Raw genomic sequence first — 132,114 nt, 5'->3', positions numbered from 1 at the left:
TTTACAATGACAGATGATATGCACCTTGAAAGTTAAACATCCTATGATAAAACAAAAATATGGAAAACCGTATACATGTACTTCCGTCCCATCTTTCCTTCCTACATTACTTGCGATAGTACTGCATTTTTAGTTGAAATAACTAAAGGGTATAAACATTATTAAATCGATTTCCACAACTCGAGGTAATTTTTGATAAAATGACATCACAAAACGAACAGAACCAGAATCAACCAACAATATAAAAACCGAATAAAACTTGCAAAAATTAAACGAAGTCAAAAACCCTCTTCGACGCCGCATGTTAAAGTGTAACGTCGTGTTGTAGGAATGTCGTGTCCAACGTTTGAAAGTAGAAATAGAGCTATCAATACTTTAATGCACCCTGAGGCTTATTACAAGAAGCTATTCGTTTGCGCTTATATAAAGGTGGCATGCAATGTCAGTCCTCATATATTTGCACGTGTTATTTGTTTATTTCAAACTTGTTTGGCTGAACAGCCCTTCTACGCCATGTAACTTATAAAACTTACATGGGATTTTAAAAATATATAAGTTTCTCACTGAAGGTATCCAAAGAAGGTAACCAAAGATTTTGCGACGATCCAAATATTAAACTTTACAATATAAATAAAACATCTTTATCCAATGAATTCAAATAGCAAAAGCTATGCAATTAACAAATATATACTTATTAAGCTTCATGTAAATTATTTAACAATGAAATACATTAAATATGAAATTTTGAGTTTTACTAAGGGAGCTAATAATTAATTAACAACACTGTCTGCCACACATTTCGGGGACTCTCCCTTTGGTATCTTTCCTCCCTCTTTTATAGCTGACTAATCGGGGGCTTTTCTAATTATTGGGGGCATTATGATGACCTATAGTTATTCATTTCTGTGTCATTAAGTCTCTTGGCAATCATAATACATATTCTTTTATATATAGCGATGTCGTTATTACGTCATGATATGTCGAAATTACGACATAGCGATGTCGTTATAACGACATGTTATGTCGAAATTACGACATAGCGATGTCATAATAACGACATGTTATGTCGAAATTACGACATGCTATGTTGTAATTACGACATAAAATTTTTTTTTTTGAATGGCCCTTATCGGCTTCCGTATGATTTAGATGAAATAAAGTATTCTAATTCACACCGATATTTGGAGTTTTTCTTGGCGACATTCGGAATTCGTGTGATTTCCGTATATTGAATAGAAAATTACGGAAACCGATAAGGGCCATTCAAAAAAAAATTTTATGTCGTAATTACGACATAGCATGTCGTAATTTCGACATAACATGTCGTTATTACGACATCGCGATGTCGTTATTTCGACATAACATGTCGTTATAACGACATCGCTATGTCGTAATTTCGACATAACATGTCGTAATAACGATATCACTATGTCGTAATAACGACATCGCCATATATATACAAAAGAATATGTATTATGATTGCCAAGACACTAAATGACACAGAAATTAACAGCTATAGGTCATCATAATGCCCCCAATAATTAGAAAAGCCCCCGCATAGTCAGCTATAAAAGAGGGACGAAAGATACCAGAGGGAGAGTCCCCGAAATGCTGTGTGGCAGACAGTGTTATTAATTAATTATTAGCTCCCTTGGTAAAACTCCAAATTTCATATTTAATGTATTTCATTGTTAAATAATTTACATGAAGCTTAATAAGTATATATTTGTTAATTGCATAGCTTTTGCTATTTGAATCCATTGGTTAAAGATATTTATTTATATTGTAAAATTTAATATTTGCATCGTCGCAAAATCTTTGGTTACCTTCTTTGGTTTCCTTCTGTGAGAAACTTATATATTTTATATAACCTATCAAAGTTCATTCAACTACCGACGTATTGTGGAAGCTTAAGGCTACATAAAAAAAGAAGGCTACATAGCCAGTCAGAGACGTTAAAATCTTCAATTTTTTAGAAGAATAATATGTGGAACTATATATGGACTGACATTCAGTCCTACCAAGGCAAACTAAGCTTTCCACATCCCAATCAATAAGCACAAACTGCATGGTTTCTTGTAATAAGGCTAAATTGAAGTATTGATTGCTCTATTTCTACTTTCAAACGTTGGGCACGGTGTTCCTACAACACCACATTACACTTAAAATGCGGCGTCGAAGAGGGTTTTTGACTTCGATTAATTTTTGCAAGTTTTATTCGGTTTTTTATATGTTGGTTGATTCTGGTTCTGTTCGTTTTGTGATGTCATTTTATCATAAGTTACCTCAAGTTGTGGAAATGATTCGATTTAATTATGTTTATCCTTTAAGTTATTTCAACAAAAAATGCAGAACTGTCGCAAGTAATGTCGGAAGGAAAGATGGGAGGAAGTAAATGTATACGGTTTTCAATAAAAAAAATTTTTTTTAGATGTACAAAACTTTTTTCATAGGATGTTTAACTTTCAAGGTGCATATCATCTGCCATTGTAAAATTTCTATATCTTAATTCAACTCCAATTCAAATATATCTGACACTGCAAGTAAATCGGACATTTTTACTCTTGGTTAAATTTGAATAGAATTGTATTTTCCCTGGCACACAAGTTGTCGAAATACACCCCTTCAATTACTTGAACCTTGGCTTGAGAATTATTTCCCAAGTCATCTATAGTGTTCAACTTCTGATATACATTTTAAAATATAGTAATCTACTCCTGGTTCGTCCGCGAAAACGGCTAATATAATCCCGGGTTTTTATTAATTCGATGAAACAGTTTTCGTCGCTGTTTGGGATTCGTCTTTCAATTACCTCCATTTCAAGCACAAGTTTATATTGACGAAAAGTTCCGGCTTCGATAGTACAGGAATTACTTTCATCAAGACAGTTATAACATGAATAGCAGGACAAATCGCGAATTAAAACATTCCGTGAACTGGTATTAAGTCTTTTATTATTGGTGATTGCACCTTACTGAAGTGACGACTTTAAATTGTCTATTTCAGAGTACTTCCGCAACATAAATTTCAATTCGCATTTTACATTTAGAGGACTGTCTTGGTGTCTCCAATTTGTCTTTGCAAAAAGTGGACGAAGATCATGTGATTTTTTCCCCATTTCCCCATTCTATTAAATAAATCGTTAAAAGCTATAAACGATTAATAAAAATTGCAACATTTAACCTGTGTCGAACCTATGTCCCCGGGCGGAGTCTATAGCAACATGCACTATTCTTTTTTTCGGCAGCAATCATCAACCTCTTTTTCCAAATTTCATAACACGATTTGTTGTTAATTATCATGAACATTTAATTGAAACTTTAGCACATGTAACGTCGAAAATTAGCGTCTTTCGGATTTTAGACGTTTTCAGACGTTTGGACAAATTGGCCTCCGTTTTGTAATGTGTGGAATCATTTTATTCCTTGAAGACCCAAATATGTAGTTAATAAGAAAAGAATCTTGGCATTGTTTATCTTCGTGTATCTAACTTTTGTTTTGATCAATTATAAAAAATACGCGTTAACTGCTTTGAAAATGAAATATCAACTTGGACAAAATGGCTACCGTTAGAAAAACGACTGTGAAGAGAAGATTTTATTGAATCAGCAATATTTGAACTCACGAACAATGAGGCAAATATTTGTACTTTTGTTAGATATTATTAGTGTCTTACTCTTTTTATTCATTTTCTGCTATATCTACTTATAAAATTCACTTTCAGTCGTTGAGTTAACGAAATACGTCGTTGGACATTTTTCTTATTCCAGCTTAATATGCAGCCAGCGAGTCAAATGAAATTTGGCAAAATAACGACTTTACCGCCACAAAGAACCGACACATGTCGCTGTTCCTGCCAAGAATCAAAAAGATCAGAGAATAAGAAATAGGATCACTTTACATAAGAGTTAAAACAGTTTTTCATAAATGTAACGTTGGACATCCGTTTTTTTCACATAGCTTTGTTATTTTTATCCTCAAATAAACTAGGTATTACTTACTAAATGATGAAGAGCTGTAAAAACATAATTTAAAACATATATTGATTTTGTTTTAATATTGGTTCGTGTTTTTTAACATTTTTATTTTGTTTTGCGGATGAAATTTTGAAGATTCTGTTTTAAATCCTAGGGGTTGTAGGAACATCGTGCCCACCGTTTGAAAGAAGATATAGAGCAATTAATACTTCAGTTCACCCTGTGTAATTTGCGCTTATTTACAGGGAGGTGAACAGCTTGGCTTGCCCTGGTAGGACTGAAACAAATAGAAGTTTTATTTGACCTTGACAGGCTATATAGCCCTTCCACGATGGGAACTTTGTTTAACTTGACTGGGATCTATAAAATATATAAGTTTCTTACAGAAGGCAACCAAAGAAGGTACCAGAGATTTTGCGACGATGCAAAAATTAAACTTTATAATATAAATAAATATCTTTAACCAATGAATTCAAATAGCAAAAGCTATGCAATTAACAAATACATACTTATTAAGCTTCATGTAAATTATTTAACAATGAAATACATTAAATATTAAATTTGGAGTTTTACCAAGGGAGCTAAAAATTAATTAATAACACTGTCTGCCACACAGCATTTCGGGGACTCTCCCTCTGGTATCTTTCGACCGTCCCTCTTTTATAGCTGACTATGCGGTGGCTTTTCTAATTATTGGCGGCATTATGATGACCTATAGTTGTTAATTTCTGTGTCATTTAGTCTCTTGGCAATCATAATACATATTCTTTTAAATATATAGCGATGTCGTTATTACGACATAGCTATGTCGTTAAAACGACATAGTGTATGTCGTTATTACGACATGTTATGTCGAAATTACGACATAATTTTTTTTTTGAATGGCCCTTATCGGCTTCCGTAAATCACACAAATATATTTACGATATACATCACAAAAGAATATAATTTTATTTTAGTATACATCTTAATCACTTAGAACAAGAAAAAGATTATCTGTGACATATGTTAAGCTTGCATTTTGTGGTTATTTGCCGGCGACATTGAAATTTTGTAATTGTACCCATTTTTTGGGAATGCCTGAATAGATATAGTATATAGTCATATTAAAATTGAAAGATCAAAAATAATGTCATACAATTGTGAAACCTCCAAGTCAAATAGACAAAATGATCTTTCTGCTTTAAAATGAATTATTAATAAGGAAACATTTTTTTTTAAATCTCAGAATATGATCAAGATTCTTTGATAGAAAGTCATTGAATTTTCATTTCAATATAATGAAGTATTTTTAAGATGCTTGGGTAGCAATTTGAATAGAGAGAACATAATTTTATTAATAAAACATCTTCATTCTATACATTTATTGCCAAAGGGTAGCTTGTTTGAATGTAACCTACTTTACACAGTTCTCAAACGAGAGCTTACTTTGGAAGTATATTTATATTCGGTTATAGCTATATTAGCAGGGTTGATTTTTTTCTTAGGTATAACCTCAATTTACTCAATTTTCTTTGTAATATATATACTAGTAGTAACTTTGATATCGTTTTTGGGGACCTTTATAGTTTGTTGTTTAGTGTGAGCCAATGCTCCGTGTTGAAGACCGTAATTCGGCCTATGATGGTTTACTTTTACGAATAGTGACTTAGATGGAGAGTTTTCTTATTGGCACGCATACCACATCTTCTTATATTATTCTGCTCATTATTAGTCATTGATATGATATAATTATTCAAGCAGTTTACTTTGTAATTACTACAAAGGTGATAAATTTTATTATCTACGTTCATATCTGTAGATATGGATATTTTAACACCCTGAAGTACCCCAGTACACCATGAGGTACTGAAGTGTGACGAAGGGTGTACAGGGTACTGAAGTGTGTTAAAATATCCATATCTACGGATATGAACGTAGATAACGAATTTATCCCCGGTCTTAGTCCGAATCGGGCGAGTTTTATGAAAATTCGAGTACAAAGTGTAACGTGAAAACAACGTTTTTTTTCATTATCTAAAAAAGTTTTATTAAAATTTGGAAATTTTACATATTTTTTACGGGGTGTAGGTACTACCTTTGGTAGAACCCTACAGGTAGTCAAATATAAGACGTTTTTAATACGGAGACAGAGAAACTGGATTGAGTCAAATTTGGCGCTCAATGTTGTGAGAGTTACGCCATAGATGGTGTGACGTCAACGTGGGTCATTTGCATAGCTATAGGTCAGTAGTCCCATTCCTTGAAAATGTGGCATTCAAGTGATGCATTTAATGGAATGAGTGTAAATGATCGATATAATAGGACAAAATCGTTAATGAATTAAATATTTAATTGCAAACATCATGGATAATCTACAAAATTCAATATTTCACAAGGAGCAATCATGGAACTAAGGAAAACTTGCGTAAAGTTCCCCGGAATAATGGTTAGCAACGTCCTGGGATATGGGTTAGCAACACCCAGGGGCTCTTGGTTTTGTAACGACGTGCGTTAACCAATCAAAATCCTAGATATATATACTCAGCCGGGGATAAGTTATATTGATGCCGGGTTTTTGGGACATCAAAATGACGCACAAGTTTGCAATGATGAGGTCAATTGGTAGAAATGCGGAGCTTGACTTTCCTGAAGGAATTGTTTTACTTGCAGATAAAATATATCCTAATAGATATCCTCTTATGACACCCTATACACACCAGCAAATACAGCGAAAACCGGACAATTTAAAAAGGAGGTATCGCAAAATTAATAATTTAATCAAAGAATACAGAGTCACTGTTGAACATTCTATTGGAGAATTGAAGAATTATAGAGTTATGGGAAGTCTTTGGAGACATCCGAGGAGAAAACCTCGTCATACAGTAAATATTTTTGCTGCTTTTTTATGCAGGCGTAACGACTTGTTTCGTTGATTTGAATAAAAAAAATATTTGAGTTATTTTCAATTTGTAAATATTATACACTTTGAAATGACCTCTCTAGAATTATCTGTAAATGCCAACATAAATGTAAACATAAAAGTTTAAAAACACTTGTTTATTTCGCCTAGTTAATTCAATTACGTAATTAAAAAAAAACAGTACAGGTCCGTGTAACACTTATAGACCCAATGGGTCGGGTGTATTTTATTATGTATGTAATATATTTGTACTTTACTGAAATGTGATTACACATGTCAGGTCCGTGTAACCGGGCTGAAGTACGTTCACTATTCACTTTTCAAAATTCATGAATAGTGAACCGTGTTTTTTTGCACTATTCACTATTCATGTTTATTCAAATTGAATAACTTTAAATTCTAATCCTGATATCTATGATGAGTTTATTTAATATCTTCTGGTATGTCTTATAAATATATATATAAAAGAAGATGTGGTATGATTGCTAATGAGACAAATCTCCGCAAGAGACTAAATGACACAGAAATTAACAACTTCATGTCATTGTACGGCCTTCAACTATAAGCAAAGCTCATACTGCATATATAGTCGCCGAATACTAACGGCCTAATTGTGAAATGCTTAACTCATCGGATGAATACAAATAGTGCAAAAACATAGATTGAACGTGACCGGGTATACTTGTACATCTCAAAAACAAAAAGACAATAAGTACAGATCTGAGACTTAATTGAATTTAGTGTAAAGACGTCCGAAACAGTCCGAGAAAAAATATACTATACAATAGCATGATACAGGAATCGACAAATTGAAGATCCATGGCAGTGTAGTTGTATATAACAATTATATTTAGTTTTCTTTTAATTTACCGATCACAAAATCAATATTAATACCAATAAAAGCAATATTCAAAGATCTTATGACGATTTTGAATTGGTAACCTTTAATAATAAGTCTATTCAAATGATCTCGATAAGTTGGTCTGTTTTGTAATAATTTTTAGAATTCGATTCATGAATTTAAATTCTATCAGCTTAAAACTTAAAGGCTAACATTATAAAGTATTATCTCAGATGGTGCCATTAAAACAAAATACATATATGGTTTGGCGATATCTGGCCACAGCTTTTATTCATAATATGATAGATTCATATGATATATAATATATATATATAGATAGATAGACCATAGATGTATACATATATGTAGATAGATCTATGGTCGGTTACCCGAAGATAATATGGCAACCAGGTAGATAGATAGATAGATAGAGAGATATATATGAACATGTAAAGATGTAGATAGATATATATGAACATGTAAAGATGTAGATAGATATATATGAAAATGTAAAGATGCACCGTGGGAAACACTGGTGCTTTAAATTTAGAAAACACCGTGGGATACTCAAGTGTAGTCTGTATTATCCAAAAACCTAAAATTTCATAGTTAACGTTAAGATTCCATGCAGCGAATTCTGTCATTTACGGGAATCTATTTCTGATGCTCAATGTTCAAATAAAAGTCACTTTTCTCAATCGCGAACAAGTTAACACCATCAGTCAAATCTGTATCACCACTGTCACCGACACAAACCTGAAAAATAAATACAAGAGAGCAGTATCTCATACAAAAAAAAAAGGAGTGGGAGGGCGGGTTTTGAATTTTCCCGCTTACGAAATTTAAACAGCTTGCTTGCTGCGATGAAATTCTGAAAAGGACTAAATTACGTCACAATATATAACGTCACTCATGTTAGGTAAATCTAAAAACATGAAACACAAACCGTCAGTGGCCCCAGCGATAACTGAATTTAAGTCTATTTACTTAAATTCCATTAAGGTATGCAGAAATAGGATGTATGTAAGCCCTGCCCCTTTTATCTATTTTTTTTTATTTTTGACGTAAAATTGCGCCTGATAATAATCAATTGCATCTAAAATCCACTTCGGTCAATGATACATATCTTTTATGGTAATATTCTTTACAAAGCTCAAACATGTCAGTATTCACCTCAAAAGCTAACAACACCTTTAAACAGACTCAGACTTATTAAGAAGGGATATAGTTACGATATTGTTCAGGTCAGGTCTTTAAAGATTGCATATTTTTGCTTAAATATTGATTCACTTATGGGGTCTTTGCATCGGAATTAAACACAATTATTCTAAAACCAGTTGTTAGCATGACACGGGTTATGTTCTTCTCATATATTTTATGATGATATAATACTAAACCCATAACAGGAAGGATTGTGCTTGATATTCATATGATGAAGACATACTCTGTCAATCAGTTTAATTTAGGTCTTGAGCTACTGGCCTGTCAGTAACTGCTAGTAATCCTCTGTTAATTTATATATTATTGTCATTTTGTTTAGTTTCTTTTGTTACCTATTCTGACATCGGACTCGGACTTATCTGAGATTTGCTGTGTGTATTGTTTTGTGTGTGTATTTTTTCTACATTGGCTAGAGGTATAGGTGGAGGGTTGTGATCTCAGAAAACATGTTAAACCTCAGCATTTTTTGCGCCAGTCCCAAGTCAGGAGCCTCTGCCATTTTTGTTTTTTGTCTTGCATGTTTTTTAATTTTAGTTTCTTGTGTATAATTTGGAATTTAGTATGACGTCCATTATCACTGAACTAGTATATATATTTGTTTAGAGGCCAGCTGAAGGACTCCTTCGGGAGCGGGAGTTTCTCGCTGCATTGAAGACCAATTGGTGGACTTCGGCTGTTGTCTGCTCGACGGTCGGGTTGTTGTCTCTTTGACGCATTCCCCACTTTCCATTCCCAATTTTATAATACATTTTATGCATATCTACAAGCTTACGGTACAATTGTCGCACAAAAGTTGTTACATATATCGAGGGGTTGGCGTTTAACTTTTATTCATAAAGCATTAAAGTGTGCATACGTTTCCGCCAGCGTTACAATTTCGGGATGTCCACACCAAATGAAAGAAACCAGCTGAACGGTACACCTTGTGTCAGGGGAGGGCAGAATAATTATTATGTCTCAAAGTGCCAATAATTCTTTTCTAAATCTCATTATCCAATTTTATATAGTCACCTTTTTACATAGTTATGCATAAAAAAACATAGAAAAATATGAAAACTATGAAAAGTAATACATCAGGTAACGAAAGTTTCGTATTAAATACTAGGGGTGCTTTCCTAAAAAAAATATCTAGTAATAGCACTAACAAATAGGAGATCTGTGTTATGGAGCGCCCGAATACCGAATACCGAATAATTGCAGGTATATCCTATATACCATAGGAAAGCTAATAAAATGAAGAACAAAAGCTATATAGTGAATATAGCGCACAGATGCAGTTTAAGGGGGTAAGGAGAGCCCGAATGTCAAAAACGACAGATTTGAAGAAAATATGCATCCCAAAGGACGTTACTATCGAATTTTAAACCCTTGAATCTCCTGATTACAGGTATATCCTAAATACCATCAGAAAGCTTATAAAATAAGGAACACAAGCTATATAGTGAATGTAGTGCACTGATTCGGTTTAAGGGGTATTGAGACGCCCGAAAATAAAAAACGGCCAAAATCAAGAAAAATTTCTTCCAAAGGACGTTACGATCGACTTTTGAACCCTTGAATCCCCTAATTACAGGTATATTTGAAGAAAATATGCTTCCCCAAGGACGTTTCTATCGAATTTTAAACCTTTGAATCCAATGTTTTACTCCGCCACATTCCGTGTGTATGTGCCTGTCCCAAGTGAATGTCGTGTTTCTTGGTGTGTTACATACTTGTTTCTTGTTTCTTGTTCATTCTTTTGATAAAATAATAATGCCGTTAGTTTTCTCCTTTGAATTGTTGTACATTGTCATTTCGGGACCTTTCAAAGCTGACTGTGCGGTAGGGACTTTGTGCATTGTTGAGGGCCGTACGGTGAGTAGCTGTTTTAAATGTCTATGCCGGTCATTTGGTCTCTTGTAGAGAGTTGTCTGATTGGCAAGCATACCATATCTGTTTTTTTTTCTCTCATTTTTACATATACAAGTTGATACTAAATTTATTCAATTCCATAAACTTGAATAGTGAATAGTGCAAAAAAACACAGTTCACTATTCATGAATTTTGAATAGTGAAAAGTGAATAGTGAATAGTGAATGTACTTCATTCAGCCCGGTGTCCGTGTAACACTTATCAATTCAAAGTTTTAAAAAGTTTTGAAATTTAAAATTTTTGTAATTTTGATCAAAGTTTTAAAATATCAAAATTCCAAATTGTGTGAAAGTTTTGAAATTTTGAAATTTTAACCAAATAATTAAAATATACGGAAGCGTATTAGCGCCACACATTTTTTTTTTTATTTTTCTTCCTATGTTTGCGTTGTAACGCAAACCTTTGCGTTATAACGCAAACCTTTGCGTTACAACGCAAACCTATGCGATATAACGCAAACCTTTGCGTTATAACGCAAACATTTGCGTTACAACGCAAACATTTGTTTTATCTTATTTCTTATTTAAGATTCAAAGGAAACAGTAGTTATTAATGGAGGAGGCTGGATATAATATTAGTTATCTTGGTGTAATCATGGGTGTACAGAATTTTACACCGTTGTTGAAAATTCATACACCCTGAGGCGCAGCCGAATGGGTGTATGAATTTTCAACAACGGTGTAAAATTCCGTACACCCCTGATTACACCAAGATAACGAATTTATTTCTTATGAACAATTCCTTTACTCATTTTGAAACCAGGATGTAAAATTGAAAAAAAGGTAATGAAAAATTTACAGCGTAACATTTTGTCAATGTCCATGTTGCTGCTCATTGTGAAATACTTTTTACATAATTTTTGGAAAAATTGAGAAATTTTTGTGTTCTTTGAGTTTTCCGGAAAAAAAAAAATTGAAAATTTTTTTTAATTTTTGCTTATTAAATTTTTTAACATTTTGTTTTGATTATTTTTTTTTTATTTATTTTTTATTTTTTTTTTATCTTGGCAAAAAAAAAAATCTGAAATTTTTGGCAAAATTTTATTTATCCCCGGGTGAACCAGGGTGGGGTGTTATTTACACCGGGGTAATTAACCAATCAGATTGCAGTATTTTTGCTGCATAAGAAATAAATTATAATATTTTGCCTAAATTATCGATGAAAATTCCTAAATTACTGAAAGCATTGGGAGTCAGCTCCTCGTCTGATTCAGACGAATAAAACAGTACATGTTTATAAAAATGGTGAAAAATAGCTGATTTTCATTAAAATTATATCTCTCATTAGTTTCGTTTATTAAGCACGTTTCCTTTTTCTTCATCTTTGTATAAGCTTCCTATAGACAGGAATACCTCTAATATTAGAGTATATATGAGGGTAATTTTGTGGAAAATTTTTTATCTGTTTTTTTTTTATAACTATTTTACAGCACACTATGTGTATGGTTGTTAATATATGCATGTTTTGTTTATTTTTGGTTGTTGTTGTTACTTTTAAAGTTATATATACAGATATTACTTTTTAACTTGTTTATTATCATGTGCATATCTTATTTACATGTGACGATGATGTGTGTATCTTAATCATGTTAGTGTCAATAAAATTACATAAATAATAAATGTTTACATAGGTGTAATTTACATAGGGAGTCTATCATGTTAAAAGAAAAAGCAGCTTGGGATAACTTGTTATATGAATCTGACAACTTGTTAAAATAACAAATAATAGTCAATGCTTAAAATCTAAAACATATCTTTCATTTCATCTAGTCTAAGATATGATATCCTACTTTGCTCAGTATGATAAAAAATTCATATTAAAATTATTATTATATTGAATTTAAAATACTTATTTTATACCATATTTTAAGATATTTGTACTATTTAAAAATACAATAGATTACACTGTAAAACAAATCCTATTCAGTTGACCATAATAAAATAATAAAATAGGATATTAAAATGGATAAAAAAAAATTAAAAAAAAAAATAAAATTGACTAAAGAAAAAAAAAGTTAAGACTTTATCTGATTCACTTGTTGTGTTAAGATTACTTTTACAATATCATGATCGTTATATATGAGGGGGCGGAAAGGGGGGTACCTTTCTCCTTTCTCCCACCCCTTCTCTCCTTTCTTCCTTTCTCCCGCCCTCTTCTCCATTCTCCCGCCCCTCCTCTCCTTTCTCCCAACCCCTTTCTCTTGTCTCCCACCCTGCATCATGAAAAAATAGTCTACAGGATGCTAATTTTTAAAGAAATCGATCAAATGTCTTGTTTTTATGGTTTGTCCACGTCTTGTCCTCTCACAAGATAAAAGTGTTGTTTCTTCTGCTTCAAGAACCTCTGTTACTTTTTCACTGACTGTGAAGCTGTCTGTTTGCGTTGAATTTGTAACTCTGATGCATCACGCAATTTCCCGAAGATTTTTTTCAAAGTATAAATCCAAACTATAGAAACGCAGGATAATGTGTTAAAATACGGGGAATTTTTGTAACACTATTAGTGCAATTTCGTTAAGAAACCAATTCGTTTAAAATGGTTGCCGAAAAACGCTGCTTGCAAAAAAGAAAAAGAAAATTCTTTTGGAAAATAATACAGATATAATTTATCGAAAATACATAGTACTAGCAGTCGTTTAAAGTCAGGCAGAAAATGATTTTTAGAATTAAAGCTATTTTGGCGCACAACTTTCCCTGTATGTTCAAAGTGTAAGCGTTTTTGAAATATTATTGGACTGTACAGAAAATATGGTTCCGGAAGCTTGTAAGAATAGATTGCCAATACTGTAATCGTATAAGCGCAGTTTACACAGGACAGCAACATCGGAATGAGGAAAAAGTTAAAGGCTTGTCATTTTGGGATGTCAACATTTAATTAATGCACACCCATTGGGACGAAATAAAATTAGATTATTCAAACCCCGTTACATATTTCTTCACTCAATTCCGTATTTCAAAACAAATCATTTCTTGAAATTTACAATCCAACGATTCATTAAATAAAACCCATTGGCCAACAATAAATGAATAATCGGTGCTTTGTTGAAGGTAAACCCAGAAAAGCGCTCTGAACGCGAAAAAAAATTAAAGAGATATGATTGTTTGCCTATATTTCTTCAAATGCAGAAACCAACAATACAATATTTAGTATAAATATATATACCAAAAGTTCACATATTCAGTCAAGACTTTTTTTTTTAATTTGGTATTTTTAAAATATATAAAGGCACGCAGAAGTGTACAATTTCAAGGTGAAACTTTTATAATGCATCGAGTTTTTTACTTATAGAGGATGCATGAATGTTCTCAGATTTCTTTTACTATATCATTTTTTCACGAATGACAATGTTGAACTTACAGTTTGCAAGGTTGTCCGCAACTTTGCACACTACCCAAACGTTTATATCATACAGAGAATATACTATATTAAAACATGTATTATTTTATCTTTCACTTTTACATCTGACGGGATGTTTTATTAGTACTCTTTTTAGCTCACCTGACCCAAAGGGCCAAGTGAGCTTTTTTCATCACTTGGCGTCTATCTTCCGTCGTCGTCATGAACTTTTACAAAAATCTTCTCCTCTGAAACTACTGGGCCAATTTGAACCAAACTTGGCCAAAATCAACATTTGGGTACCTAGTTTAAAAATTGTGTCCGGTGACCCGCCAAACCAACCAATGGCCGCCATGGCTAAAAATATAACATGGGGGTAAAATGTATATATTTGGCTTATAACTCTGAAACCAAAGCATTTAGAGCAAATCTGACAGGGGTTATATTGTTTATTAAGTCAAGATCTATCAGCCCTGAAATTTTCAAATGAATCGGACAATTGGTTGTTGGGTTGCTGCCCCTGAATTGGTAATTTTAAGGAAATTTTGTCCGTTTTCAGTTATTTTTTTGAAATTTATTATAGATAGAGATAAACTGTATACAGCAAAAATGTTCAGCAAAGTAAGATCTAAAATTAAGTCAAATGATCAATATTTAATTACACATTTATGACATCTAAATGTCATTTTAATGAAACTTAAAGAAATGAGAAAACGTATGAACCCGTGATTAATGAGTAAAAATTTAACAAAATCTATTGTTATAGGGTGGCCGAATCGGGTCTGGTGTTGAAATCCATACACAAAAGTCATTACTACGGAGTGTTGTACAGCTGTGCAATATTTTTCATGACGAGAACAGTTATTTTCATTTATTGATAATGAATTCGAAGTAAATAATACTATCTTGAACTGAAAAATATCAGAATCAAAATAGTTAAGTTTGTGTCTTTTTTTTTTCTTTTCTTGTTTAGAAATTGGCAGCCTCCAAATTTTACGGAGAATTGTCATTGTAAGGCCAAATTTAACAGACTATCAATGAAATAACAAAACCGACTGCATGTGCGAGACTCTCATTGGTGGACAAGGTCGTATAACACCCCTATTCGTAAATAAAATAATAAAAAGGAGATTGTCTCATCCTGTTCTGGACTTGAAATTGGTACATAAAAAAAAATTGCCGATTTTAATTGATATTTTAAAAACATATAATATTGTATGTGTATGTAGAAAAACTGTCAATAAAAGTCCGTTAAAACGATTTCAAAAAAATATATTGGTGTCGGTTTTTGGTTTGAATTTAAGCAAACATTACCAATAGATGCAGAATTGTCACACGTTAGTTTGTTTAATACGTAAGATTCAGATTATCCGTTCCGTATTTGAGGTTACCGTTAGTCTCGCCCTAGTGATAACGTTTACTGCGAGATTTTGCGTTATTATGGGCATGTTTTGTGTTAGACTGGTTCCCGATCGCAATATTCAGTATGTTACACTCTGAGAGAGTATGGCTAATAGCTAATACCTGGAACGTAGTACCGGGAACCAGGATAGTTTTGTGTCAAAACACATGTATAAAATGTACGTCATGTAAAATTATTATGATAGTTTTTGAGCGGTAAAGCTTCGAAAAGAAGCATGGTGAATTTTCACTGCATAGCGGAGGGTTGCTCCAACGATTCACAAAAGAAACATAATGCTGTAAAGTATCCTGATATGATTTTAAATGGATGTATCGTCGACTATCATGTACTTCCTTCAGTCATAAAGAATCCTAAACTAAGGAAGCTCTGGTTGTCTCAGATAAGAAGGGAAGGGTTTAATCCCGACCCAAATTGTCACTGGCATGCACTTTGCTCCCGTCATTTTATTGAAGGAAGACCTACGAAGGAAAATGCAGTCCCAACCCTATTTGCCTACAACAACTACAAAACTGGAACACCAAGAGACACCAAGAACAGTACCTTACGTCCCATTGAACAATTGATATTGACAACACAGTAAGTAACAAATAGTTGAAATTAGTGTCCTCTTCCTTTTTCATTCTTCAATATATTTTTGTCTTGTTTGCCTATTATGATGAAACAGTAAAAGAAAATTGTGTGTGTGTGTGTGTTTGGGGGGGGGGGGGGGGGGGGGTAGAAAACAGATGTTTGTCCCTTTTATCTGTTTATAAGAGGCGGAAATTACCCGTCTTATGTCTACGAGGCTCCAAGATAATAAGCTTTGACAACTTAAAAAAAAGTTTTCATGTTTACGAACAGTGTTTTTTAAATATTGGACTGTATGCACATGAAGATATATATTTATATTTATTTAATATATTTTACAGACCAGCAAACATTGTTACAGTTTCACAACTGCCAAAAGTACCAAGACAAAAGAAATACATACCAGATATTCCAGGTAATTTTAAGTAAAACTAATAAAAAATGATGTCATGACTAAATAGTCAGTGTGCCACCATGGTACTGTTAAATCAGAGGGAGCTACATGTACATGTAACTGAACCAAGGAACATAGGGGTCAGTCTATTGTATGACTGCATGTTCTGATAGGCATATATATATATATTTATAGTTAAAATGCATGGATGGTTTTCATAATTTAATTTAACAATAACAATTGTGATTAATCAGTCAATGACCACATAAAATCAATTAGTTAACAATGCTTAATATCAATTATAATATAATTCTAATTAAAATACAAATATAAAAGTCATATATTAAATTTTAAACAATTTATCTTCACAATTTCAAGATAAAATAATTGCCAACATTATTTTATCACAAAATAAACTAAACTTCAAAAACAAAATTTAAAAAGTATTTTGCAAAGATAAATATGAGTCTCAGATTAATTTTGTCTGCACACTACATGTACACCATCAACTGGTATACTGGTGGACAGTCTTAAAGGTCCAGTAGAAAAGATATGTGTTCTGAGAGTTATGGCTCTTAAACATATGGTTCTAGTTCCCATTTATAAAATGATTACCTACATTTTTGTACTTCAACTTTCTAAATTACATGCACATTTCGTACGTTTAATTCTATTAAATCAAACAGTCTATGATCCTGACTGATTGTAGTCAAATAATTCTAATTTAAATAGTACATATTTACTTACTTTCAGTAATTTCCTACATTGAAAAGCCAAGTTTGGACCACACTTATTGCACTAGCACTGAAGTTAGTGAAGATGTCTCCATTGAGGAAAAATGTGTAATGTTAATTGAAAATAGCAACACCTTAGAGGTACGAAATTAATTGGGATTTTATCTGATATTGAAAATTCCTCCATTGGATATAAGAGTCAAAAGCCATGTAAAAGATATTTTTTAATCTTATGAACTATAGAAATAATATGTATTTCAATCAAAAATTGATTCGTTTTAATTTATTAGATGGCAGTTCATACATCAAAAATTATATAATGTAAGAAGCAAGGTGCTTTTATATTCAAATTAATACATCAATATTAAATATGATCTATTCAAACATTTTACTAAATATATATTTACTTTTAAAATTTGTAATCCAACTTGAACATGTTGAAATATAGTATTACATGTAAATGGTTTTTTTTAGTCATTATACCATATAACTGTATTTCATTCTGAACATGCATGAAATATTTGCCACTGAATGTTAAGCAACCAAATATCAATCAATCATGATACAACTGTATTGTTTTATTGTTACCAACTTGACTTAAGTAAACAAAAAATACAAAAACAATTTCATAAATTGTTTGCATTGATTTATGTATTTATAATTATTACTTTTTTCACAGCAAAAATGTCAAAGATATGAGACAGATAATAACCAGCTACGGAAGCAAGTTAAATTGCTACAAGTTGAACTACATGCTACCAAAGAGGAAAATAAAGTTTTAAATGAGAAGTTTAATAATACAGATGAACTGCTAAAGGACAAACTCGTTGAAAAGTTGACTAAATCAAATAGTAATGTTAAATGTTTTCTTGGACTGCCAAGTATTTCAATGCTTTTTGGAATTTTTAAATTATTAGAAGGACATGCTTCAAAAATGAAATACTGGATGGGTCCCGACTCAAGTGACGGTAAAAGATGGCAAGTAAATAATAAGAAAAAACCTGGTGCTTCAAGGAAGTTGACTTTTTAGCTCACCTGGCCCGAAGGGCCAAGTGAGCTTTTCTCATCACTTGGCGTCCGTCGTCCGTCGTCCGTCGTCGTCCGTCGTTTGTCGTCCGTCGTCGTCGTCCGTTGTCGTTAACTTTTACAAAAATCTTCTCCTCTGAAACTACTGGGCCAAATCAAACCAAACTTGGCCACAATCATCATTGGGGTATCTAGTTTAAAAAATGTGTGTCGTGACCCGGTCAACCAACCAAGATGGCCGCCACGGCTAAAAATAGAACATAGGGGTAAAATGCAGTTTTTGGCTTATAACTCAAAAACCAAAGCATTTAGAGCAAATCTGACATGGGGTAATAATGTTTATCAGGTCAAGATCTATCTGCCCTGAAATTTTCAGATGAATCGGTCAATCGGTTGTTGGGTTGCTGCCCCTGAATTGGTAATATTTAGGAAATTTTGCGGTTTTTTGGTTATTATCTTGAATATTATTATAGATAGAGATAAACTGTAAACAGCAATAATGTTCAGCAAAGTAAGATCTACAAATAAGTCAACATGACCAAAATGGTCAGTTGACCTGTTTAGGAGTTATTGCCCTTTATAGTCAATTTTTAACCATTTTTCTTTAATTAAAGTAATCTTTTACAAAAATCTTCTCCTCTGAAACTACTGGGCCAAATTAATCCAAACTTGGCCACAATCATCTTTGGGGTATCTAGTTTAAAAAATGTGTGGCGTGACCTGGTCAACCAATCAAGATGGCCGCCACGGCTAAAAATAGAACAAAGGGGTAAAATGCAGTTTTTGGCTTATAACTCAAAAACCAAAGCATTTTGAGGAAATCTGACATGGGGATAAAAATGTTTATCAGGTCGAGATCTATCTGCCCTGAAATTTTCAGATGAATCGGTCAATCGGTTGTTGGGTTGCTGCCCCTGAATTGGTAATTTTGAGGAAATTTTGCTGTTTTTGGTTATTATCTTGAATATTATTATAGATAGAGATAAACTGTAAACAGCAATAATGTTCAGCAAAGTAAGATCTACAAATAAGTCAACATGACCAAAATGGTCAGTTGACCCGTTTAGGAGTTATTGCCCTTTATAGTCAATTTTTAACCATTTTTCGTAAATTAAAGTATTATAATCTTTTACAAAAATCTTCTCCTCTGAAACTACTGATCCAAATTAATCCAAACTTGGCCACAATCATCTTTGGGGTATTTAGTTTAAAAAATGTGTGGCGTGACCTGGTCAACCAACCAAGATGGCCGCCACCGCTTAAAATAGAACATAGGGGTAAAATGCAGTTTTTGGCTTATAACTCAAAAACCAAAGCATTTTGAGGAAATCTGACATGGGGGTAAAAATGTTTATCAGGTCAAGATCTATCTGCCCTGAAATTTTCAGATGAATCGGTCAATCGGTTGTTGGGTTGCTGCCCCTGAATTGGTAATTTTGAGGAAATTTTGCTGTTTTTGGTTATTATCTTGAATATTATTATAGATAGAGATAAATTGTAAACAGCAATAATGTTCAGCAAAGTAAGATCTACAAATAAGTCAACATGACCAAAATGGTCAGTTGACCCCTTTAGGAGTTATTGCCCTTTATAGTCAATCTTTAACCATTTTTCATAAATCTAAGTAATCTTTTATAAAATCTCCACTGAAACTACTAGGCCACAATCATCTTTGGGGTATCTAGTTTGAAAAATGTGTCCGATGACCTGGCCATTCAACCAAGATGGCCGCCACGGCTAAAAATAGAACATAGGGGTAAAATGCAGTTTTTGGCTTATAACTATGAAACCAAAGCATCTAGAGCAAATCTGACAAGAAGTTAAATTGTTAATCAAGTCAATATCTATCTGCCCTGAATTTTTCAGATGAATTGGACAACTGGTTGTTGGGTTGCTGCCCTCCAATTGGTAATTTTTAAAGAAATTTTGCCGTTTTTGGTTATCTTGAATACTATTATAGATAGCGATAAACTGTAAACAGCAATAATGTTCAGCAAAGTAAGATCTACAAATAAGTCAACATGACCTAAATGGTCAATTGACCCCTTAAGGAGTTATTGCCCTTTATAGTCAATTTTTAACAATTTTCATTAATTTGGTAAATTTATGTAAATTTTTACCAAATATAGTTCTCTGTTACTAATGGGCAAAGTTCATTATAGATATAATTGTAAGAAGCAAAATCGTTCAGTAAAGTAAGAACTTCAAACACATCACCATCACCAAAATACAATTTTGTCATGAATCCATTTGTGTCCTTTGTTTAATATGCACATAGACCAAGGTGAGCGACACAGGCTCTTTAGAGCCTCTAGTTTTGAAGAATTTGTTATAACTCTTTTGAGGTTGAGGCTAGGACTAAACACATATGTGTTGTCTCTTTTGTTTGGTGTTTCACAGTCAACAATTAGCAGGGTTTTCACGACTTGGTCAGGATATCTTTAATGGCACAATGTTTAGGACCACTTATTAAATGGCCATCTAAGGAAAAGATTAAAAAACATATGCCTCTATCATTTCGTAGAAAATATCCTAACACTCGTGTAATCATAGATGCTACTGAATTTTATGTGCAGAGACCAAGAAACCCAACAGCACAGTCAAAAACGTGGTCAAATTACAAGTCAAAGAACACTTTTAAAACGCTTGTAGGTATAACACCAAATGGAGCTTTTTCGTTTATATCTGACTTATGGACTGGTAACATTTCTGATAGGAGCATTACTGAAAGAAGTGGATTCATTGATCTGATTGAAAAGGGGGATCATGTAATGGCTGACAGAGGTTTTTTAATCAAAGACTTATTATTATCAAAAGGTGCCACCTTAAATATGCCACCATTTACCAGACCATGTAAACATGGAAAAGGACGATGTCTTACGGCAAAGGAGATTAAGGAATCAAAATCCATAGCCTCTTTGAGAATACATGTAGAAAGATCAATCCAGAGACTGAAATCTTATAAATTCTTAAGTGGTGTTATGCCAATGAATTCACTTTCTGTTGCTAATCAGGCTCTTAAGGTTGCAGGATTTTTTTGTAACCTGATGAAACCATTAGTTCAAAAGTTATAAAACTTGTTTTGTTTAATAAATCATTTGAAATTTATTTGACATATATATTAATTAAAGGAGCAATGATTGGCAATTTTTTATCCAGTATTTCTTTTTTTCTTTTATGATTCATGTTAATATTAAAAATTATATTCCTTGATTAAAAAAAATCAAAAGCTTAAATAAGAGAATTATTCTGTTCTAAAATTTTCTTTCAAAAACCGATAAGTAGTGGAAATATGGCTTCATCATGTATTCAAAATTACAAAACTAACAGATGTACACGTCTATGCACAATAGTAGGTTATCTCCCATTTGAAAGAGTTGTCTTTTCTAAATTTAGAAGAATAGAGACTATTTACATTATCAGCTGATAATGTTTTTAAATAATGAAAGCGACATATATCATAAGTTGTCTTAACATAAAAGATAATATTTATTATGTTTAATATTGTTTATTTTAGTTATGTTTAATCAAATTAAATTATATAACCAAACTTTATCACTGTTTTATATTGTGAATTGTAATGAACTTCAAACAAAGTATTCAACTGGTACATGTGTAATTCTGACTCTATACTAGCAGAATTTTTGGTAGAACATATGAACTGTAGAATGATGCAAGTTTTGGAAAAACATTAGACCAAAATTGTTCATCATATGGTATTCTCTCATGATGTACACCTTTAAAAGTAAATAATACAAAATCACACCATTTTCGTTTAGTAACTGCAAGCTGACATTGAATTTGACAGTAATACGGAGATGTGTCATTTCTCTTCATAAGTGGAGTATCATTTTCTATGTGAAAGTTTGTTTTGTCTAAACAAGCAGCATTGATTGGTGTTTCTTCTGAAAATTTATATGGACATTTTATTTCCAAACAACCTTGTCCACAGCATTTACACTCTAATAAACCATCAGGAGAGCAACCTAAGTAAGGACTGTTGTTGTCAATTACAAACCCAGATAATTTACATTCTAAATTATCACGCAAATTTTTTTTGTCATGAAGATAAGACTCTCTAGCAACATGTTCAAATTTTTTTCCATGTCTTAAAGCAGGCAAGTCTGAATTAACACGGTTTGTAAGACCTAAAATGAGTTTGACTAGATGGCCATCAGGGTTTCTTCCTGAAAAATGAAGACAACTATATAAAATGGAAGCTGTTATTCTGCCATGTCTCTGATAAAACCACAAATCACTATCACTCTGACTGACAGTCTTTTCGAATATATCAGTGAAATAATTATCAGGGATATTTCTATGTATGTGCTCAATAAAAGATTCAAGTGAATCATCTGACGAATCATCATTATTAAATTGTGTTGCTAGATCTAGTATGTTGACAGGCAAACACTCAAAATCATACTCCGAACCAGAGCTATCTGACAGAACATATGCTGCGCATGCTGGTAAGTTTTCTGATTTTATTAACCGAAGCATTTCTTTTTCTACAGCATGTGGTGTCATGTTATGACAAGAAGGCCTATAATGGTCACTTGTTGGTTTGATTGGTGGTTGTCCTGTAGGCTCACTCCTCAGGTCTAAAGAGGTTATTTTTACTGGAGCTGATGTTCTGACTGGGTTAACCCATTTAGCAGCCTTGTCAGTAACAGAAATAACCGATCTATCGGACAAATCCTGACAAAATCTTTGCATCCCGAACAGGAGTGCTGCCACGTGCTTACATGTTCCATCACCACTGTAAAATAATTATATACACTGAAGTATTCATTTTTTAGAAGTGCTCGAGGGATTAAACATTTTCAAAAAACAATGTTTCCCTATATTTAAAAAATAAAAACAAAAAGTTGCTTGAAAAAAAAACATCTTTTGTCTCTGAAAAATCAACATTGACTATCCCCGCTTGTTTGCATCTCTTTTTTGAAGGTGATAATTCTGAGAGAGAAAAAAATGGAAATTAATTTTATGTGCCCTTTACAGTAATTTGGAGTGAACTGATAATATGGTATTCCATGTAGGTTAAAAATCAAAAACAGATGACATAATAAAAATACACATTTTTTTTGGCAATTCTTGATGGGATTATTCATCTTTTTTAATCTTTATTTTATTTTTCTCGCTCATTACTTTCATTTTTATCTTAAACAGATATGGCTAATCAGAATTCTACAATTACATGTACTTGATAACTGTATTCTTGATATTATTATTCTTTTCTGTTTTCAACATACTTTTTAACCAATCTATTCATTATTTTCTTGTGTTATTCTTTATATTTTAACACCCCATTATTCTCTATTCTGTAAACCCCATCGGCACCCACACCCTCGGACTCGGATTATACATGTAAGAACTTACGCCACACATGTACATTCTGCTGAATGTATTGACCCAATAAATAGGACCACTATCCAAACTTCGTACGGGTCAGCAGACTGTCTCTCTTCTGGTACACATGCTGCTTTTACATAGTGTATATCGCTGTGAAATTTTGACTGCCTAACATCACGGATATGTCCATTAGAATGAAGACGGTAACTGTTGTCATTTTTATAGCCTTTCAAACGTTCATTTGTCCAGTTACAAATGTTTTTTAAATAATGATTAACATCAAACGCTTCAATTATTGGAATTGTATTTAAATCATCAGACCAATCAATAACAGTCTTGGGATGCGGCAACTCGACACCATCTACAGTTCGCCGTATTTTATTTGCGAATATGTAATTATCGGGTTCAAAGGCGGGAATCTTTTGTAATTCCGCTTCTTCAGCTAGTTCAACTAATTTACTCTTTTTATAACCCGTTGTTTTAACACCTCTGTTTTTCAAGAACTGTTTGATTTCCGGGACGTTTTTATTCTTAAAATCAGAGTCCATTGTCGTCAATGTAAACAAATAGTTGCCCCGACGTCACACGACTTACGTACCTTCATGTACAAAAGAGTTCTTGACGTTCGGTAATCTGAATCTTACGTATTGGATGTATTCTTTTTGTATATGAAACTGGATGTAATAGACCAAAACAAGAAAACGCACGTTCACATGCTGTTAAAAGGGTTTGTAATTAAATGATGTCTTTTGGTATTGGTCATCATATTTGTATTTTGTTGATTGTTTTGTACTTAAATCAGGCCGTAAGTTTCCCGTTTGAGTTGATTTTCATTTGTCATGTTTAGGGGCCTTTTATAGCTTACTATGCAGTATGGGTTTTACTCATTGTTGAAGGCCGTCCGATGTCCTATAGTCGTTAAGCCATTTGGTCTCTGATTGAGATTTGCCTCATTTCTAATAATACCACGTATTCTTATTTGTATAAGCATGTCCCTATTATACTTCAATGTATTGAGAGATAAAAATTGAAGTATCGGCAAATGTACACTAATTGCAGACAGACAGATCAGAAAGTGTACACACGTTAAAAGTCGTATAATTAGACGATCGGACAGACGAACAAATTGTTTTCAATATAGCTCTACTTCTAGACAAACAAGTACGCCAATATTCATACGTATACGCCGTAAAAAAGGTTATGTAACTTATCTACTGATAAAGACATCTTTCAATATTATTCTCTTATACCGCCTGCTGCACTTCCTATGAAATATTATATTACAACTTCATTTTCGGTCGATTGAGGCAATAATGGCATGAGTTAAATTGCACAAAACAGCTCTTATTATAAAACAAGAAGTACTGCTTATAATTTAAATTTGAAAGATGATTATCTTTTGAATGTAAAAAAAAATAAAAATCAAAGTACGTCGGGACCTAAAGTTGACGATACGGTATCGGTTTTGTCATATAATTAGACGATCGGACAGACGAACAAATTGTTTTCAATATAGCTCTACTTCTAGACAAACAAGTACGCCAATATTCATACGTATACGCCGTGTCATTGTTGCAGGTTATACTGTTGTCAATTTATGGTATCGCCTCACTTAATTTATAGTTGGTTCACATTTTGTGATGTCAATAAAGTTGTCTATCCTCTTACAGTTCATGAAGCAATTTAGAACTAATGTCGGACGGAGATGCACCTTTATTTCAATCAGATTTTCTTTTTTGCCGTACATCTGACAAGGCAATCTGCTAGAATTCTTTTTTATAGTCTTTTTTTTTTATTATGAAAAGGTTCCTGTCCAAATTTCGTTTCGTAAATGTTTAGCATAAATGTTTTTTTATTTTATGATTTACCATCTTATAAATTTTTATGATAAGTATCAACGCTTTGAAAAACACCTGCAAACTCGTGTACGGCGGGAATGCTTACACGACGTTGTTGCGATTAAAACTTAATTTAACGTAATTTAGCGCCATACTGACAGACGTCGTAAAAAATTAAGGTTTATAGCTTTTATTGAAAAAACAAGCACATGGACCCCAATTTTTTTCTTTTGCAATCAATCAAGTACTGTTTCAAGAACACTCCGCCAAAATTTCAGGAAAAAATCAACGATCAAATTTTTTCTGCACTGCCGAAAAGACGCAAAATTATGTTCAATTTCTTTATTTCGGATATAGCAATCTAAATCCGGAACATGATGATTTGATTTAACCTTAAACCTGTTTCAGCATGTTGATGCCATGGATCAAGGGAATATTTTACAAAAAAACCGGTTAAGTTATGACTTTTCGTTCAAAAGTATTGTTACTTTCTTTAAAAGTCATAATTTATGAAATTTCAGGGATTTTCTTCCAAATATGCAAATTTCGAACCAAATTATCTCAAAAAGTAAGTCATGAAGGTACTTTTTTCTTTGCATATTTGAAAAGTACACATTGAAATTGACCTTCTATCAAAATTTTAAGAAAAAATCAACGAGGGAACTCTACTGTATCGTATGCCCTTAAGGAGTCATTGCCCTTAATAGTCATTTTTTTCCAATTTTTGGTAAATTTTTGTAATCTTTTACAAAAATCTTCTCCTCTGAAACTTATGAACCAAATTTAACCAAACTTAGCCACAATCATTATTAGGGTATTTAGTTTAAAAAATGTGTGCAGTGACCCGGACAACCAACCAAGATGGCCGCCATTGCTAAAAATAGAACATAGGGGGTAAAATGTAGATTTTGGCTTATAACTCTGACACCAAAGCATTTAAAGCAAATCTTACAAGGGGTTAACTTGTTTATCTAGTAAATATCTATCTGCCTTGAAATTGAAATTTTCAGATGAATTGTGCAACTGGTTCTGGGGTTGCTGCCCCCCCCCCCCCCCCCATTGGTAATTTTTAAAGAAATTTAGCCGTTTTTTGGTTATTATCTTGAATACTATTATAGATAGAGATAAACTGTAAACAGCAAAAATGTTCGACAAATTAAGATCTACAAATAAGTCAACATGACCAAAATAGTCAGTTGACCCCTTAAGGAGTTATTGCCTTTATATTCAATTTTTAACAGTTTTTGTCATGAATCCATCTGTTTCCTTTGTTTAATATGCACATAGACCAAGGTGAGCGACAGCTCTATTTGATGGCTGCATTAGACACATTAATTTCAAATTGTAATGTATCGTCCTGAACATGCCTGAAATATTTGCCACCGGACATTTTTCAACCTCAAATCAATCATTTCATATTGTATTTAAAAATCACTGTTCACTCAATCAATTTTTTGAAGCTGAATGTGTACCCTGTTAGTTGGAAATAAAACTAAAGTTAATGTGAATCGAATTCGAATTACGTGTGAACTCAGCATTTATAATAGGAAATTTACGAAAACCAGACAGGTTAAATGAAAACAAAATAACAAACACCATTCAGATCCCGTTACATATTTTTCAATACTTCTATATAAAAAAATGTTACTCTATATTAAGTAATGTCATCCTTTTTCTGCCAAATTCTATGCATATCGGTCACATTTGAAGCACTTTATCTAAAAAAAAAAAAACAAGGATGGTGACATGTCACGATCTCTATACATGCACGCGGGCTCACAATAAAATCCAGGAAATTGTTAGTTTTTAGTCTTTCTCCATATATAAGAGATCGTAATGAATTAGTGACGACGTTCGGAATATTTTTTTTGTTACTATGCCATTTTGGGGAATTTTCTGCGACTGTCCCAAGTGAGTCTGAGGTACGACTAGCCATAAAACCCGGTTCAATTCACCATGTTCTACATAAGAACATGTCTGTACGATTCGGAATATAACAGTTATTATCTATTTGATTTTGCCTTTTGATTTCGGACTTTCCATTTTTTAATTTCCTTTGAGTCGTTTTTTTTTAGGTTATTATTATACTTTTTATTAGCACTTTGTTAAATCTTTTGCTTAACTCATGTTTCCTGCTAAATTTTAATAATTTAAATATACATTTTTGTCTCCTTTTTTACCCCTTTTCTCCTTTCTCCTGCCCCTTCTCTCCCTTATCCCGCCCCTTCTCTCTTTTATCCCGCCCCTTCTCGCCTTTCTCCCACCCCTCTCTCCCTGTCTCCCTTTACCCTTTCCGCCCTCTCAGATATTGTTGTTGTGCTTGTAGCCACATTTTCGAGACATTATGTATTTTGAGATGACCCACAGGTAAGTTTACCTGTAATTATCATCGTCAAATGTTATTGTAAACGGCGTGTGACGTTTAGGCGTTTTCATATGACATCTGCGTTTTTTTTGTTTTTTTTTACATTTTTGCGCTTCAAATCATAGGACATTTGCACTTTTTACATAGGACATCTGCGCTTTTTGGGAGGAATAAAACAACCATGACCTGTTCTTCAAAGTGATCCAAAGTTAACGTGAACAAGCTTAGGTTTTCAAGTCAAATTTATATCATGGGAACACAAAACTTTAACTAGCTTAGTAAAACAGTTGTCCGTTTTAATTCTAGAATTACAATTTTCTCCTGCACATTTCCATGAAAGGTCTTAATTTTTGAGCATTTGATCAAAACAATATAAAAAAATCCACAAGGACATAATATATACATTTTTTTCCTTTACTAGTCTCTATAACTTTAAACTCCATGTCTAAGATACTAACTAATGAAAAAAGTAAGTTGAATTTATATACGTAATGATTACTTCTCATTTACGCGCCTTTTATCTATAGTCATCTACCTATAATGTTCGGCGAGGGACGTTTGCGGTTTTTCATAGGATATTTCTGCTTTTTTTTAAGGAAGCTGGCTTGTCATGTTTTAGATTTTTTGTCAGATTTTCGGAATCCTCTGGTTTTATCAATTTGAATGCCTTGAAAAAATTTGCCCGGTGACCCCCATTTTTCTTTTTGTAAATATTTTACATGTATAATGATAAGCCATCTGTAAAAGTTTTATAAAACTTTAATTACTTTTTAACAGTTTTTGAGAACTTCAACTTGTCAATGATAAAGCTATAAAAAGTCAAGAGAAGCGAACTCCCTTAAACACTTGCCCTTCAAATCATGATTAATTTTGCGCTTTTAACATAGGACATTTGCGCTTTTGCAATATTTGGTTTTTATTACTTCGATCCTCTTTTATCTGGGCTTGTTTGACCTGGCAAAGTTTAAATCATTCTCTATGGTTAAAATGTTAAAAATCATTTCCTAGCAAATTCATGTCATAGCACAATAATGTATGTTTAAAAGTTTATATGCAGCTAAGGCAGCAACCATTTGATTTTCTTGGGGGGGGGGTGGGGGGGCTATGGATTTTTTTCTGTACAAACTTTTTTTTTCGCCTTCGGCGAAGAACAATCTATTTTTTTAGCGACAAACCGAAAACAAGTTTTTTCTTTCAATTTTAGCATTACATATAGTGGCAGCTGAGGGTGAAACAAACAATTTTTTTTTCTCAGGGTCCAAAACAAATCATTTTTTTCACCAAAAACTGGAAACAAACTTTTTTTTCCAAAAAAAAAAAACATAGCCCCCCTCCCCCAGAAAATCAAATGGTTGCTGCCTAAACGTAAACATTCTAAAGACATAAAAACACGTAGCAATCATCACAATCATAGGTAAGTTTTCGCTTGATATCTGAAGCACAAGGAGTGCACAAATTTAGCTCTTGTTATCTGTTCTGTCTGCTATTTCGCCATTTCAAATAAATAATAGAGTTTCTCTTTCTCAATTTTTTAGTGGGGTGCCTGCTCATTAATGTAACGAATTATTTTTTATGGTCGCTGTTTAAGGTCGTCAGTAGCATTTCGTTTGGAGGGTTTGATCAATACGACATCAATATTCATCATGACATATATACAATATTTTTCATTTTCTTGTCTCTATAACTTTAAACTCCATGTTCAAGACTGTGTTAATGTGATCTAACTAAGGCCAATTAAAATTAATTGATAGATTTTCATCCCCGCCCGCCCCTCTGAAATCTTCCCGCCCCGATTTTTTTTATTTTTGAAAAATATACGATTTCCGGATTTTGTTCATTTCCGTTACCGGTAACCGTCGATAATTTTGTTTCATTTAAAACTTTCTGTTTCAAATTTCGGTTTTCGTGATTAAGTCGATATATTCTACTGATCTATGATGACAACACAATTTACCGAGAATAGAGATTGAATACGAGAAGGTCGTGACATATTCGGGTTACGGGTAATACGCTGTGTTCAAGAACGCAAATCGCCGTATGTCAAAAATGTTTGTGAGTAAAACGCCTTGGATTTTTCTTATTTATACAATGGCTTTGTGTCAAGAAATTTGGACTGTGAATGAAACCCAAAAGCGTTAGAATCATGGAACACATTGATACAAAAATCGTGACTGGAATAAAGAAATTGACACAAGCATGATTGAACTTGTTAGCTTGGTGACCGTATATATTGAGTTCAGAAAGTCGACAAACATACGCATTTCTAATTTAATAATTTATAGCAAGCCCTTAGATTTAGATCTAGCCATGCCTTTCGTTTTTTGTAGACAAACAGCACACATCCTCTGTCCCAATACCCACGATAGAGTCGTCTAACAAGTTTATGTTCCACATTGTAATTATATTTGCATATTAAGGACCAACCCTATTATTTCAACACTGTTTGAGTGTTCGTTTTATTTTGTACTTATCATACTTGTGTTGCATACCAATACATTTGCATCATTTTATTAGAACAACAACAAATTGCTCAGAACGCAAAATAAATTTGGTGTAAGTCATCCAACTGAAGAGAGCATTTCTCCACGTTTCTGCTGTTTACTATAAAATAGGTTTCTAAAGCGGCAATTGCATGTAGAACAGTGGTTGCCAATCAGAGAAATGTATTTACGAATTTGAAAAAGCGGCACCAGCATAATGGAGTATATGTGTCTCAATTGATACGTTACTCTAGAGCTAGCTCAAAGTACGTTGGTTTTGTTGAACGAGGAATGCTGCTTTCTCAAAAGCTGCTAAGACAGGTCTGACAGGGCTATGAATCAATCAAATTAAGGTCATCACTCGAGAAATTTTATTGTTGCCATCATGATATCTGATATTCTTCGTAATAACCTTCCATCATTACTGAACTGAACAAAGAAATAACACGACCGGTGCCGTACACTTTGCAGGAAATGCTTACCCTTCCGGAGCACCTGATTACATCTCCAGTTTTTAGTGGAGTTCGTGTTGTTTCTTATTTATTATTTGTAACTGTTGATTTAAATGTCTTTTGGTTTTATGAGTCTTTGTTTACTCCTTGGTTTTGATTGTTATTGTCTTATACACTATACCTTATGCATGCACATATTTTTACATGATACAAGCTTATTATTACAATTGCATATATGAATAACACGTGACAAGAAGTTTTCATATGAAATAAAATTTAAAAAATAAAATCCTCCCACCCGCCCCATTTCATTCAAAAATTTGGATGAAAATCTACTAATTAATTTTAGTTGGCCTAATGAAAAATATAACTTGAATCGTTTTCCAGGTAAAAAAAAAAGCGCATACGTCCTGTGCCCAAATAGTATTTGCCTGCATTTTTTTGTGAAAAGATTACCGTCAGGGGCGTAGCTGCCGTTAGGCACTTTAGGCACGTGCCTACACATAAATTTTTCACAAAATGTTGTTTTATTAAAAAAAAATGATAAACAACGTTATCTGTAGATAAACGCCAGTGAAGTTGTCAAAACTCTTTCATAATCGAATGTCATGTGTACACTAGTCTCTCGTCCTTAGTGAATGGAATGTTGGATAAAATTGAATGTTTTTATATGACTTTACCTTATATAGAAACTAAGCTAGAACTTTGGTTCAGATCATTTCACTTCTATCAACAAACTTGAATGAACCTTAACTTAGACACATGATTTTTTTAATTAGTTGTTTTTAGTTTTTCAACTAGCTTTCCACCTAGTCTTCACCCGACCTACAATAAAACCCTTTCCAATGTTGGTCGTCCGTTTGGTTGTGCAGGATGTATAAATACGCAGTCACGTCTGGTCAAAATGGGGACATTAAACCCGATGCCTAGTTGTACAGAGAATGCCACTCTTTGAGGAGTTCGTAGTTGATCTACTGAAAGGCAAAATTTCTGTTACTCTCCAATAATCCATCATTTTCCAATGCGTGGCATCTTCAAATTTACAGACCTTTGTCCTGTACGACACCTATTACAGGACCTAGCTCCCTGTTGTATTTAAATTATTGTAAAATTGTGATTTTGTCCTGAACTTGCATAAATATTTGACACTGGATGTTTAAAAATCAATCAATCAACTAGCTTCCAGTAATTTTGAGTACTCTCATATATGCGTGTAGTGACCACAATTATTCAAATTTCTAAGCAGGTAGGGATTTTACAGTACAGGATATAAAGACATATGAATATCTTGAATTTTGTTACCATAGTATGAACAGAACAGAACTTTTGCATTAGGCATCGACTATGTGTGTATATGTTTGTAGCTTGGGTGAAGGTTTAAGAATCGAAAGATTGATGGTTGATGTCTAGCCAAAAGGATAGTTTTATTTTATAGTAATATCAGTGTTTACGTGCCTAATTTTTTTTAATGAAGGATTGTCAATATTTTCTATTAATTAAGTTAAACGTGTATATCAGTCAGAACGGAATAGATAAAAAAAAAAAACCAAACCGGGTGTACTGCTCAATTAAAGATACACGCTGATCTACGCTGGGCAATGCATATTGTAAATATTTTTTTAAATATAATTCCATTTGTACTGCATTATTCAATTCACCAGTCAGATGTTATGGTAAATTATTCATAATTCTTCGAACTTTTCATCATTTATATTATAATTATCATGATTAAATAACCAGTAAATTTAATATTTTTGTACATAAAATTTTGCTGCTAAAACGCTGAAAACCGTTTTCCGTCGGGCCCCTGAATCCCTACCAGGGCTCTGCCCCTTGACCTGCTGGGGGCCTTGAGCAGCCCCCAGACCCCCTGTCGATTGGTGCCTACAGTTGACTGAATACCTGGCTACGCCCCTGACCGTGGGGTCAACACTGTAATATATAGCGCATGTCCTTACCACCAACGTTGGATCAAACAATATAGCATAAAGAATGATTTCTGGTGATCTTAACGAGTTTAATCCTTCTTTTTTTTGTATGACTTGTGCTGCACAATGTGTTTTGTTGAAGGTTCTGTCACTTTTCATTTTTTGTTGTTGTCGTGTATTGTCTGTTTCTCTTAATTTTCCCGTCTTGTTGCAGTTAGCATGGAAAAATATGTTGTATTATATTGTCTTTAATCATATTAGGATCTAGTGTATGAAGCAACAATTATTTTAGGTACATACGTATTTACATGACGATAGTTGGTCCAAAACATTGCAATAGTTTTATTTTGATAGTTTCTGTTCTTATCATTCCTTCTGTCTTCACTGCTTTGCTATATAATAAGAGTGTTTTGAATAAAGAAATGTAATACAAAAAGTCCTTGTTATCTTTTAATCATTTTTAAAAGTACAACCTAGAAATTCTATTTTGATTATGGGACTTAATCCTCGCCATGTCTCGGGGTAAATCCTCATTGATTTAGCTATTACGGGTTTGCTGAAGAAAACTGTTGTTGGATAGCTCTTCTTCACGATGGTATCGGTTGAAAACATCTACAATAGATACAAATGGCCAAGTTAACCAAATTTTTAAAAAACCTTTAATTTTCATTTACATCAATACTAATTTTTGACGATTTTTAAAACTTTCTTTGAACTTATATTTTGCCAAATAAATTTCGGTAATGTCAAATTCATAGAAGATATTCTTTTGAACATTTTTGCTTTTAGGTTCGCTCTATATTTTATAGTAGTAGTAAGTATATGCATTCATATTTAAGGAAAACAAACAAACAACATTAAATTAGGCACACGATACAATTAAAAATGGGAGGTAATGACGTTGCTATCGTAATATAGAGAATAATACATGGTAAAATCCGTATCATATGTCGTATCATCCCGAGACACTAATATCAGCCAAAGGGCCTCTAGGCCCGAGGGATGATATTGATCGAGGGTGATACGGCATGTGATACGGATTTTGCCATGTTTATACGTTTTATCATATATTTCAACAGGAGAGTTATATTATATGAACTGTTCACTGGGTTACCTTCAGTTGTACTTTTGTCTTGTTTTAAAAGCCTTAAAAGAACTGCTCAAATTAATGCCCAGCAAACAAATTTCAACAGTTATTATTATATATGTTATCATTAAGGCAGTATACAATATTTAAAACTGATTGAAATAAGTAAATTAAGAAGTATGATCAATTTAACACAAATTTATTCCACACCAGGGCAGTTTAAACTTATTATCATACATCAATCTCATCATACAACAAAGAACGTATAATGTTGTGATCACTTCATATAATGTTGTGAGCACTTCATATAATGTTTTGACCACTTCATATAATGTTGTGAGCACTGCATATAATGGTTTGAGCACTGCATATAATGCTGATCATTAACATAAGGCAGTCATGGCGTTCCATAGATTTGGACTAAAGAGCAGGTTATTTATCAAATATTCAAAACAACTGTATATACTACTAAACATATGATAAATATATATTATTTTTTTCGCAACGTCAAACAGTGACATATCAGGAAAAGATGCATTTTCGACTGGTTTTTATTATTCAGACTGATTAAACTATAAAACGAATTCATGAACTAATATTTAAAAAAAAATAATATTAGGTTTGATTACGTATAAAGATTATTAGCACCAATTTTTATGAAAATTCACCGTTGATTTTTTTTAAATTAGATAAAAAAACATGGCACTGTGAGCTAAAATTAACTCTGCGCCCGACTTATACTTTTATATCGTTAAAACAGAAATGTACACATGAATAATACTAAATATATGGTTGACCTATGAATAATATTGATTTGGGATTTGATTGAACCAACGTTCAATTAATTTTGAACTGATTATTTTTTTAACCTTTCAATGGTTTTTATATATCACATGGTATCGTTAAATGCTTACCATAATTTCACCATCTTTGTCGCTGACAGAATTCCATTTTTCCTTTTCCGTATTAGTAAGATACTGCAAGACAAACTTATTAATAGAGTTTTCTTTTGGTCCCATTGAAAACTGCACCGCTTTAATTCTATATACGGCATGTTTCTTGAAAGTGATGGTAATATAGAACACGCTGTTTTTATCTACGAGTCGTTCATCCATATTGTCGAATTGTAGGCGTTGTAGCTTACCTCCGCCAGTTAGTAGTGGTGCTATGCAAGTTTGTCCTGTAATGAAAAAATAAACAAAAATTCAAATAATTTTCCTTTTAAAAGTCACGTGTAAACAAATTACTGTGACTTGTATATGGGTGTTACTTTCATTTCATACATATTAAGGAAGCTGGCTTGTCATGTTTTGGATTTTTTGACAGGTTTTCGGAATCCTCTGGTTGTATCCATTTGAATGCCTGGAAAAAATTACCCCGGTGACCCCCATTTTTCTTTTTATAAATCTTTTACATGTATAATGATAAGCAATCTGTAAAAGTCTTATAAAATTTTAATTACTTTTTAACAGTTTTTGAGAACTTCAACTTGTCAATGATAAAGCTATGAAAAGTCAAGAGAGAATATTTTCCCGTCAAAATTTCAATGACAAATATCTCAAAAACAAGCACGGCGACCTATATATTTTTTTGCTCTTTAGATTCCTTTAATAACCCCCTATCTATATAAGTTAGTGTTTTGAAAAGTTAATTACTTTGAAACTGAGAAGCGAACTCCCTTAACATGAAGTTTATTAAATCTTTTACTGATTTAGATTTTTTGGTAAAAATTAGATTCATCATCAATTATGGGGATTTAAAACAATAAAACCAAAAATATTTTCATCCCTATCAAATTCTCAGTAGAATCATGCTGAGTTCACACGTAATTCGAATTCGATTCGCATTAACTAATCAACGTCCTAACGTCAATTCTAATTCGAAATAATTTAATTTTGGATGTAAAGCGTCTTACGATTGGCTGACGTTATTTTGTTATGAGCCCATAGACATAATTTAGTCATGTGACCGTGACGTCATTAACGTTTTTTCATGGTTTTCTACGGTTTAAAATGTAATTTAGAATTAACTTATAAGAAATGACTGTAATAGTTTTTCTGCCTATTCGAAATAATATAAAAAATGTGGTGCACACTGTTAAATAATCCGCTACGCGCGTTATTCAGTGTGCACCGAATTTTTAATGTTATTTCTTCATAGACAGAAAAAATATTACAGTCATTCCTTAATGACAATGCGCGTCAAATTCGCTTTACTGTCCAAACGACGTTAACTTTTACTTCGTATTGACAAAAGCGTACTTCTAATGCGAACTAGCCAATTCGAATTCGATTCGATTTAAAAAAGAGGAGTGTGTGAACGCAAATAGCGAATTCGATTCGCATTCGATTCGAATTCAATTCGAACTAGATATCATTGAGATGGGAGCCATCTCTGTGGGCCCCGCTGTGAATAATGTGCATTAAAAAATTGTATCTTTACCATAGGACATGGGTTTGTCAACTGAAATCAAAGTCTTTGACCTTGACCTTTGACCTAGGAAGTTGTAAATAAATTAAAGAACCTTAGTGAGCACGCTCACATACCCCACGTCCCCACATTGTCATTGGAGAAATTAAATAAGTATAAGAAAAAAAAATTGTATAAGAAAAAATATTGAATAATAATTTCCTGTCAATATACATAGTATGTCCTTATTATCTACAAAATTTCATGAAATTCTGTTGTGTGTTTTCAGAGGAGTTGAGATGACAAACTGTTGCAGAAGTACATTGAAGCAAATAAGTTCAAAGGGGCTTAACTCCTAGAAAAAAATTGAACCGTAATTTCCTGTTGATATGCACATCTACATAGTATGTCCTTATTATCTACAAAGTTTCGTGAAATTCTGTTGTGTGGTTTGAGAGGAGTTGCGATGACAAACTGTTGCAGTAGTACATTAAAGTAAATAAGTTCAAAGGGGCGTAACTCCTAGAAAAAAAATTGAATCGCAATTTCCCGTCGATATGCACAACTACATAGTATGTCCTTATTATCTGAAAAGGTTTCGTGAAATTCTGTTGTGTGGCTTGAGAGGAGTTGCGATGACAAACTGTTGCAGTAGTACATTAAAGTAAATAAGTTCAAAGGGGCGTAACTCCTAGAAAAGAAATTGAATCGCAATTTCCCGTCGATATGCACAACTACATAGTATGTCCTTATTATCTGAAAAGGTTTCGTGAAATTCTGTTGTGTGGTTTGAGAGGAGTTGCGATGACAAGAAACAGGACTGACGGACTGACGGACGGACGGACGGGTCAAAAACATTATACCCTCCGCAACTTCGTTGATGGGGTATAATTATGACACACCCTTTGGTGTTGGTTTATAAACATGTCAAGTATAAACTGAAATGATAACGGTTCTCAAGATATAGAGCGGACACGATCTTTACCATAGGACATGGAGTTGTCAACTGAAACCAAAGTTTTTGACCTTGACCTTTGACCTAGGAAGTTGCACATAAATTATGACACACCCTTTGGTGTTGGTTTATATACATGTCAAGTATAAACTTTGAAATGATAACGGTTCTCAAGATATAGAGCGGACACGATCTTTACCATAGGACATGGGGTTGTCAACTGAAACCAAAGTTTTTGACCTTGAACTTTGACCTAGGAAGTTGTACATAAATTATGACATACCCTCTGATATTGGTTTATATACATTTCAGGTATAAACTTTAAAATAATAACGGTTCTCAAGATATAGAGCGGACACAATCTTTACCATAGGACATGGGGTTGTCAACTGAAACCAAAGTTTTTGACCTTGAACTTTGCCCTAGGCAGTCGTTCATAAATTATGACACACCCTCTGGTGTTGGTTCATATACATGTGAAGTATAAACTTTGAAATCATAAGGGTTCTCAAGATAAAGAGCGGACACGATCTTCACCACAGGACACAGGGTTGTCAACTGAAACCAAAGTTTTTTTACCTTGACCTTTGACCTAGGAAGTTGTACATACATCATGACACGCCCTCTGGTGGTGGTTAATAAACATGTAAATTATAAAGTATGAAATCATAATGGTTCTCTAGATATGGAGCGGACACAAAGTGTTACGGACGGACGGACAGACTGATCACTATAGGGCAACTCGCCTTTGGCGGGGCCCTAATTAAACGTACGTGTGAACGAGGCATAATTCTAGGTGAAGAAAAAACTCATTAAAAAAGCATGCTGTAGGGTTGGGTTAGGTGAATAACTACATTAGATGTATGTTTCAGTATAATACGTTATTTTAATTGGCTAACTGCACATCACTTGTTATTCCTTCAGGAATTGCATTACACCATAGAACTTATTATTCATGATAACACGAGGTCTCACAATAAAGTGCATAGGTGAATTAAATGGAAAAAAAATGATAAAATTCGTGTTTTTATGATCCTAGCTAAAAATGTAATTAAGCATTGAATGCTTCTTTTAGTAACTTCATTGGGGTGTAAAAGCGTTGACCGAAGTACATTTTGTATGAAGCACGGAAGCAGTCAATACTTATAATTACAGTTTTTAGCTAGGATCATGAAAACACAAATTGTCATTGGGTTGTACTTTCGCGCTTCATACAAAATTACAAAATGTACTTCGATCAACGCTTTTACACCCCAATGAAGTATCAAAAAGAAGCATTCAATTCAATTAAATAAAAACTGTACAGGTAGTATCAAGGGAGACTCAATTCTACCAACTGGTCGATTTAAATGTACCAATTGTATTGTCAAATTTACAAACTGGTTGGACAATATAAATGATCGTGAAAGAATATCTAACGGCGGTCAAGTATTGAGAGACGATCGTGAAAGACATTTAATCGAGAAGACATATGAAAGGTCAATACATATTCTAATTTAATTACACAGACAAATTTACGACAAAATAAAAGTGTCTGTCAAAATGGTTCAACATTATGATCAGTATGTGAGAATATCCAGTTTTAAAAGTGCATAGTTATTACAAAACAACAAAAGGCAGATTGCTTCTCGACATTTCAATGACATAAAAAATGTAAACAAACATGATTTTTTCACAAATTCGACCAGAAAAACTACTTTAATACGAATAAATCAAATTGTTCTCAAAGTTATTTTGTATAAACATAATCTGAAACTTGGTAAATAAAGAACTATTTACACAAAAAATGATTTTTCGGATCGTGAAAGATCACGTTCCTTTTTTTTTAAAGATCGTGAAAAGGATCTTGAAAAATCTGATGCTACGAAGACATTTAAATTATTCTTCAGTTATATCATAATTAATATTTGTTATTGGTATTAAGAAAAGCTATACAGGTCAACATCCTCAATAGGTTTAATAACATTAAAGGTACCAATTTTCCTGTACCAGATGCGCATTTCGACAATACATGTCTCTATAGTGATGCTCGTGGCTAAAACATTTGAAATCCAAAACGGCCTTCAACAATTAGCAAAACACATACCGCATAGTCAGCTATAAAAGGACCCGATATGACAATATAAAACAATTCAAACGAGAAAACTAACGGCCTTATTTGTATAAAAAAAAATGAACGAAAAACAAATATGTAACACATAAACAAACGACAACCACTGAATTACAGGCTCCTGACTTTGGACAGGCACATAGATACATAAATAACGTGGCGGGGTTAGACATGTTAGCGGGATCCCAACCCTAACCCTAACCCTAACAGTACAACCTAAGAACGAACTATAAAAATCAATTGAAAAGGCTTAACTCATCAGATGGACAAAAAATACATTGAGTGCATTAAGTGCATTTGACACTTCTAGTAAAACCCTTGATATTATAGACGTTCCAAAAATTAACTATCATAAGAAGAGCAGACGAGACATTACATCATTTGCGCTCTGGTATTCTAGGCTGTAGTATATAGTTAAATCATTTTGGTTTAAACGTTGCATATCCATATACTGGGCTAAATAGTGTCGGTCTGCCTGAATTGCACTTGACAGATTCTCAGAGCTGAATCTTTCAAACTTATTTAGAGACGAATTAGTTGTTGTTTTTTTTTTAACTTAAAAAGGTAAAGTGTTGAATAAAAAAAATAGCTTTAATGTTCATCCTTATCAAAATAGTTACAGGCTTCAACCAGTTGAAGGTTTATCAAATAGTAAAAGAAATACCGATTTCTGATTACTAGTAATAAGTCTGGTCACGCATTATCTTTCACGATCAAAATAATGCGTTGCCTGATCTTTCACGATCAAGTTAGTTTAAACATATTTTATTTGCTTAAATGTGCAAAAGGAATGAGACACAAGTTAATCAAACTTATATAGTCTTCTCACGGTATTCAACAAATTCAAGGTTTTCATATACAAATTAATGCTTTTAAGAGAAGAACATACCTTAATTTTACTGTACTATCAGATACACCAAAGATTTAATTTCAAATATATCACGATCAACTGAAATATGACCATTATAGGTACAAAAAGCGTGTTATTTGTAATTAATTTCATAGACATGCATTGCGTCTTCTGTGATTTTTTATAAAGTACTGCATATTTTCTCTATCTTATTTCACAGTTATGTTGAGGAAGTTAAACCATTTTAACAGTCATATTTTTTTGTTCGGATTTGTTCCGCGTTTTGAAAATTAAGCGATTTTTTCAAGGATTCTGACCTAGAATTTTCATTAAATGTCTTTCACGATCCGTTACCAGAGCTTTCACGATCGTCTCTCAATACTTGACTGCCGTTAGATATTCTTTCACGACCATTTCTCTCGTTAAACCGAATGATACCCGTGACCCGTAGTCAAGTCACTGTAATAGATCAAAGTATACATTTGAAGTGGAAACCTATATTAAAAATCCATATGCAATACTGCAACTCATTTATGTTAAAACACATACCGGCAATAATTATTGACATCACTCTGAAAACAAACTGCACTCAAATGGACGTAGTTATTTTTCTTTTTTTTTTTTATATGAAGAAAAGTCAAATTGTTATGAACTAAAATATATTAAACACAACATAAATTATGCATGTTGAGGAGTAGTCAGTAACCCCAAATAAAGGCTTGTAAATGTGATTTTTTTTTAACTTGAGTCTTTTGAGTAAATCTTTTTCTTATTTTCTTGACTGAACTTTCTATTTTGATAAAAAAAAAAATATATGTATAAAATATTACCTTCTAAACGACAAGTTAAAAAGTTGACGTGTAGAAGCGGTGCGCCTGACCATTGATCTGGATATATACGGATGTCGGTTGTTCTAAGGGGCACAGGTAGACTAAATGTCATCGGTTTTGAACATGCATCCTTCGGTTGCGCACCCATATCAAACACCTGAAATATATTGGATTCATGATTTTATTGTTATTAATCAATACTGTCGTTTGATTTTCAAATGGATTAATTATTGGTAGAAAACATCTAGAAAATGTTTACATGTATCAACTTATATTACGTTGATGTACTCCGTGTTGATTTAAAATGACATCATTTGAATTTTGTAACGTAATACTAAATCTAAATCACAACTGAAGCATCAAAAGTCTGCCATAATCGAGAATCAATATAAATGCAATACAATCGTCAAATTATCTTGACATTAAGGGCAATAACTCCTATAAGAAATCATATGAGAAGTCGTCTGACAGTTTTTACGTCAATGAACAATTGGTATAGCTCGACGTTCTGATCATCTGTTCATGCATCTGATATTCTGACAAAACTTGCCTTTTAGGTGGTACCCAACACTTTCACTAAAATTAATTTGGCTCGTTTAATTTTCATAAAATTTTGTCAAAGTATTTAACAAAATTATAAAAATTTTAGGTACCACCTTAACCCCTGTGTTCTTATATATTCTAGCCATGTCGGACGTATTGACAGACGGGGTCGTCAGACACATTTTTCAAACTAAACAATATGGCAGGTGACAGACGTATTTTTTGAGTGTCCGGTTTCTTATGTGATTTCTTTGGAAAATGAGGTATAATGCCTGGGAAACTGAGTGCTAAACGTAAGGACATTAGTTTACTTAATGATTTTGGCAGCAAAAAAAAACAACAAAAAAGAAGTCTAAGAAGAAGGGTAAAAGTATAAATTCAACTGAAAATAACAATAATACTATCAATACATGACATTAATTCAGGTGAAAACAAATCAACAGTTCCACATTGGGCCGGTAGAGTAAACACGGGTGTAAATATAAACAATAACAATAACAACAAAATGAGTCAGTCCCAGTTCAATCAGACTGATACACAATTAATGTACCAACAAGGCCCAATGTTTCCATTTCCACAACAACAGCAGTTTTGTTCTAGTCCGACGACTGGAGCGTATCCTCCGCCGATGCAGCAGTTTTCACCCATTACATTTTCACAACGACCACCTTGGGTAGACGAGATGTTCAAACGTATGGACAATTTTGAGTCCAAATTGGATAAACTTGAACAAATCGATAAAAAAGTTACCACAATAAACGCTAAAGTTCTTCGTCTCGAACAAGGCACAAATTCTTTGGATGAACGTTTAGAGCATGTAGAAAAATGCACCCAACTCATTAGCGATGATTACGACGGGCAGAAAGTGAAGTTCGCGGATATGAAAACTGAACTTACTAATATTTCTAAAGCTATGAAATATAGTACTTTTGAAGTTAATAAAATAGATAAAAAGCTTACTTCGTCTGTTTCTGACTTACAAAACGAGTGTGGTAAATTGAAGGAAAGTATTTTGGATATCCAAATGAAGTCCACAAGTAACAATTTAATCTTCTATAATATACCCGAAGCTGAAATTGAAACTGAAATTTGTTCAGAGGTCATACAACGATTTTGCGCGGATACCATGAAAATTGAAAATCCAGAACGCATACATGTTATTGATGCACATCGTCTTGGAAAAAAAAGTCTGAAAATAAGACCTGCATTAGCGATGTTCCAATGTTACGATCAGCGCGAGGTCGTACGTAGAAACGCAAAAATCCTGAAAAGTACCGATTTTGGCATTTCGGAACAACTACCCACTGTAATACAGAACCGCAGGAAAGAGTGCTTCCCCTTATGAAAGAATTGCGCGCTAAAGGTACTAAAGCCTATTTTGTGAAAGACTAAATTTATGTTGGCGGAAACGAATACACTCATCCATAGAGGTTACCCAGAGAACAAACTCAAAGCTTGAAATGTCTGTCATGGAATGTAAATGGTCTAGAGTCATGTTATGATGACAATGAATTTTTAGATATTGTTTGTAAATATGATATGCTTTTTCTTTGTGAAAGTTGGTTAAAAGACAATAACTTAATAGAAATTGATGGGTTTGCTAAAGTATCATGTGTTAATCGTAAACAAAATATTGTTATTAGATCAGAAGGAGGTATACCTGTTTTTTGTAAAAATTATATAGCTAATGGTATATTTGTAGAAAAAAAGTTTGAATATGGTATTGTTATTATTAAACTTGATAAATTCATTTGATGATACTTTTATTTGTTTTGCTTATATTCCACATGAGAAATCAAATTTTTACCAAATTTGTGAACATGATTTCAATGAAATTATTGAAAATATTGTCCTTGAGTATAAAAGCAAAGGTACAGTTATTGTATGTGGTGATCTTAACAGCCGTACAGGCGAATTATATGATATGTTAGAAACTGATAATTTAGACCGGTTAATATATTGGCGTTGAGTCCGATGATATCCCCAGTATTTCTAAAAGGCGCTATATGAACAAAGTTAAAAACGTATTTGGTCGAAAGTTGTGACAGATGTGTTACAAAACGGGCCTCACGATTGCGAATGGTCGACTAGGTGACGATTGCGACGGCAAATTTACGTTTTGTTCATCTAACGGTCAAAGTGTTAATGACTATGTTCTAGTGTTTCCAGAAAATTACAATAGTATAGTGGACTTCAACGTTTTGCAATTTAATTCATTTTCCGACCATGCACCGATTTTTTTATGATCTTCGTCTATCCCCCGTTTGCTTACAAACAATTTTACAAATACACATAACATTATAAAGCGGGACTCGAGTAAAAATCACGAATATAATCAACTTCTTTTAGAAAACAGCGAATCACATTTGACGCTCGTAAATAACTTATCCAGCGAAGACGATGTGAAAGATGCTGTAAGGCAGATAAGTTCTGTTTTGTAGGACAATGCATTTAAAGTATTTGGGAAAACCATATTCGTGAACAATTCGACAAATGTGAACAGACATACTAATGAATGGTTTAATGCAAACTGTGCCCTTGAACGTCGAAAATTTAATTCATCTCGCAATTTGTATCAACGTCATTCTACAGACACAAATCGACATTTATATATCTTAGCCCGCAATAGTTACAATAAGGCTATACGTGATCCAGTTTCAAACGTGCTTAAGGACTTACACTTTGCAAAATAGCTAAAACTAACCCACGAAAGTTTTGGTCAACAGTTAAGCCGCGAAAGAAATCAACATGTTTGGCTGATAGTGATTTGTTGTTGCGTCACTTTGAACAATTGCTGGGGGAAGACCCTCCAGAATTATGTGAAGAAGTTATTTGTCTAATTGAAAATAGCTCGTTTTTGGACACTACTACAATAGATTCTTTAGATAACGAAATCTTGGAAGATGACATTATACGTGCTATAAATAAACTTAAATCTGGAAAGTCTGCTGGGAATGATTCCGTTATTACCGAAATGTTGTCGTCGGATCCAGTTTTCTTCGCTCCTATTTTAAAACTCTCTTCAACTATATGTTTGAAAATGGCTTTTTTTCCTGATACGTGGTCTGAAGGCATAGTAATAGCGGTTCCGAAAAGTGGTGACTTAACAGACCCGCATAATTATCGACCTATCATTTTAGTGAGTATTTTATCAAAACTGTTAACATCGATATTAACCGAACGATTACTTGGCTTGGCTGAGGATGAGGAAAAACTTATAGATAATCAGTTTGGTTTTCGACCTGGCCGCTCTACTGTAGATGCTATATTTGTACTCCATGGTATAATAACACATGTTCTACAACATAAATCGAAATTATATTGCGCATTCGTCGATTTTCGGAAAGCATTCGACAAGATTATCAGAAGAATTCTATGGTACAAGCTACTAAAGAGTGGAATATGTACGAAATTTGTTTCAATCATAAAGGCAGTTTATGAAACTGTTCGTTTGAGAATTCGCACTGAGGGTGAATTTTCAGCGGCTTTTGACAATTTATTGGGAGTGAAACAAGGTGAGCCATTATCACCTCTGTTATTTCTATTCTTCGTGAATGACATTATTCAAGATATTGCTATGGACAATGATAACGATGTCTTTTCTATCAATGGATATCTCTTATATTTAATTTTGTTTGCTGACGATACCGTCCTGTTTGGAAAATCCGCCGAAATATTACAAGTCTTACTAGAAAAACTTTCATTTTATTGTAAGAAGTGGAATATATCTGTTAATACCGACAAGACAAAAGTAGTCGTTTTTAGAAATGGTTGGCAACCTGTTAATAACCGCTTTTTCTTTGACAATCAGGAGCTGGAAATTGTAAACTCTTATGTATACTTAGGGATGTTACTTCATTTTAATGGAAAGTTCTTGCAATCTCAGAAGAGGATTTCTCATCAAGGAGCTAGGGCACTTTCTTCCTTATTCGACACTCTCAAGCGAGTTCATATTGAACATAGTCAAGCTTGTTTCTTGTTTAACAGTATGATGGCCTCTATACTTAACTATGCGTCTGAAAATTGGGGATTTCATCGAGCCAATGAAATTAAACTCGTTCATAATCGTTTTTGTCGTTTTATATTAAAGCTTGGTAAAAATGTACCAATCTCCTTTTTGTGTGATGAACTTGGTCATCTACCTATATTCATTTTAAGGAAACATAGAATTATAAAGTTTTGGTTGCATATAATATATGATTAACCTAATATGGTATATGATATTTATAACCTCTTGCGCATTGATGCCTCAAATGGCAAGAGAAACTGGGTATCACATGTTCGTGATTTATTATTTAGTCTAGGTATGAATTATGTATGGAATGATCAAGAGAACACTAATGTTACATTTGAATATATAAAATGTCGTATAAATGATCAATACTACCAGAACTGGTTTACTACTTTGAACGGTTGTGAAAAATTGTGTTTATATAGAAAATTGAAAAATTAGTTTTGTTTAGAAGATTACTTAAAGTATGATTTTAATAATAATATACTGACTAGACTGCGTAGTGGAACATTAAAACTAAATATTGAAGTTGGTCGTTTTGACAATATTGTAAGAGAAAATCGTATATGTATATGCTGTCATATGAATTGTATTGAAAACGAGTACCATTTTGTTCTTGTATGTCCTGCCTTTAGATCATTGAGACTACAGTTTTTACCAAAATATTATTGTTCATGGCCAACTATTAGAAAGCTGTTATTTCTTTTACAGGCTAGCTCATAGAGTCTAACTAAACAATTGTGTAAATTTCTTAATGCGGCATGGAAGTTAAGATCACAAATAATAATTGCATAGCAGTTGTAATTATTTTGCTTATTATGACCATATTGTGTTGTTCTCTGTTTGTTTACTGTCATTATTGTAATTGTATATTATGTTATTTTGCTATCATAGCATTATGTTTGCTTCTGCAATAAAATATATTCATTCATTCATTCAAACTAGATACCACAAAGACAAACAATAATTTTGATCATTGAGAAGTTTAATATTCCCTTAACAACACAACGTGATTAAAACGTTTAGCTGATTTTACAGAGTTATCTCCCTGTAGTGTGAAGTACCACCGTAATACGCAATAAAGAATAACTGATCGAGAGAATTAAATTATCAAATTAATATGATCAACGAGTGACCGAACACGAGTACTGTAGTATTTCAGAACTAGAGGTTCTAATGAGCCTGTGTCTCTCACCTTGGTCTATGTTCACACTGAACAAATGACATACATATAGATGATAATAGAATGACAAAATTAAGTTTTGGTGACGATAATGTGTTTGTCAATCTTACTTTACTGAACATTCTTGCTGTTTACAATATTCTCTATCTATAATGAACTTGGCTCAGTAGTTTCAAAGGAAAATATTTTGCAAAAGTTAACAAAAATGTACATAATTTACGAAAATTGTTTAAAATTCACCTCAAAGAGCAATAACTCCTTAAGGGGTCCAATGATCGTTTTGGTCAAGTCGACTTATTTGTCAATCTTACTTTGCTATACATAACTGCTGTTTACAGTTTATCTTTATCTAAGATAATATAGAAGATATTAGCCAATAAAGGGCTGCGCTTTAGCGCATGATACGCCCGTTGTTTGAAAGACGACGGGCGTATAAAAATGGCGAAAAAGACTACAATGACAATGAGGAGCAGCAAGAAGATAACAGGGAAAGTGAAGATGGTGAAAGTGACTCTACTGAAAGTTATGATCTAAATGAGGAAGTAGGTGATGAAAGTAAGGATTTCATTGACGACGGGCGTATAAAAATGGCAAAAAAGACTACAATGACGATGAGGAGCAGCAAGAAGATAACAGGGAAAGTGAAGATGGTGAAAGTGACTCTACTGAAAGTTATGATCTAAATGAGGAAGTAGGTGATGAAAGTAAGGATTTCATTGATGATGAAGATAAAGATTTCATTGAAGATGAGAGGCCTCTTCTGAGAATGAAAATGAGGATTTTTCTGATGATGAGGACAGTGATTGCAGTGAAGAAGACACTGATGATTAAACCTAGTTCAGCTTTTCAATATTTAGCATAAAAAAACAAATATCATTAACATTGGCCTATAACATAGAAGTCTTCAATGCAATATAAGGAAAGTGATATATGATTATGGGTTTTAGTAATTCTATGGCTGATTTCCAAATTTTATAGTACATGTAGTTTGAAAGAAGGGTATATTGCTCATAGTTAGATTCTGTTGAACACAGTAAGGAATCCATACTAAATTATACAAAGATGTGTGCAAAAGTTGTTCAAATGGTGCTTAATATGGTGGATAATGATTATTACCTTTTTATTGTTTAGAATATTCACAAGATGATCATATTGATAAATGTTTAGGAGACTTGATTTCCTTATTTTTTTCATAAAATGACACCCTTCAACATTTAAGGAATATTTAGTCACATGTTAGGATTTTCATGTTGTCACTTGTTCACTTATTATGTGCTATTGTAGACTAGTTATGTTTTATAACATTTTTTATTGCGCTCAACCCTTCCACCGAAACCGAACTCTATAAAAAAAGCTGCAATGCTAAGGTATCATTTGTGATTTCAATTGCAACCAATTTTAACAAGAGTAAAACATCCTATATGCAAAAACAATATTTGAGTTTTATCCATGATAGCTTAGATAGTAAAAATGTTATCATAAAATGCTATATGCCTCAGGGAACAATTAGTATCTCAGGGACTGCTAATGTGCTTTCATCCTTGCAACCATTCAATAATAGAACAAACGTATGACATTCATGGAACCTATTTTTTACAAGAAATTTAATGTTTTAAATTGAACTAAAGATTTTACAAATTTTATGTTTTCATCAGATTTTATTAAGTATTATTTGTTACATCAATAGATATAAACAATTCACCAAAGTTTCATGGACATTGGTGAAAGCCTTTTTGAGTTATTGTCCGAAGTGTTAAAAATCCCTCTTTTTTTATGAATAAAGCCCCATAAATCCAAAACTTAAAATCTGAAATTTATAAAAAATGAAAGGGAGCTTACATCAATAGATATAAACAATTCACCAAAGTTTCATGGACATTGGTGAAAGCCTTTTTGAGTTATTGTCCGAAGTGTTAAAAACCCCCCTTTTTTATGAATAAAGCCCCATAAATCCAAAACTTAAAATCTGAAATTTATAAAAATTGAAAGGGAGCTTACATCAATAGATATAAACAATTCAGCAAAGTTTCATGGACATTGGCGAAAGCCTTTTTGAGTTATGGTCCGAAGTGTTAAAAATCCCCCTTTTTTATGAATAAAGCCTCATTAATCCAAAACTTAAAATCTGAAATTTATAAAAATTGAAAGGGAGCTTACATCAATAGATATAAACAATTCACCAAAGTTTCATGGACATTGGTGAAAGCCTTTTTGAGTTATTGTCCGAAGTGTTGAAAATCCCCCTTTTTTATGAATAAAGCCCATAAATCCAAAACTTAAAATATGAAATTAAAAAAAAACGAAAGGGAGCTTACGTCAATAGATATAAACAATTCACTTAAGTTTCATGGAAATTGGTGAAAGCGTTTTTGAGTTATTGTCCGAAGTGTGGACGACGGACGGACAGACGGACGGACAGACAACGGTATACCATAATACGTCCCGTGTAAAAGACGGGCGTATAAAAACTGCAATTTTTTTTTAAATTACCAGTTCAGGGGCAGGAACCCAACAACAGTTTGCCTAAATTGTCTGAAAATTTCAGGACAGTTAGTTCTTGACTAAATGCACATGTTTTAATGAATGAGATTCACTCTAAATGCTTTGAATTCAGAATGATATTACACAGACACAAACTGCATTTTACCCCTATGTACTATTTTAGCCATGTAGGTCATCTTGGTTCGTGGATGGGGTCATTGGACACATTTTTAAAACTACATACCCTTAAGATGATGATTACCAAGTTTGGTTAAATTTGTCTTAGTAGTTTCAGAGGAGAAGATTTTTTAAAAGATAACTGAAATTTTAGAAAAATGGTTAAACATTGACTATAAAGGGCTATTACTCCTTTAGAGGTTAACTGACAGTTTTGGCCATGCTGGCTTATTTGTAGATCTTACTTTGCTGAACATTATTGCTGTTTACAGTTTATCTCTTTCTATAATAGTATTCAAGATATTAACCAACAACTGCAAAATTTCATTAAACTTACTAATTCGGGGACACTAACCCAACAACGGGAAGTCCGATTTGTCTAAAAAAATCAGGGCAGATAGATCTTGACCTTAGAGTCAATATTAAGCCAAGTCAGATTTGCTCTAAATGCTTTGGTTTCAGAGATATAAGTCAAAATCTACCTTTTACCCCTATGTACTTTTTTTAGCTATTGCGTCCATCTTGGTTGGTTGGCAAGGTCATCGGACACATTTTGCAAACTAGATATCCCAATTATGATTGTGGCTAAGTTTGGATAAATCAGTCCCAGTAAGTCAGAGGAGTAGATTTTTTTTTTAAAGTTTACTAAAATTTCAGTTTATCTCTATCTATAATAATATTAAAGATATTAATCAAAAACTGAAAAATTTCCTTAAAATTACTAATTCAGGGGCATCAACCAAACAACGGGTTGTCCGATTTGTCTGAAAATTCCAGGGCAGATAGATCTTGACCTGATAAACAACTCAATCCCGTCATATTTGCTTTTAATGCTTTGCTTTCAGGTATTAGCTAAAATTTACATTTTACCCCTATATGTTCTATTTGTAGTCATGGCGGCCATCTCGGTTGGTTGGTCGAGCACAACTTTAAAGGTGTCATACCACCAATTACTACCTCCAATTTAGAACGTATCTGAAAGTAGGCCTACGTGCATTTGATGTCATTGTTTACTTAAACTAACCTACAAATTGGCATACATGAAACTTTTGGTGGAAGCGAAATATATCAAGACCATTTTGACTAAAATTTACTTGTTTATGAGTTTGCATTCAAAACTGAGGATTAAGAAAGCTGATACACGTACAATTAAGGATATACCTGGTTTCTATGAAGTTAAACTTAAGGTAAAATATTTAGAAAGCTGTTAAAAATTGCAAAATTTGGTTGAACAGATAGGGATTTTTAATTGGTGGTATGACACCTTAAACTAGATACATCAATGAGGATTGTGGCTAAGGGTGCAATCAACAGTTTTTTTCTATGACCTCACGTTTTGAGGGACCATGCATAAGTGACCCTTAGTGGTGGACTTATTAATTAAGATACTTGTGTATAAAACTATATTTCACTGGAATCAGAATGTTCTCTAGTTTATTATGAAATAAAAATAATGTGTACTTTTCATATATTAAAAAAAATCCATCAAATGATCATGGGGGAAAAAGGTCTTATTTAAACATAAAAAACTTGTAACCAGGTCATGCACACCCATGAAGACATGATCCATGCACATTTTAAATAATCAAAACTGTATGAAATTTGTAGGTTTTTACATGGCCTTTCGAAATAATCTTGTTTCAGGGTACGGTTACCTGCTCAAAAAGAGCTACAGTGACTGCAAATAAGTTTTCAACTTTCACTGCCAAAAAAAAAACAGGATGTTTACAGTGTTGTCTCCCCTCAAAACATGTATATTTAATATAACTTTTAAAATTATTTCAATCATTCAACCTGTTTTTATTGAAAGCTAATTAACTAATTTTTACAATCAAATACAAAAGACATGATACTTTTTACCAATTGAGTAAATAAACAAGGCTTTCCCTCCATGGTTATTTTTAGTCGGGGAATGACCCCTAGTTTTTTTTTTATACGAAACTGTTTATAGCACCCTAAGTTTGGCTAATTTGGCCCAGTAGTTTCAGAGGAGAAGAGTTTTGTAAAAGTTAACGACGGACGACAGACGACGGACGACGCCGGACGATGGACGCCAAGTGATGAGAAAGCTCACTTGGGGCCCTTCGGGCCAGGTGAGCTAAAAAAAAACGAAAGATAAATGCATTATTTTTTTTTTCGATTTTCAGAAACATTTCAACAAGCCAAAAGTGTATACATGCAAAATTTTAAGAACATCTGTGATATAGTCCATTTACTGTAACTTGACCTTAAATCGAAATAATTCATTATCGAAAAGCTGCTGGTCTACAAAAACAAATTATTTAATGTTCATAATAGTATAGAGTACTTTTTTGTAAATTGTATTAAACTTGCCCTAGCTGCCCCAAAGTTGTCTCGGTAGAATACCCATTCCATCTGGTGAGCCATTTTGTAGAGTATGGCAAATCTTGTTATGCATCCCCAGTTACGTGGTTCGCTACTTCCTATAAGCCTCACTCCGAACACTTCAGTAAGCTCTGGAAATGAAACTTGGAAAAATATTTTTTTGATCATCTGTTTGTGTTTGTTCCTGGTGTTGGTATGGAAACGGTATGGTTCCACTGTAAGACCACCATTTGCTCGCCATGCCTGAGTCGAATCTCCTGTAGCCGTGAATACATCGCTAGGTGGGATTCCAGTACTTGAATAACGCCATTTTGGTTTAGTCTTGCATATTAGCGCTGAAAAAAAGAAAGTCATAAAATAATGTTAATAAAAGACACATTATTGACATAAATACATTTATTTCTTATGCAGCAAAAAACCTGCACTCTGATAGGTTAATAACCCAAATGTAGTTAATAACACCCCATCCTTGTTCACACGGGGATTAAGAAAATTTTGTCAAACATTAAAAAATAAAATGCCAAGATTAAGAAAATAGCATTTGACAATGCGCAGCAACATCGGATTTGAAAAATGTTGAACTAGAATTATCTTCTAAAACATTAGAACGCGAGCGTGTAAAATGTTTACAAGTACGGTCAAAATCGCACACTTCACTTCCTTTTGACGAAGAAACAAGTTTTGGGCCAGTTTCATGAAGCTATCTTAGGACTAAAACATGTCTTAGGTTGATCTTATGACATATCTTAGTCCTAAGTGGGTTTCACAAAGTGGTCCTTATTTAGGACATCTCTTAAAGTTGGTCATAAAGTTACGACTACACGAGAGGTGTCTTATGATATTCATAAGTTGGTTTTATGAGTGTATTTCTTTCTAACACAAACGATACAAATGGCTAGGCGCACATGTTTTGATCATATGTTTCTCACATACGTTTGTAAAGTTTACCAAAATGTTGACAAACTATGCACTCGCTAACAATGTGTACACAATTTAAACAGGGCCAATAAAAACTTATTAAACGTTGTATTCATTTCTACTTTTGTAGCGTTAAGCAAATGATAACAAACTGCGCACAACGTTTACAAAATTTTGGTTTGAAAGAAATGCACCCTATATATTATGTATACTTATTTTATATATTAATATTGCAAATTATCTAATCATCATTTTAATCTCCTTTTACTGCTTCTAACTTAGAGTGCATTTCTTTCTAACCAAATTTTGTAAACGTTGTGTGCCGTTTTTCTGGACAATCTATTTTTTTTTTGCGACCAGTCGAAAACCATTTTTTTCTTTTAAATTTAGCATAACATATAGTGGTAGTTGAGATTAAAACAATTTTTTTTCTCAGGATCAGAAACAAATATTTTTTATTCTCCAAAAACTGAAAACAAACTTTTTTCCAAAAAAAATTGCCCCCCCCCCCCCCCGAATATCTAATGGTTGCTGCTCGAGATAATGAATATTAAAGTTGGGCCATTTAATACATTTACCATGGGGAAACTTCGTGCAAAGCGTAATTATTTATAGTTTCGCTATTTTGTACAAGACGAAATGCCGTGGATTTTCTATAAAATTTCTATACGTTTAGCATTGAAGTAACACAAGGATACATAATCCTTAAGGTGACTCAGGCCTATTCGATGTTTCTATCAGAAGTGCCGTATTTTTTGTTATTTTATTCTTTACAGAAAGTGAATCAAATTGGTCGAACATTTTTACTTTTAAACAGGTATGTAATAGGGACCATTTTTCAATGAAATGATAGGGAAAATAGATGTGTTGACATATTTTTATCGGAATATCATAAAAGCGTTTTTTTCAATGTGAACAATGAATGTATATCGTCATTCAGAGAATCGATTTTAATGACTGATCTTTGATTGTTTCTGTTTAATATATATATGTTGATAAAGCAGTCGTTGCTTTTATGTGAAAATATTTCTATGATGTAGACGACTATTCTGCTGATGGAAAGTTGACGTTACGTAATCCTTTTCGGCGACGTCATACAATTTCTATCTTTTCCCGTTGGCAACACTCTTCCAACGGCTGATACACGGTAGGTATACTGTGCGGCTAGGATCGTGGTTTTTCGAGTGATTTGGTCCATTTTTTTCGAGTGTAGTTCGGGCTTTTTCGAGTGATAAAACATGCGATAAGTTCAATTAACGGATATTTCGTAATTATAACCGTTTTTAACATTACTACCCATCTTATATTGAATACTTTATATGTTTTGATCAACAAAGAGGCTCAATTTCATTGTTTTTAATCCAAAACAATCAGTGTTTGTTATTGTCCGGGTTTTTTCGAGAGCAACTGTGAAATCGTATTTAGACAAATGGTCCGGGTTTTTTACAAAAAAATTTGAATAAGAACAAGAGGCTCTCAAGAGCCTGAATCGCTCACCTTAATTCTTTTGGTTAAATCTCTCATCAATGATTATTTTGGCTTTTCAATTTATTTAAATGTTTTTTGGATCGTCCTATTTTCTTCAAAAGCCAAAAAAAATAATCATTTTCTCCTATGTTCTATTTTAGCCATATGAGCTATGTTTCTTGACATACAAGGAAATAAAATATAAAATTTATACTAGATACTCTGAAACTCATTTAGCCTAAGTTTGGCTGAAATTGATACAGCAGTTTCAACGGAGAAGATTTTTTAAAGTAAGTCAACATGATGAACAAATTGTGAAAAAAGTCTTTAAAGGGCAATAACTCCTTAAGTGGTCAATTGACAATTTTGGTCAATTAGACTTAATTGAAGATCTTACTTTGCTGAACATTATTGCTGTTTACAGTTTATTTCTATCTATAATTATATATCAAGATAATAAACAAAAACAGCAAAATTTCCTTAAAATTATCAATTCAGGGGCAGCAACCCAACAACAGGTTGTCTGATTCATCTGAAAATTTCAGGGCAGATAGATCTTGACCTGATAAACAATATTACCCCATGTCAGATTTGCTCTAAATGCTTTGGTTTTTGAGTTATAAGCCAAAAACTGCATTTGACCCCAATGTTCTATTTTTAGCAATGGCGACCATGTTTGTTGATAGATCATAACTTCGGATACAATTTACAAACTAGATACCCTAAGGAACATTCAATTAAAGTTTGGAAGTATTTGGCCCAGTAGTTTCAGAGGAGAAGATTTTTGTAAAAGATTACTAAGATTTACGAAAAATGGTTAAAAATTGACTATAAAGGGCAATAACTCCTAAAGGGGTCAACTGACCATTTCCGTCATATTGACTTATTTGTAAATCTTACTTTGCTGAACATTATTCCTGTTTACAGTTTATCTCTATCTATAAAAATATTCAAGATAATAACCAAAAAACAGCAAAATTTCCTTAAAATTACCAATTCAGGGGCAGCAACCCAACAACGGGTTGTCTGATTCATCTGAAAATTTCAGGGTAGATAGATCTTGACCTGATAAACAATATTACCCACGTCAGATTTGCTCTAAATGCTTTGGTTTTTGAGTTATAAGCCAAAAACAGCATTTGACCCCTATGTTCTATTTTTAGCAATGGCGACCATGTTTGTTGATAGATCAAAACTTCGGATACAATTTATAAATTAGATACCCTAAGGAACATTCAGTTAAAGTTTGAAAGTATTTGGCCCAGTAGTTTCAGAGGAGAAGATTCTTGAAATAGTTTACGACGACAGACGACGACAGACGACGACAGATTCTAGACTTTAAAAAATGACTTTTTTTTTCTAGTTTATAACTGTAATCAAGTGAAGGACAATATCATATATTCCCAATCAGTCATCAAAACATATCAAAATGAATCTTTTTTCAGTTTAATGCAAATATTCTGCCGGTTTGGAGAGCGTTATAAAACTACTTTCAAGTGTTCATTTAGAAATTACTAGATCCTTAACAAAACGGTTTCTAGAACATAATGTAGGGAACTCATATTCATTTTGACTACATTAGACATTAGACATTATTTTATTAAACCAATCATGGGCCCTTGTCGGGCAAGATACAAAAAACATCATAATAAAATGATTATATAAACATTAGTGAAATACACAATAAGTAATACACAAATAATAAATTGATAATATGAGCAATGTAGGATATAATTAAGGTAAGAGGCATTGAGTGCAATGAGATCGATTTAATATTAAAAAAATAAGATATAAAGTTTATTAATACGGAAAAAAAAAGAAAAGTAAAAATAGAACCAGGAATATAGTATCTCATTCTGCAGTAGTTCTCCTCATGACCAGTGCACAGCAGTGAGAAACTTTTACATCACAACAATGCAAAGGTCATCAAGGGGAGGTCCTTCAGAACTAGCTACAGATACATGAGATTACTCCAATAGTGATTCTCCTCATTATTAATGCACAGCAGCAAGGGTTGACATTGCTACTGGGCAATATTCATCAAGGGACGGTGCTCTAGAATTCACTATAGAGAAAATATAAAGTTCAAATTACAAGTAGTAGAGGGAGATAAATCCCATTAAAACTTTTCAAATTTCTTAATGAACATGCATAATTCTGATCATAAATTCTCATCTTCATTTTTCATTAACCATATCAGTTTTTGGTTAGGGTCAAGATTTTTAAAATTCTTGCAGCAGTTATTTATCATTGTTATCATGTCTTTCCTTTGGTCCGATAAACTATCACAGTTGAAAAGAAAATGTGTTTCATATTCGACCTCATTACTACAACATCTCTTACATAGTCTATTGTGTCGGGGAGTATTACTATATCTACCTCTCTCTATAAGTAAATGGTGAGCAGATATGCGAAATCTTGTTAGACTCCGTCTATCTTCAAATTTTTTAATAATATTAAGATATTTTTCACAACCAAAATTTGATTTAAAGGTAACATATGTGCATAGTTTTCCTTCTGAGTGAGTTTTGAGATTTTTTTCCTAATCTTTCAACATGGCATTTCTTAGTTTTCTGTTCAATTGGTTTAGTTGTGTCTGAGGATATTTGATAATTATTAATCAGTGAAAGAAGTTTTTCAGATGACATACACCACGACGGTTTCTTTGACTCATACAATTTCTTTGATTCTATAAATGCATTGTATAACAATGGAAAGTTAGTGTCTGATTTTTCTAGTCTGTAATAGTATTTAGTCATTGCTTTAATCATGTTAAAATATATTGGTAGTCTTCCCAACTCAGTTAATACTGCAAAATTGGTGCTTTTTTTTGGAGCTCCAAGAATAAATTTACAGAATTTAGTATGAAGTTTTTCAGCAGGTAATTTAGAGTAAATGAAAAAAATCCATTTCTATATTTAGATGACATTGGATTAAAGGCACCCCATATCTCACAGCTGTATAATAGGATGGGTTTGATGGTATGATCAAAACATGCATCGGCTTGTTTTGACCGAAGGATGCAAGGATAAAAATTCTTTAGATAACTTAAAATAGGCTTTTAGTGCCTTTTTTATACAATTCATCCTGGGCTACTGTAAAGGAGCCAGATGCACAAAAATGTATACCCAAATATCTATATGAATTAACACACTCTAGTTTTACACCATTTAGCATGAAATCATATTTGTTAATCAATCTACCTGCCTTAGTTAAATATAAGAACCTTTGTTTGTATTCACACTTAAGCACCAATCATTGCAGTAATTTTGCAAAATGTCCAATTTTTTTTGCAAACCATTCGGAGATGTTGACAATAAAACAATATCGTCAGCATACATAAGGCAGTGCAAATCTTGATCATTTATTGAAACTGGGTCTTCAGAGTGTTTTAAATAGTTTGTCAAATTATTAATAAAGATCTTGAAGAGGTTTGGACTAAGATTGTCTCCTAGTTTCACCCCCAGATGCGTTGAAAAGGAATTTGTTAAGTTTTCATTTACTTTTACACATGATTTACTTACTTCATACATGCTTTTAATGATGTTGTAAAAAGAAGATCCCACCCCATTTTGACTACATTTCATGCTACTTTGGACTTTACAGTGAATAATATTTCTTGTGGTAAACTCCAGAGATTAATAAAAGTAACCTATTAACAAAAAAACCCTAAAAAACACACACACTTAATCCGCCCTATTTTTATTGCCATTGAACAAAAAATTTGAATAAATTTCAGATAAAATCAACAATGAAATGAATAGTTCCATAGCCTAAATAGCATACTTTAGCAATGATAGAAAAATACAAAATGTGTATATTATATGCTATCACCAGCTAGATTGTCCAGTGCTTCGAACGACACCAGGAACAACATTGTAATTTCTTCATTAATATTCATATTTTCCACTATTTAGACACTTTTCTTTTATTGAAAGGAAGTTATCATGGTGATTAGTACGGAAGCGTATTAGGGACATAGAAAAAATAAAATTGGCAGTGAACTTTTTTTTTCAAAGTCGAAATTTTGACTTTTCAAATCTCGAAATTTTGACTTTAACTTGAAATTTTGACTTTTCAAATCCCGAAATTTTGACTTAAACTTGAAATTTTGACTTTCCAAAATCTTGAAATTTCGACTTTTCAAAAAGTCGAAATTTTGACTTTTTTAAACTCGAAATTTCAACATATAAAAATTCAAAATTTCCACTTTAAACTCGAAATTTTGACTTTTTTAAAACTCGAAATGTCGACCTATCTTTAAACTCGAAATTTCGACTTATCTAAAACTCGAAATTTCAACTTATTTTAAACTCAAAATTTCGACTTAATTAAAACTAAAAATTTCGACTTATTTTAAACTCGAAATTTCAACTTATTTTAAACTCAAAATTTCGACTTTTTTAAAACTCGAAATTTCGACTTATTTTAAACTCGAAATTTCAACTTATTTTAATAAACACAAAATTTCGACTTTTTTTTTTAAATCGAAATTTCGACTTTGATTTCAAAATTTCGACTGTTGAAATCTCGAAATTTTTACTTTTTCTAAATACTCTTAAAACTTTGATGTTAGTATTCAAACAGTTATTACAATTTTAGAAGGAGTAGACATGGATGCAAATTATTAAAGCGTCATTTACTTATTTTGGCAATTTATATTCAGAAACTGGTTTTGTTCTTAAGATATGGATTAGCATTTAATATTAAAGAAACCATTCGTAAAGAACATGCATGTTGACAGAATTCCCCCCCCCCCCGCATATTCCATGTTTTAGTTTCCACGACACTGTCATAGGATCGTCAGACCTGAGGACATTTAGCATCACAGTTGCAAAGGCCTGTTTGGTATACCAATAGCAAGTCACTGACTTTGCCTTGTTTAAACAATGGTAAATCAAGTAGCCCAAAATGCCATGCATATTCAGAACGACCAATGAGCTGCCCCAGTTTTCTAGTTTTGGAAGTTTGCATTCTTATAACACAACTATTAACCCTTGTCTTTATATATTAGACTGTTGAATAAAAGTATGTCGTAATATAGGTGTGTCGGAATAGCGGGGTTACTTGATACACATATCTGAAGTCCAGACTTGAAATATGTATTTGAACGTGAAACATATTTTATTTATTCTTTGGCAAGAACAAGATTTTCTATCTAAAATAACCTCTTTAAAATGTTTTAGTTTATTAAAATATGCTTATGAATCTTTTGTGGATAGTTGTCTCATTGGCAATCATACCACATCTTCTTTTTTATATTATGAAGTTTATGATGTAAATGACTCTCCGCCTCGTTGATATAAATGACTGTGAATGTGGTAATCGCAAACGTATAAATACTGAGGAAAAGTCGAAATTTTAAGTTTTAAAAAAGTCGAAATTATGAGTTAAAAAGAAGTCGAAATTTCGAGTTTAGAAAAAGTCGAAATTTCGAGTTTAGAAAAAGTCGAAATTTCGAGTTTAAAAAAAGTCGAAATTTAGACTTTAAAAAAAGTCGAAATTTTGAGTTTAAAAGAAGTCAAAATTTCGAGTTTAGAAAAAGTCGAAATTTCAAGTTTTAAAAAAGGTCGAAATTTCAAAATTTTAGAAAGTCAAAATTTCAAGATAAGAAAAGTTAAAATTTCGAGTTGAAGTCGAAATTTTGAGATTTGAAATGTCAAAATATCGACTTTGAAAAAAAAGTTCACTGCCAATTTTATTTTTTCTATGTCCCTAATACGCTTCCGTAGATTAGTTGCTGTATGACCAATAATTATATTTACATAATCAGACTCCTCCTCACAGTTGTAGCATTTAGTCGTTTTAGGTTTCCTTTTCTTAAACAATAAAATAAATAATACTAGATACAAGACAAATAGTTAATGAAATATCTAAGATGTATACTCTTTTTAGAACAAACATAAATCTCATCTTATACTATATATGTATGTACGTCTCAATTTGAATAGTCTATGCTTATGTTCCGCACCATATAAGTATTTGGACCATACGCGTATACTCATATGGTCAAACTGTACGCGTATGGTCGGATCATATGATAGATATAGAAAGATGTGGTATGAGTGCCAATGAGACAACTTTCAATCCAATTAACAGTTTATAAAAGTAAACTATTAAAGGTCAAGGCACGGCCTTCAACACTGGGCATTGGCTCATACCGAACAAGAATCTATAAAGGGCCCCCTAAATAACTACTTCAAAACCATTCAAACGGGAAAACTAACGGTTTAGTGGTTGGGTGGTGGTAGAACATTTTAAACGAAAGATATATTTATGTTACTTGGCGAAAAAAGTAATAAAGTGGCGAAAAATATATTGTTTTGGAGAAAGAGGTAGCGAAAAAAAAAATTGCCTCAGGGCAACCCAATTTGGGACCATATAGGTATACATTAGAAACGATTCAATCATACCATAAACTTATCTATAACAATGACGGTTACATGAAATGTATGGAACTACGAAATTTAGATTCTTGCTTGATAAAAGATATGACTACACCTTAAGAGTTGTTTGTTGTACTCTAAAGATGGCTAAAATATCAAGAATCAATACATTCTGTACAATAGAAGCGGTAAAAGGTATAATTTTGTTTCAATTTTTATTGATATTTGTGCCTTTTTTGCAGACTTATCTCCATTTATCAATGCAAATCGCCATAGGAATTTTCAATCATAATTTTTTAACTTCCTCAAGTAAGATTTCATGGGACTTTTTTCTGTGTATGATTAGGTAAAATGATAAAGATTAAAATTTTTAAATCTTCTGTTGGAATTACTTTAAGGTTAGGGTCAAATGTATGCTAGACTGACTGGACTAATAGTTTTTAAACGTAAACACATAACATTTTTAGCTATAAGAAATGTGAATAATCACTCGATAAAAAAAGGACACACTCGAAAAAGCCCGGACTGTTCTCGAAAAAACCCGGACATGAAAAATCCAATTTAGTCTCAAAATGTCGTTTTCAATGCAATGACAATAGTTTTTGAAAAGTGTCTGTATTTATAAGGATATATAGATTCCATGTATGCATTTCCGTCGACATTTACATTGGTATGTGTAAGAAAATGGCTTTATACGGTATTTTGGAATAAAAACATTTTAAGGCTAAATTTAACTTTTTAAACGAAAAGCAATTTCAGAATGATACTATCTTTATATCTCAAATACTAGCATATCATGTATAACCTTGTATATCAAACGCAAGCTTCTATATCACCTCTTGTTAGAAAAGAAGTCTGTTTGTATACATTTTTGATCATATTCACTCGAAAAAAAGTGGTCACACTCGAAAAAGCCCGATCAAATCACTCGAAAAACCACGATCCTAGCCGGACACTATACCTACCGTGTGATATATAAAAAGGGAGTTCGGTAATACTATGAAAATTACATATCAATAGAAAGGAAAAAATATTTTTATAGAAAAATCGTAGGATTGGTTTTAACTGCAGAATAAATAAAGCTTCAATTTCTTATTTTTGGTTTAAATTTAACGTTATGTCTATGTAATTTATGTTGTTTCCTTATCATTTTCAAATGTCTGTAACTCCGAAGTTAGATCGGTTACCCACTTAGATTTTTCGATTTTTCATTATCGCTTTAAAAGTTATACGTGTATACAATTTCTTTCAAAAATCGCTGGCCCAGCCATTTACGTACCGTTTACCTTAATCAGGTAAAAAATAGCCAACATGCAAATGTTCATCAAAATTTAAATACGGGATAAAAACTGTATCGTATGCCCTTAAGCTTTTGACAGAAGTTCTATGTAACTCGAAGCGAACAGATAATGGTCCAGGGTCGTTCCATGCCCATAATGATGAGCAGTTTAATAGTTGTCACTCAGCTATTTACGTTTTTCTTGATACAAATCAGTCGATTAATTTTTACTTTGGTGCTAACACGTCTGATTTTTTTTCGCTAAAATTTCCTTTCAATGCGCTAAAATGTCCTCCGCCGCATTTGAAAACCCTTTGGCGGGAGTAAAAAACGCAGTTTTGGGCGAGCTTTTAGGTAGCAATACACAGTTAGGAGTTTAGTTTCGCGTTTTGGCCTCTGTGTATTTTTCAAATAGGAAAGTTATTGTGTAATAAAATTCATTTTTAGAAAGATGAGTGCTAATTTAGCCTTCAAAGATGGTTTATAAGTGCATCAAGATTATTTTTTAGATGTTTTATGGGCTGTTTTCTGTTTGACAATCCGTATTTTCATAGCTAGACCGGCCATCGGTCCAGACATTAATGTACTGTTTACAAACACTCTTTTTCTACACGAAGTTTTTGACGCAATTTTATAAAAAAAAAATGAGATGAAAGACATATGATTTTCATTAGATTTGCTGAATGATATATGTACACAGTTTCAGAAAAGGTATTACTTTAAGGGGGTAGACCTTGGTTCAGGGAGATAACTCTTTAAATCAGTTAAGCGTTTATAAAAGTCAAGTTCATCAATGTATTTTAAGCATTTACCTGAAACAGATTGAAAATAATCTATGTAACCTAGAAGCTTAGAATATATTTTTTGAAAATGGTTGACACAAACGTACTGATGATTTTAAGAGTTATTTCCCTTAACCTAGATCTACCTCCTTAAGCGATTGAAATTCTACTTTAGGCAAATTTTGGGAAAATATATGACATCTTTCCCCCCTTTTTGCAATATTTTATAACAAATAAATGCAGATTGTTGCCATGGATACACCAAAATGAAATTATATTTTACCATTTTATATACTGGATATAAAATCTATGGAAGATTCTGATTACATACATATGCCCATATATGACACAAACAGTAAGCTTGTTATTGCAAGAAAGCAATGAAAAGGGGATGGTAAAATTCAAAAGGGCAATTTTAGTATTTTTTCCTAACTGTTTATTGCTACCTTAGATTACACTTTGAAGTATGGCCACCGGTATTCAACAAAATTGTCAAATCAAGATGAAGGAAAACCAAATATAATGACCAGGACAAAATCAAGATTTTTCAAGTGATCAACAGTTTAAGCCTGACAACAATGAAAGAACACATTCTGTTCTTTCCATGTTGCGAGATTAATAATGACACAATACCACGTATCAAATTTAATATTGAGGTAAACAATGAAAAACGTGAAAATTCACGTAACCAATTTACACAGCATCAGACATCACAATTGTTATGACAGCAAGGGACCAATGAGCTCACACCTCAATTAGAAAGACCAGTTCAAATCCCAAGTCGTCGTCAACAGTTAGAATTGCCCACACTATCAACTATAACCTGTCAAAGAATACCTTCACCAGAAATGTTTAGGGAAGCAGTTTACTCTTTGCGAATACCAAAGTCATCATACTTTTCTACTACAAATTGAAATATGTACCATCTAAGACAATATTTAAATTATGGGGAATCACCGCAATTAATATTTATAGCGCAGCCGAAATCACAAAGCCTATATATATCCCTTTTTTACCCTTTCGAGCATCTTCTCGCCATTTTTTTCTCATATGACGTTACATAAAAAAGCGAGCTAACGCGTATTACTACATGTATAATTCCCGCGGCTCTATGCATAAACATCTTTCAAGTAAGAACAAATAATCTTTAAATCTTTTCCTGAATAGAGAGTTTCAATCCAAATCTTTTCGGTGTAATCAAACAGATATATCATGTTATGGAGGGGTATATGCGAAAAATACCAGTCTTGGGACCGAATTTCCCTCGACTATCGGCTCGACAAATTTTACAGTCCCTTGACTGGTATTTTTCGCAAATACCCTCCATAACATGATATATCTGTTCAAATTGCTGTCATGCTGCCAGAAATAGTCCTGAGAAAAATACAATGAAAACTTTCAAGTATGACCATATGTACGAAAATAATATGTCGAAAACCTGGGGAATACTTTGGTGAAAATAAGCAGATGTCGATTTTCTTCACAGATTGAAATTAAAGTTGTAAATGTATCCGATATTGGTCAAATCTATGTGCATCTTTTTGAAATAGCGTAAGTTACATGGCTTGGTACAGATATATTTATTGTAAATAAAAAAGTTGATTTGGGTATGATATTTTTGTTATAAAAAATATGCGGAAAGGGTCGAGAACTCGATACTGATCACCCCTACCACAAAATAACCTAAATGCCCATACCTCTCCCTACCGGGTTTCTACCCTACCATCATATCTCAAATCTGTATAAGTTTCATTCCAATCTATCAAGGGAAACTGTATAACCCGCAACCCATTTTTCCATACAAAAAAACGAGGCCTTGACCTTCCTTTACAAAATATAATTTACCTTCCGTTTCTTTGATGAGTTCTTTTTCCAGATCTTCATTCAGTGTGTTTTTTGTCAAGTTGGCTGGTTTCGTTGGTTGTTTTGTCGTTTTGGTAGGTTGACTCGTATTTGTGGTTCGCTGTCTTGTCGTTATATTCGGTGTTGTTATGGGTTCGGTCTTTGTTCTCGTCTGTACAGTTGTACTTGGAACAGGTTCAGTTTTCAGCTGTTTCTGTTGTTTATGATTTTCTTCTTTAAGTTTACGTATATTTTCTTTCTCTATAAGTTTGCGTTTACGTTCTTCCTCCTTAATTTTTCGTTTTTCCTTTTCAATTTCACGTTTACGTGCTTCCTCCTGAACTTTACGTTCTTGGTGTTTACCTTCTTCCTCTTTGAGTTTACGTTTACGTGCTTCCTCCTGAACTTTACGTTCTTGTTGTCTACGTTTGTCCTCTTTAAGTTTACGTTTACGTGCTTCCTCTTGGACTTTACGTTCTTGTTGTCTACGTTCTTCTTCTTTAAGTTTGCGTTTACGTTCTTCCTCTTTAAGTTTATGTTGTTTAAGTTTTTCTTCTCTAAGTTTACGTTCATGTTCTTTCTTGATAAGTTTACGTTTACGTTCTTCCTCTATTTGTTTACGTTTTCTCTCTTCAATTTTGCGTTTACGTTCTTCTCCCTCCTTATGTTTACGTTTACGTTCTTCTTCCTCCTTGATTTTACGTTTACGTACTTCTTCTTCTTTGAGTTTACGTTTACGTTCTTCCTCTCTAAGTTTGCGTTTACGTTCTTCCTCTTCAATTTTACGTTTTTCCTCTTTGAGTTTACGTTCTTTTTCCTCCTTAAGTTTACGTTTACGTTCATCCTCTATTTTTTTACGAGCTTCCTCTTCAATTTTACGTTTTTCCTCCTTTAGTTTACGTTCTTTTTCCTCCTTAAGTTTACGTTTACGTTCTTCTTCCTCCTTGAGTTTACGTTCTTTTTCTCTAAGTTTGCGTTTACGTTCTTCCTCTTCAATTTTACGTTTTTCCTCTTTGAGTTTACGTTCTTTTTCCTCCTTAAGTTTACGTTTACGTTCTTCCTCTATTTTTTTACGAGCCTCCTCTTCAATTTTACGTTTTTCCTCCTGAAGTTTACGTTTACGTTCTTCCTCTTGAAGTTTACGTTTACGTTCTTCCTCCTGAAGTTTACGTTTACGTTCTTCCTCTCTTTGTTTTTTTTCTTGTCGTCTTATTTCTTCCTCCTTCAGTTTACGTTTACGTTCTTCCTCTCTTTGTTTACGTTTTTCCTCTTCAATTTTACGTTTTTCCTCAAGTTTACGTTTACGTTCTTCCTCCTGGAGTTTACGTTTACGTTCTTCCTCTCTTTGTTTTTTTAGTTGTCGTCTTACTTCTTCCTCTTTCAGTTTACGTTTACGTTCTTCTTCTATTATTTTACGTTTTTCCTCTTCAAGTTTACGTTTACGTTCTTCCTCGAGTTTACGTTTACGTTCTTCTTCTCGAAGCTTGCGTTTATGTTCTTCCTCTATTATTTTACGTTTACGTTGTTCCTCGAGTTTACGTTTACGTTCTTCTTCTCTAAGTTTACGTTTCCGTTCTTCCTCTATTATTCTACGTTTTTCCTCTTCAATTTTACGTTTACGTGCTTCCTCCTTAAGTTTACGTTTACGTTCTTCCTCAATAAGTTTACGTTTAATCTCTTCCTCTCTACGTTTAATTTCCTGTTCTCTTCGTTTTTTCTCTTCAATTTTACGTTTAACTGCCTCTTTTCGCTGTATACGTGCGTCTTCTCTAAGTTTACGTATTTTCGCTTCAAGCTTGCGTTTACCTTCTGCCACTCTAAGTTTACGTGAACGTTTTGCTGCTTCCTCATCCTCTTCAAGTTTACGTTTAAGGATTTGCTCCTTATTTCTTAGGGATTGTTCTTCCTTCTTAAGTCTTTGTACTTGTGTTCTAAGACATCTTCTATACGCACGAAATACACCCCTGAAGCACCCTCCCCTTGCTCTCCTAACGGCACATTTATATCGACCTTTTCGTTTGTCTTTTCTACATTTAAATTTTAGTCTTTTAAGTATAAGTTTATGTGTTCGTTGTTTACGTTTATATTCTTCCTGTCTTAGTTTACTTTTACGTTCTTCCTTTCTAAGTGCTTCTTTTTGTATTTTATATTCTTCTTCTCTAAGTTTACGTATTTGCTCTTCAATTTTAAGCCCCTTATCTTCGTTTTTTTCTACAGTTGTCATGTTTTGTTTGTTTTTAATAGGCTTGTCAGCATCTGATTGTCTCTTTTGGTCAGTGCTTTTTTTGTGTAATTGATCAGGAACGAATTCATTATTTATAAGACTTGTCAAATCGTCATTGCTAGGTCGATCATCAATTCGGTCTCTTTTGTGCTGACGCTTATCGTAATATCGGAATGGAAGATAACGGTAGTCCTTACTTTGTGTATTTTTATTTTCATTAGGAAATGTTGTGTTTTTTGGATAGCTACTAGTAGGTCCAGAATCTGTATATTTTCTATCCTCAAAAGGTTTATCATCAGTATACGATGTATGACCATAAATAGGGCGTAAAGTATCAAGGTGCATTGTACGGTCAATATCCATATTTGGAGAACCATGGTAGTATTGATTCCTACGAAACTTTTGGTTTCGATGCATGTAGGGAGATGTGTAGTCCTTTGACCTCCTCCTATTGATATGGTCAGCCGGAGTGTGGAAGAGGTACTTCAACTTCTTTGAAAGGCGAATATTAGCTTCTCTGTTTCTTATAATAGACTCTTTAGGATTTTCGATGTTTTTCTTCGGAGTTCTAATGATCCGAGAATCTAAATTAGTTGTTGTTGCGTTCGCCTTCATGAAAGGAGCATCCATATATTCAGGTTCGCAGAGTCTCAATTTGAGTTTAAAAAACGGAACACCCTCCCATAATTGAGGGTATAATCGAAGACTCAAGGTTGTAATTGGGTTCGCTAGATCAATTTTGGTAATGGTATCTGGCTGCGCTAGATTGCCAAGCGATTTAAATACCTGAAGTTAAAATTGCTTTGCTGTAATTAAGGGGGGGGAAAATCTAAAATTTGAAAAATATATATGTTGTTGACATTTTAAAATTTTATGTGCTTTCTATACAAACATGCCCTTGTTGAATGAAATCAATCTGTAATATTTCCGATAATAAAAAAAATGCATTATTTTTTTTTCGATTTTCAGTTGTAGTTCACAGAGCCAAGGCTGTAAGCGTAAATTTAGCAAAATCTGCGACATAGCCCAATTACTGTTCGTTGACCTTAAGTTTGAATTTTGTTGGCGTCACTTTTACCGTTCTAGAGTTATACCTCTTTACAAACGGAAACATTGCTGAATTTTTCGATTCCGTTCTTTTACTTACGTTTGCCTCAACTAAATGTTATGAAACTTCTAACAATGCTTACTACCACAAAACTCAGACCAAGTACAGATGTGGGAAGCGTAACTGTTACAAAAAACTTAAGGACTTTTCTTTTCCCATTTATCAGTAAAATAAAATATTCTTCAAATGGTTTTTCTTGGTCTTGAAGATCAGCATCTATCCATGAAGGTTAGCTTTATCATGTAAATAAATTGTAATCACACACTGTCGGTATATGTTAACTGTAAAACCTAAGTCCATCAGACTCTATAGAAAAATACTGAAAATGAAACTTATAACGAATGCTTAGATAAAGTACAAATTTGGGTAGGGTCACTGTTACATTTTCTAAAGTTCATACATACAATTAAATATTAAAAAGCTTCTACCGTTTAATAAAATTCTATAAAGGTTAAACTTTGACGAAGTTATGAATGTGCAACAAACTCTAACCCAAGGATAAATTTAAATGATAAATGATAAAAAAAACAGTCCATTTAAAGATATATAATTTAATTTTGGATGTAACGCGTCTTCTGATTGGCTGACGTTATTTTGTTATGAGCCCATAAACATAATTTAGTCATGTGACCGTGACGTCATCAACGTTTTTTCATGGGTTTCTACGATTCAAAATGGAATTTAGAATTAAATTATAAGAAATGACTGTAATATTTTTTCTGTCTATTCGAAATAACATAAAAAATGTGGTGCACACGGTTAAATAACCCGCTACGCGCGTTATTCAGTGTGCACCAAATTTTTTATGTTATTTCTTCATAGACAGAAAAAATATTACAGTCATTCCTTAAATAATATTAAAATAAATATTTCTAAAATTAAAGTCTATATTGTTTTTTAGTCACATACAACCTTCTGTCGATATTTCATGAAACTCAATGATTGTTCGATAATGTTATTGATGTCTACGCAAACCTTAATCACAAACTGGACCTAATTCTAGACGCTGACGACGGAATCTAGGATTTTGATGTCTCGCTTTCGCGATATAATTTAAAATGTCACAGGCTCGACAAGAAGGGCATTAATTCATATATATGTATACAACTTAATCCTAAGATTTTAATGCGCGAGGATTTTGTTTTGTAATCACAATTAAAGACATACCTCAGTTCCACTTTTGGAATTGTTAATAAAAACCCAGTCACTCGAACGAGTGAGGCATTTGATTTTGTATTCAGTCACCAATCCTCGTCTCTCATTTCCAGTTCCAAGTAACATGCCATCTTTACCGGAAATCTGCCAACCCAATACAACTGTCGGCTTCTTAAAAGGTATATGTCTGTATACATATTCATTCTTTTCTCTCAAATCAACCTGACCTTTTTCTAGGTTGTCTTCAATTCCTGTCACTGTTTGCATGTAGGGACGCAAACATATTGTTTTCTCTCTAACGTCTAAATATTAAGAATAGTTTTTGTCATATTTTGAATGACAAGCCTATAATGAAAGTTTGCATAACAGAAATACAAAGGATATGGGTATGTATCCATGAGACAAAATCAGTACATATAAATAAGAAGATGTGGTATGAGACTGAGTGCAAATAAGACAACTCTCGATCCAAGTCACAGTGTATAAAAAATTATCAACACGGAGCCTTGGCTGACAACGATTAACAAGCTGTAGGAGGCCAAAAAAATATCATAGATAAACAATTCACACAGTAAACTTGAACCAACGGTTTTATCTATATAAAAAAAAACGAGAAATGGGAAACATCTATGAATCACATCAACAAACCACAGTCACTGAACAACAGACGCCAGGCTTAGGACAGATGCATAAAAAATGCAACGATGTTCAATCGTTCTAATTTTAACCTAAACCGAGAAAGTAGTATTACATTACAACACATAAAGACACACTATAAAATATCAATTGAAATGGCTTAACTCGATCAAAAAAACATTTAAAACATAAATCGAGCTAATACGTTTGATCCTTGACACAATCTAAATGCCATTTTAAACGTAGGTGCCCATATAGACGTTAGAGATAGTAATACAAAGGATGTAGGAAGAGAGTTTTAAAATAAGACAACTCTTACCTAGGATAACATTTCGTAAAGCAGGTTAATTTGACTATTTCATATTTAAGCTGGAAAAACGTATGGTAACCCTATCTTTTCCTTTGATATTGTTATATTCGTAGTGGGTCAGTAAAGCAAATCATGTTTATAACTTATAAACCTCATCCAAAGTCAATATTTGCATTATGTTAATTAAGATAAAATAAATGGCAATATTTTTAATTTACACATCTTCATTTCTAAATCGCAATCTTGAGTCATAAACTCCGAGATATTGCTTTTTTTAAAACAAGTATCAGTTTCTCGAAATATAATAACGGAATAAGTTAATTACAAGTGACATACCTTGTGAATATACACGAAAAACAATCAGTGGTGATCTAAAAAGATAAAACATATATTAGGCGTAGATCTTATGATAGAAAATATATTATGTGGGAGTTCTAAAAAGATTAAAAAAAATATGTGGTGAATTAAAAAGATATCACAGAAAAAAACGAAACTGTACAAAGAAATAAATAATTATTCATGAAAACGTAAAATGTTACTATAATAAAAGATCATAGTTGCACAAAAACATCGATATGAGACAAGAATATCGATCCCCTCTACCAATATTGATATTCATCCGGATTTATTTTAGCCTAAACAAATTAAGCAAGTTGTGTCCCTTGGACTGTTAAACGTTCGGTTTTCGTTTGAGTCGAAATATTGTCTGGTCCCAGAGTCGAATTTAAGAGGGGATAAAGAGCCCGAGTCCAATTTTGTGGGAAACTTTTGATCGATTCTATAGGAAGTCACTGAAGCATGTCTTGAGCGGGGCCCTCTTAGACAGTGCATACCCACCCCCTTTTCTGGATCAGCTAGCTGACTTCGCGAGAACGACAGTCGACTTGGGCTGATATTGGTGTATCGGGATGATACGACATATGATACGGATTTTGCCATGTATTATTCTCTATTTATCACACACCTACTATTTTTTTTTTTATTTTTTTAGTTTTAGCTCCGTTTTAGTTTATGGTAGCTTCTAATCTTCAGATTTTTTTTCTCTCAAAATTCGTTCGTAATGAATGGTCATTCGGGCGTAGCGCAATTTATTGAATGACGTCATTGTTTGGAATGTGACGTCACAAACGTCGAACTTTCATATTTCTGACACACGAAATGCAACTATAAAAAAGAACTCAATGAAATACCATACAAAACACACAAAAAAATACTATAAACAAAATAGTTTTTAAACAACAGAACGCAAATTCGAGGTAATCCAGGTGCTTTCGATGAGTATTTGAGCTGTTCTTTAAAGCTTTTAAAAGAAGACAAAAGTAGAACTGAAGCCGGTAACCCAGGTGCTAGGGATCAGAAAGCAGCTCATGTGTACGCTCTTGTGGAAATATATGATAAAGCGTATAAAACATGGCAAAATCCGTATCACATGCCGTATTACCCTCGACCAATATCATCCCTCGGGCCTAAAGGCCCTCTGGCTGATATTGGTATCTCGGGATGATACGGCATACGATACGGATTTTGCCATGATATGAAAATAATAGAATAGAATTTCGCTGGGTTCAATCACTAATAGAAGTGAAATAATGAATACTTGTTCGTTTTTTATCAGTTACGGTGGTACCCAACACTTTCACTAAAATTAATTTGGCTCGTTTAATAAGTTTCATAAACATTTGTCAAAGTATTTACTTTGAGACTTTAATAAGAATATATATATTTTTTTTTTTAACAACCGTTTTGTCAGAAAAATTACGCTGGTTATATAGCAATTTGACAAACACCAATTTTGATCATTGAGAAGCTTAATATGCCTTTTACAACACAACTTTACAGAGTTATCTCCCTGTAGTGTTGGGTACCACCTTAATTTGGTTCAATTTTGTCAAATTATGGTGAGAAATATCGGTGATGAATTATTCACTCGCAAGTAATTTGACCTCCTTGAATCCGCATTCATGTGACCATTAACTTAACCCAAAAGATATAGATTGGTTACGCATGCAAGTCGTGTTCAGCCATTAAAGACCAAACAGCCTATTGTTTATGCACACCAACTAACACAACTTTGTAGTGATAACAACGCCATATAGATTTTATGTGACCATAAAGCTCTAGCAATGAAAAACACGTCAAATTATAACTTCTTATTTCGCGTTTTTTCCTGGATTCCAACATGGTGTACGCTTAAAAATGCGTCCTCCGTCGCATCGCGTTTATATCTAGTGGAAATTAAACACAAATGGACACAAACGATACTACACTATCTGTAACCTCCGTTCTAATAAAAATAATAAAATATAGATTATTCAGGTAAAAAGTTATTTTTTTTCAACCTATTACATGAAATCAACTATACCTATAAAAATCCAACTGCACGATATCACTAGGCTATTCATTTTTATGTTTAGCTTATATCATGTTATGTGGCTATCGGCAGTATTCGGAGGTCATCTCGATTACGTTAGCTGATTGGATCAGAGGCGGATTTAGAGGGGGTCTTCCCTCCCTTTCTGGGAAAAATTTGGTTGATTATATAGGAAATCACTGTAGCATGACCGGAGCGGGTCCCTTCATTGGCAGTTAGTGGGCCCCCACTTATGAAAAATTCTGGATACGCCACTGTGGATGGCGTCTAGACTAAATTACACACGAAATTCTTATATATATATTATCGTATACCTTCATTCATTGTTAACTGTTTATTTTAGACTTATTATAATTTGGATAAACGTTTTAGCATGTTATAAATAAAAAAAAAGTTGAGAATTTGAGTCAAATCAGTGAACATGAATTTAACAGTAAGTGCCCCTATAAGAATATGGGCATAGTGCAACTATCTATATAGGGGGAAATCTCAAATATGTTTTCAAGCTTTGTTTATTATGTCACCTTCTGTAGAAACGAGAAAAAAAGCATTCTCAAAATCCAGAAAAGTTTATAACTTTCTGAAACATAAAATGCATTTAAAAGTAAATTGTCTATTTTTTAGCAGGTGCTGCGGTGTGATGTAATTTTGTCAATATAGACTAAATTAGAAGCTAGATTTCAATTTTGTCAAAATAAGCTAATTTTAAAATAAGAAGGACTATTTACTTGCATTATTTAAATGAGGACAGCCTAGATTGCTCCCGGGCTTTCGTAAAACTCGAACATCGGTTTTGTTTTATTTCTCCACATTTAAAATTTAAAACACTTTGACAAAAGTCTATGTTTTCCATGAATTTGACAAGAAGTGAATAACTGTGACATATTCAATAGTCCATTTTCATGTTACCGAGTTTGGACTCCGGAATTTATATTTTTTCAACAGATTACCTTCCCCACTGTGGTAGGTGGTAATAATTAAATTCAAGATTTTCAACAATACAATTTTGAGGGAAAGTTAACTGTTTATAAATGCTTTCTATTAAACATGACTAAATCATCGGAAAACAGTAATCCCCCCCCCCCAAAAAAAAAAAAATCGTACCGATCATATATTTGATTTCACTTCTTTCGGTCGATCGTAATTGACCGAGTACCAGAATTTCCTACCACAGAGTAGGTAACCAGTCGAATAATTGTAGAACCCAGCCGGAGCCAACAGCCGATAAAATGAAAAAAGGTCTATAATTGCTCATTTATAAAACTTGACGACGCATGCATGTGATGTTTCCCTACGCTTTCCTTTATTCACTTCGTTCTTAATTTATTGATATAAATTTAATTTTGGGTGTAATATATGTCTTCTGATAGACTGTTTTTTGTCTATCAGCTCATATACATAATTATGCCATGAGACCATGAATTCATCAACGAATTTTCATAGTTTGCCCTTCAAAGCGGAACTTACAATAAAATTGTAAGGGATGACTGGAATAGTTTGTCTGGCTATTCGAAATAACCTTAAAAATGTGGTTGACACGTTTCAACAAACCTCTACGCTTATTATTCAGTGTGACGCAACGTCAGATATTGCTACCATTTAGTGTAATAGAAAAATAACGTTAAATTAGAAACGTGCACTATCAAGTTTTCCTGCTTTCCTTGTTGGGTAAATTCAAAGTTTAACACATAAGTAGAAATGCCGAGAGATTCCGCTCCAATATGATTTTATAATTTACCTTGGATGTTAAATTTTACTCAGCCCTAGTAACTAATTTTTATGTGTTTTTTGGAGAATATTGCTGCATTATATAAACAACCCGAATATGATTTTATTCAAGCAGTGGAACAAGAGACATATACATAATTTATTAGAGTATGTTACAAAGCAAAGACATTTACAATTAAAATTTAATTCTTCTTGAATAATTGATAAGTCTTTCCTTCCATATTGTTTTAAATAAACTATCATAAATATTGATTGATTAATTGATTGATTGATTGACTGATTGATTGGTTGGTTTGTTTATCACTTAAAAACTTGGGATAGGGTCTCTTGAAACAAGCACGAAAAATGAGACCTTGGACCCCGTATTAAACACACGAGACGGAAACATGCATGCATGCAATGATTGATTAGTTTACTGATTGATTGATTGAATGATTGGTTGGTTGGTTGGTTTATCAATTAAACACGTGGGATAGGGTCTCTTATAACAGGCGAAAAAGAAACAAATGTGATCTTGGACCCAAAATTAAACACATGAGACGGAAACATGCACTGATTGATTGGTTTTTTGAACACGTTGGATAACAGATTGATTGATTGATTGATTGATTGATCGATTGGTTGGTTGGTTGGTTGGTTGGTTGGTTGATTGATTAATTAATTAAACACGTTGAATAGAGTCTCTTGAAACAAGCGAAAAAGAAACAAATGAGATCTTGGACCCCATATTAAACACATGAGACGGAAACATGCACTGATTGATTGATTGATTAATTAAAAAGGTAGAATAGTCTCTTGAAACAAGCGAAAAAGAAACAAATGAGATCTTGGACCCCATATTAAACACATGAGACGAAAACGCACTGATTGATTGATTGATTGATTGATTGATTGATTAATTAAACACGTTGATTAGAGTCTCTTGAAACAAGCAAAAAATAAACAAATGAGATCTTGGACCCCGTATTAAACACATGAAACGGAAACATGCATTGATTAATTAATTGACTGATTAATTGATTGATTGGTTGGTTGGTTGGTTGGTTGGTTGAACACGTTGGATATAGTCTCTTGAAACAAGCGAAAAAGAAACAAATGAGATCTTGGACCCCATATTAAACACATGAGACGGTAACATGCACTTGAATGATTGATTGGTTGGTTGGAATTCAAACACACATAAAACTCTTTAAGGCGAAGTGTACGTAATTAAACTACACAATGGATGTTTTTTAAATTTTACATGTAGATTCTGCTTGTAAAAATAAATCGGAAAATAAAATAAAAAAAGGGGGTAACCGTTTTCGTTTTTGAGATACGAGCTGTTGAAGTTAACAGCATCATACACCAAAATTACAAAGGATATATAGGGAAAATCGTGAAATTCGGCAGGAATTGTTACATTTCCAAGATTTTCTATTATATTAGACAATCGATTTTTTTTTTAAATTTATGAGACGATTCTAAAATGTCTGAGGAATCGATTGGTGCAAAGAAAGTCCTTAGCAACCGTGTTACTTTTCAAGCTATACCCTGTTAAAGTTGAATCTTGAGTGTAAAAAAAACAAAAAAACAACGACAACGTTATTGACGTCGCCGCAACAGTTACGACGCTTCATATAGTCCTATACTTGTATGAAATATATACGTTTTGTTGGAGTTCGTGTTGCTCGGTCTTAAGGAGGCTCGAGGGTATAAAAATTTCAGAAAAAAATCAAACATTTGTTTTTCATTACAAATTTTATTTATTTCCTTTTGTAGTTGTTACTTTATCATATGGTACAAAAATCATTCAAAACAATCAATTCGTGTTGGCCTCAGATGACTTTCAAAATGTATACATCATTGAAAAAGTTCCAAATTATCTCCCTTTGGTGGAAAAATGCCATTTTTTTATTCTAAAATTGAAATATCTTTTTCAACTCATCGGTGACCTATCTTTTTTAATATAATTTCCATATAAGCTGTACTTAAACTAAATTATTGTAAAATTTTAGCGATTTCTGTAATAAATTTCTTTTTTTTATTTCGATATTACCTTTATTTCTCCTATTACTTCAACAGGAAAAAACCACCTTTACAAAAATGTATGCTTCTTTCGAAGGCAGATTGTGAGCGCAAATGAACGGTGACCCCACTTTTTTATTTTATTTTTCTATTAACTATAAGATAAAGTTCATTTATAGAAAAATATAGAGAAATCCTATATAAATGATTTAGACCCGCGAACCCCCTTAAGTTCTTTATGTTACGTTTTGTGATCTATTGTATTGTATTTGTCTATTATATTCGGGTGCGTGCGGAGATCGCCAAGCTAGAAAACGGTCGACATTTTCTTCATTATGAACTAGAACTATTTTCGACCTCGGTGCCTTATTTTTTGTTAAAATCTAAACACTGGGCCTTTTTTTATCAAAATCTTTGTTCTCATAAAACTTCATTTCATCAAGGTCTCTTCTCAGAATATCAGCCATCTCGCATCTGTCTGGCACAGGATAACAAATCAATATTTAAGTAAATTTAAGTTGTGTGGTAATTCTTTGTACATTTGGGTAAATTAATCTTATCTTTGTGCCGCATAAGCATCTCTTTTATTCAACACATCCCTGAGCCACGACGTACATTATATATTTTATGCATCGCATGCGCTTCTTTTTATCACAATCCAGACCGGCTAGTAACCGTTGTATAACTTTACACGTCTGAAGACGAATATTTGCGTGAAACATTTTTGTATGATTTTTATTTCTGGAAATCAATCTGAAATCTACAACAGTCCATTTCTGAAAGTCGGGCTGGACCTTTACTTTTATGTGCATTCGGGATTTACACAAATTGTAACCCGAATAATTCAGTCGTATTTTTCAGCTGATGTACGAATGCTACATTTCTCGTGTGGGAGAAAATCGGACATGGAAAGGGCTTGAATTATTCGAGTTACTCAAATTGAAACTCGGGAATATATTTCTAGCTGTTCGGAATTCGCGGAAACAAATTTTCGGCATTACGGTATTGAATCAATAGAGATACCAATTATTTCTTTTAACAAATTCGAATACCAGTCAGTTTATAGGACTTCAGTTTGAAATAGGGGCGGCAATCCATTCGTTTTATCCAATCAATTGGAAAGGGGAGAGGGGGGGGGGGGTCAACATTGATAGTCAAAAAGCCTTGAAATATTCAATAACAAACGTTGAATGTAAATTATATGAACTCCAAAATCTCATATTATAAGACTAGTAAACCACAGGCTTCTCAATTCTTGTATGATAATGAACTAGGTGAAAACCTAGAGCTGACCGAGTGCGAGATCCTCATGGATAATCATCGAGGTCGTTAAACACCCCTTGCAGTAAACTTTGGTTAAATTTTTAAAAAAATCGAAATGTAATAGTCTGAACACATTTCACCGCTCATTCCACTAAATATTAAATTGCAGTTACAAGTATCACAAAACTTCCCTGACCTCTTTTCTTCAACCATAATAGAGGGAGGAGGGGAGGAGGGATCCAGATATTTAAATCCCGGGCTTAAAAACACGAAATGCCTTCTCCTACGCGTCTAAAACAAAAACAAAAACAGTGTTTTTAAGTCAGGCTGCACACAGAACAACGTACAGAATGCTGTGATTTCTAATTGGAGTTATTTAAATAATTTCTATGAGGTTTAAGACAGCACAGGCGTGCTTGTTGGATTCATTATAGACCACAGAAAGTAGTTTCTCTTTCGTGTGTCCTTTCTTGGAGTAAGGGAGATAACTTGCGTAACTAATGACGAACGTTTTTAATCCCGTATTCCGCTAGAGGCGTGCAATTACGTACACTTCGCCTTAAATAGTGCCAAAATCACATAATCTGTCTCTTATTACATGACCTTGACCTTTGACCTTCGGTACGGTCATTGCTCCACAATGTCATTGCAAAAGACTCTATGGGTCAAGGACCTTTTGTTTAAGTTTTGCATAATAATGGCTTTTTATAAACCATCAATGGGGGTTATGTCCCTTATATAATGGTAAAACCAATACAGTCATAATGTAACAAAGTTGTCCCTTGAAGTACCAAGCATTTTTCACTACTTAAATTTTCTGTATTTATAACCATTCAAGAATTATAAGGAAATCAAAGACATATAAAAATCTACAATATGACCATGACCTTTGACCTTGACCTTGACCTATATTTTCAAGTTATGGTCCGATAATCTCAAATCAAAAAACCGAGGTCTTTACAACTAACGGTTCATGAGATTGTTATGCGTATTAAAAAGTAAAATATTCAAGGGGAAATAACTCCTATAATAAGTCAATGCATCGCTTCCGTTAAAATTATTTGAAGTTGCGACATTTGGCAAGGAACATTTAAAACAAGAATGTGTCCCCAGTACACGAATGCCCCACTCACACTATCATTTTCTATGTTCAGTGGACCGTGAAATTGGGATAAATACTCTAATTTGACATTAAAATTAGAAAGATAATATCATAAGGAACATGTTTACCAAGTTTCAAGTTGATTGGACTTCAACTTTATCAAAAACTACCTTGACCAAAAACTTTAACCTGAAGCAGGACAGACGGACGGACGGACGAGCGAAGGGATGGACGAACAGGCGCACAGACCAGAAAACATAATGCCCCTCTACTATCGTAGGTGGGGCATAAAAAAACATGTGCCGCTAAGTCTTATAGTTTATGAGGAGTAGCGATAACAGTGTTTTTTTGTAATTGGGAAGATAACTCCTATAAGGTAAATGGTAAATCATGGTTCTTCTAATACAAGGTAGAGTATATACCCCTGATACATGGTATTAAAGATCCTTTGAATATGTCGCGTACTTTTTTTTTATTTTGGACTTTGAAAACGGACGAGGAAAAGGAATAATAATAAACAAACGAAATACAGTAAGGTCTTTCCATTAAGAAAGGAAAGACCTTAATTAATCATATACGAACAACACGAGTATAATGATTTACACAGAGACAGTCAATTAAGACGGGATCACGACGAAAAGTTCAACCATTTAAATATGTTCTTTACAGTTTGGAGATAGTTTATGTACTACTAGCAGCAGTTGCGGTTCTGTAACAATTTACAAGAATTGTAAATAAAATTTACACACATGAAGTTGCATTGATTGACGAATAACTGTAAAAATTCTTGCCAACTTTAACGGTAATGTTTGATGCATGACGATAAAATGAACACATTCTTTTAGACGATAAAATAATCGACTGATTTTGACGCATCATGTTTATTTTTCCAAAAATGACGCTAACGATAATTATTTGAAACCTTTGACGAAACACGATAAGGATATTTTGACGAATCACGGTAACATTTTAACCAATGAGACGCTAACGGTAACTATAAATGACCGTTTAACGTCTGACGGTAAAAGGCATTACTACCCTCATATATATAATGGCGTAAGTACATCTAAAGCTTGTTTCAAGGAGTCTATGTTCTTTAAGGTAAGCTATTTTTAACCAATAATTATCTTACAACTACTTACATCAGCAAAATTGAATATATAATACTACAATACATTTCTATAACAAAACATGTCTTCGCTTTCAAAAGTTGTTTTTTTACACCGGAAATAAATAGAACGTGACGTTTGGTTAACTTTCATTACAGTTAATACCGCGAAAGGACGTTATATCAAATTGTAAAAAGACGGCGTCATTGATACCGCGAAGCGACGTTGTAAAAAGACGGCGTCAGTCTGGTAGTAATGGGAAATGTAAATGTCGGTATGGAACTTATTTTGCGCCCGTTTTTTCACCATATAATTCTGCTTTTTTGTGGAGCTTTCTAACCAACCAAATTACCACATATTTGCATTTTTCTATAAAAGTTACGCACGGTATTGCGTCGAGAGACGTAACATGTATAATTGACAAATTTGACGCCATATACTAACTTTGACATTTTGTTATCAAGACCGGAGTACCTACTCGATCGACTTTTATCAAATAAATACCATAAGCTGAAGCACTGTTTCAAAATTTATCATGTATAAGGCAATTAATTACGTAAGGATAGTTTTTATTTTCTGATCTGTGATTAATTAAAAAAAAATGCAAATTTTTCCAATTTTATTTTGGATAGAATACATAGCAACCTTTGAAAAAATCTTGCTTCCGGAAGGACACATGAGAAGATAAATTTAGCCTGAACATTGTTTTGACAAATTGAACATAAAAATTTAAGCATAAAAATCGGTCATATAATAATTCAGCAATATTTTTTTATAATGATTTTAGTTGAAATGATTTTTTTTTAGATTGAACTCAATTTTGTCCAATATCTGTGAGAGTTTTCAGACTATTTCTCGATCTTTTTAGCACTAATGGTTTAATTTTACAAATACGTATTTATATAGACTAAGTTGTTTAAAATTTATAAGACCTTTGTAACTCGGATTCTAATCGGTTTATAATCTATAAAGGTGTTTTAGATTTACGTGAAAACTTTTGTCCATAACAAATTATCCCTCGGCCCATTCCCCCTTTCCCCCGTGTCTATAAAGGGTTTATTCCTTATGTGTGTATGTTTTTCTAATCTGAGTGTTATTTTGATTCAGCAGACCATTTTGGAATGAACATTTCCCGGCATCATTTTAACTGCCTAAACAGTTCGTAAATAGTGTGTATTTGTATAAAAGACGCCACTGTGCAGAAACGTCAAAATGACACCCTTGGACATAATGGCTAGACATAGGGAATACTTTCCGAAAAAAAAAATGTAAGGTCATAATGTGAGTGAAAACACCCGACCCATTTAACCATTTGTATGAACTTATAGTTTGTATCTTATAAATATGTTAGTTTTTGTATTATAAATGCACATTTAGTATTTATACATGTTTCACCTAAGGAAAGGACAAACAAAATAACGTTTGGACATAGTGGCTAGACATTCGATTTTTAAAAAATCTGCTTCAAGAAAGTTTTTTTTACATTTGAAACTTTGAAAATGTTTATCTTTTTCTGAACTTTCTATTGAGTACAGTTTTAATATGATTTGATTATTTTAAAGGGATGATAATAAAACTGAAATTTTGATAAACTTTCCTCAAAACTCATTAAGACAGGTCCTCTGCTGAATATTTCGTTGAAGGCTTGGTTCAAAGTTCAGCCAATACCAAAAAACGGGTATGATGTTATAATATAAATCTAGTAGGAAGCTGATATACTAAATTTCGCAGATTTTATGTGCAAAATTACAACGGAACATAGAGAAATGAATTTAATTTAATCTGAAATGTTACGCCGGACATGCAATTTTTAGCGCTAAAGTAAGATTTGTGAGTTCAATAAAATAAATAAAAGGTGCAAAAACTTTATAGAATTAAATTAAAATAAGAAAAAAATGTCCGGGCCTTTCTATAGATATATGGATGTTGGTGATTTAATTTTTTATAGGCAAATGGTTGCTGTTCTAAAATCATATAATAACGTAATTGTAATTCGAACGCACTACCGTGCGTAACGTATTAGTTAACTTTTGTTTGTCCTTTTTATTTTTAGCCATGGCGTTGTCAGTTTATTTTCGATTTATGAGTTTGACTGTCCCTCTGGTATCTTTCGTCCCTCTTTTACAAAAGATTAAACAGTAGATGTATGCCTAAAATGACGAATGCTGTCCACAGGCTTGATACATACGCTCAAGGTGATTTGACACATATTTATCAATTCAAGATTTATGACTTGTGCACTTACAATGTTTCCAACCGTTGTTATTTGCGCTTTTCCTCGATCTGTTAGGATGCTACTGTATGACGAGGTGGTCGCGTTCGTTTAGTCGGAAGACGTGATACTTTTCTAGTAGTCCGGACCAATTATTCGAAGTTACATTTATAGTGCTACTCATAATTCGAGGGCCTGATGAAAAAAGACCCATATATACCTTAATATTACCTTATATCATATGTTATGATACATTAAAACAAATATGAGACAAGTGCCTGTGCCTGAAAGTCCACCATAGGTAGGATACTTCGTTTGAGGAATAAAGCAATAGTTATCAGAAGGTTTCAAAATTAAAATCAATAGACTTACTGCTTAGGCGTTGGCTTATTGCCTAGCAGTCAGGTTTCTACTTCGTAAAAATTATCTCCCCATTACGCCAGTTCATTTTCACGATCGTAGAAATGGAAGCCATTGTAGGGATGACACGCTACCAATTTTGCTCTTGGAAACCGATAAATTTATCCACATTGCACCATTACAATCCTTATATATAAACAAATGTACCTACTAGCTAATAAGCATCAGTTAATGATCGTGTCTGCATTGTTTCAACTTAAAACTATTGTCTGATCAGGGCCGTAACTAGCCTCTTTTAATATTGAGGCAAAATATATTCGCCGAGCGTAGCGAGGCGAAAATTTTTGGCGAGGGGTTTGAGGGCCGCTCAAGGCCCCAAGAAGCTATGAGAAAAATAACGCAAAGTCGTGCATTCTGAGCGTTTCCCGGACTCTTTCTTACATTGAAACGCAATTGATTTTTATCTATTTCTTTCAACAATAGTCTTGTCTCAAAGAAAAAACATAGATTCATTGTAATTTAAGACTTTTAGGTTTTACGGGGACAACATTAAAAGTAGACCGATTTGTAGGATAATGCAAAAACCGAAATTCTCATAATCATTATGTCTGTCTGTTCTTGTCTTGTATTGTGCTTAATTCAGACTTTGGTGATTTTGTTATGACTAGATTAAAATATAGTGACAGTGCAGAATTATACTTTAAGTACTAGTACTGCTTAAGTCGACACTAAAGACCATCTTGACCTTGTTTTACGGTATTAATGTTTCTTTTATTGTTGAAGACCCTCCATCAACTATCAAGATGAAGAACAGGGAAAAAAACGTTGGCCATTGATCATTTATAATTTTTCTATGCATCGACTTTGTGTGGGATAAGGTCCTGTGCACATTTACTCCATATTCTTTTATTTTCTGTTTAAGGGTCTGAACACGACTTCATGCAAGTTTAACCCTTCAATGGAAAAGGTCATATGGCAATACATTGACGTTTTTAAAGATGATTTGATACCGGGAAATTGGTGGTCTTTATACTTTAATTTAAACCATGTCAGCTATCTAGTTTTATCTACAAAAAAGAGCCAGTTTTCGTATTCTTTGATATCAAGTTCAATTCTCCATGCAGAAACGACAATTTTTTCTATGTCCAGTAGCATCGTATATTTTTAAAATATTTTCTCGTACAATGTCTTGACATCGGTGGACATGCAACATTGCAAAACCCAATTTGGAAATGAAAATCAACACTCTGCAGACTATAGTTATAAAGAAGGGCAATAAATGAACAAAAGAAAAACCCGGGACACAGATGTACAAACAATAGACCATTAACTCTGAAAACTAAAAGTAAAATAGAAACATGGATCACGAAAAACATTCAGGGGCGACATCAGAGAGTGAAGAGAACTTGCTTCTTGCAAGACACTTTCCGTGAAAACAATTCAGGTTGATATATATGAAGAATTTTTTTTTTTTGAAATTTCCAACATGAGGCATTTGCCTCATTTGCCTCAATGTAGTTACGGCCCTGCTGATCGTTTCAGGTTTCAAAATTTTAAACATTTAAAAAAATTCTAATTAAATACTTCGTGGAAGGGCAGACTAGATTTTTTAGTGGTTGAAGATTTTAAACCCTAATTATCACACACAAAAAAATATAATTTTTCGAAGATATGCATTTTCATCATCCAACTTGAGAGACTGTCTTCAAGTACTTTTAGTAAAAAAAATAGCTATTCGAACGCACGTACTCTGTTTTTGTGATTCATTAGATAGGTATTTAACTTGACACATACATTTCATCTTTTATTTTTTTGTGTTATAAAGTCAACCTGTAGCTTTGATATATAAAAATGATAGACTCTGAAGCGATACGATGTATTTAATATTCTTGCTTTGTACGTACGATATCAAGACAAAATATTCAACTTAAACACGCCCTATCATAAAAAAGGTGCACTCGATTTTCTCTTTCCGATACAATTGTTACCCATTTTTTATGAATTTTTTCTTGAGTCGCATAATGGAAAGGCAGATACGAAAATTACTTAACTAATAGATTGATATGTTCTCCGTCCTTGGTAAAAAAAAATCCAAAAAAAATCGGAGGTTATGCATTTTCTACATCCAACTTGATAGATACCCATGTCGTCGGCTTGATATCTTATTGTTCTGTATTACTATGTAATAGATATATTGAAAACTTATGCAAATGGTGTTTTTAAAATAAAACACTTCGTAATTGAGAAGAATATTGTCGTTTCATTTGTTTCTATTAACTTTTAAAAATTTTGTTACTATAGTAAACATTACAGATATGCATTTATCGCCTTCTCTAACAAAGAGCTTCAATTCTTGTGTTCTATTTCAACTGGATTCCCGCCTGCTTGGATTTAAACTTAATGCATAATTTCACATATTGCCGCTAACACATACATATATATAACTATATTCTATAGTGAGATGCAATATTTTCTACAACCGTTCTAGATTAACGGAGAAATAAGTAAAAATGCATGTCAAAATTACGAGTTGAGTGAACCTTGCCTAGCAGTGTCGGATCCAGAGGGGGCGTAGAGGGCGTACGCCCCCTTTGCTCGGACTTTTTTTTTGTAAAATAATTAATCAGACTTTGCCATTTCCCGTGTACCTTAGTACTCTAGTATTTATTTTTTATGCGATAATTCTTTACTTAGAAAGATATATTTTGCTGAAATTTACTGATTATCAAAGTCATGTGATTCGCTACGGTGGAGTTGACCAGTGCGTCGCTCTGTCAAATTACAGTAACACAATGCTTAGGCTGAGTGAGGGTGACAATCATGACACCTTCATAGCAACAAAGTATTGACTTCTATTTCACTATACCACCAAACAGAAAGTAATACTCTATAGACTCTCATTACACAGCAAAGGAGTCATCTAACTACGAAAAAACCCAAACGCCCCAGCATATTTTAAAATAACATAGCTGAATAATGATCCCTGGGCAATCATTTTTTAAAGCTCTAGATAGATTTAAAGTTGTAAATGGGTCATTTTCAAAAAATGTCGAATTTTCAGTACACCCATGCTAACATTTTTATTTCAAATGGAAGTTTCAGTTGTAATGGTTTAAATGAAAGCTTGTCGGATTTGTGATTCAGAACATTAATAATAAACACACCTTACATCTATTTTGATACGATTAAATTGCATTTAAGTCCGATTTTGGGGGTATTTGTGTGCGTACATTGTCAGAAAAACAAATTTCAAACGATTTTTTTCCGATTTTCTGATCGCCTTGATATCTGCAAAAGGGACTTTTTAAGAACGTTAATTATAATTCTAACGAAAAATCGTAGCTTTTTTATCATTGTATGTAACAGATTATCTACAAACTAAATTCAATCAGCGTACAGGAGGTTCATGTCTATCCTGTTACTGTTACTTAAATCAGTCGTTAAATTATTCTCCCTATGAATATTGAATCAGTCAGTGTTGATTTCAAAAATGAAAAGTAATCTTTACATTTAAAACGCCTCGTTTCTTGAACGACAGTGTAGAGAAAAGAAATTTCAAGACATTTAGTGAAAAAAATAGAGCGTACTTTTTTTCATGTCTATGCTGTTACCAACCATTTTGATTAATTACACTAACAGTATTGTTGTAAAAAGTGCAATAACGTGTTTGAAACCAAATTCACAATAGAAAACCGTAATCACTTCACCAATGGGAGTAGTTATTTCAAAACAGCAATCAAAAACGAAGAAATTTGTCTATCCTGTTATGTCTATCCTGTTACTATGGTTGCTATGGTTACAGTAACAGGATAGACAATTATAGACAAAAACGTCGTTAAATTTTTTATCTTAACATGTAGGTGGAAAACGAATGAAATATTTCATTGTTTGAACTCATCTTAAGGTTATAACGTCTTAATCTTCCCAATTAAGCATTTGCAGGTGCAATACTGATATCGGTAACAGGATAGACAAAAAGGTAACAGGATAGACTTTTATATAGTGATATATCAGAAACGTACGTTACTGTTACCAACGAAATAAAGAGAAAAGTAAATTAACTTATGAGGGATTTACTTGATCGATGTTGGGTTTATTTGAAAGGGTGAAAAAAGGCCGAACAATATAAATTGCTATCTTAGACTTGCATTACTGGCGGTAATTTTTACAACCTTTGAAAACCAATTTTTAGAGCCATTTTTCAGTACAACCTAGAAAATTGGCAAATAAGGCCACACCAATTTAATTTCTTGTTCTACGGATTTTTGGACTCCAAAATTTGGGGCGAGCGAGCGATTTGAAAATTTTAATAAAAAAATATTTAATTTGCAAATTTTTGAGGCGAAGCTTGAAAAGTAAAGGCGAGCGATTATAATTTTTTTTTGTAAACATAAAATGATAGGTTTTGACAATATTAAAACTTGATTTATCACTTGTACTTTGACATTTCTTTAATTTTTGAAGTATTTTTTCCCTGTTCACCAAGAAATAATTAAATCTGGTCACTGTATGTGTGACTGACAATGAGACAATTCTCCATCCAAATCATAATCAGTTTGGGGGCAACCCCTTAATGTTATAAATATCCCTTTTACATGTTTTATGAGGGATCAATATAAGTTATAAATATTTGTTTGTACAAAAGGGCTCATATTTTCTCATAGAACTATATATCTATCTGGTATTAAATGGTCAAAACACAGTGGGTCAACATGGTCAAAACATGTCCAAGAATTTAGTAATATTCCTGGACTTTAACCATGTTAACACATTTGCTTTAACAGTTTAATATTATTCAAAATAAGTGGACCCCTCTTTAAGAAAAATTTGTTTAAAATATGATGTAACTCTCCTCTTTTTGAGTACAAAATTCTAAGTGTTCAAAGGTTTTGTATAGAAGAACTATACAAATCCTTGGTATTTCTATTTTCTTTTCTACATCAGTAAAATGACCCCTTGTCTGAGGGAGGGTTGTTCTCAACCTGATAATAACAAACACAGGTCAAAGTACGGCCTTTTACACAGGGCTTTGATACAGACCAAACAGCAAGCTATAAAGGACCCCAAAATTATTAGCGTACACAATTCGAACAGGAAAACCAACGATCTAATTTATATCCAAACGGGAAAATACCAATGAGGGCCCTCATGGGGTTTTTGATTATGTGATTACTTGGCCGTTTTTTTTAATGATTATTTGATTATTAAGCCAAATATTTCATGATTATTTGATTACCTAGGACTGTATTTTTAGTTTATGATTATTTGATTACTAAAGATAAGCAAATATTTAATGATTATGTGATTATATTGGCAAAAAAATGGTGATTATGTGATTACTAGGACCCCCCCCCCATGAGGGGCCTCACCAATGAACAACATCAACAAACGATATTACTGCTGAACGACATGCTCCTGAATCAATCAGGACAGGTGCATAAACATGCAGCGGCTATGGATAGTTTTGTTTCGCCAGCATACAATATAATTGCAGTTGAAGGCAAATCCTTCAGAAGTTCTTTGTGCTTTATTCTAACAACGATCATTTTTTTATAGGGAATATAAGTAAGGGGGAAAGAAACCAATTTTTTGTTCTTCACGGAAATACCCGCTGTTATAACTTTTTATCGGAGCACTCCAGGTTTCATGCTGAAACAAATATTCTCACAGATATTTACAGTGTGGTGGGGTGCTTTTATGTTTAAAATCGTTATACAGGTTAGACTGTGATAAATTTAACAAATGTTGATATCTTTTTATAATATTTACAAAAAAAAAAACGGTGCGGGAAATGGACATGATTACAATTCCGGATGCGGGAAGCGGGAATATAATAAAAATAAAAAAAATCTGTTTTGAAAAAAATAGGTGCGGGCGGATCCGTCGGACAAGGGATCAAATTGGTGTGGCCTAATCTATTATTTTACAGAATGAATATATATAGAAGTTTATTCTCTTGAAAACCATCTAATTGGTAACGTAAAACAAGCTTAACATTTTATCTAATCCTTTTCTTAATAACCCAAAATTTCTTTTGAAAATGGTAACAGGATAGACAAAATATTGTACCAGCGATCAAAAAATGTTTCAAGATATTCTTGTTTGACATCATTAAGATTGCATCTTTTAATATGTTGTTCTTAAAGTACTGTTTGTTTTGATTTGCTTTTGTAGAGGGTTGTTTGAATAAGTAACTTTTAATAAATTTTTCAATTTCAAAATTCGACATTTTTTGAAAATGACCCAAGTACGAACCAATGGATTTAAGGAGACAGCCTTAGATATTTGAGAGAAAAAAAATTGACTCTGATTTTTGCCGTAATGTCTGACCGGAATGTCTGATATATGGAATTCTTTTTTCAAGACCAGACTGCAACCTGCCTGCTGGGTGTGGCCCTTATGAAAAATTCTGGCCGTATCTGGATTTCAAACAAAAATCTTGTCCACCTTTTTGCTATTAGAAATGAATATTTCCAACAGAATTGTATGGCATTAAATGAACATGATGAATAAAACGGGCATATTAAATATGCCCGTTTTATGGCGGTTGAATTAAGATATAGAAATTTTACAATGACAGATGATAATGCACCTTGAAAGTTAAACATCATATAATAAAAGTTTCGTACAGTCTAAAAAACAATTTTTTTTATGGAAAACCGTACCACATCTTCCTATATCTACTTCCGTCCCATCTTTCCTTCCTACTTTATTTGCGACAGTAATGCATTTTTAGTTGAAATAACTTAAAGGGTAAACATTATTAAATCGATTTCCACTCTTCGATGCTCAGTGCTTTTTAAGTGTAACGTCGTGTTATAGGAACATCGTGCCCAACGTTTGACAACTTAGAAAAAGAGCGATCAATACTTTATTTTCAACCTCTGTGTTATAGTAGTCTCAGAATAAAGGGAGGTGGAATGCTTGGCTTGCCTTGGTAGGACTTAATAAAAGCAACAGTAGTGTACCGCTGTTCAAACTCATAAATCTATGGACAAAAAACAAAATCGGGGTAACAAACTTATCCTGAGGGAAACGCATTTAATATGTTCATGTCAGTCCTCTCATAATTCTACATATAATTCTTCCGCCCATTAAAAGAATTTATAACCATAACTCGCTACACAGCCCTTTTTTTTTATCTTTATTCAATTCTTCAACATATATATACAACAGATATATTACATTACACAAAAATATCACAAGGCAATGTTTTTAAGTATAATCACATATATAATCAGCACAATAATTAGAAATTAAATGTTATGACACCTTCGATTTCTTGTACCAGAATATTATTCTTTAAAAAGTGTTTCTCAAAAACATTTCTCATACATCTTGCATCACACAAATATTCATACAAGTAAGTTATATAATGTTTTACAATGTATTTAAATAGTCTAATAAGATCAACATTACTGTTTAAATTTTTAAGTAAATTCCTTCTTCTGAAGATACAATATCTTGCTACAGATAACATGAAATTGACAAAACTTACATTTACGCCTTTGATAGATCCAAATAAACCAAACATAAATACCTCTTCATACACTAAATTATCAATTTTGTCAGAATCAACATTATCAAATAAAACTGACAACTTTTGTTGCATAAACAGATGAAATTCTACTAATTCAGAACATAATAGAAATAAATGAGTGATATTTTCTACTTCCTTTTCACATACATCACATACATTGAAATTTATAAGTTTCATAGTCATAAGTTTAGAATTTGTGAAAATACAATAATGTGCTATTTTGAAATCTAGATCCATTAATATAGATGGTTTCCAATAAAAATTAACGTTTTTCCATACTTTACAAAGATCATTCTCTTCAATCTCAAAAACTTCCGTTCACTTTTTATAGCAAATAGGATGCTGACATAGTTTACTAGTAAGTAATAAATACAATTCTTTTGTCGAACACATAGAAAACTCTGACAATTTATCTTTGAAAATGACATTAATATTTATAGAGCGAGAAACATTTCTCCTATGAATAGTTTTATGAATAATTTCTGTCCATTCTTTAGGCAATACAACTTTTAAAGTATTATATCTTTTTACAATACTGTTAATATCACAACGATTAGTTACATTTTGTATCATCTCAACTATAGCCATTTCTGGTAAAAAAAAACCCTCTATAACTTCATAACATATATCTTTTACTTGAACAATTCCAGCATTTATAAAATCATACCATCTAACAGTTTTTCCATCGAACAACACATTTGGATTACAAAATAAGGGTTGATCGTATACATTTTCAGTGCTAAGATCAAATCCAATATCATCTCTTAAGAGATCAAAACCTTTAAACATTTCTTTGTAAACATTAGGAATACACTTCAAGTTTTCAGGTAAAGACATGAATAATATTTCTTCTGATGAGTTCATTTTTAAAATTTTTGAAATAAAATATTTAAATGTAGACTTCCATAGCACTTTATATTTCTTGTCTAAAAACCTGGCTAAAAATTTTAATCTAAATGCATACATCTTTGATTCAATATCAGGTAACTGTAAACCTCCATTACACTTTTGATCAATGATGGTGTTATATTTTTATCATCTTTAACGATACAAATATTAAAATTTACAATATAAATAAATATCTTTAACCAATGAATTCAAATAGCAAAAGCTATGCAATTAACAAATATATACTTATTAAGCTTCATGTAAATTATTTAACAATGAAATACATTAGATATGAAATTTGGAGTTTTACCAAGGGAGCTAATAATTAATTAATAACACTGTCTGCCACACAGTATTTCGGAGATCTCCATCTGATATCTTTCGTCCCTCTTTTATAGCTGATTATGCGGGGAAGGGGGCAGTTTCTAATTATTGGGGCATTGTGATATGACCTATTTGTTAATTTCTGTGTCATTTAGTCTCTTGGCAATCACAATACATATTCTTTTATACATAGCGACATATTATGTAGAAATTACGACATATTATGTAGAAATTACGACATAGCGATGTCGTAATAACGACATGTTACATGCTATGTCGAAAATACGACATAAATTTTTTTTTTGAATGGCCCTTATTGGCTTCCGTAGTTTATAGCAGACTACACAAAGAATGGATTGCGAAGGCCATACGGTTTTCTAAGATGGCTTCAATCTACTTCATTTACCCTTGAAAGTGCCTCATTGCCAATCATACCACATCTCCTTATTTTTATAAAAAGGAAATAATTCTGTAGCTTTCTAGGGCCACACATATAGGCAGTTATCCAGTGTAAATTAGTACGTCCGACCCGTTGCTTTCAAGTGTTGTGTTAGAACAAACTTTTAGTTTAACTATAGTGTATAACTTGCTTTCTTTTAGGTTTTTTTATATCATTAATTTATAACAGAACTGAGCTTTAACATTATTTGTGGTTACTATAACCTGTAAATCAGCAGTAATGTAATTAAGAATATCTCCAGAAATAGTTTTATTAAGATACAATAATTTATTTTTCTGACGTCTATTCTGGAGGGAATCCTAACCTAATTCCATGTATAGTTTCCAGTTAGGAGTTCCCTTTCGAAGCCCAGTTACAATTCTAGCAGGAGTTTGTTGTATTGACTCAATTAGATCTGATTCTTCTTTTATGAAGTTATCCCAAATTGTGTTCCCATATTTCAAAATGGCCTTATAAATGCAGTATAAAGTCTTTCCAGACACTGTCCAACAACATGACCAATCTTATGTTTTGAATATCTCATAATATTAAGGTAGATCATAAGTATTGACTTTTTGAGAAAGAATTTTCTGATAATTTGCCAAAATGAAGATTTTACTATGCTTTTTTCAAAAATATAATAAAAAGTATAGGTCACCGTGCTATTTTTTAAGTTATGAGTCGTTGAAAATTGTATAAATTTGGTAAGATTGTTCATGAAAAAACACATTTGTGTAAATAAAAAAAATTCTATGAGATAGAATGGTGAAATAAATTGTGAGAAGATAGGTTTTATTATATATGTTTTAAGAAAATAAAAAGAAAAAATGGTGCCACCGAACTTGTTTTCTTGCTACAAATAAAAATAAAAAATTTCCTTATTAGTCCAGTATATATTTTTTTAACTAAAAGAGTTAGCTCCCCTTAAATGGCTCAGTTGAAAAAATGATTCTAAAAACAAACAAAAAAGATATTTGTTTAAATATTTTGTATCATACAATAAAGCACAACATTTTCTTTATAGAAATAAACAGTCTAACCATTATAGTGCAAATCTGTCTCCAAATTTGCAAATTTGGGCAAATAAATAGATCGATTTTGTACTGTGATTGTACAAACCAAGATGGCGGTATACCATGAATATAACTTAAGACGTCTACAAGCTTTTGCATAAATATCCTGCATGTGACTTGCCCATCTGGCAATAGATGATAGGATTATACCCAGATGTTTATGTTCTAAGATATTTTTTAGTATTATCTGCAAACATGGTTTAATTTGTTTGTAACTGCATCTACTATGTCATTCACAAACAATAAAAGCAGAAAAGGGCCCAAGATGGACCCTTGAGGGACTCCTGCCTTGACAGTATTCCAATTAGAAAAAAAAAAAACATTTACTCCAACCCTTTGTTGTCTTTCAGTAAGATAATTTTTGAACCAGTTAAGCAAATTACCCTCTATTCCATATTTTCCTAAATTTATACAGAAGTCCCATATGCCAAACACGATCAAATGCCTTTGACACATCACAAAAAATAAATTTGACATCTTTCCCTTTGTCAAGATTTTTTACAATCTCAAAAAGAAATCATATGATAAAAGTAACTGATTTATAGTAGAATCCTTGATACGGAACCCTGACTGTTGATCAGTTAACATTGCATGATCATGCATGTAGTTATGTAAGACTTAAAAATATTTTTTTTTCTAAAACAATTAGTAACAGAGATAGGCCTATAGTTTGAAACACTGTCCTGATCTCCTAAATACCCTTGTAGATAGCTGATACATTTGAAAGTTTCAAATCACTGGGAACTATTCCAGTTTGTAAGCTTTTATTTATTATGAATGTTAGAGGTGTAACCACTGGTTGGAAAATAGCCTTAAGAAATTTTGGAGGTAGCTTGTCAGGTCCAGCTGGTTTGTTAATATTTAAAATTTGGGAATGTTTAATCACATCCTGTTCTCTAATCACTATGTTAGACAGCTCATAAGGTGCCAAAGGTGGGGCAATTGCGGTTCTGTATCAAGTCTTGATATTGGGGGGGGGGGGGGGGTGTATTTATCGACTAGGGAATTGTGCAAATTAATCAGGTACTGATGTTTTGCCTCTCTTACTGGATCAATCACTTCATTTCTAATTCTTAATTTGTTTCCAATCTGACATTAAATTTCTTTATTTAGCTTTTTTGTGCGTACGGCAACGCTTTCGCATTCAGTTTCACTGTAATACTGGTTGTGATCCTGGGTTTGTCCCTGGGTCTAACCAGTACTTTTATTTTTGGAATATATGTGTCCATCATGAACTTCTTGGTTATACATTAGACCATTAATTCTAATCTTGTCATGAAGATTTTAAAAAACATTCATTCCATTTTTTTCCTTGTAAATACATGTTTGCTGATGCATAATCACCACTTTAAAAGTCACAGACTACTTTTGAATAAGCCTTATGTCTAGCAGTGGAAAAATTTATCTCAATAAGTGTTGGACAGTGCTCGCTACAGAAACTTGGTAGTACCATACTATTTCTAAGAATACTCAGAATATTCATATATATACCAGTTTTTGTTGTAATTTGAAAAAAAAAAAAAAAAAAAACGATGGATGGAATACGAAAAGTAAACATAGATTCCGCTATTTTTTTTTATTATCTTCTAAATCGATTAGTTCCATTACTTTGCTGCAAATCCTCATCTTCAAACGCATTGACCGTTCGTTATTTAGCGATAGTCTACACACATGTCTTTGTTTAATGACTTGTGATGAACCAAAAAAATAAATTATTAGTAAGTCCATCAGAAATTCCACTGAGCAAACTATTTTCTCCATGAGTTTACAGTGTGTTATAGTCCGTTCGAGATGCAGAATTACCTTAACTATTCTATTTTTAAGTTTATTTGTTTACGAAATATAAGGTAATAAAGTAAAGTATGGTCAGACCGGTTATTTTTATGTTGTAGTGTAAACGCACAGTCTGAATCAAATAAGATCGATCGATACACATTTTTTTTTAACTAGAATCATATTCAAAACAGTGGAGCTGTGGCCATTGATTGACAACCTTAAATTATCCCATTGACTGGGGCAGATTAGGTGAACGTTTGTCTGTAACAACCGCTGCTCACTATGTACTTGTTAAAGGCACTTAAACTGTGGGGTCACAAAAGGTTTTCAACACCTAAATAAAGAAATTAGAAAAACTGATCAGGAATAACACGATGTTTTGATTTATATCAATAATATAAATCAAAACATAAAGTTATTCCTGATTAATTTTTCGAACTATTTTAATATTAAAGGCGTTAAGAACCTTTGGTGACCCCACAGTTTAAATTCTGTAATAAGTAAGTAGTGAGCAGTTGTCGTTACAGACACACGTTCACCTAATCTGCCCCAGTCAATGGGATAATTTAAGGTTGTCAATCAATGGCCACAGCTACACTGTTTTGAATATGATTCTACTTCCAAAACTTAACTTAATATATTATACTTTTATAAATAATATCACATATAACTCTTTCAAATACCGCAATGCATGCTTTGTCAAAGATTATTTTTGAAACTCGGAACTCGACTATTGTAACTCGCAACTCTACTTTCTTAACTCGCAACTCGACTTTTGTAACTCGCAACTCGACTTTCGTAACTCGCAACTCGACTTTTGTTACTCGCAACTCGACTTTTGTAACTCGCAACTCGACTTTCGTAACTCGCAACTCGACTTTTGTTACTCGCAACTCGACTTTTGTAACTCGCAACTCGACTTTTGTAACTCGCAACTCGACTTTTGCAACTCGCAACTCGACTTTTGCAACTCGCAACTCGACTTTCGTAACTCGCAACTCGACTTTTGTTACTCGCAACGCGACTTTCGTAACTCGCAACTCGACTTTTGTAACTCACAACTCGACTTTCGTAACTCGCAACTCGACTTTTGTTACTCGCAACTCGACTTTCGTAACTCGCAACTCGACTTTTGTAACTCGCAACTCGACTTTCGTAACTCGCAACTTGCAACTCGACGATAAGAAACCCTTGCCTTTTATAGCATTTTTAATAGCATTAAACAATGTTGTTTTCTTATATTATATGTCTCTAATTTATGTCTAATCTTACGTACTTGCATGTAATGTCATGAAAGCTCTTTATAGGGCCCTTTAATTGGAGATATTCTTATTCTTATTCTATTCAAATGAGGTCCCAATTGAAATTGCAAAGGCCCTGATCGAGTATAATGTTTGGTATTAGCAAGTACGGTCAGTACGGAAAGACACGATGACAAATAATAACATCAGCTTGCATTAAATAATTAAATAAAATACATCTTCATACAATGTAGAAATAAAATAATCAAGTATTCTTACAAATTCAAGACTTATACAGAGAGGAAGTAAGTCATTGTGCTTTTAAATACACCTTTATTAGGATGGAATCCACCAAATTCAACGGCGTCACTGATTAAAAATAGCCGCAAAATAATATCCATGCGCCATTTGGCAAATTTTAATGCCTTCATTACAAACGTTTTCGGCGATAAAATTATTCTTACAATAGTTCACTTACATCTTCATCAAAAGCACAGACTAAAAAGGTATGCTTAACTTTTTAATTAGCACTTTTTCAAATGGGGAACATCAATTGTTTTGGGTAAATCGACGATCATTAAAGGTAATTTTCCTTATATTTATTGTTTTTCATAACAAAAAGTGTGAAAAAATGTTATAAAGAATCTACCAGACCTGCTAGATCAGAGCAATGGCACTTTTTCTAAATTCGCACGAGGGGGGGGGGACCAAAATCCAGGGTGCTCGCATAAGGCAGCTTAACTGGCTTAAAACTAAGCCCATTTATAAGTAAAATATAAAAAATAAACAGCTGCGCCATGAGCGCATGATACGCCCTTCGTCTTGTGTGAGAAATTTTATGCAATAATCATAAATAGTTTCTGAGATACGGCACAACATGTGAAAGAAACCTTTTTTTACCAATAAACTCCATAACTCTAAAATAAAATTTTGAATCATCACCAAAAAAAAAAAATACAGATCTTTAGATTAATATAACTAAGAGAAGTGTGGAAGTTTTAAGCAATAGTCATTAACGGTTTTTAAGATATGATGCAACATGTGAAAAAATCCCTCTTTTTTACAAAGAAAACTCAATAACTCCAAAATAAAATTTTGAATCATCATCAAAAAGTATACAGATCTTTAAATTAATATAACTCAGAAGTGTGTAAAGTTTTAAGCAATGATCATAAATCGTTTATGAGATATGGCGCGAAATGTGAAAACCCATCCCCCATTTTTAACAAAAAAAATCAATAACCCAAAAATTAAATTTTGAACTATTACCAAAAAGTATACAGATCTTTGAATTAATATAATTAAGAAGTGTGTGAAGTTAAAAGCAATAATCAGAAATCGTTTTAGAGATACAGCGCGACATGTAAAAATACACACCCCTCTTTTAGTCATATAGTCCCGAAACTCAAAAAGTAAAAATCCTATTTTCAATAAAAAGTATACACTCAGATCGTTTGACCATCATAACAACTATTTTTTTAGTTTCATGAAATTTGGATAAGCGGTTCTCAAGTTACGGTGCGACATGTGGACGCCGAACTTTTGTATAACATAATACGTCCTGACGGGCGTATAAAAAGTAATTCTTTTTACTTAATTTACATCTAGATACTATCTTATGACCATAAACAAGCTTCTGTCCAAGTTTGGTAGATTCCAGGATAGTTTAAGAAAGTTATTAAAATTTCAAAAACTTTAACCACAGAGTGAATGTAATGTTTCCTGGCAGAAAAACTAAGTCCATTTATAAGTAAAATACGGAAAAACCAGATTTTTATAAAAAAAAAAAAATTACTATCTTATGTTCATAAACAAGCTTCTGTTCAAGTTTGGTAGAAAGCCAGGTGAGTTTAAGAAAGTTACCAAAATTTCAAAATTTTTTTTTCTTCAAAAAGTGAATATTTGTGGACGTCGCCAACGACGACGGAATGTGGGATCGCTATGTCTCGCTTTTTCGACAAAAGTCGAAGGCTCTACAAAAAACGAGAAACGAGAAAACATTTTGAACCACATCAGCAAATGACTAACAACTGGACATCAGATTCCTGACTTAAGACAGGTGCAAAAAATTGCAGCGGGTTTAAACGTTTTAATGGTACCAAACCTTCAACCTTATTTGAAACAAAAGTGTAACATCACAACATAGAATACACACTATAAAATATCAATTGAAATGGCTTAACTTAATCAAAAGACATATTAACACAAGTGAACATACATTGAACGAATAAATTTGATCTATGATACAATGTTATTATAATACAAAAAAGTAAAATCACAAAAATACTGAACTCAGAGGAGAATTTAATCGAAAAGTCCCTAATCACTTGGCAAAATCAAAAACATCAAACGAATGGACAACAATTGTCATATTCATGACTTGGTACAAGCATTTTCAAATGTAGAAAATGGTGGATTGAACCTGGTTTTAAAGCGCTAAACCTCTCACTTTTACAACAGTCTCATCAAATTCCGTTATATTTACAACGACTGTGCGTGAACAAAACAGACATAATAAATAAAATAGTCAAAATATGGGTACAGCAGCCATCACTATGTTACAATCTTAAAACAAACAATTTTACAAAAAAGCACACAAGATCTATCAAATTAAAACACATGCGTTGCTTCGCGTGTCTGACGTCAGAAAAGTTATACGTCACATAGAAAGAAATTCACAAAAGCAATAAAATAAAGGATGAATTATTAAAGTAACAGTATTTTACCGCTGTGAAAGGTTAAACAAATTCAGAAAATAAATTGGAGCAAAAATCCGCCATTTACAATAATTTATATATGCACATACTTTTCCTACATATGCACGTAGTTTATCTAATATACACATACTTTTCCTACATATGCACGTAGTTTACCTTATATACACATACTTTTCCTACATATGCACGTAGTTTACCTTATATACACATACTTTTTCTACATATGCACATAGATTACTTTATATGCACATACTTTTCTACATATACACATACTTATTCTACATAGGAACGTAGTTCTTCGTTTGCATACTTTTCTCAATATGAACAGTTTTCGATGTGATAATTAAAAAAACTTTCATCTGATATTTTTCTGTTGATTTTCAGACTGAAATAAGGGTCCCAATAAGAAGAAATTGTTTATTAAGTATTTCTTAAGAATGTATGTTACTCAGTTTAAAAATAACTAACTTTATATTACTGCACTTTTTTGGGTTGTATAATGGTATAGAGCTGTTGTCTTCATCTGTATTAACTTGTTCACTTCAATATTTCCACTTACCTGCCTCCTTAACTAATTGCAATTTCCCTCTACGTCCCCATACGTTCGTCGAGTTTTTTAATATAGATACGGTAATACTCCAGTTATCTCCCTTGCGTAACTCTTCAGTTTCTCTCGGCGGCAGCCATTAAAGCACATGCGTTGCTTTCCCTGTACGTTTATTTGGATTATAAGAAGTTGTATCGTATGATGGAGAAACAGGAAGATAAGTTTAAGAAGTGTGTAAGGTGTCCGGACAGGATGAATATTCTGGATGAGCACGATGAATGTTACAAACATCGTATTTGTAACGAGTCATTCCAATGCAAAACTTGCAAAAATTGGTCAAAGGAGCATCGGAGTTAGATCATGAAAATGATTGAAAAAAGTGTTCAGAAGACAATTAAGTTGAATAAACTGTCTCAACCTGTCTTTGTAGATGGGTTGACAGATTTCAAAGACATAAGTCCACCTGTGGAGGCGGCAGTCGGAGCTTCAAATGACGACACTGTCACTGAAAATACACCTGACAACAGCACTTGTATGGTCGATATTTCGGCCATTGTACAAGAACAGGTACAATAACAAATACAAAACTTATTCAAAAAGAAACTGATTGATATCAATGCTAATGTTCTTGAAGTTCAACCTCCTGAAAAGCCTAGTTCTGTAACTTTGCAAACCCAAAAGCTACATTTTGACAAATTCAAAAGCTATGACGATCAGATGTCTTTAATGACAAATGTTGATCAAGATCAAGTTTCTTATCTTGATCCAGAAGAAAAGATTGATGGGTCTGCCACGCCACGATCTAGTCAAACGTATACATGCACCCCAGTGGAAGTACCACAAGGGGCACCTGGTGCTTCTGATCCAATTGAGTGGGTTTCTTTTTTTAATAAAATGGCAATAGTTCTAAATATAGAGCCTGAAGCTTCAGAGACTCATCAGGAACGTCCTTCTTTTGTTTCGGCAAGACTAAAACCTGACAAGAATGATAAAAAATCAGCAATTAAATTACCTCTGGAAGGAACAATTATTGACATGGTAAAATCTGTAGAAAAGGAAGCTATCTCTGGTCATTTGAAAAACAGAGCTGTTCGTGGCAAGGATGATAAGGCTTTCATGGTTAAGAAAGATGATTTTAATGCTTTCTGTTGTCCTCCTAAGTTAGATGACAATATTGACGAAGGGCTATCTATTGGTCATGAAGGCAATTCTTTTAAATCTTCCACCTTTTCACAGAGAATTAGATAATGATTTTCGTCGTATGGACAATTCTGCCAGGACACTTTTTAGAGCAGTTTCATATGGTATTATGATTTCTGCCTTTTTGGATGAGGCAACTTGTGAAGATGATAGAATTGAAGGACGTAAAGCATTAATTAATTGCTTTAGAAGTATGGCTGATTTATCAGGCAGAATCATGGCAAATTCAGTATTAAGTAGAAGAAAAATTTTTTCTGAAAAATGTTAACTTCATTAGTAAGTCGACAGAAAAGAAGTTGTTAAAGTTGCCCGTTTTTGGCAGTCAACTTTTTAATGGAAAATACTTTGACACACTGCATACATCAGCAGAAAATTTATGGGATGCTAGAGAAACCCAGAATGTTTATAATAATACTGGTAGTTATAGCAAGAACTTTAACAAGTCTAGAGATGATCGCACTCCGGTAAATGACTTTAACAGAAAGAGGAAATGTGACTATTCTGAAAATTCTGAAAGTGGAGCTAAAGTTGCCAGAACTAACACTTACTCCAACAAAGATAATTTTCGTCCAGGAAATTTATCAAGGAAAGGAAATTTTTTTCGGAAAGCAGCTGGGAGCCCAAAGGGTTTCCCAGCTCCAAGGAAATAAGTTCAAAGAACCTTGTACAAACTGTAAATATAAGTCCCCAGGTAGGTGCACGTTTGCTAATGTTTTACAGGAAGTGGACAAAGATCACAGGAGATCAATGGGTTTTAGAAACTTTACTTGAAGGACTAAAACTGGAGTTTATGAGTCATCCATGTTTAAATATAAAAGAGACAAGTGTTCCAAGATATGGTATTCACGAGTCGGTAATTTTAACAGAAATAAGTGTTTTATTAGAAAAAAAATGTTATAGAACATGTTCCTGTTGGGCAAGAAAACTTGGGTTATTACAGCACAGTTTTCGTAGTTCCAAAACGACAAGGAGGTCTGCGACCGATTCTCAATCTGAAACCTCTAAACCAAATAGTAGTGCTATATTTACAACGAAAGCTACCAATTTCGAGCAATGCTATTCGGGCTCAAATCTGCCCCAAGAGTCTTCACAAAGATCATGACTGTATTAGCAGCATACCTACGAAAGTTAATGATTCAGATATTCATGTATCTAGACAATTGGCTGATCAGCAATTCAGACAGAACAGCTCTTGTAAAGCAAATGCATTTTGTACTCCGTCTAGTTCAAGATTTGGGACTTATAGTAAATCAGAAAAAGTCAAACTTAATACCAACCCAACATATAGAATACTTGGGAGCCATTTCAATCTAGAGAAAGGGATAGTAACACCAACAGAGACAAGATTTCAAAGTATTTTGGAAATAAAACATGCATTACTAAACAGTCAACAGATTCAAGCAGTAGTAATTTTAAAATTACTAGGTCTGATGGCTTCATGCATTTACCTAATACCCATGGGAAGATCACATATGAGGCCAATCCAACTTTATTTGTTAGCACTATGGAGGCCAAACATCCAACCATTGAATCAGTTCATTCCTGTACGAATGAGCTTGACAATACATTTAAGATGGTGGACAAATCGGACAAATATTTTCAAAGGAATGCCTTTACAGGAGCCGACAATTCAGTTGACATTGATCACAGATGCCTCAAAACTAGGATGGGGAGCTCATCTAGGAACTTGGCAGACATCAGGAATATGGCCAAAGTCTTATCAACTAAAACATATAAAATGGTTGGAATTGAAGGTTGTACAGTTACCTCTTCAAGAAGCTGTACAGATCGTGAAAGACATGAATATTTTGATAAGGTCGGACAATACAACAGTGATAAGTTATATCAACAAGCAGGGCGGAACCCATTCGCTAGAACTGTGTTACCTATCTTGGGACCTTTACCAATGGTGTATTCAAAACAAAGTAACTATCCGTGCAGTTCACATACTGTGAAAGATAAATCTACTAGCAGATACTCTTTCGAGGGGGAAAATCTTTTAAAGATGACAGAGTGGACACTCAACAATATGATAGTAAATATGATATTTCAGAGACTGGGAACTCCAAGTATAGCAACAGCTCAGAACAAAAAGTTTATTGCTCTCCGGTTCCAGACATAGCAGCATTTCAAGTAGATGCTCTAACTGTAAATTGGAGCGGCATGTATGCATATGCATTTCCTCCTCCAATCCTTGTTACTCGGATATTACAAAAGATTCGAGAAGAAAAGACGGTTGTTCTTCTAATAGCACCAATGTGGTCAAGACAATCTTGGTATCCTCAGATGTTGGATCTACTGACAGATAATCCAATAAAACTACCACTTCTGCCAGATCTGCTTTCACAAATTCACAATCGAATACAAATAGTCTAGAAACATTGAATCTTATGGCATGGAAATTATCAAATTGCGCCATAAGTTAAAAGGATTTTCTGAAAAAACTGCAGAAATTATGGCAAATGCCAGAAAAACATCTACTCAAACAGTGTATGATGCAAGACTCAGAATATATGACAGTTGGTGTAAAGAACAAAATATCAATTCCACTTCTTCAACTATACCAGAAGTAGCAGAATTTTTGTTATATCTTTCTACTGTAAGAAAATGCAAACCATAGACTATTACAGGTTACAAGTCAGCCATAGCATTGATTCATAATAATGGATTAGAAATTTCAAACAGTTCTGAGTTATCATCATTGATTAAAGGATTATTTATTATGAATCCACCAATTCGTCAATTGACCCCAAATTGGAATTTACCTTTAGTTTTATTGATGCTAACAAAACATCCTTTTGAACCTTTAGATTCAATTGAATTAAAGTTTTTAACATTCAAAACAGCTTTTCTAGTAGCTATTGCATCAGCCAGTAGAGTTAGTGAAATTCATAGCTTATCATTAGATAATGGACATTTTAGATTTGAAAAAAAAAATGGAATTAAACTATCACCAAATATGCAGTTTCTTGCAAAAACACAGACTTTGAATAGGCCTTGGGAGCCATTATTCATTCCTTCATTTAATTCTTATGCAACGGATTCTGAGGATTTGAAACTATGCCCTTGCCGTGCATTAAGGATTAACATAAATAGAACAAAATCTATAAGGAAATCAAACAGACTGTTTGTAACTTATCAAAAAAACCATCATAAAGAAGCTTCAAAGGATTCTATTGCGAGATGGATTATTAATACAGTACGATATGCATATGAAAATGCAGATAAAGACACTTTAAAAACAGTAAGAGCACATGATACAAGAAGACTCTCTACTTTATGGGCTTTATTTTGTGGTGTATCAGCTGAAGAAATTTTAAAAGCAGCTCACTGGACATCTGAAACTACTTTCACTTCATTCTATTTGAAGGATGTTCCAGACCACCAGTCCATTTTTGCCAAGTCAGCAACTTTGGATTCTTTCAAGAGAGGAAGACAGAAATAGGTGAATATATTTTTTTAATTCCTTATTTAATTCCTTTCCCACCTCCTTTAGTAGGGCTGCAAATTCTTTTGCAATTAGTTAAGGAGACAGGTAAGTGGAAATATTGAAGTGAACTAGGATTTTTGTGGGTAAAATCCTTGTTCATGAAATATTTACACTTACCTGCCTCATCCGCCCGCCTCCCCTCTCGAGGAATTACTTAATATTGGTCTCGAGAAACTGAAGAGTTACGCAAGGGAGATAACTGGAGGTGTTACCGTATTTATATTAAAAAACTCGACGAACGTATGGGGAAGTAGAGGGAAATTGCAATTATTTAAGGAGGCAGGTAATTGTAAATATTTCATGAACAAGGATTTTACCCACAAAAATCCTAGTTTTTCATGCAAACACTTTGTATTAACTGTTTTGTTTGTATTTAATTTTAACACAAGGATTCTTACCACTAATGGCACGTTGGAACTGATTTTAATACTGTGGTTGTAGTCCCAACTGTTCAGTGATAAGGATTCGAAAGTTTTATTTTTAGCCATGGCGGCCATGTTAGGTTTAAAGAGGGGAGGGGTTTGCCAGACACATTTTAAAAACTGGATACCCCAATAATGATTGTGGCTAAGTTTTGTTAAACTTGGCCTAGTAGTTTTAAATTTGGCCCAGATGCGACTGTCAAACAAGTGGGAGGTTTAGCAAGCTATAAAACCAGATTCAATCATTAGAAAAGTACCAAGTCAGGAATATACACAGTTGTTACTCCTTCGTTTGATTTGTTTGAGCTTTTGATTTTGCCTTTATACCAGGTGAGCTTTTAAATAAATAACAAGATTTATAAAAAAAAAAAAAAAAAAAAAAAATTTCAACGTGCACAAGTTTGTCTGAACTCAAGAGTAAAATACACTCGCATACTAAATATTCCAAAATCTTGTCATTTTTTCAGTTATATTGAGCAAGTGTCTTTAACAAAAGAACTTGCATAGGCAGATCCAAGAGGCGGGAGGTCTTGGGGCCAGGGCCCACTTTCCTGGGAAAAATTTGGTTGATTATATAGGGAATCACAGAAGGTTTTTGCATTTTTAAAACTCTATAAAATAAATTGCTTCGCGGATCGCAGCTGGATACATCCGCAGAGGTCCTGAACCGTTGGGGAAAAAATAGACACAATATTCACGCTTGATACAGGTCTGAATTTGGAATGTAATTAAATATTTGATGGTTGATTATATAGGAAATGACAGTAGGTTTCTTGCATTTTTAAAACTCTATAAAATAAATTGCTTCGCGGATGGCAGCTGGATACAACCGCAGAGGTCCTGAACCGTTGGGGCAAAAATGGACACAATATTCACACTTGATACAGGTCTGAATTTGGAATGTAATTAAATATTTGACACATATTAGGTTTCTGACACAGAATAACTGTAGTCAAAGAACTTGGTTATATGATTTGAATTTATACTCAATGACTTGATTTTGTGCAATACACTATGCTGTTGCACATTGCCCTCTCCCCTTTCCCAAAAAGAAAAAAAAAAACCTTTTTTTTATTTTGTGCAATTCACTATGCTGTTGGATAAAAACATCCTAAAAGTATTAAATAGAAAATTAATATCCCTTAATCAGCATAAATTTAATAGTAACTTGACAGCTTATCATCTCAGGGCCATACAACATTTTTATACATAATTTTAAAGCAGGCTTTGCTCATAATTGAAGGCCATACATACCTATAGTTGTTAATGTATGTGTCATTTTGGTCTCATGTGTTATTGTCTCATTGGCAATCATACCACATCTTCTTTTTATATATAAGGAAGGTAATCCAAACATATTATGTTGGTATTACCTTGATATATTTTGATTACCTCCCTTACACTGCTTTAACATTGTCTTTATTGTCCACTAACTAAGAAACCCTTGTTTTCCCCCTTTCTTGCCCCTTAGTCAGACCGGTTTGAGTCATAACCCCCTCTAAAGCCAATTCTTACCATTCCTTTGTGGTATGGAAACTTGTGGTATAGTTTCAGAGAGATCCATAAACTTACTTAAGTTACTGTCTGGAAACTAGAAAATTACCTTTTTGGGCCTCTTTTTGGCCTGTTATTCCTAAACTGTTAAGACCATAAACCCTCAATATCAATCCCAACCTTCCTTTCGTGGAAACTTGAGTTTAAATTTCAGATTTCTATTTACTTATACTAAAGTAATTGTCAGGGAACAACTGTCTTTGGACAACTATCTGACACCAATATACAATCGCAATTTCTTTTAACCGGTCGTATAAAAAAAGACTTCTGATTTAAAATCATATAATAATGAATCAGCAAAAGTATTTCCAAATGCATTTAATCAAAAGTCTGTAAATTACATGTAGACTATACATCAGATATCATATAATAATTTAAAACATATCTTTATTTTATATGTTTATTACCACATGCATATAAAATACAAATCAACATATCAGTCTGACACATGCACACTGTTAATAGTTCGATAAAAAAAACACCTAACTGACTGAATGACTGGTATTTATATTAGCTACAATACATAATACGCCCAGCATAACTTATATAAAGAAAATGTATACAGAAATGTTTTCAAAAGTATCATGGAATGTTATACTACAATTTAAAAATAAAAGATGTGGCAATATACAAAAATAATTCTATAAAAAATTCAAAACCGGATGGAATTGTTATTTACATATCACAGACAAAGATAACATTAAGTAGGTTTATTATACATAAATTGTATGTGCACAGTATAACATTAACAGCGAAACGATCTCAGTGTGTAGGAGAAATAAGAACTTTGATCACCTTACTTGTTAACTGAACCACAAAATCACCACACGCTCAGGTACTTCCTTCTTTTGTCAGACAGAGAGACAATATAAAATTAGTAACAGTATATGAACATATAATTGCAAATCAGAAAACAAACATTTTCCCAACTAAATTTTAAATTCGGATATCCATTATTTGCCCCTTTTTAGAACTGTTGTAGGTGTGTTTTATTTGTCAATTATTTGCCTATTTTCAAACTTGTTGTAGGTGTGTTAAATTTGTCAATTATACAAATAAAGGCCTTGTTACAATCCTGTTGCAAGTGTGTTAGATTCATCAATTGTTTACCTATTTTCAAACTTGTTGTAGGTGTGTTTCACTTGCCAATTATATGCCTATTTAAAATCCTCTTGCAAGTGTGTTTATTATGTAAATTAGATCAGAAACATGAAATATGGTTTGTGGTGCAAATGAAAGATTTTTTGGGGGCAAATGAAATGCCAATTGGGCAAAATATAAGCAATGCAAATAACATGTCAAAAGGTAAGACTCACAGTAGATGATTAAAATTGTGTAATAAGTTTCTTCACCAATTTCAAACTCAGTGATCACATCGATCCAGCTTAATATAAAAATTGCCTTGCTCTAATAAGGTAATAATTTCCTGGTTCAGCTAGCCCAGTAAGGTCATGTTCCCAGTAAGGTCATGTTACTCCTACTCCGAGAACACTTTTAAAATATAAACCCTGTAGGTTGACAACAAAACTGTGCTCATCCAAAAAACCTTTTTTTTATCATTTGTAAAGTCAACATTGATAATTAAATTTGTTTTCAGGTCCCATCTCTCCAAACACCTTCCATGAAGTAGCCTACATTTCCAAATGTGGCATTGGGACATCAGCTGATCAACAGCTTTCTTTCTAGGAGGACTCCCTCTCTGTCTCTCTCTCTCTCTCTCTCTGTATGTATGTATTCATATATATAATATAGTATTAAAGAGATCTTCACAGATCACATGCTTATTTATATTTCCATACAGTATAAGCAGGTTATTTTTGGCAAATAGAACAAAATCGCCAAAATAAATTCTGCCAATTTAAAAGTCCACATGCAAAGGTATTGATAAAAGTTTCAAGTCTGCAAAAATAATAAACCATCAAAATAATTTGTATAACTTATTCAATGAAAATCACGATTTTTTTCACCCGCGAAATTAACCCGCTATACGGTATGCTGCATAGCAATGCAAAGTTAATTTTCAAGTGTTTTAAAATAGTAGATACCTTAATAACAGCAGACTGATTTACATCATCCTACATGCTCATGTGTTCAACAACAACCAATGAAATATTTCAAATGTATTGAAAATCTCATTAGATCTTCTACTAGTTTATATGAAATATTGTTCAATTAAAACATTATAAAATCAATACAGTATTTGAATAAATGTACTGTTTCCGTCAGCCTTGACAAAAGTTGCATTTCTATCGAGTTATAATTATAGCGTCCATCCTCTGTTAATATATCAGCATATCAACCCCAGACTTCATCCTCTGACAATATTTATCTGTTTGATCTATATAACATAGAATTGTATACATTGTATTATCAATACAAAAAAATACTGAAAGACAGTTTACACAATTTTCATTACATGAGTAAGAAACTGTTGCTCTTTTCACAAAAGTCATGAAGATTTTTGGTGAAAAGAGCTGCAAATAAAAAATGATTACAAAAACAAATCTTTCATTTGTGACTGCACCTTTTCTTTCTTGATATTTCTCTTTGTTTCATGTGTGAAAAAGTGCCATTTAAATGCATAAACTGGATGTCATAATACTACATGAAACAGCATGCTCATTTCAAATTAATTACTGCTGCTTATAAATTTTTTATGGCAGACCATAGAACAGTATTTTGATATCTTTTCTTTTTGACAACATAACTATAGGACATTTATTTCATGCCACTTTCTCTTCTGGTAAGATAGGAATAGGATCTAGCTGAACTTGTCGGACTTTATAAGGTACATGTCTCATTAATGCTTCATATTTAATGGCATTCTGTTTACGCTCTTCTTGCAACCAATATAACATTTCTATTCTGTCCCATTTCATCTTCTCTTCATAAGAGCGACCCTAAAATAAAAAAACATATGGTAAATTGTCAGCTAGTCAACTTTTTCTTGTAACAATTTATGTCTCATTCATTTTATTGCATGCAAAACGATAACACTTTCCTAGCGTGTATCTAATATCCAACTTGAAAATGCTCAGTAAAGAAAATATAGTTTATAAATAATAGGTGAATGTAAATTAATACATATAAGAGTTGGTTTTTTCACTCCTTAGGGTTGGAGCTAATGTTATCCGCATAAATTATAGTATATTAAACAAAGCAGACAACTCAAATTTGTCAGTTTCACCAATTTAATTAACTTTTTTTCCTGAATTCCTGTGGTGAAAAGCATGAATTGATATGAATAGGGATTGCATCACTTACTTATAATATGGTTATGATGATTGTGGACGCAAACTATCAAAATTGAAATGATTTTGATAATAAAGGTGCAATTCCTGATAAATTGACCATGATACTCAAGTCTCAGACAAGAAATAGTTAATGTAAATTCAGAAATGATTGAGAGGTTTTTAGTGATGCAAATAATGGCTATTATAATATTTATTCTGATGTTTCATATATCTGTATGCAGATTTTCCTAACATCACAATCATTAATCTTGCATTTTTGTCCATTTTCAAAATTCACCTCATAAATGCACACAATTCTGAAGGGAACAACCATTTAACTTCCAGGGGGGGGGGGGGTTTGATGAAACTTTTTTTCTGGAAAGGCAGATATAAAAAAAAAAATGATTCTTCATGTAAATTCTTCCTATACCTTACAGTGTTTAATTTTGAAAAAAAATTTAATCTGAAATCAAAATATATTTGTGTTTTTTTTTAAAACAAGAAAATAAATTCTGACTAAGAAAATTAAAGTGCACATGCTGAAATGTCTCGCCTTCTTTACCTACCATTGATATTTTGTTGATAATTTTTAAAGCTTTACTATAACTATCACATAAACTTAACTTAACATGATCCGAGAAAATGAGGCAAAGGTTATATAAACCAAAAGAGATGTACACCTTCACCGTGTATCATTGTACAGCGGATATAGGTACTAACCAAGCGGGCGTGAGCGATTTTGATCTTACACGGTAACGAAAAATCTTTGTTTTGTTCACATAATATCAATGTGTACTTCAGTCTAAACATAATTGCTGTTTAAAGAAATGATTTGGTCGTAGGTTGATGATTAGAGATATCTCATCATTTTCCCAAAACAAGAGGGATTACTAAAAGCATGTGCAAATACTTGTAAAAGAAGTTAACCCTCGTCTCATCCGATATAATTCTATATTCATTGCAACTCTTTTTCTGATAGAAGGTCAATGCGTGTGTGTAATAAGTATAGCTGATTCCATAATTGGCATTGAAATCTTTCATACATATGTTATTTTTCGATATTTTATCCCTAAAGAAGCGTTGTGTACGGTGTTTAGCTGACCACATAAATCCTTATGTATGGTGCATAGTTAAGTTGTTGTACACCGTACACAATAACTTTATTTTCATACTCGTTTATTACCCAAACAGTTTCAAGGAATGAGTAATCACAGGTAGGTTTATGATTGGTAACCATTACTGTTACCCTGTATTAGGTTTCTTTCAGATAAAACATGTAAAAGTCTCAACAACTGTATCGAAATTGAAAGTGGGTGTTGACTTTCACAACTATTTGCGCCTGAACTAGTTAATTGTTCTTATTTGAATATCAAAGTTGTTTTATGAATAGGAAAAAATCGATGCAAAAATTATTTGGGAGCAGGAATTTCAAATGTTGAGAAATGTACATTGAATATTGATAAAGCAAAACAAAGATTTTCGTTACCTTGTAAGGTCAAAATCGATGATGCCCACTTGGTTAGTACCTATATCCGGTGTACTGATGATACACGGTGACCTTACAATCATTCAATACAATAAATATAGATGTCCTATTGCTAATAGTTTCTAAGAAACAGACTTAACATTGACCAATGAACCATGAAAATTAGGTCAAGGTCAGATGAACCATTCCAGGCAGACAATCCTCCCATACAACAAATAAAGTTAACATATTGCTTATAGTTTAAGAAAAAAACAGACCAAAACACAAAAACTTAACACTGAGCAATGAACAGTGAAAATGAGGTCAAGGTCAAATTAAACCTGTGAGACTGCCATGTACATCATAAAATATTTCAATATGCAAAATATAGTAGACCTATTGCATTAGAAAATAAATACAAAACTCAAAAACATTATTTTGTAAAAATGATGATTAACATATATTTTTAATCTATAATATGAAATTAAACAGACCTAGAAAAATCCAATTGCACGAGTATATAAATGTTTATATCTATATTTTCTGTTTATATCGCTTATGTGACCATCAGAGGTCTCGGGAGGTAAACTTGATACTTAAAGTCATATGAAACGAGTGACTGGTGAAAAATAATGTTTTTCAATTCTTGAACCAATGCATGTGTATATCATAAACTTAGTCTTCTGTGGACGATTTTATCATTTTTTTACGTAAAAATATCAAACAATCGTCATTTTTTCCCCCCTCTTGATCCATGTGTATTGCGATCCCTGGATTTTTATAAGAAGGGTCACGCTAAGGTCACTTTGAATACGGAAAATATGTCCGCAAATTGCTTCCTGGAAGCAAGCAATTAAAAAAAAGTAAACTTCTTCTAAATGTGGACAAATTAAAGAATTTTCTTCAGAAAAAAGTATATGTACATAAGTTTAATAATGACAATTATCCATTTTGTTATAAAAATATTATGCATCATTTTTTTTTAATTTGATGTTTCATGTGACTTTAATTAGATGGCATCAAGACTAAAATACACATGAAACAAAGATACATATAATCGAGCCCATGCACTGTAAATTGTTTATTGTAGACTTTTTATAATTTGGATAAATGTTTTACATGATGAAAAATCAAATATGAGAATTTTTGTCAAATCTGTGAACATGAATTTGACAGCTAGTGCCTCTTTAAACTAATTTTCAAATTGAAAAAATAAATAAATGTATCATTACCTTGTAGGAAACTGTATCTGAAAAGTTTTTCTTCATATAGTCCATCTGTATTTTTATTTCTTTGTCAAAATGGTCAATCCTCTGTAAATGAATAAATGAACATGATGAAAGTCAATCATTTTTGTACTTTCTTAAAAAGGCTGCCATTATATTTTAAGGTACAAATATTGATAAAATTGGGTTGAGTATAATCACAATTTGGCATTATTTATTTTTCATCCTGTATTCTGTCTATTGCAGTTTACTTTTCGAAATGAAAAACATTTGTCCTACTTTTTATGCATTTTTCTGTGTTGTTTTTCTTCTGTACCCATTTTTCAATTTTCTCAACAAAGAATTCAAATATCTGCAAATATTCAATTCGTGATGGAACAACACTGATAATTAACTCATGCACTACGCAGATTCATGAATTAATGTCTTTTCCGGCAACTCAATATACATTTTTCTCTATTTGAATTCCTCGATTAGTTATTCTATAAAAATACATTTTGCCAAAGTAAATAATTATTTTCTTTTCAATCTCATGTCCTACTTAAATAGAACTACCGTTGTCCTACGCTCTATTGTTTATTTCTAAGTAAGTTAACAGGAATGTCTGGCACACTGCAATGTCTGGCACATTGCAATAAAGTACAACCTTGTGGAATGCCCAAAACAGATTTATACAGAATAACAAATAGAGATTACAGTTATCTGTCCTGGACAAAACAATAAAGTACAACCTTGTGGAATACCCAAAACAGAATTATACAGAATAACAATACCGTTATCTGTCCTGGACAAAACAAGAGTTGTTAGTAATAAAGTACAACCTTGTGGAATGCCCAAAACAGAATTATACAGAATAAAAATACAGTTATCTGTCCTGGACAAAACAATAAAGTGCAACCTTGTGGAATGCCCAAAACAGAATTATACAGAATAACAAATCAGTTATCTGTCCTGGACAAAACAATAAAGTACAACCTTGTGGAATACCCAAAACAGAATTATACAGAATAACAAATCAGTTATCTGTCCTGGACAAAACAAGAGTTGTTAGTAATAAAGTACAACCTTGTGGAATGCCCAAAACAGAATTATACAGAATAAAAATACAGTTATCTGTCCTGGACAAAACAATAAAGTGCAACCTTGTGGAATGCCCAAAACAGAATTATACAGAATAACAAATACAGTTATCTGTCCTGGACAAAACAATAAAGTACAACCTTGCGGAATGCCCAAAACAGAATTATGCAGAATAACAAATCAGTTATCTGTCCTGGACAAAACAGTAAAGTACAACCTTGTGGAATGCCCAAAACAGAATTATACAGAATAACAAATCAGTTATCTGTCCTGGACAAAATAATAAAGTACAACCTTGTGGAATGCCCAAAACAGAATTATACAGAATAACAAATCAGTTATCTGTCCTGGACAAAACAATCAAGTACAACCTTGTGGAATGCCAAAAACAGAATTATACAGAATAACAAATCAGTTATCTGTCCTGGACAAAACAATAAAGTACAACCTTGTGGGATGCCCAAAACAGAATTATACAGAATAACAAATCAGTTATCTGTCCTGGACAAAACAATAAAGTACAACCTTGTGGAATGCCAAAAACAGAATTATACAGAATAACAATACCATTATCTGTCCTGGACAAAATAAAGTACAACCTTGTGGAATGCCCAAAACAGAATTATACAGAATAACAAATACAGTTATCTGTCCTGGACAAAACAATAAAGTACAACCTTGTGGAATGCCCAAAACAGAATTATACAGAATAACAAATACAGTTATTTGTCCTGGACAAAACAATAAAGTACAACCTTGTGGAATGCCCAAAACAGAATTATACAGAATAACAAATACAGTTATCTGTCCTGCACAAAACAATAAAGTACAACCTTGTGAAATGCCCAAAACAGAATTATACAGAATAACAATACAGTTATCTGTCCTGGACAAAACAAGTGTTGGTAGTAATAAAGTACAACCTTGTGGAATGCCCAAAACAGAATTATACAGAATAAAAATACAGTTATCTGTCCTGGACAAAACAATAAAGTACAACCTTGTGGAATGCCCAAAACAGAATTATACAGAATAACAAATCAGTTATCTGTCCTGGACAAAACAATAAAGTACAACCTTGTGGAATGCCCAAAACAGAATTATACAGAATAACAAATACAGTTATCTTTCCTGGACAAAACAAGTGTTGGTAGTAATAAAGTGCAGAGTTGCATGGTGTCAAGTGTTTTAAGTAACTAATGATTTTACCTTTCTTCCCACTAAAATATCTAACATAATTTTCTAAGAATATAGCTGATTAAACTATTCTTAAATCTAAATCCATAGATTAATTCTCTGGCATACAACACATAAAATATGTATTGTTACCTATTATTGAAAAATTAAACGAAACACTCTTTTGTAAAAATTATTATGAAGAGGTTTCTCAATCCAGGCCTCTTTTAGGGAGATTTAGAATATTTATAGAAAAATTAATTTTGTTTACATACTGGTTCCTAGTTATGCTCTCTGTGTTCCATCTCATAGAGACATAACTTAGGAATGTTACCAGTAAATATACATGTGCATATTGTTTACATTGAAATCTGTGGTAACCCTTCATTCGAGGAAGAAGTAGTTAAGAAAATTATTGTTAGTTTAAACTTTGAAAAGTTCAGGGCATATAAACATTGAAAACATGCCGCACAGCCCTATATTTTGACCTTTGAAAAAAATGTAGTGCATATGAACTTTCAATTTTAGGATAAGATTTTTTTTCAAAACTTCATAGTAAAAGTGGTACAGTTTTAGCCGTAAAAGGAGTTCCTATGGGAAATTGCATTGTCAATATTTACAGAAATGCAACCTAGAGACTGCTATTCAAAAGTTGTCATAATTCTTACATCTTACCTTATAGTAAAAACTTCGTTGTTTTGCCTCCTGTAGCCTTTTCACAGAACTACCTTTAACACCACTTGATACTATTAAGATAAATAATAAAACAGTTGACACACATAAATGTCTTCCCTTATGGTTATTAAGATAATGTTATGCAAATAGTGTATCTAATTGGTAATATTTAAACGTGTGAACTACTGTAATTTCAGAAATTATTGCAGGCATTTATATTGCTATTTTGTCATTTTAGACTAAAAAAAGATTTTAATTTTCACAATAAATTCCTGCTTAATGCATTAAAAATTTCAATATGCAAGTTTAAATCATTGTGATTATATCCCTTTCATTTTTTGCAATAATAAAAGCATCATGGAGACGCAGCAGATTTTTTTTTATAAAATTTCCATATTTCCATTTTAAAAAACAACAAAGTGGTACATTATCCTTAATATATTGTTTATTATTTTTTTTTAATTTTAGTAGGTCTAAAACTTTCTTGACACATAGATGAATTGGACCAAACTTTGTTTAAATTTACTTTGACTAAATAGGTTGTCATACTAATTCTAACAATTAAAAAAAATGTCAAAACAACAGATCAACCAGATGCTCCAGAGGGGGCAGCTATATAAAACCGCAGTGGTCGAACCCTGAACAGTTGGGGCAAGTATTGACACAACATTCAAGCTTGATACAGCTCTGAATTTGGATTGTGATTAAGTAGTTGACACAGCATAGGTTTCTGACACATAACGAATGTGGTCTAATGAACTTAAGAATTATTTTTAGTGCTATTGAGCAATACATTTTGCTGTTGAAAATTAACCCCCTCAAAAAATAAAAATTTGCAGAAAAATTCTTTTTAATTTCTGAAATCTGAAATGAGAAAAATTTTACACCCCCACCCCCCTCCCATTTTTTTTCACCTCACCTGTTTCCTATATTTCCTAAATAATCTCAATTCAAATTTCTAATGGAGGTGGCAACAATAACTTCTCATTTAATTACATTAGAATATATTCAAATATAAAATGACATACAGTCATGGTTAAAATTAATAATTAAAAACAGTAACTTCTAAAAATAAATTTACGGCTACACAATACAATATTTTTATTGTCAATCAATGACGCTCTAAGAGAGCAGTATAATTACAAACAATTTATTACAATGATTATTAGTAATTCTTAATGATATACAATGACAAAATATAGAATAGAGAAAATGAACACAAAAGCAAAATTAAAACTGCAGATATTCATATAAGTGCCATAAAATTTAAATTTTGTCTATGAATGATTCACTGGATCAGCAAATTGGCATCATTTACATTTATCAAATTATCCCTCTTAGTCCAGAGACTGATTATTAAATTACATAGGTGTTTAACACATCTCAAGGCAATCACAATTTCTTGAAACATAATTTACAAGCAGTGTAAGGGAGGTAATCAAGTAATCAAACATACATGTAACAGTGTTCTTTAAATTTTAATTGGATTACCTCCCCTTCACTGCTTTTAAATTTTCCAAATTGTCCTTTAACCAGAAAAACCCTTGTTTTCCCCCTTTTTTGTCCCTAATTGCTTGATGATTTGAACCATACCCACCCCCTCCTATAAACACACACGCCACAAAACCATCCCTTTGTAGTATGGAAACTTGTATAATTTCAGAGAGATTTATACACTTAAACACAAGTTGACTGAAAACTAAACAAGAATGTGTCCTCAGTACACGAATGCCCCACTCGCACTATCATTTTCCATGTTCAGTGGACCGTGAAATTGGGGTAAAAACTCTAATTTGGCATTAAAATTAGAAAGATCATATCATAGGGGACATGTGTACTAAGTTTGAAGTCGATTGGACTTAAACTTCATCAAAAACTACCTTGACCAAAAACTTTAACCTGAAGCGGGACAGACGGACGGACGAACGAACAGACGGATGGACGAACAGACAGACGGACGGACGCACAGACCAGAAAACATAATGCCCCTCTACTATCGTAGGTGGGGCATAAAAATTTGCTTATTTTGCCCCAAATTCCTACACATTTGGGCCATAACCCCCAAAAGCAATTCAAACCTTCTACCTGTGGTATTAAACATTGATGGTACAATTTCAGAGCAATTGAAATGCTTATACACAAGTTGATATCCTGTGAGTAGAAAAATGCTTGTTTTGGGTCCCTTTTGGGCCCCTAATTCCAAAACGGTAGTGACCATCATCCTCAAAATCAATCCCAACTTTTGAGGTATTAAACCTGTTTATAAAATTGCATAGAGATCCACTCACTTAAAGTAAAGTTATTGTACGGACACTAAATGTGTTTTCGGACGACAACGCCGATGACATCATACCATTATACGAATGCAAAAAGTTTTTTCGGTTGAATAAAAACTGGTGATGAAAAACTTCTACTTGAGTTTAAAATGAACCAAAGATAATATGTAAACAAACCTTTCTCAAAGAATCTGTTTGGATCGGAAGCAGCTCTTTCAAATTTTTCTAATTTTCCCAGAAAGTCCTCTCTTTTCTGAACTAATTCTGTTGCCAGCTCCCATCTTTCAATAGCCTGAAGTAATGAAATGAATATTATGTATCTATTTGAAATATATATAATGTTATTTTCTGTACCTATTTGTAAAGGCAACATCATTCCATAATGTTATTTCCTGTATATCTGTTAGTAATGGCAACATCATTCTATAATGTTATTTTCTCTGTCATTTTGTAATGGCAACACCAATCTACAATGTTATTTTCTGCATCTATTTGTGTAATGGCAACACCAATCTATTATGTTATTTTCCGTATTTACTTGTCATTACAATACCATTATATAAAGTTATTTTTATGTAGGTATCTATTTTTAAAAGCCACACCATTCTATAATGTTTTTTCATGTATCTTATTTGTAATGACAACACCATTTTATAATGTTATTTTCTGTTATCTGTTTGCAATAGCTGCACTATTTTATAATTATCTTTTCCTACTTGTTATGACAACACCATTCTATATTAGTTATTTGCCTTTTGTAATAGCAACAATTTCTATAAAGTTATTTTCATAAAATTATGGTATTTTAAAAATCAAGAATTTTTAGTAAAAAGTAAATATAAGATTGAAAAAATAAAATGTTTTCACCTACCTCATTCATTTTAACATAATATTCATTAGAGCTGTATTTAATGGCCATGTCTAGACGGAAATTGTCTGGCATTTCTAAGGAATTCCACACTTTCTCTAATCTTTCCTGAGGACCGAGAGGACCTTCCTCTGTTGTCTAATAAAAATATAACAAGAGGATGTCAGATCAAAATGGAAAAGCCAAAACCAATGTAAGTGCAGTGAAACCTGTGTTATCTGACACACTGGGGGACCAGAAAAAATGTCAGATTAAGCAGGGTGTCGGAATACTCAGGTAAATTTTGTGACTATAAAAATGTGAAGGTTAAGCAGGATATTTGGAATACTTAGGTGTCGCATGTGGCAAGTTTCACTGTATTACTTTTCGTCTCTTAAAGTTTGCAGCTGAACAATGATAAAAGCTAAAATTGTAAAAATTGAAATTCATCAGACTTTCATTGAGGGTACCAGTCAGTGAAGTTACTCACCTCTCCTGACCTATCTGTGTCCATCTTACTGACGGTACCAGTCATTGAAGTAACTTTTGATGCTCTAGAATGTGACAAGTCCCTGAAATTAAAATAATACACAATCCTAAAAATGTATTAATGAAAGAAAGTACCTTTCCCATAAAATTATACAATAATGTAAACCAGCTAATTTAATGCAACTTTGATGAGATCAAAAAGTATCTGAAAATAAATGTGGTTTACAGTAGGTTAATATAAAAGAATGTTACTGTCAAAAATTCAAGGCATGGCTTATTTAACTTTGAATTTCTTAAAGAAACTAAGAAAAATTGTAAAATATTCAATGAAACCCTGTGTCTCACTTGTAAAATGTCCTGCTGGCTCAAATATTTTTGGAAGCCCTGCCCCCTCCCCTAATTTTTCTGGGAAAAATTTGATTGATTATATATGAAATCACTCAAGCATGACCAGAGCGGGCCCTCTCTTAAGCAGTCAGTGGGCCCCACTTGAGAAAATTTCTTGATTGCCTATGTTGATAACAGTCCATGAAGGGCTACAAATTTATTATGTCAAAATAAATTAATCCAAGCCTGACCCAGACTGTCTTTAAATGTCAATTGTAAAACTAAGTCAATCTATCAGAAAGTTTGCATCAGACCATGAAAAAGCTTCTGCCAAAGTTTCATAAAATTCTTTGAAGGAAATTGGTTTAATAACATAATTGATGTGTATGTGTAACAAACTTTAATCCCAGACTGTATCAATCTGCTAGCTGTAAACAACTTAGAGAGAATGTCATATTATAACGTGATCAAACTTCAATATATTCTGTAAAGATAATTCTAATTTAACTGAGTATAACTGAGATAAAACACAATCGCCAAATGTAATTTAAAGAATTGAAAACAAAAGATTTGTTCAAATTGAAAGGATAACCAGAGAATTCATGCATTTTCAATAATCACAGTTTCATACATTGTCAATTCCAAAGCTAGTTAACAGTATAACCTGATAAAAAAACTGAGGCAAATATAATATATAAACTAGAAAACAAAATTAAAAATTAAACATTACATTAACACTTTATATTTTTTTGTCAAACCATGAAGACTGTCTCCGACATAAACAATAACACTGCTGGAAAACAAAAGTCATAGTAATCTAATAACTGAAATTCCTATGAACAAATATATTTTTTAACACAGCTCTTTTGTAGAGAAAAAACTTCCATGTTTTTTGCAGATCTGATAAATACATGTATGCTTTTCTAAAACATTTAAGCAGATTAAAAATATAGTAAATCATTTTAATAACTGACAAATTATAAGATAGAACATTCAATTGCATGAGAAATGATTGCCATTTTATTCTTTTTTTCTTTAATTAATTATATGAAAATGAGATGTGGTATGATTGACAATGAGACAACTATCCAACAGAGAAAAAAATATTAAAATGTTTCTCTAGATATTATCTTTTGATTGTAAGAAGCTTCTGTCCGAATTTGGTAAAAATCCAAAATGGTTTATGAATCTAATAAATGTTTTAAAAACTTAAACTGCAGGCTGTATGTAATGTTAACTGGAAGAAAAACTAAGTCCATTTATAAGTAATATACAGAACAACAGGAAATATTCATACAAGTCAACAAAATTCTTAAAAGTCAACTTGTTTGAAATGTTTTACATTGTCATTTAGGGGCCTTTTATAGCTGACTATGCGGTATGAATTTTTCTCATTGTTGAAGGCTGTATAAGGACCTATAGTTGTAAATTTCTGTGTCATTTGGTCTCTTGTGGAGAGTTGTCTCATTGGCAATCATACCACATCTTCTTTTTTATATATAAATTCACTTAAGAGAGTCATGAAATGCTGGATTTCATTGTCTTTTATTCTTTACATAATTTTACTATTTTTCTATTCCAAATAAGTTTTATCTGACTTATTTAATACAAGTTATTTAACAGAGTTAGTCACTATATTTTCAACCGACAAAACTTACCTTATTGGTTTCTCTATTATTAATTATGCAGTAAGACACAGACAATCCTTTTTTTTCACTGATGAAACTTACCTAGTTGGTTTCTCTACTTGTAATTTAGCAGAATGTCTGGCAGCCACTCTTTCTTGTAATGTTTTAGCTGACCTAGACGTTTGTGGGGATTTCTGTCCTTTGTCTGCTGTATCTTCTTCTTCTACATTAATACAATGAAACTGTAAATTATTGCCTGGACTTACTATTGTATACTGATGATCAACAGATTAACATGGTCATCACAATATTTAACAATTCCAAACAACAAAATGGTTAAAATCAAAGCACTGTGAGCAAAGGTTATAACTTTTAACACATTTATCAGACATGTAAGGAAAAATTTCCAATGAATTTGTACATACCAATTCAAAATTGGTTTCTTGTACAAAATTATCAAGTAAGTTATGAAACATGCAACTAGGGCTAAGTGGTCTTAGTAGTTACTAATGTAATCATTAGCCAGTCAACACAGAGGTTGTAAGTTCCAATTCACTCATACAGGTGCACTCGACTCCAATCTTAGTTGACTAGGATTGTCAGTTTTCCTATCAAAGGTAATGGTTTTCTCTGAGACTCCGGCTTCCTCCACCAATAAAAATTGGCCACCACGAAATAACCAAAAAGAGGTGCTTAAAAGTAGCGTTAATAACAAAATCAAAATTAAAATGTAATGACTAAGGCTTTCTGGATTCTATTGGCATTATAAATACCATAAAAAGAATAGAAATGGTGACACAATTAATATATTTGTAAAACAGTAATTGGCACAAATTCATTCCAGCCCCATGAACACTCAAAACTCTCAAAAAACATCGGAAAACCTAAAGACAGTTAAATGACACTCTGAACAGGCAGAGGAATAAACAGAATGGGTTCAATTAATTTTCTGAAGAAAAAAAAAAAACAGAAACCAAAGCAAACATATACAAACTTCTACTCTGTCCTACCATTTTCACATATGGAGAGTGCATGTTTTAACAGCTATAATTAAAACAAAAAGATGTTTTTTTTTGTAAAAAAAAAATAAATCAAAATAAGAATTCCTATATTAAAAATTTTATTTCATTCTTATTGCATTGATTGTTTTAATGTTAACACCTTTTTTTTCTTTTTTCTTTTTTTTTAACTGCATTGATGGTTTTATGTTAAGCGCTTAGAGTAATTTTCATTAGATAATGCGCTATATAAATATTGTAAATAATAATTAAGATCAGGAGTGATCAGTACCTTCCATATGAGGATCTTTTCCTAAACCTCCCATAAATACTGTATTTACATTCCACATTCCTTCTTCATACTTTGTCTTCTCTTTCTTTAATTCTTGCATTTTTTTCTGTCTCTCACTAAAATGAATATATATATTTTTATAATCATAATTGATAAAAAATTTCTGATGACAAAGACCCCATTGAATTTGTATGTTCTAGTATGTCTGTATGTTTTACTCAGACATTGATTGTTGTCAATGTAATGGAAATCAATGTCAATGCCATACTAGTAAGAAGTTTAGTTAGCTGTAAAATCAGGTTTAATCTTCCATTTTCAACAAATATAAAGGCCTACCGTAACCCCAATGTCCTGCAAAATGTCATTCTGCCCCAATGAAAAAAAATAAAGAATGCATTGTTCTTTATCAATCAAATGTGAAACCAGAAGTCAATTTTTACAGGGATATCCTCCTACTATACATCATCAAATAAAAATAAATATCTTAATAAATTAAAAAAATAATACTGAAAAATACTGAGCCATTACAGTTTTGACATTTTTATTGCATAACCAGTCAGAAATGTCACCTTTAATTAACATGATTTAACAAGCTTATAAACATGATTTTATCATAAATTCCTAATCAATAAACCACCATAGATACAGAATTCAAACCTACTCTTGAAAACTCAGTAATACAACCATTAGTATTTCATTATTGACAGTGAGTCATAGACAATAAGAATATGGATCAAATCCAATTCAATGTGGTCACATCAAGTTTGAGTCAAGTTTGAGTAAACATGCTGTTAAGATTGTAATGACACAACATTTATTGAAACACATGCAAATTGAAACAGCATGCAACAATAAACAAAAGTCAAAATAATCAGTTAAATGTGATTAAATCAACAACACCTAAATATTTCTTATTTTAAGCTATGGTTACACATCTGTTCGGCATCTGTTCGAGCTATCCGTTAAGGTGTGAACGAGGCTTATTGAATCTTTTACCATAAAAAAAAAAAAAAAAAAAAAATGTAAGTTATTTACAAATAATTACTACAAATTACTACTCTACATAGAAATGGTCAGAGCAGTCACATTTCTTTCAATTTTGTACTTTAAAATGACAACTTTACGTGAACAGATCTAGAATACTCTAGTTTTTTCCTTCAAGTTACAATTTTGTTCACCTTCCTGAACCTTTTTTTAATCTTTCAATCTGTAAAACCTGAATCTGTCCTTAAATATCTATGAAACTATACAAAAACATCGAATGATTCTTTGACTTGAGACAAAATTACTCCATTGGTACACTGGTATAGGACCAATAAATGTATGAAAAAATAATGAAAAAATACTTAGGAATAAGAGACAAAATAAGTAATGAAAAACAATGTAACTTTGGTAATAAATTGACAAAGAGAACATTTAATTACCGAAACTTACTAAATACTGGAAAGTATGGAGTCTGTTACACTGTTAAAAAAGTTTTTTTTTCTAAATTTATAAAAAAGTTAGGATATGACTCTAATTCATTTAGACACATTCTAAAATCTTATTTGGATGTTCATTACACAAGGAAAATTACCATAAACTTATTTTTCTTGAAAGTCTTTGTTTATTTTCACATTTTACAAAAGCTTCATTTAAAAAAAAATCTAAATACTGTTTTAACCAGTTATAAAACTGCTACACAGAATTTAGATAATCAAAGGTAATCAGGTTTGCTATTTCTTGAAAGAAAAGTTCTGTGCCTAAAATAATCTCTAAAGAGCTTTCATCTTGCAAGACAATAAGAATATGGTAATATGGTTTGAACTATAATAAACATGCTTGAGGAGGAATAGTTAACCTGCTGTGATATTCTGTATATAATAGAAAGCTATATATAAGAATGGGATCTATAGAAGCTTAGTGTTAATCCTAAAGGTTACTCATGTCAGCGGTATATGTATTGTTCCTAGATGGCCAGACTAGGATGGAGCATAGCAGCTAGTGTAAACATCAAATAGCAAGGGAGACTACTACTTACGCTTCTAATCTTTGTCGTTTCCTGGAATATTATTCAATAGAAATCATCCTACTGTCCTCAATAATAATAAAGTGTATAAACTTATCTCTTGATCTACTGCAATCTTTAGTGCTATACCTTATATTGCTGGACAAGTATGCTAATTATTTTTACAAGAACAGAAGTATGTTATAACATAAAACAAAATAATGTCTATTCTGTAGCACACAATTAATGATGTACAAGGGAAGTAATTCAACATACATTATTGGTCTAAGAACAAGCAAAGAACAATAGTCACAGTAGCTGTAAAGCAAAAAAAAATCCTGAACAAAAAATGCATGTGTAATTTTTTTTAAACAATTTTAATCTATGACTTGTAGGGAAATAGATTTAATGAAATCATATAATGTAAATTCAAAACTTATTCCAAGGTTTTAATACTATGAATGTTGTGACTGGGTAAGTCTCATGATAATAAGAACATCTGATCCATGTATCTGTATGCAGATTTACTTCAAATCGCAATAATTAGTCTTTGTTCATTCCTTAAAAATTGCAATAAAAAATGCACACAATTTCTGAATTAACAGTTTCTCATAATTTTACACTATATTTGTAAATAGCTGTAATGACTGTAAGGGACGACATCGAAAATTCATTGAAGGATAAAAAACTTAATTCACATAGTTTTTTCACTGACCCCCACACTCCCCCCTCTTAACTTAATTTGGGAAAAATTGATTCATCAATAGAGATATATGTAAAAATCGATTTTAGATTAACAAAACTTGCAGCAATGTTGACACCCCACCCCCAAACTATTTGATTTAAGTTTTTTATCCTACATCGATCTTTTGATGTCGTCCCTAAACTGTGCAGTTATTGAAAAATACATCTGATAAGATCTGTTTTCTGAAAAAATATTTTCAAGTAACAAAATGGTTCAAATAGCTTGTATTGCCTCACACAGCTATCTATGCCCTGCGTCAAAAACTGTCATTTTTCAATCAGGCAAAGCATTTATATTAAGCATACTTAGTAACTGTGTTATAAGATTACTGAGTTTGCTTTGCATCACTTGGTTCAATCTACCCGAATAGCTGTCTCATAATTGAGTTGCAGTAATGATGAAAACAAGTGCCACACTTCTAAAAATCCCTATTCAAACAAATCTATACATTTTTTGGTCTATAATGATAAAATATGTGTAGAAAGTAAAAGGTATATTGAAGAAAGGTTCAGACTGTTATACCTATTTTCTGCTTGTTTAGCAGAGTGTGCTGTTCTTGCTATGAACTGTTTTTGTTGGTGAGTAAGAGCCTGTGACTGACCAAGCCCAGACATATACTGGTTAGGTAATGGTAAATCTTCCTCATCACCCTCCTCCTCGTCAGAATCATAGAAATGGAATGCCACACCCATATAGTCTGACTCCTGTAATGAATTATCATAACTTTTGTGTCACTATTAATGGACTATTATTAGCATAATGGTTCTATGTGTCACACTTTCTCATACCACTAATACTATATCAGTTTGAGTCATGATTAAATAGGCAATGAAACAGATATAATTTTAATTACCCTTCTTCAGTTCTAAATGCCAGATCATTTTCTATTTCAGAAGGAAATAGTTTATTTATGAGTTATGATTTCCCTAAAGAACTTTCAGTTATAGGATTGTTTTGTTTTTTTAAATAATAAAATTTTTACTGTACATCAAAATGGAATTATATTTTCTCAACTTACTGTACCAGTATGCAATTACTAAAAAAAAAGATGTATGTGAACAAAACTACTTTTAACTGAAAGTAAGTAAATTATTTATCATAAAAAGCTCTTATAAGAATGGGCACAATTGATATCATGTCAGCAATGTTATAATGAAAGCAACATTTCAACATTTCAAATATAAAATATACAAAAAAAAACATCATAAATATCTAGGTTATGTCATACAAAACAGTTTTATTACTTTAAATGGCTGAAACTTTTTTCAAATCTAAGATTCCAAATGTCCATGGCAAAAGTTAAGAGAAGAGAATTGAAAGCATATTGGATTAAACAGAATTTGAAAAGCTTCGTTACATGAGCCTCATTTATTTGTATTATCAATAATCCTAAGTATCCAGAAGAAATTTTAAGCTGTTCAAAACTATGAGACATAAAAATGTAATCCCAGATAATATGGTAATAAAAGAGAGAAAGAAAGCATAGAGTTGTTATCTTCCCTTGACCTCATAATCTCAAATGTTACTTCACATTAAGGAACTATGACCACCAGCATTTAAACTTCATCCTATGAAGTCTTTCTATACTATAATTTGGGAAATTATTGCATGCATTTATCAATGAGATTTTTATCATCTGACAAAAATTCAGGATTAATTCATGTAAAAAAAATATTGTTATAGAATTCAAAATTAAAATCTTATTTATCATGATCAAGTTACTGCTCTGTTACTGTTGCCTGTTTAGCTGTAAAAAAAAAACCACCTGGAAAGACTTTCAGAACTGACAATGAAATTACACATCTATCTAATGCTGATTGGTTTGAGAAAGTAAGTGAAAAAGGTCAAGTAATTTTCCATATGTTTAGCTAGTTTGAAAAATTCGGAGGACTGTCCAATTGAATCATGTTTTCTCACGATAATCCTGAGGTGTGATATTTTATTCTCTTTTTCAAGAAACACAACATTTGAACAAGAATGAAAAGGTTTAGAGAAATATTTAGTAAATCCAGTAAGCATTAGAAGTCAGCATTACACCCACACTATACGTACTTTTACCTGTCAATCAAATATAAATACGTTGTTAAAAGTGCATCTCAGACACATGCTTTTAATATCATCAACACATGCATAATTAATAAGTGCTTAAAATAGTCACAATCATGCAGTTTGTCATTTAAAATACAATCTAGTAATGATTATAGATCTATAACCTTTTAGTACTTCTTTACTTATTCATATTTAATGTGTCAAAATATTAATGTAAAACTAAAAGAATACTACTCCTGAAATAGATTTGATGATTGATGTCATTTACAACTGCTGAAATTATTTTGTACATTAAAATATATTCAATATTATAGCATCTAAACAATTATGAGTTAAGTCACCAAATATTTCATGGTTTGGTCTGAATTTGCAAACTATGTCTAAATTGTAATGCCTTCAATTGACGATCAATAGAATTCAGATTATATTTATATTATGAAATTTGTGTGTACATGGTGCTTTTGGATGATCTATCTTCATCAGAAACCATTAAACCCAAATTTGTACTTTTAATTGATTAAGGAAAGTAATGAGAGTAAGGGAGTCATTTTGCCTAATCTTTAATAAATGTATATACAAATGTCACAGAAATGACAGATGAATTGTAAAATTTGTATAACAGTATAAATAGCTGGATAGTTTTATTACAATAATGTGTCTACCCTTCTAAAACTTCTAAGATATTATATGGTACATGTATAAATATTGTAACATTTTGACCAAAACTCATGTCTGTGCATTTATATTCATGCTTTATCTGTAAGCTTAGAAACTTGGGACTAAAAATGAAGAAATCTTTTAATTTCTAGACAGCAGCTTATACACTTTTTAAAAACAACAAAATTTGTATAATGAGGAGAGAAAAGGTATTGGAAATTAATTTTAGTCATGTCTGTTTTTTTGAAAGAGAAAAAATATTCAAGGATTAATGTTATTCAAATTAACAGTTCATGTAGAACTTTTAATGAAAAAAAACACTTTCAAGACAAGATTGGGGAACGCTATAGATGGTACATGTTATTATGATTCATCAACATAAATGAGATATGCTATAATGACAAAATAACTGAAAGAGGGTGCATGCTATTATGACGCGTCAACTGAAATGAGATATGCTATAATGACAAAATAACTATGAAGGTGCATGCTATTATGACGCGTCAACTGAAATGAGATATGCTATAATGACAAAATAACTATGAAGGTGCATGCTATTATGACGCGTCAACTTATATGAGATACGCTAATTTCTATAATGACAAAATAACAAAGATGGTTTATGCAATTATGAATTATTAACTGAAATGAGTTAAGCTATAATGACAAACTAACTAAGAAGGTGCATACTATTATGACTTGTCAACTAAAATGAGATATGCTAAAATGACAAAATAATTTGGAAAGTGCATGCTATTATGGTGAAGCAAACTATATGTTAGTACAATGTCACACAACAAAGAACTGTACCATTGTGGACAGATATTTCATGTAGTCATCACTTGTGACCGTACTTTTCCACCACTGAAGCCATGAGGCATATGTGCGTTGATTTTTTTCTGCCATGACACGTGGTAAGTGATCATTGACCAGTAACAGAGACATCTTGGATGGATTATGTAAGTGGTCATGTATACGTTCAGCATTTGGTGTCTATAAATGAAGTATGGATGCAATATAGTATAAAATAATCTCAGTTAATTGGAGAAACTAAAATGCTCTACAAAGTTTACTTCTTAATGTAACATAACAAAAAGCTGCATTTTCACGAATAAATATTTGGTAAATGGTAAATTAGGTTAGTATATATGTCACATAAAGTGTGTATTACTTAAGCTATGTCCATATTCTTAAGTCTGATAAAACTTTATAATTTCTGTATTCCTAATTCAATGTTTGTATGCATTGCAATTTTTGAAGAATGGACAAAAATGTGAGGTTAATTATTGAAATTCAAGGGAAATCTTAATACAGATATATATATCAGATATCAGAATGAAAGTTCTTACTATTGCTACCCTCACATGGTAGCATTATTCTCATTAATAAAAACGTCACAATTAATTCTGAATTTACAGTACACCTGCCTAATGTAAAGAGGAAGAACTACTTACTTCTCCTAATAAATAGGCAGAACGATCCATTGAAGGCTTGTAAAACAAATTGTAATATTTCTGTATACAAACTTTAAGGATAGCTCGTAAAACAAATTGTAATATTTCTGTATACAAACTTTAATGATGGCTTGTAAAACAAATTGTTATGTTTCTGTTTACAAACTTTAATGATGACTTGTAAAACCAATTAATTGTTTGGTACTTTTTGTATTATTTTATGGTCTTGTTCACATATTTGTTTGTTTGATACTTGGTTATAATTTAATTATTCCTAAGTACTTTATAATATTGCAACAAAACAAAGAGAAATAATGGTAGTCATACTGGTATAAGTCTTTTAATACTATTGGCATCCTGTCTTTTCTAAAGTATTGGCATGCATGACATAAACATGGAAATGATAAATATGATTAAAAATCATTTGGTGTTTGCATGCATTCTGTTACAAACATTTATTGCAAATTTTATCTTTACTTTTGTGACTTCAAGTGAAAACCATACTGCTGATTTCAGCCATGAAAAATAAAATCATCTCAAACCCTTTTAAAAACAACATTTTGTGACAAATATATTTCTGAAATTAAAGTGATGTTATTAAAATTTAAATACAAGTACTAGTACCTCATATGAAAAAGACCTAAGGGAAATAAAAAAAATAAATAAATTGTGATGTATTTTATTTAGACTTTGTTTTAATTAAAGTTTTTTACCAATATTAAAATTTGTGGCTAAATATAATTGATAAATGTAAAGGATCAATGTGGGCATAAATTGACCTAAAAACAAATGTATTTTAAAGGATGTCTGATTTACAGAACCATATGTTGAATCTATGTAATTGATACACAATAGCAGTTTTGATGTAAATGTCCCTGAGGATATAGAGAAAAGGTTAATTCATAAAAACAACACACACTAAGTTTAAGATTTTATGTCCTTACCATAGGTGCAAACATGTCATCTCCTAAAAAGTTCTTTGGTGGGTTTGCTGGCCTGAAAAATGAAGCAGTCTCAAATGTTGATTAAACAGTCTGTAACCCAGATCTTAAGTTTATCAACTTGAAAATCCCTACACTATTTTTTGTAAATAACTAGATATGAAGGCATTCCTGATTTTTAGTACAAAAAAAATGATTAATTCTAATATCCTGGCATTTTGAGAAAATTTATAAAAAAAAAAAAAAAAAAAGGAAGTCCTGTGGACAAGCATACTTCCATTATGTGTAAAAACAACCTACAAATTATTAAAGCTGTAGCTGAAAATGGCAGAAGGAGATAGTCGGACAAACCATGATCTCTTTATACAGAGAGTATCATAAAATGACCTGTCCAAATACCTGACATACCTGATTTTGAAAATATTAAAAAAAAAAATCAAAATTCTGTGGACAAGCACACCTCTATTATGTGTAAAACAACCTATAAAATATTTTAAAAAGCTGAAAATATTAAATATCAAAGCTGTTGCTCAAATACTGTAGTATTGAGCTGTAAGTGTAGGAGATAGCTGGACATATGGTGTATCTATATCCGGACAGGTGAACTGATGAACTGACATTTTGTCAAGGGGGTATAAAAATATAAATAATTCCTGTAAACACCTGCATCAAAGGAAATATAGTTGTTATAACAGGGAAAAGTTCAATCTGAAATTTCAAGACTTTGATGAATTAACCTGTAATTTGTTGTTCTAACTTGTAACATTTCAGTTTTATACACAATTCACTAACCAAACAACTTTGTGATATAGTTGTATTTTTTTGCAACTAATGACTGAAAGTTTGATAAATTCAGCATCTATGTTAACATTCATATATAGTTTAGATCCCTGTTTCATAAATCTATTTCTCATAACAGTTATTACCCATCAATGTGAAAGTTTTATTTCCTTGCCCTGATGTTCACACAAAGGTAAGTTACTCTCTAATTCCTATTCTATACTTACGTTCTAACCCATTGTTTTGGATCTATTTCTCCCCATGGAGGATTCTTATCTTTTCTAAGGTTGGGGTTGATGACTCGATCAGCTCTACGTTTAGACAAAGTGGATGATGCCATTGTTCCTGTTAGGTTAACTTTACCAGCAGCAGGCATAACCATTTCATCCTAAAATAAATTAATATAAAAAACCCTGTGCATAACAACATTCTATATATATACCAAAAACAAAGGAAGGGGTGAAATATCGACATAGAGTAAACGTGTGGTCAAATCAGTAAAAAAATGCAGCAATTCTTTTGTATTGAAGAGCTCTAAGTCAAGGCAAATATTTGCAGTTCCCTTTATTAAACACACTTTTTAAAATATTGACGTAAAAGACCAAATATTACAAAACTTGCATTTAAGAAAATCGGCTTTAAAATTTGTTATATCAAAGTTTATTTATATTTCTGCGTTTTGATGACTTTCAGTTTCATTTGCACTCAAAGCATTTGAAGAACGTCATATTAGAATGTATCATCATATTTTTGATGTATGAAGCATAAATTGCAAATAGAAAACAATCTAATTAGCAAACTTCATCTGACGGATACCGGATAACTTAAACATTTATTCATGTCCAGTGCGGGATGTTTGTTCAATATTGTCGACATCGCGATATCTACAATGTTTGAACCCTTATATAATTTTTACATCATTAACATTGTTAACTTCGCGATGTATACTATTTTGAAAATGTATTGTGGTAACATTGTTTATATCACATTGTTTGCAATGTTAAAATGATGTTGTATCAACGTCGTTAACATTGTTTGAACTCTTATATATTGTTTACATCGTTGACATCGTTGACATCGCGATGTATACAATGTAGAAACGATATCGTGTCAACATCTTTAACATTGTTTGAACTCTTATATATTGTTTACATCGTTGACATCGCGATGTATACAATGTTGAAACGATATCAGGTGTACATCGTTTACATATTGATATTTACAATGTTAACACAATAGCTTTTTTGTTGTTAAAAAACCCAGATAAATGCAAACTGTATGTTTGTAATCTACAAACTTTATTGAATAAGATTAAGGAATAAAAAAATTTTTTGTAGAAATGTAAAATTGATATCTATAAAATAATTACACTTATTATTTTATTTTAATTAAGTTGTTATGTGAAATAAAACCCTGATACTGGTAAAAATAATAAGAAAAGATAATTAGTAATTTGTAAGTATTGTCATTTAAATAAGGTACAGGACTAACACTTGGATTTTCTTTTCTATTTCTTACAAGTCGGTCCCTATTAAACATTTCAGACAGTTTTAACATAAAAAAATTATATTTTCCATTAAACATATGGTTAGTTGCATATTTATGCATTGCAACGAATTGGAATGTTTGTTCACATGCTTCTGTGTTGATTTTTTTAAATTGTTCATCTGTGTACAGGTTGACATTACGTTGACACCACTTGTCAACATGGTTGGCAAAATGTATTTTGTCCACAACTATGCTCAATGCTGTTAGAAATTAAGACTACCGGCTTTTATTCACTCTAATTGGATTCATAAAGAATTTCTTTAAATGGCAAGCATCATCATATGCCAACAGGTTCGGGAAATGTTCTAATTCCTTTGCAAACCAAACTAAAAACATGTAAACTTGAGTTGAAGATTCACATCCGTACATTTCTTTCATTCCATTTATTATTCCATAATTATAAACTAAGGCACAAATTCTGGCTGTTTTACACTTTTTTAAAGGACCTTTTTTCTTTAAAGTTTTGCAATCTATGTTTTAAAATTATGTATACAATATAAACACGATGTTGACACGATATTGTCAACATCGCGATGTATATGATGTGAACGATGTAAACAGAAAGGGATAGACTTTATATACAATATAAACATGATGTTGACAAGATATTGTTAACATCGCGATGTATACGATGTGAACGATGTAAACAGAAAGGTATAGACTTTATATATATATATATATATATATATAATATAAACACGATGTTGACACAATATTGTCAACATCGCGATGTATACGATGTGAACGATGTAAACAGAAAGGGATAGACTTTATATACAATATAAACACGATGTTGACACGATATTGTTAACATTGCGATGTATACGATGTGAACGATGTAAACAGAAAGGTATATAACATATTGATAGGATATAATGTAAACACAATAACGACACTATAAAGGTGACATTGCGATGTTGACAATAGCGACAAAACATCGCGCACTGGACATAGTTCTAAACATTTATCCACCAGATCCCTATAGATAGGGTGTAACTATTAATCAATCATTGTGCCTCTGAAGAAGGTCTGTGAAGGACCG

General features: G+C 32.5%; 2 protein-coding genes and 1 long non-coding RNA gene across 6 annotated transcripts in view; 1 reads left to right on the top strand and 2 right to left on the bottom strand.

Moving 5' to 3' along the window:
• The first annotated feature begins 15,920 nt into the window (after positions 1–15,920).
• Positions 15,921–18,327, top strand: LOC143071698 (uncharacterized). Its single transcript, XR_012976952.1, has 4 exons — positions 15,921–16,186; positions 16,519–16,592; positions 17,325–17,446; positions 17,985–18,327. It is a non-coding gene; the product is annotated as an uncharacterized LOC143071698 (long non-coding RNA).
• Positions 18,328–33,182: 14,855 nt separating this feature from the next.
• LOC143071697 (uncharacterized) lies at positions 33,183–79,566 on the bottom strand. The gene is made up of 8 exons (XM_076246185.1): positions 79,450–79,566; positions 70,173–70,207; positions 68,903–69,192; positions 64,407–67,413; positions 51,718–52,064; positions 40,988–41,144; positions 34,748–35,013; positions 33,183–33,358 (listed from the first exon to the last, which is right to left on the bottom strand). The coding sequence occupies exons 1-8, from the start codon at positions 79,482–79,484 to the stop codon at positions 33,197–33,199; spliced, it is 4,299 nt and encodes a 1,432-aa protein (XP_076102300.1). The 5' UTR covers positions 79,485–79,566; the 3' UTR covers positions 33,183–33,196.
• Positions 79,567–105,501: 25,935 nt separating this feature from the next.
• The window catches only part of LOC143071696 (coiled-coil domain-containing protein 87-like), a 49,884-nt gene continuing 23,271 nt past the window's right edge, over positions 105,502–132,114 (bottom strand). The window contains exons 20-32 of one of the 4 annotated variants that reach the window (XM_076246182.1): positions 129,752–129,912; positions 128,748–128,799; positions 127,160–127,342; positions 124,166–124,347; positions 122,932–122,952; positions 120,912–121,027; positions 119,724–119,844; positions 117,668–117,749; positions 117,202–117,336; positions 116,508–116,622; positions 114,055–114,125; positions 111,130–111,210; positions 105,502–108,099 (exon numbers count right to left, since the gene is read on the bottom strand). In XM_076246182.1, coding sequence (XP_076102297.1) covers positions 107,923–108,099; positions 111,130–111,210; positions 114,055–114,125; positions 116,508–116,622; positions 117,202–117,336; positions 117,668–117,749; positions 119,724–119,844; positions 120,912–121,027; positions 122,932–122,952; positions 124,166–124,347; positions 127,160–127,342; positions 128,748–128,799; positions 129,752–129,912 — 1,497 coding nt within the window. In that variant the 3' untranslated portion in view covers positions 105,502–107,922. Of the gene's footprint in view, positions 108,100–111,129; positions 111,211–114,054; positions 114,126–116,507; positions 116,623–117,201; positions 117,337–117,667; positions 117,750–119,723; positions 119,845–120,911; positions 121,028–122,345; positions 122,376–122,931; positions 122,953–124,165; positions 124,348–127,159; positions 127,343–128,747; positions 128,800–129,751; positions 129,913–132,114 lie in introns of all 4 variants that reach the window. The other 3 variants (XM_076246181.1, XM_076246183.1, XM_076246184.1) reach the window with 3 other exon arrangements.

The sequence above is a fragment of the Mytilus galloprovincialis genome, chromosome 4 (assembly GCF_965363235.1).
Source record: "Mytilus galloprovincialis chromosome 4, xbMytGall1.hap1.1, whole genome shotgun sequence".
Taxonomy (NCBI): Eukaryota; Metazoa; Mollusca; class Bivalvia; order Mytilida; family Mytilidae; genus Mytilus; species Mytilus galloprovincialis.
The sequence above is the reverse complement of the archived record's forward strand: the minus strand, read 5'-3'. Positions and strand labels throughout refer to the sequence as shown.

Coding starts and splice junctions, on each gene's coding strand:
- LOC143071697 (XM_076246185.1), bottom strand. CDS start 79,484: ATGTATTGTAGTATTATATATTCAATTTTGCTGAT. Junction 70,208..79,449: donor ATATATTCAATTTTGCTGAT/GTAAGTAGTTGT, acceptor TTATCTTTTTAG/ATCACCACTGATTGTTTTTC. Junction 35,014..40,987: donor TTTAACTTGTCGTTTAGAAG/GTAATATTTTAT, acceptor TTTTCATTACAG/GACAAACTTGCATAGCACCA.